Here is a 144,179-nt window from a genome sequence, read left to right as displayed (position 1 = left end):
AAATAGAACAAAAGAAGGCCCGAGGACCAGAGTGAGGACCTCAGGTAAAACAAACAACACTCCTGGCTGGCCCAATTTACATAGGACAGGCCCAGGGAGAGATAAACATATAAAAAGAGGAACCAAAGCTAGCTCTCTCTCTCCTGCGCGCTGGGGCGCTCTTCTCCTCGTGTCTTTAGATCAACGTGCCCTCACGTCTCAAAGATGGATTTTCCTGCTATCTTCTAAATAAAATAGAGCTGTAACACTGATTTGTCTAAGAGCTATAACATGGTCCATTCGAGACCTGAGAGCTATAACACGGTCTATCCAAGACCTGAGAGCTGTGACATGCCAAGGGGGCTTTAATGTCCATCAGTCCAAGTCTTTGTTGTGACGAGACAAAGAGCCGAGGAACATACACTCGCGTTACAGTTGGATGCACAGATAAGAACCACACAACATGTAAGGTCGACTGTAAAGTAATACTGGATTTCTCATCGTGCAAGAGGGTCTGCATTCGCAACCCCCATGTTGTTCCAAGTCAACTGTACAGAGGTCCTGGTCAACCTCAGGCTTCAGAAGGAGCTCCCTGGGATCCATCTTGCTTCCCAAAATACTCTTGGCCTTGCTGACATCAGGAGAACTTATATTTTGACTGAAACACACTGAAGCAGGTATGTTTAGCATCCACTTCTCTTAGGATCCCTCACTCAACCATGTCAAACTGCCAGCACATGCAGCTTGTTGTTTCAGAGCGTTCTCTGGTGTTAAGACCACTTTTTCTACCCATGTGGTAGCCTGGGAGTGCAGGGGAATTAAGAGCCCCAGGAACAAGCTCCAACAAGTCCCTTACCTTGGGGGGATGCCCCTGAGGCGTGGATTCTCTGCCACCCCACACGATGAAGCCCCAGTTGCCTCAACAGTAGCCACATTCCCACCCTGACTCACTCTCCATTCCCCTACTTGGGGTTCCTTCACCTCCAAATAAAGAAGGATACTCAAATCCTTAACTCAGCGTCTGCTTCTGGCTAAACCAACCACAAGTAGAAGTAAACCTCCTTCCACACTATCCCGTTCAGATTTTATTTGATCCAGAGTTAGCAAATCTGAGGCTTGAATGGATCCCCAGTGCTCTTGAGCATGCACACACATTCATATGTAGAAATGCCCAACTTCCCCCTGGATCAGTCCTCCCAAAGACATCCATGCACCTCAGCCACTTAGCTGGGCTCTACTGTCCTCCACGAATAGCCCAGAGATCAGTAAATTAAAGGAAACCAGAACAATGAGGGCATGGTGGTACTGGATCTCATTCATCTGTTTAACCCCACTCTCCAGCCATCATCATACGCAGTGCACAGAACTTGGAGAATGCTCATGAAATATCTGGTAATCAGAGAAGCCATTGGAAGTGGGCAGCCTCTGCTACACCACACCGCACCCCCAAACCCCACACTGTATCATCTCTCTGGGCACCAAGGATGCTTCCCCCACCCCTACTCTCTCCACACATAACTGTGCAGAAACTGCACTTGGTTTTTCCAAACTATTCTTCTGCATCTTCAAAAGCGTGTGCCAGGGACATGCTCTTGAAACAGCCGGCGTGTTCACAAGTACATTTCCATTTTAGCGAGCGCAGCTGTTGCTCCTGCTGGGGGCCTGCTGGTCTCGCCCTGCCACCTGCCCAGAGGGGAATTTTAATTCCCAGAGTGTCTCTCAATTCAGGGGTCCTCCCAAGAGCCTCCCTAACCATTGTCTTCTAGCTATTTCATGAGTACCTCAAGTGACAGGGAACTCACTACCGACAAGCTTTTGACCTGATAGGGCTACATGAAGTAGACTATCCTTTTGTTGGAAGAGTCTAATGGTTTTGAATAATAGACACTTACTATATATTTACTATATCAGGCACTACTAAAAGTGCTTTACTGGGACTTCCCTGATGGTCCAGTGTTAAGAATCCAGCTGCCAATGCAAGCAACACAGATTTGATCCCTGCTCCAGGAAGATCCCACATGCCACAAGTCAACCTAAGCCCATGCACCCTAGGGCCTGTGCTCCCTAACAAGAGAAGCCACCGAGATGAAGAGTAGCCCCCATTCACTGCACCTAGAGAAAGTCCATGCCCAGCAACAAAGACCCAGCACAGCCATAATGAATCTTTATATACAAGTGCTTTACCTGTGTGAACTCATTTAATCACCACAGCAACCCCATGAAATAGCTGCTATTGTTACCCTTCCCACTTCCCAGCACAGAGAAGTTAATAGCTTGCCCACAATCACAGAGCTAGCAGTTGGCAGAACAAGATTTCAGACCAAGGAAGTCTCACCATAGAGTCTTCCTGTACTGCCTTCTGTTCACTCAGGGAGAAATCTCCCACCATACAACTAAGCCTTTTTAGGGCCTTGTGATAAAAGACAAGGACCCTCCCCACTCCCTTTGCTAAAGTGCATAAGGATACAACACTTTACATATAATGTCAGCGAGTCAACCCACCCCAGCCCATGGCACTTGGGTTAAGAACCCACTGAATATTTTGCTTTTGCATCCATCTGAAAGTCATCCGAGGAGCTTTTCTATATCCAATGGGCCTCCTCATGTTTCTCCAGGCTAAATTTGCCCAGTTCCATATGAAAGAATCTTTAACCCCCACCCCTCGCCTCCCGGTAACCAAAGAAAGACTAATTTAAACAATAATGAGTGCTATTATGTACTTTGAAAACAAGGTACAATAAAGAAAGACTTGAAAATCATGTGCTTGAGGGTTGTACTTATTTGTTGCTGCTGACGTTAGGCCTGTGTTGGCAACACATAGAAAGGAGTGATGAAAGTGCCCACAAACTTACAACCTGACAATTCAACTCCCAGAACCTACTTCAAGACAATGCTTCATGTAGAAATAAAAGCCGTATGTAGTCAGTTCAGTCGCTCAGTCATGTCCGATTCTTTGCGACCCCATGGACTGCAGCACACCAGGCTTTCTTGTCCAGCACCAACTCCCAGAGACTACTCAAACTCATGTCCATTGAGTTGGTGATGCCATTCAACCATCTCATCTTCTGTTGTCCCCCTCTCCTCCTGCCTTCAATCTTTCCCAGCATCGGGGTCTTTTCAAATGAGTCAGTTCTTCACATCAGGTGGCCAAAGTATTGGAGTTCCAGCTTCAGCATCAATCCTTCCAATGAACACCCAGGACTGATTTCCTTTAAGATTGACTGGTTCTATCTCCTTGCTGTCCAAGGGACGCTCAAGAGTCTTCTCCAACACCACAGTTCAAAAGCATTAATTCTTTGGTGCTCAGCTTTCTTTATAGTCCAACTCTCACATTCATACATGACTACTGGAAAAACCATAGCTTTAACTAGACAGAGCTTTGTTGGCAAAGTAATGTCTCTGCTTTTCAATATGCTATCTAGGCTGGTCATAACTTTTCTTCCAAGGAGCAAGCGTCTTTTAATTTCATGACTGCAGTCACCATCTGCAGTGATTTTGGAGCCCCCCAAAATATAGCAAACTTATCTCTAAAAGCAAAAAGCGAAAAGAGGAAAAACTTAATGCCAAGTAAAACAATGCGATAATTATAAGTATAGTCATTACATAATGGAACATATCAAACAACGGAAAGCATTATAATAAAATGCAGAGAAAAAACATGCAACAGAGAAAGAATATTAGGATTATTGTTAATTATGGAGCGATAGGGCTGGAATGCCCAGGGATCTTTTAATCAGCTTTATAGTGTCTCACTTAAAAGGTGAGAGACCAAACAATGAGAATAAAATCAGCTCAAGCAGGGTGAGAAAGAGGCCATAAAGGGATCAGAGGAACACTTGGGGAAAAAAAAAAACTATAAATAATACTGTCCTTGAAATATGAGAAGATATGTACTATGGTCCAAATATTTGTATTTATGTCCTCTCTAAATTCGTATGTTGAAATCTTAACCTCCAAAAATGATAGTCTTGGGGACTGGGCCTTTGGAAGACGTTTATGAGAGTGGAAGCTTCATAACAAGATCAGTGCCTCTTCTACCATGTGAGGAGACAGCAGAAAGGTGCTGGTATGAACCAGGAAGAGGGCCATCACCAGAAGGCAAGCAGGCTGATCCTGGGCTTCCCAGCCTTCAGAAGTGTGGGCAGCAAATTTCTGTGTGCTATAAGCCATCCAGTCATTGGTTTTTTGTTAGAGCTGCCTGAACAGACTAAGACAATATACATCCATGAAACAAGGACAGAATGCTATCTTTAGGGAGGGAAAGGGATAATCAGAAAACAGAAAAGAACTCTTGGGAGTTAGAATTATAATAGCTAAAGCAAGAAATTCAACAGAAACTCTGGAAGATAAAATAGAACTACCCACTAAAGGGAATAGGATAGAAAATGGGAGAGAAAAGCTGATTAATCTGGAAGGCTCTGTATCTACCTAAGAGGAGTCCAGAAGGAGAGACAGTTTCCAGGACAGGGGGTTTAACTCGCCAAATCAAAGGCAAGGACTCTACCCACAGCTGGGCAGGGAGGGGAGGATCTGGCCCCTTTGAGTTCTTTAGCAAAAGCTCACTGCCTCCACCACAACCATATCCAGAAGTATGGTCTCCAAGAGAGAAAATAATAGGTGCTATTAGGAAGTGAGGTTTAGATAATGGATAGCCAAAAATTACAAACGTCACTACACAGCAACACACACTGACTCCCAGTAAGCAAACATTCTTCCCTAACTCCTGATAGAACACTTCAGAGTCCTAGCAGATGTGAGATCTTCCAGTCTAGACCTTTCGTGTATCACCACAGGAAGATTTCTTATGTGTGTCTTACTTAACAGTTGCTTCATGTAGGTTATCTCATTAGAGACTTACAACAAAGCAAAGAAAAGAAAAAATACTCTTAATATCCCTATTTTAGAAATGAGGAAAGAACTACCCAGAGAGGTTAAGAAGCAAGTTTATCCATCTAATAAGAAGCAAAGTCAGGATTCGGACCGAATTCTCCTGATCGTGGAGTTTATCCCCTTACCCATATGCCATAGTACTTGATAAGCTTCTCCTGAAAGCCTTCCCAGGGCTCCCAAAGAAGCAGATACCCTGCCTTACTCAAGACTCCAAAAAGAATGTAAGGTGGCTCATTAAATAGCCCAGAGCCTCAGCAGAGCCATGTACCAGGAGTATATATCTCAGCAAGCCCTTAGCATCCCTGGTCACCCACAGGAGTGCCATGAGCTTTTTCCAGACACTTTTTCTTCTAACTGACATATAACATTATGTCAGTTTCAGTTGTACAGCATAATGCTTCAATTGATATTGGTACACATTGAAAAATGATCACCATACAAAGTCTACTTACCTCCATCACCACACACACACATTTTCTTCTTGTGATGAGAAATGTTAAGATTTACTCTCTAAGCAACTTTCAATATGCAATACTAGTATTGCATAAAAATATGCAATACTAGTATTGCATAAAAATATGCAATACTAGTATTGCATAAAAATATGCAATACTATTGTTAACTATAGTCAGGAAACACTCTCCAGGATGTTTCACATACTAGGCTACAAAACAAGTCTCAGTAAATTTAACAAAATAGAAATCACATCAAGCATCTTTTACAAGCACAATGCTATGAGATTAGAAATCAGCTATAAGAAAAAAAACTGCACAAAACAAAACATAAACACATGGAAGCTAACCAGTATACTGCTAAACATTTGACAGGTTACTGAAGAAATCAAAAAAGAAATTAATAAATATCTGGGGACAAATGGAAATACCGCAATCCAAAACCTATGGAATATAGCAAGACAGTTCTAAGAAGGAAGCTTATAGCAAAACAAGCCTAGCTCACAAAGCAAGAAAAATCTCAAATGAACAATCTAACCTTACACCTCAAGGAACTAGAAAAAGAAGAACTAACAAAGCCCAAAGTTAGTAAAAGAAAATAAATCATAAAGATCAGAGCAGAAACAGATAAAACACATGAAACTAAGAGCAATCTTTAAAAGATTTAAAACAAAAAAAAGATAATTTAGCTAGACTCATCAAGGAAAAAAGAGAGCTCAAATCAATAACATCAGATAAAAAAAGAAGTTATAACAAATACCATAGACATATAGAGGACCATAAGAGATTACTATGAACAATTAATTACACACCAAGAAAATGGACAACTTAGAAGAAATTAATAAATGCCTAGAAATGTATAATGTTCTAAGACTGAACCAGGAAGAAATAGAAAACACAAATAAACAAATTATCAGTAATGAAACTGAATCTGTAAAAGAAAGAAAGAAAAAAAATTCCCAGCAAGCAAAAGTCCAGGATCAGATGGCTTCATAGGTGAATTCTACCAAACATTTAGAAAAGAGTCAACACCTATACTTCTCAAACTATTCCAAAAAATTACAGAGGAAGGAATGCTCCCCAAATTCATTCTACAAGGCCAGCATCACCCTGATACCAAAACTAAACAAATAATTCACAAATAAAGAAAATTACAGGACAACATCACTGAAAAACATAGATGCAAAAATCTTCAACAAAATACAACCATACATTAAAAGGATCAAACACCATGAACAACTGAGATTTATCCCAAGGATACAAGAATGGTTCTAAATCTATAAATCAATCCATGCAACATATCACATTAACAAATTGAAGAAAAAAATCATGTAATCATATAACAGATGCAAAAAAAAGATTTTGACAAGATTCAACATCCATTTATGATTAAAACTTTCAATGAAGTAGGTACAAAAAGAACATACCTTAACATAACAAAGGCCAAATATGATAAGCCCACAGCTAATGTCACACTCAACAGTGAAAATCTGAAAGTATTTCTTGTGAGATCAGGAACAGGACAAGAATGCCTAATCTCACCACTTTTATTCAGCATTCCAATACCATTCCTAGTATTCAAAGTGCTAACCATGGCAATCAAAGGCATCCAAGTTGGAAAGGAAGAAGTAAAACCATCACTGTTTACAGATGACATGATACTATACATAGAAAATGCTGAAAATATCAGCAAGAAACTGACCAATGAAGTCAGTAAGCTCACAGGATACAAAAGTAATATACAGAAATCTGTTTCATTTCTATACACTAACATCTAAGTATCAGAAAGAAGAACTGAGAAAACAATCCCATTTACAATTACATCAAAAAGAACGGGGACTTCCCTGGTGGTCCAATGGGTAAGAATCCACCTTGCAATGCATGGGACTTGGATTCTAGCCCTGCTTGGGGGACTAAGATCCCACGTGCCTTGGAGCAACTAAGTTTGTGCACCACAACTCCTGAGCCCTTGCACCGCAACTAAAGAGTCTGTGCTCTGTAACAAAAGATTCCATGTGACGCAACAGAGATCCCTCATGCCACAACTAAGACTTGAGGCAGTCAAATAGACGTTAAAACATAAATAATTCTAACTAAGGAGGTAAAAGACCTATACTCAGAAAAGTATAAGATATTGATAGAAGAAACTGAAGGCCGTACAAACTGATGGAAAGATACACCATGGTCATGGTTTGCAACAACTAATATTGTTAAAATGTGCATACTACTCAAGGCAATCTACAGATTCAGTACAATCCCTATCAAAATATCAATGGCATTTTTCATGAAACTAGAGCAAATTCTAAAATTTGTATGGAAACACAAAAGACCCCCCAGATAGCCAAAATAATCTTGAGAAAGAAGAACAGAGCTGAAGTCACCACTCAAGCTACACTACAAAGCTTCAGTCATCCAAAGAGTTGTTTAGTTGCTAAGTCGTGTCCGACTCTTGCAACCCCATGGACTGTAGCCTGACAGGCTCCTCTGTCCATCACATTTCCCAGGCAAAACTACTACAGTCGGTTGCCACTTCCTTCTCCGGGGGATCTTCTCGACCCAAGGATTAAAACCGTGTCTCCTGCATTTGCAGGATTCTTTACCACTGAGCCACCAGAGAAGACCAAAGTCATCCAAACAGTAAGTACTGGCGAAAAACATTATAGATCAATGAATCAACAGAATGTAGAGTCCAGATATGAGCCAAATTAATTGACAATAAAGGAGACAAGAACACAAAATGGGGAGGAGACAGCTCTTCAGTAAATGATGTTGGGAAAACTGGACAGCTACATGCAAAAGAATCACACTGGTCTACTCTCTCACACTATGCACAAAAATTAATTCAGAATGGGCTAAAGGACTTTAAAATAAGATGTGAAACAATAAAACTTCTAGAAGAAAATGTAGGCAATATATTTTGTGACAGCAGTCTTAGTAATACCTTTTTGGATGTCTCTCTTCAAGAAAGGGAAACAAAAACAAAAATAAGCAAATGATACTACATCAAACTAACAAACTTTTGCACAGAGAACCAAACTATTAACAAAATGAAAAAGCCACCTACTGAATGGGAGAAGAAATTTGCAAGTGATATATACAACAAAGGGTTAATATCCAGAATATAAAAAGCACTCATACAACTCAATACAAAAAATAAATCCAATTTAAAATATGGGCACACAATCTAAGTAGATGTTTCCCAAGACATATAGACGGCCAACAGGCACATGAAAAGATGCTCATCATCACTAATCGTCAGGGAAATGCAAATCAAAACCACAATGTGATATCATCTCACATTTGTCAAAATGGCTATTATTTAAAAAAGACAACAAATAACAAGTGTTGGCAAAAAAAAAGTGGAGAAAAAGGAACTTCATACACTGTTGGTGAAAAAGTAAATTGGTACAGCCACTACGGAAAACAGTATGGAGATTGCTCAAAAAGTTAAAAATAGGACTACCACAAGATCCAGCAATTCCACTCCTGGGGATTTATCCAAAGAAAGCAAAAACACTAATTAGAAAAAAATATATGCACCCATATGTTCCATGCAGCCTTATTTATAATAACCAAGTATGGGAGCAACCTAAGTGCCTACTGATAAGTGAATGAATAAAGAAGATGTGGTGTGTGTGTGTGTATATATATATATATATATATATATATATATATATAGGTATATTACTCAGACATTAAAAATTAAGTCTTGCCATTTGTGACAACATGGCTGGACCTAGAAGATATTATGCTAAGTGAAATAAGTCAGAGAAAGACAAATATTGTATGATTTCACTTATATATGCAATATATATATACTAAAAACAAATGTAACAAAACAGAAACAGGATCAAAGATACAGAGGCCACACAGGTGGTTGCTGGGGTGGAGGTGAGGGGGAGAAAAGAAATAGGTAAAGAAATGAACAGGAATGAACTTCTGGTTTCAGAGTGGATGCGACACAGGAATGAAATGTATAGTGTGGGTAATATAGTCAATAATTATGCAGTATCTTTGCATGATAACATAGAGTACTTAGACTTAAAGTGATCAGTTTGAAACATAGAGAAATATCAAACCACTATGTTGTGTAACCGGAACTAACATAGTATTGTAGGTCAATTATACTTCAGAGACACACACACAAATGAACTCATAGGAAAAAGAGATCAGATTTGTGGTTAGAGGTGGGATTGGGGAGGTGGAGAATGGAGGGGAGAGTTGGATGAAGGTGGTCAAAAGGTACGAACTTCCAGTTATAAAGTAAGTACTAGGGATAAAGTGTACTACATGATAAAATATAATTGACACTGCTGTATGTTACACAGGAGGGCTTCCAGGTGGCTCCCTGGTAAAGAATCTGCCTGCCAATGCAGGAGATGCAGGTTCAATCCCTGGGGCAGGAAGATCCCCTGGAGAGGGAAATGGCAACCCACTCCAGTATTCTTACCTGAAAAATCCTATGGACAGATCAGCCTGGTGGGCTGTAGCCCATGGGGTCACAAAATAGTCAAACACAACTTGGAGACTGAACAACAACATGTTACATAGGAAGGTTGTTAAGAGAATAAATCTTCAGTTGTCAATCACAAGAAAAAATTTTTTCTAGGTCTTTAATTCTGCATCTATATAAGATGATGGATATTTCACTAAACTTACCGTGGTAATTATTTCCTGACGTATGCAGGTCCAATCATGCTGTACCATTAAATTTATATAGTCTGTGTGTGTGCTAAGTCGCTTCAGTTGTGTCTGACTCTTTGTGACCCTATGCATTGTAGCCCATCACGCTCTTCTGTCCATGGAATTCTCCAGGCAAGAATACTGGAGTGGGTTGCCATGCCCTCCTCCAGGGGGTCTTCCCAACCCAGGGATTGAGCCCACGTCTCTTAAGTCTCCTGCATTGGCAGGCAGGTTCTTTACCGTTAGGACCTAGGAAGCCCAAACTTATATAGTGCTGTATGGCAATTATATCTCAATTAAACTAGAGGAAAAAAAGAAAACACTATAGTTACTGTGCTGTACTTACACCCCCATGACTTGTTTTTTAACTGGAAGTTGGCTCAGGGGTAGAGAATCCACCTGCCAGTGCAGGAGATGCAGGTTCAATCTGTGGGTTGGGAAGATGCATCGGAAAAGGAAATGGCAACCCATTGCAGTATTCTTGCTTGCAGAGCTGCCTGCCGGGTTTGCTCAGACAAGGGACCAGGAACACCTGCTGCTTCCCAGCTGAGAAGCCAGACAAGGCAGAAACTTGGGCAGTTTTGAGAATCCCCAGACAGCTGGCACTTCCTCCCAAGCAGCGACAAGGCCCCAGCGCCTCACCAGCATAAGCCCAGCCATTCAAAGAGCACACTGACCTTCTTGTCTGGGCCCCTGGAAGGTTCTGTGGGCACAGGCTGTGGGTGGGTTGCAGACCTGCCTCAGAGCGCCCGCCTCTTTCTGCCTCTCTCTTCCTGGCTCCTTTCCTTGAAAATGCTGCCCTGGACGAAGAAGCTCTCCCACTCAGGAAACATATATTCTTACTCCGTCAAACTCTTCAGGCCACAGGTGTGCAGGACACATACTTTTTTCCTATCACTGAATTTAATTTGTTTTCAACCCCATCCCACCAATGTGGCAGAAATGTAATCTTCACTTGGAATTTACCCACCTCTTGAACCTGGGATTTCGTCAAAGTTCCCCTAAGCTTTGAGGGACAGGGTCCTCAGCGAGTCTGGTTGCCTGTGTATGTGGACATGGCCACATGTTGTCACTTACTCTGTGCCCTGCTCAACTGCAGGCTCACCATCCAAACATTTCCTATTGCTGTTAGAACAAATTGCCACTAGCTTTGTGGCTTAAAACCATGCAAATATATTAACTCACGGTGTGAGTGGGTCAGAAGTCCAACAGGGGTTTCCTGGGCCTAAAATCAGGTGTCGGCCAAGCGACACTATTATCGGAGATCTTAGGGAAGAATTGTCTTCCAAACACATCAGGTTTTTGGCCCAACTCAGTCAAGGGACTGAGTTCCCCATTGCCTTGCTGGCAAGGTCTCTCCTTGCACCCAGGCTCTTTTGCACAAGCAAAGAGACAGCAAATCCTCCATCTCTGACTCGGCGTCTGCAGCTTCTCTCTTGACTCCATTGGGCCCACCTGGGTATTCCAGGCTGATGTCTCTAGGTCAGCTGGTTGGTTACCTTAATTCCACTGGCCGAGTCGCCTCCCCGCTGTATTAGATTGGTGCTTGGCTGACTACCCGGGGGACGGGAGAATGGCTCAGGACGGGGAAGGGAGCTCTGCAATCCCACCGACCACACAGACCCTGTGAAGGCACCGAGTGAGGGAGGCAGTGCAGCCCCCACTCGCCCACCGAGCCATCGCCCTCAGCCCACAGCCTCTGCAACACGGGCCCTCCTTTCAAGGTCGTGTTCCTCCAGAGGCTGAAGCTCCACTGCCAGCGTCACGGTCGTCTCAGGAAGGAACGTGCCTCGCGCCGAGCCACGCTGCGACGGGACACACTGAGGGCCGAGGCGGCACTTGTGCCTGAGCCACACCACACGGCTCGCTTCCTCTTTGGGGCCCCCAGGCCTCCTCCTAGTTCACAGGACGTCCCCTCCGTCGGAACCCCCACTTCTGTACTGTCACTGCTTTGCTTCTCCCTCCCTGCCCCCACCCCAGAGATATCTTTTCTCACACCCAGGTGAACCCTCTCACCAAACCCACCGGCTCCCAAATGCTTTGCCTGCATGCAGAGTCCTGTCCACTCAGGAGCGGCTTCAGGCTTTTAGAACCCGAGAGAGGCCTGCTTTCCTCTGTTACATGCCTCACCTGGGGCCCAGGGGCCGGAGGATGGCTGCTGGAAGTTCAAGTATGGGGGTGGGGGCGCCAGCATGCAGGGAAGGACGGAGACAGCGGTAGGGGGAAATACTTGAGTTAATATTTCAAATGTGTTTTCCTGCCGATCTCCTGACCTGGCCTATTCTTTAAAATGCCCTCGGCCCGTGGCGCCTCCCTGGAGCCCATCCTCAGTGACTAAGCCCAGCCAGCGTCTCCCCAGCCCCAGGCTGTGCCTTCACATGCGGGGCCAGGAGGGGCTGTGAGAGGCTTTGAGGCCTGCACCTCTGTGTGAGTTTCTCTGTTCACTCTTCAGAGCCTATTAATAATTCAGGGGTCCCTTCTCTACACTGCCTCTCCTTCCGTTCAGGTCAGTGTAACCACTTCCCACCCTGGATCCCCGGAACACTTTAGTCACCAGCCAGAGGGCCAGGCCTGGGTTAAGTCAAATCCAACTGGGATCCTCAGAGCAGACTCCCTCCACTGGGATCACAACTCTCAGCCCCTCCCTGCCTCCCAAACAGCTGCTCCTACCCACCTCCTTGCTCCTCTTGCTCTCTCGGGGCCCCTGAGTGTCTTCCTCCCAGGCTCCTGGCTCCTCAGATCACTCCAGTGCAATGCACAGCTGCGAGGGCTGCCCCTCAGGACAGAGCAGAAGTACTCCAGACTTTGAGGATGTCATTGTCAAAGTTCAAACGATATACACTCCGAGAAGGGCCTGCAGGGAGGTGGAGGGTGGCATGGATGCTGAAGGAGAGCTGGGTTTCTGGACAGTTTACGCTCTGGGACCTAGATGCGGCTTCCAGGAGGGGGCAGCAAAGGCTCAGGAACCCAACCAGGCCTCCCCTTTCCCCACCCCACTTCACACCCACAGAGGTCTCATCCAGAGCCCAGGGCTTCCTGGATGTTCTTTCAAGCTCACAGTGACACACTCCACTCCCAACAGGGCTTGTTCTCAGAATCAGACTGGAAGGGCAGAGAGACCAAGTCACAAGAACCCTCGGCCTGAATGGATGCAGTGCTGTGCCCAGGCCACTCAGAAGGACTGCACTTGTTCAGTCCCTCAGTGGTGTCCGACTCTTTGTGACCCCATGGACTGCAGCACGCCAGGCTTCCCTGTCCATCACCAACCCCCTGAGCTTGCTCAAACTCTTGTTCATTGAGTCGGTGATGCCATCCAACCATCTCATCCTCTGTCATCACCTTCTCCTCCTGCCTTCAATCTTTCCTAGCATCAAGATCTTTTCAAATGGGTCAGTTCTTTGCATCAGGTGGTTAAAGTATTGGAGCTTCAGCATCAGTCCTTCCAAAGAATATTCAGGACTGATTTCCTTTAGGATGGACTGGTTGGATCTCCTTGCACTCCAAGGGACTCAAGAGTCTTCTCCAGCACCACAGTTCAAAGGCATCAATTCTTCAGCGCTCAGCTTCCTTTATGGTCCAACTCTTACATCCATACATGACTACTGGAAAAACCATAGCTTTGACTAGGGGAACCTTTGTTGGCCAAGTAATGTCTCTGCTTTTTACTATGCTGTCTAGGTTGGTCATAGCTTTTTGTCCAAGGAGCAAGTGTCTTTTAATTTCATGGCTGCAGTCACCATCTGGAGTGATTTTTGGAGCCCAAGAAAGTAGTCTGTCACTGTTTCCATTGTTTCCCCATCTATTTGTCATGAAGTGATGGGACTGGATGCCATAGTCTTAGTTTTTCGAATGTTGAATTTTAAGCCAGCTTGTTCACTCTCCTCTTTCACTTTCATTGAGAGGCTCTTTAGTTCCTCTTCACTTTCTGCCATAAGAGTGGTGTCATCTGCATATCTGAGGTTATTGATATTTCTCCTGGCAATCTTGATTCAAGCTTGTGCTTCATCCATCTCAGTATTTCACATGACGTACTCTGCATATAAGTTAAATAAATGGTGACAATATACAGCCTTGACATACTCCTTTCTCAGTTTGGAACCAGTCTGTTGTTCCATGTCTGGTTCTCACTGTTGCTTCTTGACCTGCATACAGATTTCTCAGGAGGCAGGTACTGGTATTGTTGTATGTAGTCTGGTATTCCCATTTCCTGAAGAATTTTCCATAGTTTGTTGTGATCCATATAGTCAAAGGCTTTGGCATAGTCAATAAAGCAGAAGTAGATGTTTTTCTGGAACTCTCTTGCTTTTTCAATGATCCAATGGATGTTGGCAATTTGATTTCTGGTTCCTTTGCCTTTTCTAAAACCAGTTTGAACATCTGGAAATTCATGATTCATGTACTGCTGAAGCCTGGCTTGGAGATTTTTGAGCATTACTTTGCTAGTGTGTGAGATGAGTGCAATTGTGCGGTAGTTTGAGCGTTCTTTGGCATTGCCTTTCTTTGGGACTGGAATGAAAACTGACCTTTTCTAGTCCTGTGGCCACTGCTGAGTTTTCCAAATTTGCTGGCATCTTGAGTGCAGCACTTTAACAGCATCATCTTTTAGGATTTGAAATAGCTCAGTTGGAATTCCATCATTCACCATCATTAGGCTCAGCCTCTCAATCTAACCATGCCAGAAAGTCTGTGGCAGCAGTAAAGAGGGAGGAAGGTGCTTCAGATCAACATGGCTTTATTGGTGTTCTGGCCAGCACTGGGCAAGGGTCAGTGGAACTTTTTAAAGAAACATAATCTTGGTCTTTGCCCTCAGGAAGCTCAGGGCCATTGAAGAGATCCAAGACTGTCACATAATTCAGCAGGGCACCGTTGGCAGGGATGGAACAAGGCCTAGCACAAGTCAAGTCTGTATGGAAAGAGTGCTGAGCAAATAAGGAGAGAAGAGGTGGCAGGTAGGAGTTACCACAGATAGTAAATCAGTTTGCTAGGACCCCTGTAAGAAAGAACTGTCAACTGGCTGCTTACACAACAATCGATGTCTCCCAGTTCTGGGGAATCCATCTTGGAAATCAAGAATCCTTCTGAGTGCCAAGAGGGAAGGATCTGTTCCAGGCCTCTCTCCTCAGCCTACTGATGGCCAGCTTCCCTCTCTGCATACCTGTATCCAAATTTCCCCTTTTTATAAGGACACCAGTTATATTGGATTAGGGCCCACTCTTACAACTTCATTTTAACTTGATTACCTTTGTAAAGACTCTTTTCTCTAATAGGGTCACATTGTGATGTACTTGAGGTTAGGACTCCAATATGTCTTTAGGGGACAGAGTTCAACCTATAATAGGTGGCTTCAGACAGGACTTAAAAGACTTGGAACATGTGCCTGTCTGAAGATCAGGTCTCCCGGCACAGATGGGCATTTTGTGATTACTGAATAATGCCCCAGGAAACCACTTTCAGTATGTGGAACATCTTCAGGGCCAGAAGATAGCCTGTTGGGGGGGCTCTCTTTATGCACGTCCTGAGCATGGGGGCAACAGAATCCTGGCCACAGTCATGGGCACTGGCTGAAGCCCAGCCCTCAGATTTTCCCACCAAAATGGGAAATCTTCTGGGATCCACATGAGGACAGTAGTCGAGAGTGGTTTAGAGGGCAGAAAGCAGGCAGAGTAGGAGAAGGATGTGGGGGGGGGGGGGGGGCGGGGGTGGCGCAGAGTTGGGGAGAGAACTTTTCTCCCTGTATCCACCCCAACATACAACAAACACAGGAAATATCAGAAACCTTAGGCTGCCTACTTGGCTGGCCTATGGGGAGAATACAAGACAGGGTGGGAGAAGGAGGGCCATGGGGCCTGGGTCTTACATTCATGAAAGGGCTTTATTTTAGCCTTTTGATGTTATTTCCAAATGTTTGTTACAAGCTGACTTGTATTCTCCAAAAATTCTGAACCCCCAGGGCTTCAGGATATAACATATTTTGAAATAGGGTTTTTAAAGAAGTAAAGTTAAAATGAGGCACTAGGGTGGGCCCTAATCCAATCTGACGGGTGTCCTTGTAAGAAAAGAACAGCTGGGGACTTCCTTGGTGGTCCAGTGGCTAAGACTATGCAGTCTTAAGGCAGGGGGCCTGCATTCAAACCCTGGCCGGGGAACTAGATGCCGCATGCTGCAACCAAGAGTTCACATGCTGAACTAAAGATCCTGCACACCACAACCAAGATCAAAGATCCCTGTGCCGCAAGTAAGACCTGGTGTGTTCAAGTAAATAAATATTTTAACAAGAACAAGTGGACACAAACACAGAGAGGACCATGTGACAATAACACGGGGAGCAGATGGCCAGCTACAAACCGAACAGAGAGGCCTCAAAGAAGGCAGCCCTTTAGACAGCTTGATCCTAAACTTCCAGCCTCCAAACTGTGAGACAATTTCTGCTGTTCAAGCCACCAACTTTGTAGTACTTTGCTATGGCAGCCCTTGCAAACTAATACAGTGTTAAATCCATATTCACATTGTCTGTGTTTTTAAATATTAAGTTTTAAAATGTAAATACTTCTTAAAATACTATAGCATTTAAGCTTTTTTCCCCAGGACTTTTAATGTATTGGAAACTACCACCACCACCCCTCAAAAAAATGAAAGTGGCCAGGAGTCTGTAACTCTCAGCAGCCCCTGAGAGATTCTAGCAGCCCAACAGCCAGTGTCTGGAGATCTGGAAGGATGGTGTGTCTGGACACAGCCTTCCTATCTGGCCCAAGAGCCAGCTGGCCCCATTACACCAAGAGCTCTAGCTTTCTCAGTAGCTGGCAGCATCCCAGCTTGCCTCCTCCCCATCCCCCCAAAACCATCTGGAAAATGAAATAATGCCTCTGCTTCCTACCAGGCTCCAGAGACCCCGCAAGAGACAGGGAGAGATTATCCAGTAAGCCCCGCACATTCCTAGAGAAGGTTGCCCTGGAACGGGCTCTTGCCCAGCCTCCTTTGCCCTAAATCACAGAAGCAGACGCTTATCAGGGATCTCTCCAGCAGTCCGGGCCTGGCCTCCAAAGCTGCTTCTGCTTTCAGCCCACCTGATGGAAGGCGAGGCTTCCCGTGGGCTCCTCAGGACCCTCAGGACACCCTCTTCCTGCCCGGATCCCCTCCCCCTGCAGACCAGCTGAGGCTTACCCACCTGAGAGGTAACTGTGGCAGAGCTATGCAAAGGCAGCTGTGCTCTGCAGTCACCTGGGGATTTCTTAGAACGTGGAGTCTTGATTCAGCAAATCCGCCCAAGACCCCGAGCTCCTGCCTTTCCCCTTGGTCTTGCAGATGTCACTGGTCTGAGTGGAACAGCGCTAGACTACACAGCAGGAGGGAATCCTAGTCTCCAACACATTCTGTTGGAAGCCTGAACTTCCAATCTGGCAGCTTGATCCTTGTTAGGAGGGAAGCGTGATGCTCTCTGGCAGCCCTGAGGCAGGAGCAGACCCATCTGAGCTTCTGCCCAGCCATGTTTCCTTGCACTTCAAGGCGGGCACACAGCCCCCCAGTCAAGGCAGCGTTTAACCGGCTGGCAGTCCAGCACCAGCAATTCACCTTTAAGTTAGGATACCATCTAGGAATCTATAGGTGGGCACAGCTCAGTTTTGGGGTGTCGCTGAGATACAATGCAGCCCCTCTCCAGATGGGCTTCTCTGCATCGTCCCTCCCTCCACCGGGGGCTGGCCAGGCCCCAGGGTGGCTTCGTTCTGGGTAATTGCACTTTTCCTGGCAGGGCTTGCAGGCTTGTGAAATTCATCTCTTGCCAAAGGCAGATGATCAGCTGGCAACAGAGAGCATGGGCTGCAGCTAATCAGGTGCAATCATTTTTTTAATGACATCTGTCTCTCTCTAATTATCAAAATCATGCAACTTGCTTTAGAAAATCTAGAAAATGTTGAAAAACAGGAGGAATAATCCGGCAATTCCATAATTCAAAAACAATCCATTTTAACATTTTGAAAAATGTCCTTCAATTTTTTATGTGTTTAAGTGCCATCAATATAGAGTTACACATTAGGCTCCCAAATTCTTTGAAAGTATGATTCTTTTTTCAAAAGAGAATGTTTTATTATAGAAAAAGTATCCCAAATATTGGATTTCATAATACTGATAGGTGAACATGTGCAACTTTAAAAGTCAATACAAAGTAAAGATGTAAAACCTACATTTTGCCTTTAAGAAAAAATGTAACATTCTCCCACAGAGGTGATCCTATCCAGAGCAGGAAAGTGGCTCCATTTCCCATAAAGGCATCAGGTTTACTTTCTGAACTAAGATCATGGAATCTGGTCCCATCACTTCATGGCAAATAGATGGGGAAACAATGGAAAGAGTGACAGATTTTATTTGGGGGGGCTCCAAAATCACTGCAGATGGTGACTGCAGCCATGAAATAAAAAGATGCTTGCTCCTTGGAAGAAAAGCTATGACCAACCTAGACAGCATAGTAAAAAGCAGAGACATTACTTTGCCAACAAAGGTCTGTCTAATCAAAGCTGTGGTTTTTCCAGTAGTCATGTATGGATGTGAGAGTTGGACCATAAAGAAGCTGAGTGCTGAAGAACTGATGCTTTTGAACTGTGGTGTTGGAGAAGACTCTTGAAGAGTTCCTTGGACTGCAAGGAGATCCAACCAGTCCATCCTAAAGGAAGTCAGTCCTGAATATTCATTGGAAGAACTGATGCTGAAGCTGAAACTCCAATACTTTGGCCACCTGATGCGAAGAACTGACTCATTGGAAAAGACCCTGATGCTGGGAAAGATTGAAGGTGGGAGAAGGGGACGACAGAGGATGAAATGGTTAGAGGCATCACCGACTTGATGGACATGAGTTTGAGCAAGCTCCGGGGGTTGGTGTTGGACAGGGAAGCCTGGCGTGCTGCAGTCCATTAGGTTGCAAAGAGTTGCACATGACTGAGTGACTGAACTGATGTCCAATTTATCAATTTCAAAATGATGGCAACCCCGAGCATCTGGTTTGTGGAGCAGCGCCTGCTTTCTCCTACCCAGATGGGCTCCATGGCTTACTCCCCTTCTCCCCTACCCGCACCCATCCCCGCTGCCGTCCATGATCACACCCCAAGGCCAGCGAAGTGTTGTGGCCGAGGTTTCCACCAACCCGAAAGCAACAGCATGCCAACCATCCCCTCCAGCAGCTTACTCGTGGCCACTCATGACTCCTAGCAGCACTTCCTGGGCTCCACTTCCCTAACAGCTCCTGCGGAAGTACGGAGTACCCTGGGAAACCATCTCCCATGACCCAGGTCTCCCCACAGCAGAGCCGGAACACAGATGGGCTAGCTTCTTTTCCTAAAAGTCCTCTCTTCTATTCATGACCACAGTGTTGGAGTCCCCTGAGCACTCGGAGACTTCCCAGGCCCCAACTGGCATGATCACCTGTGACCTGGCTCAGCAAGCTGTGGGAAAGCAGCAGCCTGGTGGCCAGCCTGGCAAAACCAATTGCAGGCCCCATCCTGAGTGACTACCACCAGTGGCTAGGCTTCCTTCCAAGGTGCTAGGCTCATTGGAGCCCCCCTCCCCCACCACAAGACTAAGCAGGCTGCTGCCAACAGAAGCAGTTTGGTTTTTAATATCGAAACAGCTTCCCAGGTGACTCTAGTGCTGAAGAACCCGCTTGCTATTGCAGGAGACTTAAGAGACTCAGGTTCAATTCCTGGGTTGGGAAGATTCCCTGGAGAAGGGTGTGGCAACCCATCCAGTATTCTTGCCTGGTGAATCCCCATAAATAGAGGAGCTTGGCATGCTACAGGTCATGGGTTCACAAAGAGTTGACCACAACTGAGTCGACTAACACATCAAAACAGCAAAACACCAATAAGGAAGTTGAGAGAATTCCACTCTTTACTATCCTATCCAAGCCATATTGAAAGCCTTCCTCACACCCCATAACCCTGTGCCTTGTACCAAGTGGACAAGAAACTCCAAGCAGCCAGCAAAAAAAAAAAAAAAAAAGATGGCAAGAGGTGGCACTGAATAAATCACCAAGACTGATTTTTAACTTTCTATTGACTGTTACTTGATAAAGGCTTCCCATCCCACTTTGACAATTTAACATCTATGCTCTGTTTTTACTTAAAGAAGGACCCACTGGAACACTGTCCATCCTTCCTGGGCTTATTCCACAGTATTTTCATAGACATTTCATATCACTTTTCTTATTGCACTGTTCTCTTGCAATTTAGTTCAAAATAATATTGGCTATAGCATATCATGTAGTAAATCCAGCTACTTTCTGGCTTCCTCACTTTTATTTCTGTCATTCTTTTATTAACTTTTCTCCACTTTGGAGAAACCATTAAGTAATCTCACCAGAAAGTATGATTTTCAACAGCTGCACCATGGTTTCCCCAAACAGATGGAGCAAGTTGAAGGCAAACTCATTCTTTTCCATATTCCTAGAATTTGATAAACAGTAGGGGTGCAACAAAATTTTGTTGAATAAATGGAACTTTCCTGAGTTTATGTTTACTGCATAAAATTCTATATATTTTTGTTGTCTTACATTTACTTCTTTCAAGGTATCAGTATGCTTAAAGTTGGTAAATATAATTTCAATCGCACTTGAATCTCTCAAGACTAGGAAAGGGTATTACCAAAAAAAATATATAGAAGTCAAGTGCGCTTACCCTCTGCAAGTGGGGCCATCTAGAACTCGTCTATGGCTCTTTAACAAACCTTCTGTGGGGTTCCTACCTCTGCTGACAAATAGAGAAAATCCTATAAACAAAGGAAATCTTTTGATTGGGCTGCTTCACAGATTATTCACAAAGTTAATTCCACACTGGAAGGGATAGAAGATGTCAATTCCATACACGTGTAAAAGAAATCAACAGGCTGGCCTCATGGAACCCCATACGGCGGAAGGAGGCGGGGAGTGGGGGCAGAGAGAAAACCACACCTCTTGGCTGCAATAAAATGCAAAACCAGATGTCTTACCTTTAGCCCCTCAGCTTGGCACTCTGTCTTGTCTCTCCCCTACTTGGAGAAAAGCAAACTAGATCCAATCACCTTCTCAAATTCTAAAACCAGGCTTTCTGTCAGAGTCAGGGCCAAGGATTTTCCATTCTCTCTTGCACTGTGGATAGTTTACCTGGTTCTTAATCCATAACATTGACAGCTTCCAAAAAAGAAACAGAAATTAAAATCTAGCCTTGTGTCCTCTTTCTCTAGCTGAACAGAGACTGGGACAGGGTCAGTCAGTCCAGATCACTACCAGCCCAGAGGGAGCTTCAGTCCAGATTCCCCATTCTCTTCACCGGGATCTACACGCCACACCTCCACTCCCTGTGGGTGAGGCAGGGCCGAGAGGCAGTGCTCACCTGCTTTCTCTCACACAGTGTAGCAGCCTAATAACACAATGCAGAAACCGGTGACTTACCTCCGAGAGGATGTCACATGCTTCTCCAACGGCTGTGAGGCAGCCCGAGCTCAGCTGTCATCCTGTCCATTAACAAACGTCTGCGGAGTCACGCCTGCCGTGGCCTGGAGAGGCACGCCATACCCCAGAGGACTCAGGCTCACAGAGACCACGCTCAGTCCACCCTTCTGGCCCCGGCCTCCCCAAATGGTGGAGCCCTAATCACAATGACGAAGCATGTGTAAAAATTTACTGAAAGGGAAGACGGCGTAGAAAACTGCTTAAGCCAAGACTCAGGAGCAAGACAGACCTGAGTTCCTGCCTCCCACGGGCACTTATTCACTGTACAACCACAGGTGGGAAATTACCTTTCTGAGCCTCAGGGTTCTCATATGAAAAATAGGCTAATAGTAGTACTTACCTCCAGAGAAGGCAATGGCAGCCCACTCCAGTACTCTTGCCTGGAGAATCCCATGGATGGAGGAACCTGGTAGGCTACAGTCCATGGGTCACTAAGAGTCGGACACGACTGAGCGACTTCACTTTCACTTTTCACTTTCATGCATTGGAGAAGGAAATGGCAACCCACTCCAGTGTTCTTGCCTGGAGAATCCCAGGGACGGGGGAGCCTGGTGGGCTGCTGTCTATGGGGTCGCACAGAGTCGGATATGACTAAAGCGACTTAGCAGCAGCAGCAGCAGCAGCAGTACTTACCTCATAGAACCGACGGGAGTTTTATCGGAGGTGATGCAGTAAAAGCACTTAGTCTGGTGCCCAGCACATATTAAGCAGTCAACAGTAACAGAAATGATGAAGGTGATGATGATGGAAGCCTGATACAGGGAGAGGTGCTAGCAGATAATTACATAGGCCCAACTGATCCGCAATTTCAGTGATCTCTTGCTCTGATTTTCAAACATTTTTAGATCTCTCAGCACACAACATAATTCATCCTTGAATTATATGTTCCCTGAGGATTTTGATGAAATTAAATAGAGTGTATTAGTTTCCTGTGACCGCTGTTAAAAACAAAAGCCTGCCACAAACCAGTAGCTTAGAACACAGAAATTTATTTTCTTGCAGTTTTGGAGTACAGAAATCTGAAATCAAGGTGTTGTAGGGCCCTCCACACTCTAGGGGACAAAACATTCCTTACACCTTCCAGCTTCTGGTGACTATCAGCACTCCTTTGCTTGTAGCTGTATCACCGCTCCGATCTCTGCCTCGCTGTCACATCTCTTCTGTATCTGTTTCTCCTCTGTGTGTCCCTTATAAGGACACTTGTTACCCACCTGGATAGTCCAGGAGGATCTCTTCATCTCAAGACCTGCACCTTCGTTATTTCAGAGGTCACACTCACAGGTTCTGGGGGATTAGGGTATGGACATATTCCTTCAATCTACTGCTCAAAACTAAGAACATGAGCTTTAGAATCAAACTGACCTGGATTCAAATACCAGTTGAGTCATCTTAACTAATTTACTTAAATTTGAGCCTCGGTTTTTGCCAGTTTTGTGAGAAGTAAATAAGCTAATATGTAAACTCCTTCTGTAAACACTACTCCTCTCATTAGTGGTAGGTTTACCCTACTATTACGAGGCTGCAAGCTCCCAACAGCAGGCAGCATCTTGCTTTTCTTCCTTCTCAGGTCCTTCTAACACAAGCCTGCAAGTATTTCATCCTCAACGAAGACAGGGTGAGAAATCGGCTTAACAAGCTACGCAGGCAAGGACCACCACCAATGACATGAGATTTCACAGATGATAGGAAGTTGGGTTCAAGTTCTACGCATCTGAAGGAGGCTGTTAGAGGAGTCCAACAGTGACCCCAAGCTGAGCATTGCAGGGCTCAGATGGGTGGGCTTTGGGCAGAGAATAGAATAATAATTAGACAGGCATGCAATTGGCCTCACTCAGCCGTGTTGTTACCCTTTAAAAAAAATCCCTCCCAGTGACCTCATTCCTTGGAGTGGGGCAGGGAAAGATACTCTGGAGAAGCCTCAGAATTTCATAAACAGATCAGAACCCAAAATCCTAGCGAAGGGCCCTTTACCAGACCACAAGTGGGAATTCACCTCTTCATGTTCCCTATCCCAGAAGGGCGGGCTGCACTGGCATATTACAAACATTTCAACACATCTGAATAACCCAAGACGCTCACTTTAATGCAGATTTCTGCTTCCCCTCCCACTCCCAGACTGGCTGAATGAAACTTTAGTGGGTGGGATTAGAAACTAATGATTTCAAACAACCCACTTAGGTAACTCTGATTCACTTGGAGAAAAACAGCCATGATAATCAAATTATAATTCAACCAACCCTTCCCTAAACAAGAGCTTAATCTCCAAACACTCTATAGAAGAACTAATATGTCAAACTGGAAACAGAGTTTGGGAGTCAAAGAGGATATAGACCCTAGCTTAGGTCCTTCACATAACAGCTGTGGAACCGTGTGAAAATTCTATCTCTGGCTGTCAGTTTCCAGTTCTCTTGAGTAGACCAATATACCTCTCAGGGCTGTGGTGTTAATTAAATGAGAATTATGTAAGGTGCCAGCACACAGTAGGTTGAAGCAGAGACTACTACTATTCACCAATCCATTTCTTCTTCATGAATACACAGCTAGACTATATTTCCAAGCATCCTGACACTTTGGCACAGTCACGTAACTAGTTGACACCAAGGGAATGATTGTAAATAATGTGTGATTCCGCTAGACAAAGGCTTGAAGAGGAGATGCATGTCCTTCCTGTTCTTTCATCTTGCACCAATTGGATGCAGGCGATGGCCCTAGGAAAGTGGGGAGCTACAATACGGATGGAACCTGGGGGTCTCTGCATCACTGGGTAGAGGAAGGCCACCCACCAATCAGAATATCTGCCTTGGATTTTTTTTTTTTTTTTGCAAATGAGAATGAAGTCCCTATACCTTCAGGAATTTTTTTTTTAACAATGAATGTATAGATGGTCAGAAAAATGTTCATCTTTTTTCTCCGCCTTTACGTAATAATTACACATTACCTAGAACTGGTTCAAGAGTCTCTCTCTGCTCAGAATTTCTTTGTAATATAAAACATGTAGTAAGCAAATCTTAAGATGGCCTCTCTGAGAGTCCTGTCCTCTGGTTACTCATTCAATTAAACACTAATCTCCAGATTTCTGTGAAGGAATTCTTCAGATATAACTAAAGCTCCAAGTCAATTGGCCTTAACGTGAGGAGATTATCTGGGTGGACCGGATCCAGTCACGTGAGTCCTTTAAAGCTCAGAAGGGGGAGTCAGAGAGACTGGAGCATGAGAGGGCTCCATATGCTTTTGCTGCTCCGGAGATGGAGGGCCATTTGAGAAGGGACTGAGGGTGGCCCCTGGCTAGCAGCCAGGGAGGAAACCGGAACCTCAGACCTACAGCCGCAGAGAACTGACTTCTGCCAATAACTTGAAAGACTTTGGAAGCAGATTCGTCCCAGAGGTTGCAGAGACGAGCTCCAGCTAGCCAATGCTTACTTTCTGGCCCTGTGATACCCTGAGGAAAAAAACCTCACCAAGCCCACCCAGACTTCTGACCTCCAGAACTGTGAACAAATTCAATTGTGTTGCTTAAACCACTAAGTTTGTGATAATTCGTTACAGCTGCCACAGAAAACCAATATATTTTCTAAATCTGTTTCCTCACCTAGTTTTTTTTTGTTTTTTTAAAGAATTCTACGAGGAGGTGGTAGAAAGCAGGTTAGGTGATACCCAAGCATTCTTTTAGTGGAGACATCGTTCTGTGTCCCCACTGTATATGAGGGAGCCCTGTGGCACTTGGAATCTGAGGGGAACATGAACAGTCTGGGTGTTAGTTGCAGCTATGTGAGCAGACGCTCCACTTCCCATTTCACCAGCCCTCAAATCCAAGCCTTAGATGTGGCACTGCTGGCAAAGAAAACGAAGTTTGGCAAAGTGACTCCAAAGCCACTGTGCTGACTTGGACCTCCCAGCAGATTTCCAAGCCTGATGAACGTGGACGATCTGGCATTTCCCACTGTTCTCCAGGAAGGTGGCTTCTTCTGATCACATCTCCTGGAACCCCAGCCTGATGCATATACTTCTTTCTGTGTCTCTTATGCTAAAACGCCTTCCAAAAGCAGAACATGTTTCCACACACATTATGCCCTTGACCAAGATGAATTCAAGAAGTTTCTTTTACTATTTTTTTTTTAAAGTAAAGGAGGTAGATACATACAAGTATCATCATGAGATACTGAAATAAATGGACAATGGCCAGCTTATATATATGGAAATAGAATGCTGGGGGATTTCCTGGCAGTCCAGTTAGGACTTGGCACTCTCACTGTTGGGGTCCTGGATTCAATCCCTCCAGGATCAGGCAACTAAAATCCTACAGGCTGTGCTGTACAGTTTAAAAAAAAAAAAAAGAACCGACAACCAAAAACACACACAAGAACTCTGACCCACAACATGAAGCAACCAACCCAGGAATCCAAACAACAACCTTTGTAGTGATTGACTCAAAATGGCCAGAATTTGATTAATAACTGAGAGCTTCCATAATTTTTGCCCCCACTTCCAATTTAGGACTAAGTAGAGAAAGCTAAATCTCCACCCATACCAACCACAAGAGATGCCTGCATCTAGTTAGCCTGTTAGCCTGCAAACAAGTTTCTTCATGGCAGCGGCTTCCAATCAGAACATAACCTTCCACTATCAAGCTCTTCTACTCCTTTGCCTGCCTTTGCATCTGCCAAGCACCTGTGAGGGTGACTGATGCCCCTGCAAGATCTGGAGAGCTTTTGCTTGCTCTCCTGTAGCTCGTCTTCATTTCTGTACTTATTTTTCAAGCAGATTTAGGGCTCTAAGACATAAAGTGACATCCTGTTTTTAGTAATGTTAAGTTATCCACACCAATACCAATAATAAAAGAAAATTTTATTAGGCTACAGGAGTGTTTCATGGAAAACTCAGAGTCAAGTGAAGTTCTTAAGACCAGAGTGTGGAATAGTTACTAGAGCTCTCTCACGATCTTAACTCTTATCTCAGAGAGTTTTCTCTACCTTATCTTGCTCCCAACAGAAATCTCTGGGTTTCTGGTCCACAGGGCAGAAAACATGACCATGAACAGGGCCTATGTCAAATGGTGCTTGTCTAGACAAGGGGGAGTTATTTTCAGAGATAATTCCCCTTTCCCCTTCTTTTTTCTTCTCTTGATCTCTGTCTAGTCTCCAGGGGAAGGGACACAGGGTCTATCTTAGAATAATTCACCAACTAATTCACCAACTACTACAATTCTATATTCTAGGATAAAATAATTCATCCTAGAATAGTCCCCAACCCCGAACCCAGTTGGTGATGGCTGCGGGCAGCCTTGGTTATGACCAGAGCGACCAGGAGTCCATCCCTGTAACCCTATGAGGGGGAAGGAGGGCTGGGACAGTTTGCAAAGTAAATGGATGGAGGCAGACAACCTGATAGGGGTTCCTTCCATCCCCGATGGCACAGGGAGATGGTAGTTGTGTGGTGCTAGATTCTGTGCCTCCCAGTATCACTAACCAACATGGTCTAGTTACTGATTTTCCTTGGGAAGAGATCCATCCATCCATTTAACAAACAGCAATTGCACATCCTAGCATTGCAGCATTATCCTAGGTGCTAGGTATACTGTGGTGAAAAAACCCATCGTCTCTGCCCTCACGGAGAAGAGGATGCCACCACAAAACTGGAAAATTACAATACCGTGAAAAGTATTATGCGCCTTCTATAACCCAAATCTGAACAGGAGTGGGGCTGAGGGGGGAACTGTTTTAAGAAGTGTGTCCTGAAAGAACAGGTATCTGAAAGGAAGCTTGAAATTTAGGGAGGCTGGTAGAAATGAAGGACGGAGGAATGCTCCCGGCAGAATCAAATTCATGATCCAGGAGGGACATTTAGGGATACCAAAGGATTGAATAGTACTGCAAAGTTGACACGAGAAGTATTAGGGTGAGAGCACTGGGAGGTAGACGAGAGAGGGGCAGAGGCCAGGTCTCTGGGACTTGAGGGCCATAAATATATGATGAAGCCTAGGGCTCCTTACACAGGAGTGACCTAGATTACTAGATTTACATTCTTGAAAGGTCACCGACGCTAGTAAAGAATCGGGCATCTCTGAAAATTGAGAGAGCCAGTTGCGCAAGTTTGTTTTACTAATCTTGGGGTTCTAAGGTGAACTAAAAAGGCCTGGAGATAGAGAAGAGCAAATTGATTCAAGAGATGTTATCACATGGATCAAAAAAAGGCCATGCTGTGGGTTGAGTGGTGGGAGGAAGATATAGAGATGTAAAGTTATTACTTGAAAAAATGGAAGAAAGACCTAAAGAGATTGATTCTATCACCATTTATTGGTGGGATCACAGGCTGAATCATGAGCCTTCTTGCAAGCTTCATCTAAAGCTTGCTCAGTTCAGAGATTATATCTGAGCAAGGAGGAGCTTATGAGTCAGTCACCTATCAATGTGATCTTGCGAGCTTTCTTGTCTCCAAGAGACAAAAGAGAAGAGAAGAACATTTTAGGATTATCATTATGAAAATTCATTTAAATATACTGAATAACCAAAGTGGTGGGGTAGAGGGGAGAACTGAAAATCTGATTTTGTCTCAACCACCATGTAGAGTTGGGACAGAAACAACCAATTAGGCAGAAATCCAACTTGGATTACAAAAAGCTAGTTCATCAGTAAGACCAGCACTGACTGTAAAATCAGATGCAAAGGAGAGCCAATTAAGCACGAAAGTTTCACTGTGATAACATGCAATGAGATCCAAACTGTACTAAGTATTTTAAGTTTCCTGCCAAGGAGAAATATCATCTTCCCTGGTGGCAAAAGTCAGAATTCCATGACATCAGCCAGATAACCACAAAAGAATGTATCTTGTAACACTAAATGCCTCTAAGTCATCATGAGACTATGCTTTCCCCAGCCAACTAACCAACATTCATCATGTACTGAGGTATTTATTTAACAAACACATTCCATTTCATAACCACACTCTAAGCTGACAGGTTGGATAGAGAGATACCTAAAACACAAGCTATACAACTTATTTTTTCCTTCTATGTTGTGAGATATTAAAAGTTTTGGACATATCACCCCTCCTGTATTAAAAATAACAGATTAGTTATGTGGATAACTGCCTTTTTCGTTCAAATAAAATTTATAAATTTTAATCTGGTTATGAAATAAATTTTTGTCTTAAGTTTTTCTTTTTCTGTTTACATTTGAAAGTAATTTTTAATAAGAATTTCTAAATTGAAATTTTACTCTCAAAAGAAACATATATTCACTATAGAAGTTTTCAAAGGAGAAAATTAAAAATCACCCTAATTCCAATACCCAGAAACGATCGTTTCTGTAAGTTAAGACACATTGACCTCATGTATAACAAGGGGAAAAAGTACATTGTAAGAATTTTTAAAAATCTTATTCCCCATTATATTAGATTATATTATTGTTCAAAATATCAGCTTCCCCACTCTGGGGGAGGGTAACACTTGCCTGCCTTATTGCACCAGCCTTGACTATGTGATTTGAGACACCTCTCCGTGTGGGAAGATTATACTTCCCCCGTCTGTTGACCTCAAGAGTGGCCATAGGATGTGCTTTGATCAATACAGTGATAACAGATGTGATGTATACCACCTTGAGGAAGAAGCTCTGAGAGTCACTTTGTGATTCTGCCAGTGTTCTTTCTTGAAACCAATGTATATGAGAAGAAAAAAAAAAGTCTCCCTCCATTCTTCTAAGCTGAGACCTCTGTAATATAACACATTAACAAAAGAAAAATAGACACATTTATTAACATGCATACCTCACATATACATGAAAGATGCTCAGGGAAAACTGGCTCCCCAAAGTGGCTTACAATTCACGTACATACCATCTTAATAGGGAAAGGAGAAAGGGGACATAGGCATCTTAGGGAAGAGTAAATGATTTTTAAGAAAGATAAATAAACGGACCCTTAGAAGAACAGATGGGGGCTTATGTTGAAATCTGGGTGTGGGGGCAACTTCTAGTCTTTGATGACATTCCCCGGGGAAGGGATTGTCAACTACAAACCTGCCGGGGGCCTTTGCCATCTGCCTGTTTGGAGACTGAACCCTGTGCTGCTGCAGGTGCTGACCTTCAACACTCCCGGAGGGAGTTCAGGGTGAGGTGCTTTGTGCTGCAGGAAAACTGGTAGAAGAAGACTTTAGTTAGATATTTTCAGGAACTGATTTCAAGATCCCAAGCCTCAAATCCAAAAAAAGCACTAAATCCCTTCATAGTGACATCAGCTCCTTGTGACTAGCAGAAAATCTTCTGTAAGAGAAGTTCATGATTGTGTGAATTCCCCATTCACCAAAATCACATATATTGACCTTGAAAGTTTTTCACAGATAAGCTTCTTAACTATATAGGGGCTGGGCTTCCCTTGTGGCTCAGCTGGTAATGCGGGAGACCTGAGTTCAGTCCCTGCACTGGGAAGATCCCCTGGAGAACGGAAAGGCTACCCACTTCAGTATTCTGGCCTGGAGAATTCCATGGACTGTATAGTCCATGGGGTCGCAAAGAGTTTGGCACGACTGAGCAACTTTGACTTCACTTCTCTTGCCCCACTGCTTCTCTGGAGCAGTTTCTCAGAGCTATCTGAGGTATTGTTTCCTGGGCGGAAATCCTCATTTTGCCCCAAATAACACTTAACTCAAAACTCTCACATCGTGCATCTTTTTAGTCAACAGGGTCTATGACTATTGAGTCCCTTTTGGAGGATCTGTCTATAAGCAGGCCAGGGGCATTCAGAGAAAGCCTCTCCCTGCATTGCTCCTTACTTGCTATAGCTCAAAATAATCAATACATCCAAGTGGCATATTTTGGGATGGGATGTTTTGGTACCCTTTATTTTATACATCACGTATACATGGGAAATATACAGGAAAAATTAGTAACTCTCAAAAGTAGCTTTGAACTCAGATTTAAATACCATCTTTAGCTAAAGGCAAAGAAAAGGTATGGGGCAAGCCAAGGATGAAGAGGTGACTAGGAAAAGCATGGCAAATTAGAGAAAGGTTTATTATGCAGATTTAAGTCAATGTCTTCTCCATGGATAAGGGTCCAAAGTCATCTCCAGGGATTAATGCTTGTCCTTTCTGGTAGAGGGGGGAAGAGGGATGCTTTTCTAAATTTATGTTCTGCTTTCAGACAAATAGGGAAGGGCAAAGAACTTGTCTTATATATTCTCAATTGCCTTTTTCCAAAGTAGCATTTTTTGGAGTGGCGAATTCAGCCACCTTCATCAGCAACGTCCCAAATAGGGGCTGCTGTATCAGTCTGGCTCTCAGAATGAAGAGAACTTGGAGCAGAACTGCAGACAGCTGATAACTGAAATGCATTGTGAGTGAGAACTGAACTTTAGTCATTGTAAACACTGAGATTTTTAGGCTTGCTTGTTACCACAGCATATCTTAGCCTATACTGACTGACACACCCAAAGAATCTAAATTTTTATTATGTTTGAAGACAGCATTTATGTACTGAAATATTTCAACTTCCATTTTATATATTAAATTATATATATTATATATATTTTAAAATAATTTAAAACCTTTTAAACTCATATCATTTTATTTGAAGATTGATTAATAATTTTATGTTTGTTTTTGATTAACATCTCTTTGGCCTATCAATGTGATAAATACATTTGGTTTATAAATGTGAGAAATACTTTGGCTTAAAAAAGTGATAAATGCAATAAAACATTCATCATATTTTTTAAAAAAGTCTTAGAAATTTCAAAGTACAATTTAATTTTGATACATTTGATTTTCTCAAACCTTTCAAAAACCCAACAATGATGACTCACATTAGCATAGACAAAACTTTCTAAATAATTAAAACACAGGAAACCTAAAAAGTTTAACCTTATAAACTTAGTGATTTAAGCATTTAAACATTGACTTTAAACTTAATTACCTGTATCTTTTGAATTTTTATTAATATTATAATTCTAACTCGAGTCTTTTCACTCACTTTCTCCCTTTAAAAAGGCAGAAAAATATACATAAACATACAATAATGATTACAAGACTTATTTCTAGGTAATAGTTATTACTGGACATAATTTAGCTTGTCATCAGAGGGTCTTTAAAATTCTTCCTGTTTTCTGGCAATAACAAGATATTTCAGGCCTTTATGCTTCCTGTGCTGAAATATGCAATGTGCTTTTCTCTTCATGAGCCCTGAGCTCTTCCTTGGTCTTCTGCTTGGAGTATAAATAAGATAAATCTGCAAAGTAACCCCTGGAGTTCAGAAAAGAGCCAGAAATTCACAGCAACCTTTGGCCTGACATCCTTGGGATGCTGAACCAAAATCCCATGTGTTTAAGACACTGAAGTTCACTCTGTTATAACTCAGAGGCAATTTCTTACTGATATAATACCTATGCAAACACAGAAACCAGGAGGAAGTTCTGTGTATTAAAAGCAAAAACTGACCTAAAAGGGAAAACCTTGAGGGATGGAAAATGGTAAAGAAAAGGAGATGGGAAAGATGGGTGGGAAGAGGTAAGATTTGGCCACCTCTGTTAAAAAAAAAAATAACCGCAGGAAGGATTTTAAGAAAAGTTTGCCTTTCCCCCGCTAAATTTAAAATGAAAGTTAGAACAGTAATTTCCACAGGGTCATTATGAGAATTTTACAAAGCATACATCAAATGCTCAATGAACAATCGCTATCGTTGCTATTTCAAACAGAGGCTCCAGAATGGGATTCGAGTGGGGAACGTTAAGAATACCCTGAAAACCCGGAAGCCCATTCTCTCTGCCCCACCCCTTCCCTCTTTCATACCTGCCCCTCTGCACACCCATTTTAATCCCAGATCTTCACAAATTGGCTTTCTCTCCCTGTGTTTGTAATACCTAAACCAGACACTAACAACATCGTTTAAGCTTCCCAACTCCTCACTTCAAGTCCAAACTTCCAGAGAGGCTGATCACCCAGCTTAAATGAAAAGTCCAATCCTGAATCAACTAACTGTAGCTATGACAATTATATGGAAAGAAAATAGCTGCTCCTGCTACAACTATGTGAACAGTTCCCAAAATATGAAGGAAACGGAGGGTAGGGACGAAACAATAGGTGTACGCTTTGGGTGCATTTTCTCCAAGCATGCGAGCACTATGTGTGTGTTCTGACCAAGTCCATCTCCTTGACCAAACCAGGCTCCTCTGAGCTCTCTTCTTGACCAGACCTCAACCTTAGCCTTCCACATCCATTCTGTCCTTGCCAGGGCAGCACAACCTTGGCTTAGCAAGACTCCCCACCCTTGACATCTGAAGTTCTTCATTCCCCCCGTCTTTGGTGTAAAGTCCTTTCGTTACCCAGGAACTGGGTTTGCCTCTTGGTGGGTTTCACAGCCAAAAGATACAAGCCAAAGACTGAGAGAAGGAAGGATTTATTATCACTTGCAGCAAGTAAGGACACTGGGGATCTTTCCCAAAGCAGTGTCTCCCTGAACAAAAAAACTTGGTAAGTTTTAAGCTAAGGGGACATGTGTATTCATGAAGGGGTGTGAGCAGAGGAGAATATGGCATAGAATTGGGGCAACAATTGACAGAGTCCAGGCTGTAGTTGATAGGAGTCATGAGGATCAGAAAAAAATCATCATCATCCCTTGCGTGTATCTTGTTTTCAGTCATGTCCAACTCTTTGAGATCCCATGGACTGCAGCCCACAAGGCTCCTCTGTCCATGGACTTTTCCAGACAAAGAATATTGGAGTGGGTGGCCATTTCCTACTCCAGGGGATCTTCTCATCCCAGGGAGCAAACGTGCTTCTTCTGTGTCTCCTGCATTGGCAGGCAGATTCTTTACCACTGTGCCACCTGGGAAGCCCATCATCTCTTAGGTTCCAGTTAATCTGATGGTTGAGGACTCCTGTGGAGTTGAATTCTGCAAAACAACTCAAGAACGTGCTTTGGATTAATCTTGACTTTTGAAACAGAACTGGGAGTCTTTACAAATGACATGTTGTCTCTGAAGAAGTTAGGTTATCTCCTTGTCCTGGTAGTTACTAGTTCTTACCTTCTTTTGTTCCTTTAATATCATTAACTACTGAGACCTATCCCTCTGCAAGGGCAGGCACTGTGGCCAGGCTTAGATCACAAAATAGCTCAGGCCTAAAACGGCTTCTGTTACTAAAGTTATGCCTGGTTCTTTCTCTAGGGTCCCCTACCCTGTCTGCTTACACTTGGCCTGTCTACCTTGAGAAAGAATCTCTCTACCTGAGATCTCCTCTTGTAATTTTCCATCTACTGGATCCCCTCCCTCTGCTTTTCTTGTTGTTCAGTCACTCAGTCATGTCCAACTCTTTGAAACCCCATGGACTACAGCATGCCAGGCTTCCCTGTCCTTCACTGTCTCCTGGAGCTTGCTCAAACTCATGTCTAATGAGGTGGTGATATCATCCAACCACCTCATCCCTCTGCTTGTTGGCTATCAATCCCCACTTATCCTTGTATTGAGTTGATTTCTCCGCCCTCACTGTCCAAGTCCCCCCTCCTCCCCAACCCCTCCCGCACAGTGAACATGCTGAGTCCTAACCACTAGACCACCAGGAAATTCCTAAGTCTTACTGTTTTAACAAGTTCCAGAATTATTTTTTTTTAAAGATTTCATACATGCAGGATTTGGATCACACTGAACAATTTTTTTTTTCATTCAACAACACACTGAAAAACACTCAATGAAATATCTTTCCAACCACACTGTTTTATTAACTACTTATCATTTCTAAGATGCCACAAGTAAAAATGTAGCCTCAAGGTCAAGATAAAGCCTCTTATTAAGCTTTCAAAGATTTAAGGAAGTGCCAAATCTTCTGGCTAAACAGAAGATTTCTAAGACTCTTAAGTGTCTCCTAATCTCAGTTAGTTATATAAGACGGCTTCTGCCAAAATATAAGTATTGTCACACAGCATGCTCCCATGTAGGAGGCCCAGCTTTGATCCTTGGTCCAGCAACTAAGAGTTGCATGCCATGACTAAAGATTGTGAGCACCGCAGCAAAGACCCTTCACAGCAAAGTAAATTAAAAAAAAAATAAGAAGAAAGCAGGTTGTAGAGGCTTTCAGCAAGGAAAAAGGCAAAAAACTTGGGTTTTCCTGTTTGTATCTTCTAGAAGCAGAACAGACTCTATGAAACTTGAGATTGAATTAACATTTGAAGACATCTTTGGAAAATGGTACCTGGCAGACTTTATTTATAAATATATTCAACAGAAAGAAGAAGAAAAAAAAACATAGTTTTCATTTTTTAATTTTATTAAAGTACAGAGTTAACAAGTTTTGAGTTTTCCACCTAGGAAAAGACTGGTCAACTTCGGCTTCTTCATAGAAAAATTAGCGTTCAAAAAAACCCCAATTATAAATCCATAGGTGCCTTTGTGACTTAAAACAAAAAAAAAATAACTAGTTTTAAAAGTTACCAAAACTCAAACATATCTAAGACCATTATAAATTTCAAACAGTAGATTACCACACATACTACATTTTCAAATTCTAACAGCAAAACATAACCACATAATTTGGCTACATCTAATTATTTCAGACAAGTTTTTTTTAAAAAGTAACAAAGTTATGACTATAAAATTTCTGTAGTTTTTTTTCAAAGTAAAATAACCTTAAATCTTTAATAAAGGAAAACAAAACAATCCTTAAATTTCTTATAAATAGCTCTCAAGACATATATTACCCATCTGCTGCAAGCTTTCTTTACCTGAGAGAATTTCCCAGGATCCTTCACCACAAAGGATTACCTTAAAGAGTTCTTTCTAACATTTTACTCACATAAACATGGTTAACACCTACAGAAGTGGATGTGGACAAATGCATTCTTAATCCACCATTCCCCAAGTTAAGTTTTTGCTGAAAGGATTTTGCTTTTAAAAAAAGAACGCCTCTTTGGTAAAAGCCAAATACTTCATCCTCTCAAAATGAACACTTCTGTAAATGATTTACTGAGGAAGGGAAAAAAAAGAGAGAGAGAAATCTTTAGAATGGTTAGCATTAATTCCAAAGATCTGTATCCTGCTAAGCGAGTATATTAGAGAGCACATCTCTGCCTAAAATACAAAACTGGATTAAAATGTCTGAGGCTTTACAAATATATTAAGGACGGCAGGAAACACAGTTAAGAACGAAGTCAGAGGGATTTAGTCAATCAAGGAGAATACCCTACAGAGAACGGCATGAACCCAGGGGTATCGGCGCCATCCTCAATGAAGGAGAGCCCAGGGGGCTCTCTGGACATGTGGGATCCTGGCCCAAGATCACATCCTTCTTAGTTATACCTAAAACTGCCTTTCATTTTCAAGAAGGGTAGGACATGAATGTACACCAAAATGAGATGCTCTTTAGAAAGGCAATCAAAGGAGAAAAAGACCCAGGCAGCGTAAATGCATACAGGCTCTGGAATTCCCTTCTCAGGGTAACAGGAAGCACCAATGGTAGTAAACTTCTGGCCAAAATTATTATAAATAAGCAAATAATCTTAAAAAGGCAGAAGGAGACAATGTGGGGGAAATTAGCAGTACACAGAGGTCAACCACAGTGAAGGCATCTCTGAGCAACTGGAAATAAACAAAGGGGTATGGGAGCACCCTCGCTGGCCACCAGAATCCCAAAGCCCCCGGGACCCCCAACCTCCACTGGCCCACATGCACACAGCCCACCTACGCTACGAAGGAGCTCCAAGGACTTCTGGCAAACGATTCTTTCAAGCCATTTCCCAAGAAATTGTGAGGACAAAAACGAAACCAACTAACCAGCATTAAAAAAAAAAAAAAAAATCAACCCAGTAGGGACCAAGTAGGGTTTCTGAAAGCCTTTGGTGAGAAAGTCTCTGGTCTCCAGTCAGGAGACACATCTAGACATAAACAGCAACACTCCCAGAAGAATCCCTTCCTCTATTTATGTGTATTTACTCGTGAAAATGAGAAGTGAAAAAATTTCCACATCGGATGAACAGCACCGAGGAAGCTTACACATAGTTTTAAAAAATCTTCAGCTCTCATGGCTAAAGGAATCTGACCAGCAGCTTCTGAGAACGCACTTTTTAAATCATGTATAAAAAGTTGTAGGAAGCAAAGTCTATTATTTTGAAAAGATTATCAGTGAATTTATCAAATGAACATCACCCTTAACAGCAACTCAAAGCAATTGGCACTGTATTTCCAGTTTCTTAAAACATAATAGCACAAAAACGTAGACTCTTTAAACCCATGAATGTTGACTTATCACCTGAGTACTGTTTACTGCAATTAATAATCATTAAAGTCAACATCTTATTTATATACCCTTAGTCCTCAGAAAACGTCCACATCTCTCTTGATCATTTGGATAAAACTGCTTAAATGTTCAGTTGAGAATAAAAATCAGAATGACTGTAACTCTTCTTGTATCAGACCGACCTTCAGTAAGGAACATTATCAGGCACCAACCAAGTCTTAAGCAGCTGGAGAATGTGGGTTGGCTGCGGGGGAGAGGGGCTCAGGAAGGAAGCCTGGCCACTGGTGTTGTCCTTTCCTCTGTGTCTTCCTGAGCTAGTTTCTGCACGGGAAGGGCCAGCTCGAAAGTCAGAGTTGGATGCTAGACCCTAGCAGGAAGAAAACACAACAAAACCAGCTACCGACAGCACCCCAGCTCTTGACCTGCCTGTCCTTGTGATCTTTGTAAAGCCAGTCTCGCTTACCCAGAGCCTCTCCCTGCACCAGCCACTGCAGGGGCCCCTGCCAGGGTGCTGTGGCACAGGCCACCCACTGCCGCCACCTGTCTGACCACAGAACTCCCACCCCTACAGGCTTCCCTGTGGGCCACACACGGCAACCACTCATTCTGTGCCTACAGAAGATCTCTGGACCAAGTTTGAAGACTCCTGATCTGGGGGGGAAAAAAAAAAAACTTGATCGAGTGTACAAAACAAGGCTCTCTCACACACACAAGGAGTGCCTTTAACAAGTGAATCTCCAACACTATAACTAAGGCAAGTTTCTGGAGGAATGCATCCACTGTATGCCCCTTGCGTCCACCCAACTCCCTCATTTTCTTGAGAGGAGGGCAAAGGAGTGCGTGGAAATGAAGAGCGGGACTAATTTCCCAGGTCAGCATTTGGCACCCTGGAGCCCAGCTTATGGGGGACCCGACGTGCCGAGAGGATTCTTTCCATCCTGCATGAAATACTAAGAGGTGGGTCCCCGCTGTGTCTCCACTGGGGTCTCCGGTGGACATTCCACTGTGTAAACTCCTCCCTGGACGAGAGCATCAACACTGAAAATGGAGATCTTCTTACACAGCTGCCTAGAGTCAAATCTCTCTTAAGTGTCACCTTAGGAGTATGTACTTTGGAAGTTTCTGTGGCTTTTGCTCATGGCTTAATTAAATAACTCCCCATCCCACCCACCTTTTCTTCTAAGTATATCATCTGGTCACTTCTACAATTTGTATAATTGGAGGCCTTACCTGGTCAGCCCTGTTTGAGGTGCTGCCTCTGATTCTCACCTTAGCAAACCTACCCCTAAAATCATAAGGGACATTAATGGTGTGGTCACATTACAGATCTGGAAAACAAAAGCCCTTTTGCTTTTACAATTTCAAAGGCCTCGCGTGGAAGAGAAACTGGTTGACTTCAGTAATGGAAAGAGGGGTGCAGTAGGCTTCAGTCGAGAAGCAACTTCCCAATAAGGTCCAAAAGTATTATGACTATCAACCCACAAACAAGAACTATAGCAAAGACAACAACACGAACATTGTTCTATCATCACGTGAACACCACCACGAGTAAGGGTCAAATGGCTCCATCACCGCCTGATCTGAGTTACAAAGCAAGTCACTAAGGCAGTAACTCAGATCAGGCGGTGACAATCTCGGGGGGGGGAATCACATGGGTGGTGATGGCAAAGTGTGCTTTTTCACATTATAAGAAAGATGCTGAACCCAAAGGGATGAGGGCACCTCTGGGAAGGGCAAGGGCAGAGTGAAGCCTGTGATTCCCAGCATCACAACTTCAAAGGGAAACGTGTCGGGGGTGGGAGAAGATGGCACAGGGGTGGAATGAAAAGCAGATGCTTCCTCTTGGAGCCAATAAATACCAGGACGGTGAGCAGGAGCTCTGCAGGCTGAGGTGTGGAGCCTTCTGAGGGGTCTGCCTTCTACTGGGGGCAAAGGGCTCCAGATTTTGTCATGTCTATTTCAGGGATAGGTAATAGGCCACACAAAGTAAGCTTTTATCCCTGTGAAAAGATGTCATTCCCCAAACTCTGTCCTGGTAAAAACATGCAGAAGGAAAATACTAGCCTGACCACTATCCCAATATTTAGGGGTAAAACACGTACAAAATCTATAAACACTCAGCATCAACTTAGGTGAAATTTTCAATTCTTTAGGGGCAAATTGGTAGCTTCTTTTTGAACTTCAGAATTACAAAAAGTGAATCAAGTAATTTTTTTTCCCCCCTGAAGGTTTTTCAGACCCAGTGAAGCCAGCCAGGGGAATGCCAGCTTGTCACAAAGTACCAGTCACTGCTTGACTCCTGGGATATTTGTTCAAGGGCATCACTTTCTGCTGCAGAACCAAGGAGATTGCTCAGATCCTCACACGGAGTACTGCGGAGAGGGTCGACAGAGGGGGGCAATCAGTGTACCCAGGTACAGGAGAACACATATCCAGCAGGAAGCCATCTTGACCCAAAAGATGGACCAGCTCCCGCTGAAGAAGTTCTCGATGTTGGCACTTTCATAGCTGTAGAAACAAGAGACCCAGGTGTGGTCAGAGCAGGAAGAGAACAGGTGGTGGAAAGGTCTCTTCCCACCAAGTGTCTCTCCCTGCTTCCACCGCCATCCCACACCAGCCTTTCTTTTTTCCCTAGCAACTCAATTCAGATATTAATATAATGCACACCCACTTAAAGCACATGATTCTTATTATATTCATAGACTTGTGTAACCACCACCACAGTCAATTCTAGAACATTCTCATCACCCTAGAAAGAAACCCTGCACCCTTTAGCTGGCCTCCCATTTCCTCCTCCACTTGGCCCCTGGCATGACTTAACCACTTTCTGTCTGTATGGCTTTGCCAGTTCTGGACATGTCACCGGGCATGGAATCAAGTGGCCTCTTGTGACTGGCTTTTCTCAGCATATTTCTTTTGGGGTGTCTCCATGCTGTAGTATGTAACTTTATTCCTTTCTGTTGTGGAGGAATATTCCATTGTGTGGATATAGCACCTTTTGTTTATCCATTTGTCAGCTGATGGGCATTTGGTTGCTTCCACTTAGCTATTATGAACAATGCTGCCATGAACATTTGTGTATAAGCTTTCGCATGGATGTGTGTTTTTCTCCTCTTGAGTATATCATTAGGAGTACAGCTGCGGGATCATATAACAACTCTGTGTTCAACATTCTGAGGAACTATTTTCCAAAGTGCCTATACCATTTTTACCCACCAGGATCGAGAGAGGGCTCCAGTTTTAACACATCTTTGATACTGTTATTTTCTGCCTCCAACCTTTTTGAAGCTTCCCAAGCCAAAATGTTCCAGGAATTCCCTGGCACACTGCGAAGCACAAGAGGCTCCAATGCCCTCTTCTCCCTCAGGCTGCCTGGGAAGATCTCCTCAGGGAAGCCTTCCCCATCAGTCTGTTGGCAACCTCTGCCCCCAACATCCCCGGCCCCGCTCCTTGTTCTTCTTCCTCACTTTCCTCCCCAGTAGTCATCAGTGTCTGACATACTGTATTTGATGTGCACCACTATCCACCTCCCGCACTAGAATACAGGCCCTGCCACCCACAGCAGCGTGGCCCAGAGGAGCCACGCATGTCTGTTGCACAATGAGTCTAAATAAATTCTTCAGGCCAGAATACTGGAGTGGGTAAAGCCTTTCCCTTCTCCAGGGGAATCTTCCCAACCCAGGGATCAAACCCAGGTCTCCCACACTGCAGGCAGATTCTTTACCAGCTAAGCCACAAGGGAAGCCCAATAATACTGGAGTGGGTAGCCTATTTCTTCTCCAGTGGATCTTTCTAACCCAGGAATTGAACTGGGGCCTCCTGCATTGCAGGCAGATTCTTTACCAACTGAGCTATCAGGGAAGCCCAAATATCTATCCTAAGTTATTCTAATGTCTACCTTAGGTATATCCTAATGTACACTAAATTATGATCCAACAAAAACTCTGGATCAAAGAAAGATACAAAAGGAATCGAAAAGAACCTTCATGTAGTAACAGGGAAAGTCAGACTCATCATGTGAGTTAAAAAAACAAAAAAACAAACAAAAAAAAAACCCAACCCTCTAGGGAGAAAGTATGTGTAATCACACTTATGTTTAAAAAAATTATACAGGCTTATACATGCACAGAAAAGAAATGAAAGGAAATACATCATTTGATTAGCAGTGGTTATGGAGTTGGGGTGGAGGGCCTATGCTACTTTTCATACTTACATATTAGTGTTTTTTTTTGAGATGTTTCAAACTTTTGTAATGAAAGTGTTAAAAAAAAAAAAAAAGACAAAGTAGAAAAAAAGAGTATCATCTCTTTTCTAAAAGCCAGATGATTGCTTAAGAATTCTAAGTTCTTCTTCCGTTTCTGTTACTATGTTCTATAGACTGTCCATGTGCTATTAACCTCCTATTTCCTTAAGACTGCAGTAAGCATCACCAATTTCCAGGGTTAAAAGTATGTCAAAAGACTGTCAGGAACTTGGACTGTTTCTGGGAAGACGAGTGCAGCAGGTCTTGGAGAAGAGGTTAATTGACTTCAAGAGGTCTGATTTTCAGGCTGTCAAGAACAGGATGTTTTAAAAAATTAACTTCTAAAACATCTAAGACGAGGGGCCACTCACTTGAACCAGTTGGTGACGGTCATCATCACATAGAGGGAAGCCAAGAAGAACATGAAGTGGAAATAGGCATAGCTGTAGACAGTGCTTTTCTTCTCATCATAAATGACCCGTGGGCCCTCTTTCATATTCCGCTTCTCTTCAGCATCTGTGAACCACAAAGTGAGCACAAGCTCCATGAGGGAACACAAGGAAGCTTACCACTTTCGCAAAGCCAAACATGCTTATTTCCAGCCCAGAGGCTGTTGAGTAGGAAAGCTGTCAAACACCATTTGTACCCTCAGGCAAGCTCATCTATGCCATGAGCCCCAAGCTCCCACCTCACCCCTGAACCTTCTGTAATAGGATGAGTTACCTACTGGCACATTTAACAGAAGAGAGCTCTTAAACACAGAAAACTTATTATAAACTTGGAAGAAAGTGATAGCAGAGCAAGAGTTCTCAAGCCCCTGCTGCTGCTGCTAAGTCGCTTCAGTCGTGTCCGACTCTGTGCGACCCCAGAGACGACAGCCCACTAGGCTCCCCTGTCCCTGGGATTCTCCAGGCAAGAACACCGGAGTGGTTTGCCATTTCCTTCTCCAGCCCCTGGAATGTTCCAATTCAAGAAGAGGAAGCTGAATGAAAGAAATTTTCCAAATTTGCATTCCTTTAAAAAAAAAAATGTAACTTCTTGTTCCTCAAAAATGTACTGTGTAATTTAACTTATAAATATGAGCCAAAAATATCAACTTTTCCTCATCTGCCAGAATACCAACACAAATCCCAAAGACCCTTTGGGAAGAACGTGTAAAGTATATAAACAATAAACCAGCTCTGGAATAAAGGAATTCCTCTTCCCACTCAAGTTATTTGTGCCTAAATCCCAAAGGCCTACAGACGAGTGGTACAGGTCTGCAGGGCATCACGGAGGCCCAGACGGGATGTTGTCCACTTACCCTCTCCCCCAGAGCCGAAGCAAAAGCAACACCGGGCTACCTGTAAGGGCAAAACCAACCAAGTCAGGAGGCTTGCTTTCTGCTTTTCCATCTCCACATCGGTTAAGAACTAAAGGCCATCTACATGCCAAATTTTCCCCATCTACACCCCACTACACCCCAAATCCAGAACTGCACACTTCATCCCTTCGAAAGGTTCTACTAAAGTGTCTGCTCTTCCCTGATGGTCTGGGGGCTGGTGAGATGGGAAACACGAGGACATGGAGGTGAGCCACCCAGAGCCCCTTCCAGGGTGCCCCCTTAGTGCCTGCTCAGCCGCTGCGAGCCTCTGGCTGGCAGCTCCAGGTTCTGCCCTAGCTGGGAGTTGCCCCACCCTCAAGCAATCCCTTCCTGGGCAACCCACGCAGGATAAGAGCTCCTAGCAGGGGTGTAAAGGTACAGCCACAACCCCTGGGGGACAGCTTTGATGGGTCATATCTGCTCCGAGCACCCCTGGGATGAGCAGAGGCTCTGCCCAACCTGCAGTGCCCTTCAACCCCCCTTCCCTCCTCCGCATGTGTTGAAAAGTCAAAGTGTTAGTTGCTCAGTCATGTCTGACACCCATGGACTGTACCCGCCAGGCTCCTCTGTCCAGGGGATTCTCCAGGCAAAAATACTAGAGTGGGTTGCCATTCCCTTCTCCAGAGGATCTTCCTGACCCATGGATTGAACCCGGGTCTCCTGCATTGTAGGCAGATTCTTTACAGTCTTCCGAGCCACCAGGGGAAGCCTCCCTAATAAATATCCTGCAAGTCAGGCTCTGCCCTGGTGGCCACTTCTAGAAAACTCAGCCTGGAACATGAAGTGAATGAGATAAGGTCCCCTCCCTCTGGGAGGTCCCTCCTGGCACTCTGCTCTACTTGCTGCTCCACTCGATCTTTGGCGCCAGGGGCTGAGATCATTATCCTGCGTTTAGGTGAGGAAACCGGGGTCAGCCAGGTTGAAGACCTGGCCTTAAGTCACAAAACAAGCTTAGTGACAGAGCTGGGACAGGAACTTGGGTGGATGGGAACTCCCAGGTCTGTGCTTCACAAGGGCCAACAGGCAGCATGTGATATCTCGATGGTGGAGCTGACAGACTCAGAAAGGGAAAAACTAAGGGATCTGGAGCCAGCAGGCCCACCCACATTGCTACTAGAATCAGGCTCTGAACTGGCGGCCTAAGGGAAGCAGGGGAAACAGGGACGGCAATGCAGGGGGTGGCTCCTTCCAAACGACGTACCACGTTTCTGACCTACTCAAGACAACAAATTTAATTTTTTTTTTAAATATTGCGTTTATGAAAAATTACTACATTGATTCCAGAAAGACTCTGGTAAACAGAATAAGAAACACAACACATACCAGGACAGTCTAGGAAGTGCTGGGTCCTCAATGCCTCTTGGCTTGATAGTTTTATGATAAAGAACAGAGAGCTGGGGGCAAGGACGTGGGAATCCAAGCCTTTGCCCCATTTATACCCCTCAAAGCCAAGCTCTTTTTCCTTCTTGTGTCAAGGAAACTTGTCAATAGAGGGACTGATCTTGACAGAATCTTGGATCAAGGGATACAGTCTAAGATTCATTAATTCATTCAGGGGGCCCAAGACATGTTATGCCGGGGTCCCAGTTCTTTTGAAGCTAAAGTTACCACAAGCAATGACTGACTCTCTCTTTCAAAGGTCTATCCTGTGAAAAGTGATGCAAGGAGTTGGCGAACCAACTTCCATCCTGTGTGTGCTCCGGTTCAGAGGGGAACGCTGGGGCTCTTTCCTCGGAATGAGAAGAAAAACATTCTCTTAAATCTAATGCGGAGACTTGCTGTTCTTTGCACTTCACCTCTGTACACAATAGGGATATTGAAGCCAGAGCGGTCCAGCCTCAGCAGGGGTCACCCAGTCAGTGGTTGAGCATGACCGCCTGCCTTCTAGAGCCATTCTCTTCTGAAGAATAGGCAGCAACCCATTCAGACTCAGTACAGTTCGCTCCTTCTTCAAGTGACAGAAAGAGCTGGTGAATGCTGCTGGCAGGCTGACAGCCCTTCATAACGACCGGCTTCTCTCCAGGTCAGGCGGAGGCAGGCCCATCCCCAGGGCAAAGCGCTCGTGTCTGGACAGACCCCAGGGCTCTTCCTCCTCGCAGGGAAGGGCAGCCGGGGGTCGGACGCCAGGCAGGGTCGGCAGCAGAGCCGGCAGACAGCAGCCAGATCTTGGGCAACGGTGGTTGGGAACACAACACCGACTCGAGCAAGACTACATGGTCTGCATGCCGGCAAATCCCAAGTTTAAAGGGCTTCCTTTTTCTGTTTATCCCCCACCCTGCTGGAAAATGGAGATAAAAGCCTCCTTGGGTTTCTTTGAAGATGAAATCACAGATGCAGTGCTTGGAACACAGCAAGTCCTAGCCGTCCCTGGAAACGCCTCTTCTTTCCATTCTTGGAGTCAGGGCAGAGTCTCTTTCTGGCTGCTTCCATCTGATTAGACCTTTTGTGACCTCAGTGGATCTTCCACCAAAGGCCTCAGAAAAGGAGTTTTGCATCAGAAAGAAAAAGATATTCTACTGACCGACAGGCCTCTGTTCTCTGTTTGCTATTCTTCACCCCGTGAAATGCCCACCTGCTGGAGCTGCTGCAGGGAGTAAGCTCACGTACAGACAGTGCCCAGCAGCACGCAGACAGGGTGTCCCTCCCCTTCTCTTTCCGACAGCCGCCTTCTGACCTCACAGTCGTGCCATGTATGGAGAACACAGACAGGTACACACTAGGGGAAGGGACCGCAAGTTAAAACAACCCACATACATTCTGTTACGACAGAGGAAAAAAGCAGAGAGCAGGCTGACAAGCTACCCAGGCCTTTGGTGGGAGCGGGGTGGCCGGGTGCCACACCAGAGGCTGAATTTGTTGGAGAAAAATCCACAACTTTTATTTTAATCCTATAGTATATTGAGGACATTTCTTTTTCCGTACAGGAATCGTGTTCCTTCCTGAGTAAAAAAAATGGGATCATGGGATGCAGACCACTAAAGATGCAAGTAAAGACATAAAAAGCCTTCCTGGAAAATGGGTCTTCCAAGATAAAGCACAGCCAAGAAAAGGAAATGAACTTACTTCCAGCTCGGGAGCTGTGTACCGGCCCTGCAGAGCATCGGAACTTGATCTTGTCGTCGATGTCAAACTAACACAAAACAGAAAGGTCAGCTGGGTATATTAACATGTCACATAACACGTCGAAGGAGGGCAGAGCTGCCTGGCCAGGACTCCAAGGAGGCTCGCTCTAACCTACAGTTCTGCTTAAATAAAAGTTGTCTAATATCCCACTTTATTCCAAAACTGGCTGACCAACTCGACAGCTGGTATCTTCTTCCATGGATTGCATTAGACCATTTTATGCAAACAGAAGCTTGAAAAAAAAAAAGTTGTCTTTTGGTCCTCTTATATTGGTTTTCACTTTGGTTTTTTGCCTCTCCTCCTTCAAATGCCAACATACTTTTCATATTTCACTTTTATCTTTCCCCTCCTTTTGACTAGTCTCACTTAGAAGAGATCAAAGGCAATGAAAGAAGCCAGAAATGGTGATAAAACTCAAGGGCATGAAAAGCAAAGGTCGTCACAATTTTCTGTGATAATCAGCCTTGGACAGACAAGTTTTTCTATTTAGAAATTCAGTATACAGTAGCTATCAATGTCATTTAAAAAAATTCTTCCTGCCACTTTCCTCCTGCCTAGAGAAGTAAAATGTTGTAAAATCTGGCTTACAGAGGTACAAAAAGGCATTTACTTTTTCCTGGGGTGGGGATCATTTTAAGCACATTTCTATGTGTAAATATACAGTGTACATGAATAATCTATACAGATTCATTTAGCAAATGTTTACTGAAGGTGTGGCCTGTGTCAGGCCCTGTTCTTCGCACTGGGAACTCAGTGAGACATACAGCAATCCCTTTCCTCCTGCACTCCAGGGATAGGGGAGAGGGTGGGACGGTGGGAGCTGTTAGTGGAGAGGCAGGAATTTCAGACTCATTTCAACCAAATAAACCACAAAGGGAGCACTGTCTTCTGGACTCATTCTCATCCTCTTTCCCAAGGAGAGAAGAGATCAATGAGATGCAAATAAACAATAAAAGGCTTCCCTCATAAAAAGGTCCTCTGGGATCCAAGATCATTGTTTCTTTTGTCCAGTCAAGTCCAACAGCATCACTTTCAATTCTGCTTTGAACAGATGGATGTTAATGGAGGCCCACTCCACTACCACTTTCTGGCTTGAGCCTGGTCTGAGGAGTGACAGAAACAATTCCATGGCTGTGTGCCCAAGAAACATACACACCTGGCTCCTGCACTCAAGGTGCTATATTTTGCGCATATGAATTATGAGTTAATACGGTCTGTCGTTTCCATGGGGGGACATGTGACTTAACTTCAGGAAAAGATCAATATCTGGAATTTTCATCTGAAAGATGACGTTTATTCTTTAAAAGAGTATGACTTAATATTCCATTTCCTAACTTCTTGGGAATAAGATGGTTTCAGAAAAGCCAACTTTTGGTCCTGGCAACTCTGTCACTTCACTTTCATATCGGAGGATACTAAGAGCGGGAGCTCTTGTTCTTACTTCTAAAAATACCTATAATCAGTTCATCATATATATGGACTTCTATAAGTAAATGTAACTATAAGATCTTTATTCAGTCATAGCCTTTATCCACAAAACATTCTTCTTAGAATTACTGAGAAAATACTATTGTTTTTACAAACTCTTTAAAAGCCTGGGAAATTCTTACTGTCTGCACTCTGGCTATTACTAGAACCATCTGGTCTGCACAAGACAATTCCCGGATTATCCATAACCTCTTCCCTTCCAGGGCTCAGGCCTGAGTGACTTTAACCCTGTGCTTCCTGTGGGGGTGGGAGGGGCCTGACAGCATTTGGTTGGGGCAGAGCTGGACACAGCTGGACACAGAATGTCTAGTAACCTTATTTGATTATTATCCTGAGCCCTCACTCACTAAAAGCCAGTAGCATCTTTCCATTGCTGTGACAATGAAAAAAAATAAACCTCCCGCTCCCGCAAGCCCTCCCAACCTCTGTTGAGCTCTGAACCTCTTGCACACTGGAAGAAGGATTTGTAATGCAGATGCCCCTCCACATCTGTTTCAGCTGCTTTTGGAACTAGCCAAACTCCACCAGGTCACAGAAAATCTCCAGCCAACACGTCCAGACTTTCCTGCTGGAGACCACAGATTCTGCCCCTGACCAACTTACAGGGCCCTTGAGAGATCACGTGACTATTCTCAGCCTTGGTGTAAGCAAGTTCATCTACCTTCCCAGTGTAACACAGAGCTGGAGGCTCAGCTCCCAAGAGAAACCAGAGTTTGTAGGAAGAGGCCTTCAACACACCCCTGATGCAGAGACATAAAGATTTCTAGCTGGCAGGTTCCAGAGTAACAGGAGTCCCAAAAATATACCCCCCCCAATTCTTAAAAAAAAAAAAAAAAAAAAGCAGCAGGTCCAGCCCACACCAACAGTATAGGTAACCCTCCTTGATATGCCAACTTTTCTCAGTTTAAACTAGTCCCTCCAATGCCATCTTATTAATCTTTCAATTATTTCCAAATGGTCTGCCATATTGCTGTGAATGTCCCATTTGAACTAGCAAGTTGTTTGACCATTCGTAAAGATTCTTAGTTTTTCCAATTTTGTACTCAAATTCCTAGACAGCTGAAAAAGATACTTATTTTCTTTTCTCTTAAGTATAGCTAAAACTAAAATAGCCAGAAACATTTTATAGCACAAATACCTCTTAATAATTCAATTATGTAAGTTACCCAGCTGATGGGTCCACCTAAGTAAAACGACCTGACTCCAAGTCATCCCAGGGGAAAGAAAAATGACTACGAACATGTCTCTCCCAATACTTCAGCAAAGGAGGTGGAAGGAAACGTTTCCGTAACTGGGAGAGACATATAGGAGCAGGCTCCACATCTCAGTTTCCTTGTACGTTCATGGAGGGAACTGACTTTTGTGGGGTGGGGGGCAGGGCACAGCTTGTGGATTCTTAGTTCCCCAACAAGGAATCGAACCCAGACACTTGGCAGTGAAAGCACAGAGTCCTAACACTGGACCTCCAGGAACTTCCACTCCATGAGGGAACTGAACTTGATGGACTCCATAATCCTGTCTCATTGGACAGTTAGTGAATTTAAAGCCAACAGACTAATAATTGCAGCCAAAATCTAGAGTCCAAGGAGGGCCTTCAGGAATAGCTAGGGGAGGACAGGCAGGTGACAGCCTACGAGGGCACAGGGGCATAGCCATACAGAGAGAGCCACCAGGGAACTCCTGACGGGGCCCAGGCTGTGGCGTTTCTTTACAGCATAATGCCTGGGTACAGGGGCAGGGGTGGCCTCAGCTGGAAAGCCAGGGTATGGGTTTTGGCTGAACCCTACTTCCAAGCTAAGACAGCCAAGAGTAAAACCTCCTCAAAGTGAGTGCCACAGAAGCAGGACTTGGGGCAGAAAACCAAAAAGCAAAACTGGAGTTCATTATGAGAGCCTCCTAAAGAAGCATTAGAGAGAGAGAGAGTGTGTTTGTGTGTCTGTGGTTGGGGGTGGGGAGGGGATACTCCAGTTAGGAGAGAACACAGCACAGTGAGCCTCTAAGATCTTACCGAAGTCCCAAGCAGTCTTGGACTTCTGTTGAAATGGGCGATTTCAGACTTCTCTGGTCCGGGGTTAGGAATCTGCCTGCCAATGCAGGGGGCACAGATTCAATCCCTGGTTGGGGAAGATTCCACATGCATTGGGACAACTAAGCCTGTGAGCCACAACTTCCGAGGCTCTGTGCCACAGCTACTGAAGCCTGTGCACCTAGAGCCTGTGCTCTGCCACAGGAGAAGCCCCTGCAATGAGAAGTCCCAGCTCCACAACAAAGAGTGGCTCCTGCTCCCCACAACTAGAGAAAGCACTCTCATAGCAACAGGACCAAAAATAGATAAGAATAAAATTTTTTTAAAAAAGAAAGAAAATGGGTGAATTCTCTCTGCAATGCACACAACCAGCTAGTCTTCCTACAGATTCTATTGAGAAATCTAGACATTCTTGCAATCATCTTCAAATGACAGTTTTCGCCCAGGCAATGCAGCCTCCTTTTGTAACATCTTCCAACTTCTCAATCCTTTTTGAGTCTAGGAAGTCAAGATTTGAAACCTCCCAAATTGTACTACCTCCCACATTTCCCCTTTTCAAGGCCCTCCTAGGGCTAAACTCAAAGCCCCCTCGAACTCCAGGCTGCTTGCTATAAAGTTCTCAAAGCCCACTCCTTCTGGAGCTGCGGTGGGTAATTAGAGCAAACACCAGTCACCCAGGGCCCCCCTCGCTGTGCAGCACTGCGCTGAACCCCCAGGAATCAACTGCCATGACCAGGTGGTATGTTCACGCCGTGTGCTGCGTCAGCCCACAGGGCTGCCTGGTTACTCCCCAGCTCCACTTGGCCTGGCTGTTGTTTTCTGTCTCCTCATCCTTCGAGCACTATGGTTTTGCAGATTGATTACCAGCATTCAATAACGTGTGCTCTTGGTATTTAGACAGATTTTACATAGCTGTCAGCTTCAAAAGTTCTTTTGGGAATCCCAGACTAGACCTTGCCAACCTCTGCTAAGGTGCCGCTAAATTTCAAAAGCAACGTATACGGTGGAAATTACACACCACAAACCAAAACGACTGGTGGCAGTTCTATCACCATAGTAAATAGTATTTTTGCATCTTTTCCACTGATAGCAAATCTAAGTCCTATTTTATCTAAGGGAGCAAATATTTTTAATCATGTGGGATTAGGCATTCAGCAACTCACAAAAACATCTGATTTTAGTCTATCAAATATCTTTACAGCTTTTTTTTTCTGATAATACATACAAAAGAAGCAATAGCTCATGTTAAAAAAAACTTTTTTAAAAGAAAAAAAAATTATATACATAATACAAGCACATTACAATCTTGGTTTATCTCCTTCCAGGACTTTTTCTTCATCTGTAAATACAACTACATTTTATTCTAAAAGTGAAATATTCTACATTTATAGTTTAGTAACCTACTTTCTCCTTGCTGGACTCACCAATATTTTTTATATGCCAATACAGAAAAAAAGTGAGTGACAGATCATAAAATTAGCCATGCTGCTGACATTTCTCCCCCAAAGCCCAAAAATAATAGACTCAGGAAGGAAAAACTTAAGAAAGGAAGGACTGAGAATCAGGATTAAAATGTGGGTGCCTTACTGGTTTTCCTGAAAACATCTTTACAGCATTGATGTGGGCCCGAATCAGTGAACACGTATGGAATTGATAATAATGGAAGGCCAGAAAGTGTTGCCCATGGTTGCTTTTGCTGCAGCGTGGAGAGGCTGCCACTATGTCACAGACAGGCTGAGAGTCGACACTGCATGCCTTTGCAAGCTTGATGCATGACTGTGAACACACGCTCCATAAAACTCAGTTCTCCTGCCTATGTCTGTCGTCAAGGTCCATGGCTGTTGGTCCCTCTCTACAGCATGAAGGGGTGTTAGAAGCTGTGAGAGAAAATGCCAACATGTACAGAGAGACATTCTACTTATACAAGCTACCAAGGATGGTTCAGTTTTGGCCAAAGGATCACTACAACGTGCCTGTGACTGGTTGAAATTTTTAGACACTGAAATATACCGAAATGTAAAACACAGGAGTAAAACCTAAACACGAAAGGGTGACTGTCAAAGGGAAGCGTGATCAACAGTGAAACGTAAATGGAATAAGAAACTTATGATTCCTATCCTTTACTCTTCTCCCTCTGGTATTTTTTTATATAGATTTAAAAATAATAAACCCCAGCCCAAGCACCTAAAACACAGCCTGCTTATGTATCACACCTACTTTTGGAGAAATGACTTTGCTCCTTAAAAGCAATGTGAGTTTTAGCATAAAAGAAATGTTTCCTGTCTTTCCTGGACCAAGCACAAAATGTCTGTGTATGGAGTACTTTGTACTCTTTCCATCAACAAGAGAACAAACGTTTTTTTTCTGTTGGAGTAGAACGTTGCCAAAACATTCTGGCACATACTGTCTCTTCCTCATTTTGTGCTCCCTTACTCTCCAAAAGGGCTTTAGCAAGTAATACTCAACCATCTTTAAAGGATTGCAACATACCGTATATATTTATTTTATTTACCTCAAAGAAATACAAGTTATGTAAAATGAAGTCCAAACAGCTAGATTTCATGCTGTAAAACCACCTTCTTACTTCAGGCTTCATTTGCCCTCTTCCTCAGATGGCATTTGTTTGACCACCTCATACTGCTACAACTTATGTAAATTCTCCTCTTGTACTTAAAGTCTGCAAAGATGGCCTCAGGTAACTTCTAAAACTTACCATGAATACAAGATGCATACACACAAGATGGCAGTGCCCAGTCCAGCAACCAAGGTCTTGTCCCTGTATAGGTCCTGACCAAAGTTAGGCACACAGATGGTGACGTTCTTCCCGTGTTCATCTAGGACTTGTGAAGACAAGAAAAAAGGAATCATTGCCGTATTAGAAAAGCCCTCTGTAAGTCAGGGATGCATTCACTTTGGGAAAATCCATGCAGTATAGAACAGTGAACACTCAGCACTGCAAACGTTTCCTCTACCATCCAACTTAGATTAGATGGCTGCTCTCTAAAGCACCCTCTCCCACCTAGGCAGCCTCTCAGAATAAGACCCTTGGGTGTCAGCTTAGTGCTAAAGGGGTCTTCAGTACCAGGGATTTCTAAGAGTCATGTTCTTTTTCAGTACTATTGGAGCGATAGTAAAAAGTATTGGCTCATGGGTCTTCCCTCATGGCTCAGTGGTAAAGAATCTGCCTGCCAATGCAGGAGACACAGGTTCGATCCCTGGGTTGGGAAGATCCCCTGGAGAAGGAAAGGACAGCCCACTCCAGTATGCTTGCCTGGAGAATTCCATGGGCAGGGGAGCCTGGTGGGCTACAGTCCATGGGGTCACAGAAGAGTCAGATACAACTCAGGGACTAAATGATAACAATAAATTGGCCGACTGGGCAGCAGGTAGCATGCAGGTAACTGAGAGCATCCTCTATGTCGATCATCCTCGGAGAAGAACCAACAATCAAACAGGAACTCGCAGGAACTGCTGTCTGGCCAGCAGCCTCCACCCAGATAAGAAGTCATTCTATTGTCAGTAATAGGACCGTCATGACATCTTTTAGGCTGTAACCTGGGAAACTTCTCAAGTGGCTAGAGTCTAATAAAATTGTAGAGGCTAGATAACAAAGATTTCTATCATATTACCATCATTAGTTGTTTACTTTTTATCTAACAGAGTCTTCAGTTCTGAACACCCAAGCTGGCTCTATTTGCTCTGCCCCAAAATAAGGAACATAAATATAAAATAACAGGCTACAAACCATTCTACAAACATGCACATTCTATGGGCTTGAAGTTGCACTAAAATTATTACTTGTACTCCCACTTGAAACTGTAAACGTCAAATGTCACTGTGTGCTGTGGCTTCAGGAATCTTTTTCTTAGGCCACTGAAAATTTTCTTTACAAACCTGACCAAAATATGAACTTTGCTATTTAAGTACTACCACCCAAAATTAAAAATAAAAGGTTTTTTTTTTTTTCTGTATTTAAGTGATACCTGCCATTGAGAAGAAAAATGCTGTAACCAAAAAACCCCATTAAGTTAAAGCCAGAGATTAATATGTAAACAGTCAAAATACTCATAAAAGTTTTAAATAGACTAGATTTAAATAAACTTGAAGTCAAATTTATAGTTTTTTTCTAAAAAAATTATATCCAGGATAGACTATACTTAACAAAAGACCTACAATTATATTCACATTGTACTATAAATAGCTATAAAGGCAAGACCCATACATACTACACGTATATGCTAAAACTTTCAAAAACATCTTTGCATTTGCTTTCTAAATTTAAAAAAGGAAAACATCAATTTTCTACTCTAGAGAAAAGAGTATATGTATTTAACTTGATTTATATAAGATAAAATATACCCAAACATACACACATTTGTATATACTTATGTATATATGAATATACATGTATACATACATCTATATATCACAAACGTGAAAAAAATGATGAAATTTAAGGAGTTTGGAGATCAAAATAAGAAAATATGGCCCTTTACTGGGAAAGCTCAAGGGCTCGTACAGTAACAACCTATAATGGTCTTTTGATAGTTCTCAAATATCCGTTGCAACTTCTCTACAAAAATAATAGGTAACCTTTACAAAGTACCTCTGACACGCCAGAAACTGTACGTATACATATACACACATACTCAACTGAAGTCATAAAAACCACTCTGGAAAAGAAGAATCTTAATTATCTTCTTAAAATAATAATTAAAATTCTTATTTTAAAGGCGAGATGTCTAGGAAGAGAACAGTAAGTCACTTTATATAAGTTACTGAAGTGGCAGAACCACTCCCCCACACTCTTTCCACTCTTAGAGGCAAAGAAATGATCACTGAAAGTTAATTAACAGCCATCTAAAAACAACAGCAATAATAAGGAGAACAAAAAGAAATATCTTGAGTATTTCTGATGATTTCTTGATTATTTGATTATTTCTGAGTAGGAAAATGCAGATTAGGCTTACAAGCAAACTCATTAGCCCTCGTGAGTTCATGTCTTTCCTGCAGAGCAGGAAGCCTCAGGAGAAGGAAGGTCCAGGTTCATGTCCCATGCTGAGGACACTATTTAGTAAAGAAGTCTAGATCACCTCTCTAGTTTGATGCATTGCATCTCTGATACTTAAACGATAGTTCGAGGAGACACAGTCCTCACCCCACAAATGACACTATTCACCCTGCAAGCACAGCCTTCCTACAAGGCCAGCTTACCTACTTCTGCAGGTTTGCTGGACAGGGCTGAGAACGTGAGATACGTGACATAGCAGCTGATGAGACCCGACTGCAGTATCCCAGAGTGTGGCTGTCCTGGAGAACAACAAGGGACCATGTTACAAATCAATGGTGAGAAAGCATATGCACCGCCCCCCACCCCCAAAAAATGGTCTGCCCCAAATAATATCCCTCAAACCTAAAGCCCCACACATGAAGGTAAGAAGGGGTATGTAGCATATTTCTCATATAACACTAAAATCTTTGGGGGGAGGGAGTGACAAGCTGAACCTAAATGCCATTTCAGAGATGCCAAGTTCTGCCGAGTTCTCGCCCAACATCTTATTTTAATAATAACTACAGCTGTACTGAAACATACTGCCTGGTCTCCCTGAGGTTCATCACATTAGTTCTTAAATCACAAGGTCTCCAGAAAAAATTCACCACTGTTAATTTGTGAGATCACCTAGCTTAGTGGGGTGAATGATGGCTTTTATAGGAAGGACCTGGATTCCAGACTCACAAAGCCATCAGATACTCAGAATCCATGCCACTGGGGAAGAGTTCTCATCTGTGAATGGACAGAAAACCTTTGGGAATACCAGAATTGGTCCAAGCCAAAGAATGTGGCTATGGGGCTCAGCATTTATTGGGGAAAGGCCTTCTATGTTACAATATTTAAATTAAACGGTTCAGATGGCTAAGAGTAACCAAGATGCGATAAAAAGGACTCATCCTTTTTTTTGGTGAAATTTTCAACCATCCACAGACATAAAAAGATTTAGTTTTACCCAGTCTTCCCTCTGATTAAATTTATCTCCAGAACTTTACTTATCAAATTATAAGGACCAATAAAGGTAAAAAATAGGCCCTTTCCAGTGATGCTCTTTGACATGGGAATGAGACTCACCTTAACAATTAATGGCACTAAACCAAACTGTAACTATTTCAAAGGGTAGAATTTAACCCAAAGAATATTTTGATCTGAATACTAATAATGTTTTAGGAAATTCTTAATAGATAAAGGAACTGGGTGAATAATAATCTCAATTTCAATAATGAACTTCAGTCATTTCTTTCTTTTGGATTTGAAACAACCACGAGCAAGATCAGGCTCACAGGTTTCTGTTGGCTTTGCTGAGGAAGGACTTGGATCTGAGAAAGGCCAGCTCCTGGGGCCAGCGAATGACTGAGCCAGGATTGGATATCCTGTTTCCTGATTCTGGGACCACGCTGTCCTTGATTTGTGGTCCACAGAGGTCTTAAGTCAAAGATAAGCCCAAAACAGCTCCTTCGGGAGTCTTCTCATTCATTCAGATTTTACAAAGAGACCATAGGGAAGAGCTAAATATCCACTAAAGGCATTTTCCATTGAAATGCTCCTTGTAGTACATTATTTAACAATAGTAACATCTATCTTCTTATTTATTGACTTCATTATACTCAAATCTTTGACAAAGGCATGACTGACTATCACCTTCAGCCCAGTGCAGGGTAGGAAGAGGGCACTGGAATCCCACCTTTCCTATTGTTTACCCACCTGTGGTAAATAAAGAACTGACCATAATTTCCAAAATTATGGTCAAAGACATTTATAATATGAACAAGGAAGTACGGATCTCGTACTTACGATCTCGGACAGAGGGTGAGATGGATACCACTGACATAAGCAGACACAGGCCTCCATTTACTCCCAGGAGAATTTTATTTTCCATGCAGCCATCTTTCTGGGTATAAAACACGGCCATCCAAATCAAGCCTCCCGTAGTGATGGAGTATGCGATGAGGGTCACCAGGGACAGAGAGGCATACCACAGCTTGTTGGTAGCTGTGCCTGCAGTCCTGTTTCTCCAGAAGTAGAGGAGAGGAAGGGGTGGGGGGAAGACAGGTCAGTTGATTCTCCAACAATATCTACCACCCTTCAAGCATTATTAGCTAATGTTATCAGGTCCCAGACCATCGTAAGGAGTTATTCAGAAGACCTATCATTTTACCAGTTTTTGTGGATCACAACAAACTGTGGGAAATTCTTAAAGAGATGGGAATGCCAGATCACCTGACCTGCCTCCTGAGAAACCTGTATGCAGGTCAAGAAGCAACAGTCAGAACTGGACATGGAACAACAGACTGGTTCCAAACTGGGAAAGGAGTATGTCAAGGCTGTATATTGTCACCCTACTTATTTAACTTCTATGCAGGGCATATCATGTGAAATGCCAGGATGGATGAATCATAAGCTGGAATCAAGACTGTCAGGAGAACTATCAACAATCTCAAATAGGCAGATGATACCACTCTAATGGCAGAAAACATGGAACCAAAGAGACTCTTGATCAGAAGAGAGTGAAAAAGTTGGCTTGAAACTCAACATTCAAGAAACTAAGACCATGGTATCCTGTGCCATCACTTCACAGCAAATAGAAGGGGAAAAAGTGGAAGCAGAGAGAGATTTTATTTTCTTGGGCTCCAAAATCACTGTGGATGGTGACTGCAGCCATGAAATTAAAAAATGCTTGCTCCTTGGAAGGAAAGCTATGACAAACCTAGATAGCATATGCAAAAGCAGAGACATCTCTTTGCCAACAAAGGTCCATATAGTCAAAGCTATGGTTTTTCCAGTAGTCATGTATGGATGTAAGAGTTAGACCATAAAGAAGGTTGAGTGCTGAAGAATTGATGCTTTTGAATTATGGTGCTAGAAAAGACTCTTGAGAGTCCTTTGGACCACAAGGAAATCAAACCAGTGAATTCTGAAGGCAATCAACCCTGAACAGTCATTGGAAGGACCGAAGCTGAAGCTCCAACTCTTTGGCCATGTGATTTGAAGGGCCTACTCATTGGAAAAGACCGAGATGCTGAGAAAGACTGAGGGCAGGAGAAAGGGGCAGCAGAGGATGAGATGGTTAGAATTAACAGCTCAATGTACACGAATTTGAGCAAACTCCAGGAGATAGTGAAGGACAGAGGAGCCTAGGGTGCTGCAGTCTATGGGGTCACAAAGAGTCGGACACTACTTGGTCTATGAACAACAGCAAACAATCATTTTACCAACTAAAAACTAGAAGATACAGCTGAATATTCAAAAAATTCTTGGCTCAAGCTTAGAATTTTTTCTTAACGCTGAAAAACTTCAGTCTTTGACTCAAGTGTATTCAGTAACTAAAATGAATATCCACAGTCGTTAGCTTCCCCATTCTGGATGTCAACTACCCCAGGACAAGTTCTGGCAGTATTATAAAGTGGGCTCTGTGCTGGAGTTCTCTCTGAATTTTCCCAGAAACACAGAGCCCGCAGCCAGTCTCTTTCTCCAAGTGCTGCCAGCAGCTCCTGCTGATGCCCATCTTCCGTTCAGGGAGAGAGAAGTCATTGAACTCCACCCAGAGAAAGACTGGCTGACCTCATCTCTTTTGTCCTTGCACTGAAAAGAAGAGTCTATACCAGTACTGCTTCTCCCAAACAATGCCAGGTATGATTAAGGAAGAGTCTGACATTAAAAAAAAAGTGAAGGCAGGAATTCCCTGGTGGTCTAGTGGTTAGGTCTCAGCGCTCTCACGGCCAGGGGCCTAGGTTTGATTCCTGGTTGAGGAACTAAGATCCCACGTGCCTTGGACCACAGCCACCCCCTCTAAAAAAAAAAAAAAAAAAAAAGTGAAGAATAAAATCAGCCAGAAGAAGAGTAAAAATTTTAATGGAGTTTATAATAAAGACTCTAGAAGAGGAGACTAGTGTAAAGATTATATTATTTTATATAAACATTATTAAAGGGATGGGAGAAGTATGTGGTGGCTTAACAACCTATAGAGATTGTTCAGAACAAAGAAGAGTGCTTACTGATGCTAAAAGAAGAGGACAGAACTACAACAAGGGTTGGTCTGAATCATCTCATCTGCCTTAGGGGTCAACTGCCCTTTGTAACCACATCGCACAAAACTTTGAGAGCAGGCAACTTGGTTAACATCTTCAGAGTTGGAAAATGTTCAAGCAGCCCAGCTGAAACGTTTGAATGATGGAGAAGTTATTGCGGCCAGAAAGAAAACAAAGAGGAAAGGCCAAAATGATAATGACCATCATACTCCTGACACTGAGCCAGGCAGTCCGATGACTGTGGAGTTATTGTAATAGAGAAGGCACGCAAATCATATGAAGATGAAGCGAGACTTAGAGAAAGCAGAGAGTCAAATGCTACCTGTTGACAGGGAGACAAAATGGATTATGAAGAAAAAGGTGAACACTGCTGACCAGTGTGTAAGTGGGGGGTCCAGCTATGTCCTCACCAGTTTTTTGGGCTATTTTATTAGTGTAAGAAGGACTTTCTTAACAGTTGATTTTGCTTGGATTCCCAAGGTTAAATCTTCAACCCTAACCTCTCCCCTCTACTCCAGGCTCATATTATCCCTGTTAACGTCTCCACTTGGAGGTCTAACTGGCTTGTGGACCTTAGGAGGTCCAGGTTAACTTTCCAGTATTCAAACTTCCACCCCCAAACCTGCCCTCCTGTGGTCTTCCCAACCTCAGAATATGGCAATTCCACTAGGGCTGGGGGTAAAGAACTGTAGTTGCTGGACCACTGTCTTTCACTCCCTGCTCCTCCCCTCTCCCCAGCATCATGCCAACTCCAGCAGCAAACTCCCTCGGTTCCCACTTCAGACTCTGTCATCATCTGACTGCTGCTACCATCTAGCACCAAGCTACGGCATCCCTCCCCTGGATCACCTCCCACTAGTCTCCTTACTTACACCTATGACGTCCTCTCGTCTTTTCTTAACTTGAAATGTGCATTCGATTCTGTCCCTCTAGTGCCCTGGCATCTGCCATGATGGCCCCAGACACCTTTCATGATCTGGTCCAGGGCCATCTCTGATGAATGACTTTCCCTTGCTCCCTCCCCTCGCACCTCTGGGGTCCAGCCACAGTGGATGTCTCCTCGCTCCTTAGACAAGCCAGCACAGCCCTGCCTCAGGCTCTTCCCAACTTCCTTCGTCTCCCTCATACCTTATAATGAAACCCTTTCCCTGCCCTGCTTGCCCCAACTCTCACACCCACAGCACACTCTCCACCATTGAACCTATTACTTATTTGCTTGATTGGACTTATTAGCTACCCCCTCTCCTCTCCAGGAGAATATACACTCCACAGAGCAGGGCACTGTTGCATTCACTGCCTACTGCCAAATGCCTGGCAAGTAATAGGTGCTTAAAGAATGTCGGTGCAAGGACTGCCAACTGTCAGAGGACAACTTGATGCAGCAATGATGACAGAGTGGCCGCTACCTGTTGCTCCGGATTCTGCTGGTCCTCCTGAGACAACCTCTGTAGACACAGCAAATAATGCCATGACTATACTCTCGGTGCCTGGCACAGAGTTGGCACTCCAAAAATTTTGAATCAATGCTCAATGCGAGCACTTGGATGAAGATTAGAAAAGGACCAAGCAGCAGGATGAAGTGTATAGATACAGAGGCAAGCAGGTTATCAGGTTAGAAGAGGCAGCTGGGCTCAGGCTTGGGATGAGGGCCAGGGGAAAACAAAAGCCAACAACATGAATTTTTAAATCTAGAAAGCCTAGAAAATGGGTCTTCATTAGAAACACCTGACTATGCTGTCTATTTTTTGTGATTTCAGTCTTGATATAGAACTGACACTTCAAACCACAAAAAATTGACCTAGAAAGTGTTAAAAACAAGATGAAAGACTTAAAATGAAGTCACTAAGGCTAAGCCCCATGTTGCCAAACCAACGCAACAGAGTATCAGCTCTCCCAGAAACAGTCAATCAGAAATTAAACCAGTCAATCAGAAATCTCCTATTCAGCACTAATTAGATAGCCTAGTTAACTAGTTAGGTAGTCTGACTGGTAGGACCTGCCATCCCCTATAGGGAAGTTACCTCACAATAACTAAACTGCTTTTCTGCCTAATGTAACTTCCTTGTCTCTGCTCCCTTTTGCCTATAAAAGTCCTTTTATGTTGTACAGCTCCTGAGATCCTTTCTACTTGCTAGACTGGAGAGGGCTAAATTTGAATCAATTTTCACACAAACATTTTTAAATGCCCTAGCTTATCTTTTAACAAAAGAACAAAACACATCACTTCACAGATATAAAAACTGAGGTCAGAGTAGTCAAGTCATATGCCTTAAGATTCACAGATGGTAAAGAATACGCCTGCAATGCAGGAAACCTGGGTTTCCTGGAAAAGGGAATGGCAACCTACTCCAGTATTCTTGCCTGGAGAATCCCACGGACAGGGGAGTCTAGCGGGCTATAGTCCATGTGATCACAGTCAGACACGACTGAGCAACTGAACATGCACACACGCCTCGAGGAAAACAGCCAGATAGTCAGGGACATTAAAATCTGCTGCCTGGTGTCCAGGCCCATGGCCTTTCTCTCCTACTGCCTTTGAGATTATCTCTTTCTCAAGATCTTTACAAAAGGAGAAAAAAGAAAAGGGAAGAAAAACTTTGGTTGTTTCACCCATGAAGAGAGATACAAGTATTATATTTTCTAGACTAACCTTGAAAGCAAGAATCTCCATTAAAAAAAACCCTAAATTAAATGAACTTACATAAAAATAACAGTATTTGTACATTTCCTCAGTCAGTTCAGTTCAGTCGCTCAGTTGTGTCCAACTCTTCACGATCCCATGAATCGCAGCACGCCAGGCCTCCCTGTCCATCACCAACTCCCGGAGTTCACCCAGACTCACGTCCATTGAGTGGGTGATGCCATCCAGCCATCTCATCCTCTGTCGTCCCCTTCTCCTGCCCCCAATCCCTCCCAGCATCAGAGGCTTTTCCAATGAGTCAACTCTTCGCATGAGGTGGCCAAAGTACTGGAATTTCAGCTTTAGCATCAGTCCTTCCAAAGAAATCCCAGGGCTGATCTCCTTCAGAATGGACTGGTTGGATCTCCTTGCAGTCCAAGGGACTCTCAAGAGTCTTCTCCAACACCACAGTTCAAAAGCATCAGTTCTTCGGCGCTCAGCCTTCTTCACAGTCCAACTCTCACATCCATACATGACCACAGGAAAAACCCTAGCCTTGACTAGACAGACCTTCGTTGGCAAAGTAATGTCTCTGCTTTTCAATATGCTATCTAGGTTGGTCATAACTTTTTTTCCAAGGAGTAAGCATCTTTTAATTTCATGGCCGCAGTCACCATCTGCAGTGATTTTGGAGCCCAAAAAAACAAAGTCTGACACTGTTTCCACTGTTTCCCCATCTATTTCCCATGAAGTGATGGGACCAGATGCCATGATCTTCGTTTTCTGAATGTTGAGCTTTAAGGCAACTTTTTCACTCTCCACTTTCACTTTCATCAAGAGGCTTTTGAGTTCCTCTTCACTTTCTGCCATGAGGGTGGTGTCATCTGCATGTCTGAGGTTCTTGATATTTCTCCCGGCAATTTTGATTCCAGCTTGTGTTCATTTCCTAGCTTAATCTTAATTTTAGGCAGATCAAGAAACCACGAGTATGTGGACAAAAGGGATTTTGTTGGGATACTGGCCCCACAGCCAGTACAACAGCAACATCAATTGTTGCAAAGCTCTTAAGCCATTCCTATTAGGTGGCTTCTGCAAAGTTTTTAAAGTGATCAAACTCTTCCAAAATGCCTATTAAAACTTGGCATCGATACTCAGTCCTAGAAAATGGCTTCAGAATCAATCAAAACATTAAAAGTCAGAACAAAGCAGCACAAGCCTTCTCGAGAGAACATACTATTTAATGGGCAAATCAGGCCCTCAGAATCAAAGATATTAATATTTTACTACAAGTTCCTAACTTGAAATTTGTGAAAATCTTTAAAAAAAATTGGGGGTGACATATTATATTTTGTCTAATAAAAAAATTCAGAGTGAAAGTACATTAAGAATCAATGGAAAGTGTGATATTTAATTAAAATGCATTTCTAACTTACTGGGCACATTTCTTCTGTACAACTGAGAAAACAGGGTCACATAAAACTATAGTCACCCATTAGACTTATCTTTAGGAAAACTTTGCAGCCTCAAAACAAGATCTAGTAGAAACCCCAAACATACTAGGTTTTCGGGATGACTTAAAATGTAGGACAGCATGCAATAATAAACTTATATTTTGGACTTTCCTGGTGGTACAGTGGATAAGAATCTGCCAATGCAGGGGACACAGGTTTAATCCCTGGTCTGGGAAGATTCCACATGCCGCAGAACAACTAAAGCCCGTGCATCACACTACTGAGCCTGTGCTCCCTAGAGCCTGTGCTCCACAACAAGAGAAGCCCGGGCACCACAGTGAAGAGTAGCCCCTGCTCACCGCAACTAGAGAAGAGCCTGAGCAGCAGTGAAGACCCAGCACAACCCAAAACAAATACACTTTAAAAAAAAAATTCATATATGAGCACAATTCAGACCTAGAAATCTGCATTTTCATAGTGATTAAGAATTGAAAAATACCAAAATACGACTGTAGTGCTACTTGGAAGATGATTTGATGTGCTTTAAACATTTTTAACGTTGGCATTTGGGTGCATACTCTTGTATTTACCAAATAATAGAATGACTAGGAGTATCTTTTCATTCATGCATCTCTTGATTTGATCTTTAAAAAACAAAACAAAATCCAAACAAAACAACAACTACCCAGCTGCAGAATATAATCAGAATGAAAAGTGTTTTGAGAGAATGTGGACAGTATATCTTATGTTATCCAAAATTAAAAAAAATAAATTCACATTCACATAGAACTTTCAGATTTCCCCTACCCCAAAACAGTATAAAATAACATGATGCCTACAAAATCTACAAAATAACAAGAGCCTTACTAGACACAGCAGGCAGTTATTTTCACTCATGTTTTATAAAGTCAGACAGAGCAGTTAAGTCAGACAGAGCTTTGCCCAGAGTAACAAAGTCACCTTGGCCTTAGCATTGAAGAAGCCGGACCCTTGTCCAGTCATTTCCTCAATGTAGCTCAGCAAGAAATAAGATGAGCCACGAATAGTCTGGCACTTGCCACACATCTTGGGGAGTGAATCCTATTTTTAAGGCACTTAGAGTCTATATTTTTAAAAGTCAGGATGGCTTTCTAAGTGAGCACAACAAAAGTTCCTAACGAAGGGGCCCTTCTTCTCTTAGGCAGTTGAGAAGCAACAAAATTATTTTTAAAGAGGAAAGAACTAGTCCATCGAAGTCTTTGCTGAAAGTGAACTTTCAGCTCCAAACTACATTTTTCTTTTTAATCTGCCAAGGATGGGGGCCTAAGATAAAGCTCGCTCAACATTTTTAGCCACTGACACAGCACAGAGCTGGGCTGCGAGGCTTTAGCAGGGGGGTTGCCCGTGGCTAAGTCTCAGAGTCCAAATGAGAGGGTGTAGGGAAAAAGGGAGAAAAAAGTAAAAAGTACTGACGCGGGAAAAAGAAAGGTAGGAATGAGAGAAAATCAGCGTGAGACAGGATTAAAGGAAGAGGTTCAAAGAGCAGAGGGAAGGGAGAGAACCAGCAAAGACCAGTTTTGGTGTAAGCAGGCTGCTAACCCCTGGCAATACGACTCAGGGTAGGGCCTCTGTCGACACTGGGCACTTTGTCTGAGCCAGAGAGTGAGTTCACGTGGAAGCTTTCCACAAAGGCACATACCAGTTCTTGTTCCATTTATGCGCAAACTCCACAAGCAAGAGGAGCTGGATGACTATGAAGAGGAAGCCTCCGACGGCTCCCACATAGCGCCAGGCTGCAAAAGAAGACCGTTTGAAAGGAGATGAGGTGACGGTCCCAAGCGTCTAACTCAAAAGAGTAATGACTATGGTTAATTCTTACCTCAGGCTCCCTGTACTGCTAACACATTGAATTCCCATACAACTGTACAAGGTGGCTACTACTAATATACCCGCTTTACAGATGAGAAAAACAGAGTCTACATAAGCTGACCGGGTCCTGCAGCCAGTAAAGTGCTGGGATGTGAGCACTGGCAGTCTGGCACCACAGCATCCAAGCTTCACCTCCATGCTATAAATCAATCCCAGATACCCTAACAGATGTAGTTAATTCATAAAAGCAGCAACAACCCCCCATTTAAAGTAAAATCACCCATTGCCAGAAAAACCCAAGATTTGAATTTTACTGGGGAGAGACCCATCAAGGTTCAATGAAGAAATGAGGTTCAAACTGAAGTTCTACTTCCGGCTCAGCCACAAAGCAGCTCAAACCTTGGATGAGCACCTCATATCTCTGGGTTATCTATAAAACAACTGAGCTGAGCTAGTGGACTAACTGCCAGGTCCCAACCATTCTAAGTATATTATTCTAATATATACAAGGACCTCTGTGGGGACTAGAAAACTAGTTACAGGCATTTTAGGTAAAAAGACAACTTGGATACAACTTCCTTAAGGAATGCATAAAAGCAGTGTGACCCTAAGAAATTCACTGGACCTGGCATGTGGCTCTTTGAGGATCTATCCTCATTCACAGTGTGAATACTTTCACTATCTTAATTGGGAAAGTGAATCCGTTGGGTTTGAACAGTGCTTTGAACCTCTGAAACACAGGCTTTATTTTTCCCCTCCCTAGCTCAAATAAAGAAGGGCCTCTTGTTTCACTTACGATTGAATGCATCATAATAAATATTACTGGTAGATTCCATCGATAAGGATAGTCAATTGAATTGAATATAATTGATTGAATAGAGTTAAATGTTACACAGTTTCACACCAGTCAGGTTTAGATATAGCCTAGAGGACCCCACTATCTTAGACACAGCTACATCTTAGACACAGCCTTTCTTAGCCCACTATTGCTGCAGCAGATTTAAAGCTGCTAAGAAGCCCTGGGTTTATGTGCAGGGCAGAAAGAACAAGGTCTCCCTGGTCACGCTGCTGACATGCTAAACTAGTTTCCAAACAAGTTTTCCAAGTGCCTCATTTTCTCTTCAGGTCAATAACCTTTAACTTCATTTCTTCAGCCAGCAGAGTAACTAGAGGTTCTATCACCCATCCGGGGAGGTGAGGGTGGGGTGGGGGGTGTTGAGGGGGAGACAAGAACTAGAGAGGGTGAATGAAGTGTGGGCTGGTGAGGCAGGTTTTTTTTTTTAAGCTACAAGAATATTAGTAACCTAAAATATCAAAGGTACCCTGGACTATGCTTTGGAACAATTTTACAAAGTGGGTAAAAACACAACAAATAGATACCCCCAACCCTCCCTTCGTACCATTCAGAAAGGTCTCCTGATCTGGAATGAAGAAGGCTCCTGAGCACATGGCCCCCAACAGCAGAAGTTTAAAGAACCAAAAGCTGGAGGAGAAAAAAAAAAAAACAGAGGAAATGTATTCAAATGATATTCAAGGAAGGACAAAAGACCTCTTAGAAGTTAAGTGCGTCAATCCGTGATTCTGTTCACTTCAAATGGAGGGGAAGAAATTAAGTGACTGGGGACTGCCTCCTCCCGTAATTAGACAGACTCAGTGTTTGGCCTCTGATTGTGCCAAACCATTTTGTTGCAGGGGGGAAATGACCTGGGGGAAGGTCTTGGTACAAGAAATAAACTCTTATCTCCACTGCATTTCTCACTATGGCATCAGGTGTTACAAACAGGAATTCAGTTCTTAGTCCACTGTGCGGTGAAAAGTGTAATTTCCACCTTCTCTAAAATCACTGTCAACAATTTCAACTAGAGGAAAGCAGTCAGAGGGTGTGACGAGTAGAAGACGCCCTGGAATGCTGCTCTGAGTTCAAGGAAAGGAGAGACGATCCCCACGAAGACTCACCCATTGTGAATGTAGGCTCTACAGCTTTTACTGTTGTTGATATTCAAGGTCAGGAGGCAGAAGATGAAGAAGAAACAGGCCATTCCAAAACAGACTCTGTATACTGCAGAATACCCCACCAGCTTCTCACAGGTGTCGCCAGCTTTAATGCCTTTACAAATATCTTCAAAATAAGGGATCTGAAGAAAAAGAGAGACAGTCTTTGTTAAAACTACGTAAGGAAGAGTTGGTGTGGTTCTTTCAGCCTGCAAGTCAAAATCCAATGTGAAATACACCATGTACCAAGAGAAATTAAGACTGAGAAGAAAGTCTCTCTTCCAAAGACCTTTTCCTTAATTTCCTCTGAATCCTTTTTAGAGATATAGCGCTCATAACGTACCAGGCACCCTTCACTTACCCCTAATGAATTCTGAAATCCAGCATCAGAATTTTTAAAAATTATGCTTATAATACATGGGTATTTTTTCTTAAAATGTATAAATATAGAGATTAAGTGCCCATATGCCTTTATTTATGTAGGATAAGCTCCTAACCTAGAAATGAAATCAATGGGTCAGGTAGTAGCTACATTTGAAAGTTTCAAGCAATAAAGTCAAATCATTGTTTCAAAGGCTGCGTTTATATCCCACCAGCAATATTTGAGACTGCTCACATTCCCAGCCTTAGCACCACATTTAAGGGTTAAAAACCACGATCTTGTTTCAGTGTCCATAGTCCTCATTACTAGCAAGGTTCAAATCTTTTTTTTAATTTAATATATTGTTCTGTGAATTGGTGGTTAATAGGATTTTCACTTGATCCACTGGAGTTCTTTATTTACGGATCTTAATCTGATAAATGTCAACAATGGTTTATTCCAGTATAATTAGAAGGTTTTAATATAAAACCCACTTACATTATCAGAATAATTAAAAATTTACATTATGAGAACAAGCAGCACATTTCTACTAATGTCAGAAAATAAAGATTTACTGTTAAAAAAAAAAAAGAGAGAGAAATCTGCTTCTTACCAACATCAAAGCTGAACACTCTTTAGAACAGAAAATAAGTTGAAAAATCACATTATAGCCTTTACCCACAAAACAAAAACTAAAACCAGGGGGAGAAAGGACAAAACACTAAAGGTAAAGCTGAAGCATGATAATTTCATTTCTTCTACAGAAAAGATCCTAAAGAAACAGTAACAATGAGGTTGTTAAAATTTCCATCTGAGACCTAAGATTCCCACAAGTCACCTGGCACAGCCAAAAAATAAAAATTAAAAAAGTTTTAAAATAAAAGATTTCCATAAACAGAAGGAAGACTAAATGTAGTTGAAGTTCATCTTCCTCCCTGAGGATTCTCTCCCTCAGAAAAGATTTGCAATCATTACTATACCTGGATCTCAAATATGATTTTTTTTTTTTTAAATGAGTGTCTTGGGCAAAAATGCAATGCTACTGAGATCCCATTATAATAGTTCCACTTTCATGCATAGCTATAAAAGATTTCATAAAGAAATACCAAACATTTTGTGGTCAGCAAGTTCCTGCAACTCCAATTTTTTTAGATCACAGCAAGATGTAAATCCACAAAGAGAGACATTACTATTATTTTTTGACCAAGCCAGGTAAAACACAGATTGTGTAGTTAAATTTAAATGTTGTATAAATAACAACTAATTTTTAATATAACAATATTTTGGGATACACTTAGACTAAATATTGCATGGGGGCATACTTATACTAAAAAAGTATTCCTTGCCAAGAGATAAAGCTCAAAAGAAGGCATGATCTTGGTGGGAAGGGCTGGGTATATGCCACGCCAAGAAGACTGGCTCCCACACTGTAAGGAAGGGGAAACAGCTATTTAAGCTGGAATGCCTTTGGCTGCAAAGTGAAGAACATGTGAGAAAAGGGACAAGTTTGAGGCAGGAGGATTAGAAGGCCACTGAATTAGCAGTCCGGAAAACAGTTGAAGAAAGTAAACTAGTAGCAGAAAAAATACAAAGTCTATGGGTAGAAGTCATAGTTGGCAGGACTGAAGGATAGGGAGAGGGTTCTCTTCTGCCTTTTTAAGTATTTAGGGTGGAGGGGGAGTAGGGTTAAAGGGAAAAAGGAAAGTGAAGTTGCTCAGTCATGTCCAACTCTTTGCCACACCATGGACTGCAGCCTCCCAGGCTCCTCCGTCCATAGGATTTTCCAGGCAAGAGTACTGGAGTGGGTAGCCTATCCCTTCTCCAGGGGATCTTCCTGACTCAGGGATTGAACCCGGGTCTCTCGCATTCCAGGCAGACGCTTTACCCTCTAAGCCACCAGGGAAGCCCTAGGAACTAAAAAGAGCTCTGGGAGTTTGTTTTTAACATATAGGGTTGGAAGCACCCTGGAGCATTCCATTGAGAAGGTGAGTCTGGAAACTGCTTGAAAACAGTGATTAAGATACAGGATGCGCCCCCACCAGGTCATGAGAGAAATTAGCAAGGGCTTTCTGAAGGAGTCTGAATTTTCAGCTGTTTCACAATGAGTGAGCAAATTCACACGGTTAAAATCTTCATCTACTGAAGTCATGGGGGACCCCCTACAAGTGAATGTTTCAGAGCCTGCAGCAGGAAACAAAAGCTGCACCCTATGAGTGGTACTGGTAATACAGAGGTTCAGCTCAGTTCAGTCACTCAGTCGTGTCCAACTCCTTGTGAACCCATGAACCGCAGCATGCCAGGCCTCCCTGTCCATCAAGTGGGCCTTAGGAAGCATCAAAACGAACAAAGCTAGTGGAGGTGATGGAATTCCAGTTGAGCTATTTCAAATCCTGAAAGATGACTGCACTCAATATGCCAGCAAATTTGGAAAATTCAGCAGTGGCCACAGGACTGGAAAAGGTCAGTTTTCATTCCAATCCCAAAGAAAGGCAATGCCAAAGAATGCTCAAACTACCACACAATTGCACTCATCTCACATGCACCCCACTCCAGCACTCTTGCCTGGAAAATCCCATGGATGGAGGAGCCTGGTGGGCTGCAGTCCATGGGATCTCAAAGAGTCGGATACAACTGAGCGACTTCACTTTCACTTTTCACTTTCATGCATTGGAGAAGGAAATGGCAACCCACTCCAGTGTTCTTGCCTGGAGAATCCCAGGGACGGGGGAGCCTGGTGGGCTGCCGTCTATGGGGTCACACAGAGTCGGACACGACTGAAGTGACTTAGCAGCAGCAGCAGCACATGCTAGTAAAGTTATAAGGAGGTAATGTTGCTTTAAATCTGTAAAAGGAGGCACCATGCCTCCACCTTATTTGTTTTATTCATATGGGATTTACTGCTCTGTAATATTCATTCAACTCTTCCCCTACCTTCTCTGTTCCCCCTATCAGCAAAGCTAATCCCTTTTGCACAGCGCCCCCACACTCTTGCCATAACACATGCATGTCAGTTCAGTTAAGTCGCTCAGTCGTGTCCGACTCTTTGCGACCCAATGAAATGCAGCACGCCAGGCCTCCCTGTCCATCACCAACTCCCGGAGTTTACCCAAACTCATGTACATTGAGTCGGTGATGCCATCCAACCATCTCATCCTCTGTTGTCCCCTTCTCCTCCTGCCCTCAATCTTTCCCAGCAATAGGGTCTTTTCAAATGAGTCAGCTCTTCGCATCAGGTGGCCAAATTATTGGAGTTTCAGCTTCAACAACAGTCCTTCCAATGAATATCCAGGGCTGATCTCCCTTAGGATGGACTGGTTGGATCTCCTTGAAGTCCAAGGAACTCTCAAGAGTCTTCTCCAACACCACAGTTTAAAAGCATCAATTCTTTGGCACTCAGCTTTCTTTATAGTCCAACTCTCACATCCATACATGACTACTGGAAAAACCACAGCCTTGACTAGACGGACCTTTGTTGACAAAGTAATGTCTTTGCTTTTTAATATGCTGTCTAGGCTGGTCATAACTTTCCTTCCAAGGAATATACGTCTTTTAATTTCATGGCTGCAGTCACCATCTGCAGTGATTTTGGAGTCAGCATCCCTTTAATCTACCCAGTCCATCTTTCCCAGTCAGATTCTTCTCCACCTCCCTACCCACACCCAATTCTCTGTTCTCCTCAGATCAGTTCAAGAAGAATGCTCCTGCCAGCAGGCATGAGCACCCACCCTGTCATAACCCACAAACTCCCCTCCCCCAGACCCTTACTTACTGCCAGGGGCCCTTAGGCTCATCAAAGGGTGAGTATGTGGCGCTGCATATCTCATCCACAATAAAAGTAGGCAAACAACCCCCTACTCTAAATACTAAGACCTGCCTTATGCTCTGTGGGTGACTCAAGACGTCTAGCTTTCAGCATGTGGTGAATATTTTTGGGTAAAGAACCTCCGAGTAGAACAAGCTGGCAGAATTTAGCAACGGGAATTTGCTCTGATTAAATATTTGCTGTTCCGAGCTCCATCCCAGTTTTAGAAAAAGAAAACATACATCACACACAGATTCCACACTGTGGGCTGGAGGGGACGGGCCTGCTAAGGATGTTGCCTCTTATGTCTGGCTCTGGGCATCCAGGGACACTGCATCTGTGTTGGTTCTGTACAGGCCCGAGGACAAGGAGTTTCCTCCCAACCACTGAGCAACCAAACTCGAAGTCACAAAGTATCAGTGAGAATAAAGAGCTCATGTGGACTGCCAACCCTAACTCCACTAATACTTGGGAAAATTACACACCCTAGCTGAGCCTCAGTTTCCCTATCTGTACAATGAAATAATACTGCCTTCCACCTCATGAAGCTGCTCTGAGAATTAAATCAGTGAATCCTTGTAAAAAGGGCTCATCACAGTTCTTGATCCATAGTAGCCATTAAGCAAATGTACTTAATTCTAAAGTTATTATTTAGAAAAAAAAAAAAAAGCCTTTTGGGGGAGGGAGTCAGGCACATTACACGAACCCCCGATTGGCTGATGCATTCTGATTTAAACAAGAGGGGAAATGAACATCTTAGAACTCAGTAGACATTCTATTCACTTTACCAAAGGATTCATATTGAAAGATACAGTTGAACTTCTGTATAACTGCCAGTTCTGCATCTATGGATTTAACTAACCACAAAAAGAAATTAAAAAAAAAATTTAAATTTCAAATTTAAATTTGAAAGTTTCAAAAAACAAAACTTGAATTTGCCATGTACCTTGAACTATTTACATAGTATTAGATATTTTAAGTAATCTAGCAATGATTTAAAGTCTATAAGAGGATGTGCGTAAGTTATATGCAAGTCCATTTTATATAAGGGACTTAAGCATCAGTGGATTTTGATATCCAAGAGGGTCCTGGAACCAACCCCCAAAGGATACCAAGGAACAATTGTACTGGCAACTGTCAATAAGGTGAACCTTTCCCTGGCACATCTATATAGGCATACCTCAGGGATACTGTGGGTTCGGTTCCAGATCAATGCAATAAAGCAAATGGCAGAGTAAAGCAAGCCACATGACTTTTTTGGTTTTCCAGGGCACATAAAAGTTAAGTTTACACTATACTGCCATCTATTAAGTGTGCAATAGCATTATGTGTTGTTTTTTTTTAAAAAGCGTTGCTTAAAAATTTAATAATATAAGATTTAAAAATATTTTATTGCTAAAGAACATCAATCATCTAAACCTTTGGTGAGCCATGGCAGTAACATCAAAGATCACTGAACATGTAACAACAGGAATGAAAAAGTTTGAAATATCGCGAGAATTACCCAAGTGTGACACAGAATGAGCAAATGCTGTTCGGAAAACGGCACACTGATTCACATGCTCGAGGCAGGGTTTCCCACAAACCTTCAGTTTGTAAGTAAAGCACAACAAAGCAAGGTATGCCTGTATAAGAACTGAGTTCTAAAACCAATACTCACTACCTGTCTTTCAGAAACCTAGTCACCACTCAAAAGAAAATATACCTGAACTTCCAAATCAGGGAAGACATTTCAAAACATCAACACAAGTATTAAGCCTAGAGATGTTAACTAGAAAATCCCCATGGCTTTTCTTTTGAGGGGAGATGCTGGCTATGCCCTTAAAACAATTTCAATCTCAGGCAAATAAATGTGAAGAAATAATGGCAGGGTTAGAAAGGCCTACAGGTCTAGTTGGCCAGGGGCCCACATGATACAAACTTAGAAATAAAGAATAGAATTTGAGAGTGGTTCTTACAGAAATGAAGAGGAAATGGAGCATCATGTCCCCATAACATTATTTTAGAGAGATGAGTAAACGGCACATTAGCAAAGCTGATGAGTCTTACCTTCCATTATATCAAATTTTTAGGACATTGAATGAAACCAAGCTGCAAAGAAAGCTTTGGGAGAGCTGAGCAGGAGTGATATCACAAAACCTAGGAAAACTAGATCTACAGGCTCTGTTTAGTATCTTACTTGAAATAAACTTCAGAACCAAGACTCTCTCCTCTTTCTGACATTCCAATTATTTGTAAACTTTTTAAGACAGTTTAGTTTTCTCCGTGGAAAAATTCCAGTGTCCATGACAGTGGACCCACCCATGTCTGTTACCCACCCATGGACAGGAGCTGCAAAACGGGGAAGGCTAAAATCAGCTTCCATCCTCCCCTTGACGGCTTCTAGTAATCAAGGGTCATTTCTCTGTAAATTATTACCTTTGAGGCCCTTTCGGGATTGTGGGGGCTATTTTTAAAAACAGTAACCACCAGGGACTTCCCTGGTGGTCCAGTGGTTAAGACTCTGCACTTCTAAGGTAGGAGGCGCAGGTTCCATCCCTGGTCAGGGAACCAAAATCATCGCACATGCAATGCAGTGCGGCCAAACAAATCTTTTGTTCAGATTTCTCAATATTTTTAAGAGAAAAGTTTACAATGTGTCATTATTAAAAGTCATATGTGGGTGCTCAATTGCTCAGTCCTGTCTGACTCTTTGTACCTTCATGGACTGTAGCCCACCAGGCTCCTCTGCCCATGGATTTCCCAGGCAAGAATACCAGAGTGTGTTGCTATTTCCTACTCCAGGGGATCTTCTTGACCCAGGGATCAAACCTGTGTCTCTTGCATCTCTTGCATTGGCAGGCAGATTGTCTACCACTGAGCCACCTGGGAAGCCCATTAAAAGTTATACGGGGAACTAAAACTCCAGTACTTTGGCCACCTCATGTGAAGAGTTGACTCATTGGAAAAGACCCTGATGCTGGAAGGGATTGAGGGCAGAAGAGGGGACAACAGAGGATGAGATGGCTGGATGGCATCACCAACTTGATGGACATGAGTTTGAGTGAAGATGATGATGGACAGGGAGGCCTGGCGTGCTGCGATTCATGGGATCGCAAAGAGTCTGACATGACTGAGCGACTGAACTGAACTGAACTGAAAATTCCACTGAACCTGGTTTTATTTGACCCAGTCACCTCTGCAGTCAGGAACTTAATGTCCCCAATAGTAACTCCCCAGAATCTCAGAAGCATGCAAGACAGAGACAATGCTCGAGTTCACAGCTCCCCCTCCACCATGAGCCTTTCAGGATCAAACCTCCACAAATATGATTAGATAGTTAGAAAACAACTCCAATCACAAACTTTAAATAATAAGCTTTCAGTTGAAACAAGACAGCTTGCAGAGAACTAACTAATGATGACGACATGAGGGGCTCTTCCTCAGAAGGGAAACAGGGAGCAGCTACCATCAATCTGCTCAGGGAATTAGGATTTATGAAGGCAGAATGTACAAAGAACCACTCCACTTGCTAACCTTGAAGGAGGGATAAGAGTTAATCCCAGCCAAAACTCATATAAAGCTTCAATGAGGCAACAGCAGTGGGCCTTGGGGCCATGGAATAGATAGGTCCTATGTGCTGACTGGCGCGGCCTATGAGGGAAGGCAGAGGGACCAAGGACCAAGATTCCCCATTTCTAGTTTGGCGGCGGGTTGGATGGTGGGCCAGCAGTGGATAGGAAGCACAGGAGAGGGGCAGTTTCAGGGTGCAGTGGCAGTAATTCACTTAAGTACAGGCTGCCACAATCAAGGGGAAATGTGGGCAGATGGCGAGAGAGCAAGAATAGAGAAAAGGACTGGTAGGGACCAGAAGAGATGGCAAAGGAGGCACTCAATGGAAAAAATAAATTTACCAGGAAAGGAACCCAGGTGGAGGAGTGGGAGGTGAAGGAGACAGAGCTGGGAACAGCCCAGAGAGCTGAGGAATGCAAACATTCAGGGACTGGGAAGAAGGGGGAAAAAAAACAAGAAAGAAACTGAAAAGATACAGAGCCAGAGAGAAGCGGAGCCAGCTCTCAGGAAGCAGAGTGTGTCAAATACCACCAGTTGATGAGACGCCAGAAGTAACATTGGATTTGAGAACAAAGAGTCATTTGGGACAGTAATCAGAATATTCTCCAGAGCAGATACTGAAGGCTGAGGAGAGGAGATAGTCCAGGGGGCTGGATACTGGGCAGGAAGTGACCCCAACAGGCCTTTCACCCCTGCTTTCAAGAAATCTAACTGCAAACCTTAAAAGTGCATCATTCTAAAATATATTTATTTACCATTATACAAGCAATCTGGAGAAGAGAATGCCAACCCACTCCAGTATTCCTGCTGGGAGAATCCCCTCGACAGAGGAGCTTGGCTGGTTATAGTCTACGGGGTCGCAAAGAGTCAGATACGACTGAGCAAGTGAGTATACATACAAGCAACACATGTTTACATTCTTGTTGCCAAAGAAAATGTAAATTACAACAGATACAGGTAACTGAATCCCCCCTAACCATCATGACTCCAACCCTAACCTGACTGCTTCCAGAGGGAACCCCTGTCTCACTTCCTTGTCAGCCCTTTGCTCTGTTACTCCCCACTCATTATGTCCCACAGATTGTTGCATGTTCAACACATAAATCTATTTGCAACCTTTTAAACTGCTATATAAAGAAAGCTGAGCGCCCAAAGAATTGATGCTTTTGAACTGTGGTGTTGGAGAAGACTCTTGAGAGTCCCTTGGACTGCAAGGAGATCCAACCAGTCCATCCTAAAGATCAGTCCTGGGTGTTCACTGGAAGGACTGATGTTGAAGCTGAAACTCCAATACTTTGGCCACCTGATGCAAAGAGCTGACTCATTTGAAAAGACCCTGATGCTGGGAAAGATTGAGGGCAGGAGGAGAAGGGGATGACAGAGGATGAGATGGTTGGATGGCATCACTGACTCAATAGACATGGGTTTGGGTGGACTCCGGGAGTTGGTGACGGACAGGGAGGCTGGCATGCTGTGGTTCATGGGGTCACAAAGAGTTGGACACGACTGAACTGACTGAAACTACTATACAGAAGTCCACAGCCCAGACCCATCGTAATTTAGTCTCTGTGACCCCAGTGGCAGATGTTCACATTGTTTCTGAGTTTTCACCCTTAGGAACAAGGTATAATCGATAGTGCCTGTATTGTGGGTATCGCATCTGTCTCTCTCTGCACATGCAGAGGCATTAAGGAGGACTGACATCCAGAAGATGAATGCTGGATCATGAAGGTGGTTAAATTTTAATAGACACTGACAAACTCTTCCCAGGGAGGGTTGAAAACTCTAGGGTAATGGGTAACAGGGAGAGCAGACAAGATGAACAGAGGAGCCAATGGAGCCCCGCACCCCATCTCGGAGCTAGGAAAGTCTCTGCTGCTCCCACAGGGCCAGCTTCTCAGTAAGCACTGCCCCCCAAAATCAAGGGGAAAAGGGTGGACCAGGGCCTTGAGTCCAGAAAACAAATCCATACCTAAGCCCAGAGATAAGACTGCAGATGTGGAGGCCTGGACTTTGTTTTAGATGGAAGACACAGTTACTGACCCACACTCTCTCTCACAGGATGCAGGGTCTGATAGAGGAGTCTGTGGCCCCTGAGGAGCAAGGCCCACTGACAGTTCTCTCTTGAACACTCAGATGCTGGGGTTTCTTTGAAAAGGACCAAGTGTCTAAACAGGCAGGGCTTTCTACTCAGACCACTTATCAGTGGGAAGATGTGCTTATGGCCAAAGTGAGCAGCACCGAATACAGCTAACTTCCCATTGAATGTGTGAACAGGAAGATCGTGGTGATCTGAATATGCAAATCCAACCACACTCACGGCTGTTTTCTGTAAATAGCCACTGAACCTCCAATGAAATGTGAGTTTACAGGTGTATTCTTCATCCCACACTATATGTTATACAAATATACCTAGATATCACAGCACAGGGCTTGGTCATTCCCTGACTCATTCATATCTACTATGTACAGGTACGCTTCTAGGTTATGGAGATTCAAGCAGCAAATAAAACAGATTAAAAATCCAAGCTAGGGCTTCCCTGGTGGTCTAGGCGTTAAGAATTCGCCCGCCAGTGCAGGGTACACAGGTTTGGTCCGGGAGTATCCCACATGCCACCGAGCAACATGCGCCACGACTACTGGGCCAGGACTCTCGAGTCCACGCTCCGCAAGAAAAGCCACTGCAATCGGAAGCCCGCGCACTGGAACCAGAGAGTAGCCCTTGCTCTCCGCAGCTGGAGAAAGCCCTGGCACAGCAACGAAGACCCAGCACAGCCAAAAATAAATAAATGAAAAAAGAAATATTAAAAAACAGAAAAATCCAAGCTAACAAGGAGCTAACTTTCTAGAGAAATGCTAGCTACATGAGCTCTACTTTACGGGTATTTCAGGCATTTTCATGGTTTAATTTTGACTATCCACATTAGTTAGTCCATCCTAAAGGAAATCGACCCTGAATATTCATTGGAAGGACTGAGGCTGGAGCTGAAGCTCCAATCCTTTGGCCATCTGATGTGAAGAGCCTACTCATTGGAAAAGACTCTGATGTTGGGGACAACTGGAGGCAGGAGGAGAAGGGGGCGACAGAGGATGAGATGCTTGGATGGTATCCCCGACTCGATGGACATGGGTTCGAGCAAACTCTGGGAGATAGTGAAGAACAGGGAAGCCTGGAGTGCTGCAGTTCATGCGGTCACAAAGAATTAGGCACGACTTAGCAACTGAACAATGACAATCCATGATTTGCCTTAGGTAGGACACAGAAACCTAATGTTCTCCAAAAGATGGAATTCTACTATGAAATGAAATATTTCCCGCTCTACACTCAAGTCTCTTTCAAATGCAAATATCTGAGCCTGAAACAAAGCCAGCTATTTGGAAGCCATCAGCTACTTCCTCCCCGTTAGAGCTGAGGAGCTGGTGGAATGTGAGAGGTGGCCTCATCGGACACCCCTTACAGTAAACGGGAATTAGGAAGTGAACAATAAAGAAAGCAGGACTGGCCCCAGATAGTTAGAGACATACGAAAGAAATGATTTCAGCAAATCCGGAGACTTGCATTTTCCCATACGTAAAAGATGGCTGAATCTCTTCATGTGGCAGATTTGGCTTTTCTTAAGTGTGTGCTTGCTCCGTTCCTTCAGTCCTCTTTGCGACTGAAGAGTTCTCTTCAGTCCTTTACCATGGACTAGCCCCCAGGCTCCTCTGTCCATGGGATTCTCCAGGCAAGAATACTGGAGTGGGTTGTCATTTCCTTCTCCAGGGGATCTTCCTGACCCAGGAATTGAACCCCCATCTCCTGAATCTCTGTATTGGAGGTGGATTATTTACCCACTGAGCCACCTAAAAGTGTGAAAGTCGTTCAGTTGTGTCTGACTCTTTGTGACTCCAGGGACTATACAGTCCATGGAATTCTCCAGGCCAGAATACTGGAGTGGGTAGTTTCCCTTCTCCAGGGGATCTTCCCAACTCAGGGATTGAACCCAGGTCTCCTGCATTGCAGGTGGATTCTTTACCAACTGAGCCACAGAGTAATCTTTCAATATTCAGATTACCTGCCTCCTTGCTGCAAACTTGTACACAACCTGGCTCCTTCCCTGCCTCCTCAGAGTCAGCTCTCTCAGGATTGCCTGAGATGCTGTCTCCCGGGCTCGAGTCCTAACATTTACACTGAATAAAACCTAACACTCAAAGGTTGCACATGTTTTTCCAGTCAACACTACCAAACGTACACCCTCCAGATTCTGAGAGCCCCTGGTCACTTGTTCCCCCAATTCTAGGGCTAAGACCCCAGCCACACACACAGTTCGGTTTCTGGCCCAGCTTCCTTCTCATTTTACACTGGACCAGGAATTGGGGGCCCCCATTGGAGAAGGAAATGGCAACCCACTCCAGTGTTCTTGCCTGGAGAATCCCAGGGATCGGGGAGCCTGGTGGGCTGCCGTCTATGGGGTCGCACAGAGTTGGACACGACTGAAGCGACTTAGCAGCAGCATCAGGAGAAGAACTGGGGTACCCACATACTCATTTTATCCATCCCTACTTCTTCCCAAATCACCAAAATGCTTGGTTTGGCTACATAGAAAAAGGGCTGATTATTATTTTTTTTTAACCTGTAAATGATTTACCATGTATCTCAAAAGGCCAGGATGAATAAATCCATCACGAGTGAAAACATTATGCTGTTCAATGTGTCTCACTAAATTTATTGCTGTGTTGTTCTTGCCTAGTCAACCCAGAACATGGCTCATACAGCCTGGTATCGGCAACTTAATCAGGAGCTCCAGGACCCTCAGCACAAAGTTTAGCCCATTCAAGTTTCCCCTTTAGGGAAAGGGGAGAACAACTGCGTAGGACACAAACAGGGCCACTGAGGTCAACCATGGGCCAGCACAGCAAAGGAAAGCCTGTGGGTCAGAACCAGCCAGCTCCTGTTTATGTAAATAAAGTTTTATTGGAACACAGCCATGCTCATTTGTTGGTATTTTGTTTTGGCTGCAGAGTTGAGTAGTTGTTAAGGACCACAGGGCCTTCATAGCTGAAATGTTTACTAGCTGGCTCTTTACAGGAAAGGTTTGCCCAGCCCAGGACCAGGAAGTAGAACCGAGGAGCTGTGTTAACTGCTGAAGTGTAAATTAGCATCTCAAAGGCAAATGACAACTGGTGAGGACTTACTCTACAGATCAACAGTCAAAGGAACAGCAGACAGGCAATCGGTCGTGATCAATTGCCTTCCGTCCTCCCCTGAGTGTCCTGCCTTCTCCAGAGCACGCCCTGCTGACCCCCAAATGGAACTTGGTGCTTTAAGTGAATTAAATTGTTCATCTGCCATATGTTATTTTCAGGGCTACAGCTTAAGGGTTTAATTTGTCTGTCTACAAAAAAAAAAAAAAAAAAAAAAAAAGCTTTGTGGAAGGGGTGGTGGAGGACACGTCTTTGAGTTCAGAGCTTTTTTTCTGTGGGTCAGAAGCCCACATAGTAGGAAAAAAAAAAAAAAAAAACCCTCACATCTGTTTTACAAACACGACTTGTGGAACCAAAAATAAAACCCACACTGATGAAAGCCGGCGTGTTGCAAGATATAATTTTAGACTTAATTTTAAGACTGTAGAAACAGCCTCACTAAAATTTAAAAACCACAACCTCGCCTCCCCCTGCTCTCCACCCTCCCCTCAAATACCCAACCCCTCTTTGTGATCAAGCTCAACCCTGCTTTAGAGGGCAAAGCACTCTAAGCCCTTTTACAAACCTCCCACCTCACCTAGACTTCCAGTTCCCCCACATAAGGATAGGGAGAAAGCATTCCTGAGTTCTGATGTGACCCCAGAGGTCAACAGAAGGGAGCGCTAAGCTGACACCACCATCTCCAATAATTACTAATGGAATTCAGATATTTTTAACTTGCAAACACAACCACGCGCACATGTGGCCTGATGCTGGGGCGCCTTCCTCACACACAGAAAGTACATAAGGAGGCCCCGTTCTCATGCCCGCATCCCATGTACCTGGCACAGTGCTTGGCCCTCACACGGGCAGGAAAGAAGGGAGGGCGGGAGGGAGGGAGGAAGGAATCAGTTACGTGACTTAAAAGATTTTTTTTAAAAACAAGAACTCAGATTACAGTTTAACCAAGTAACACGATCAGTCTTTTAAATTGTTATCAAGACTCAACTATTCACAATATTTACGTTTGCTGCTCGCCGCAATCTGAGGCTACTGTTTTATGTTGTGCCATTTGTCTGTGCTTCTGGCCCTGTCACAACAGAGCTGTTTCCAGCCATAAGACCGTGTCTGTCCCATTTATCTGTAGAGAGTGTCAAGGCCTCTGCAGATTGTTGCTTAACAGACGATTTTGATGATGACAGAAAAAAAGGGTTAGGAAAACTTCAGTTCTCACATCTCATCGCCCCTCGCCCACAGTAAGATGCATCCTGAAACGGAGATCCTACTAACATCCGATGCTCCCCAAAAGCTTCTGGATAATGGATCCTCCAGACAAAGGACAATAGGTATTGTTTCTTGTTTTCTGGCTCCTGGGGAGCTCATTATTACTGGACAAGGGTCAAACCTCTTTGTCTTTGGTTCAGACTCAAAAAGGCTCTCAGCAGGGTTTCACATTAGTTCAGATCACACTGCCTGCAGAACCAGCCTGCTTCCCACCATCATTTCCCCACATTCACTGAGTACTGAAGGCTGGGGCCTGAGCCATGAAAGATGTGGGGGGGGGCCACAGGAATGGTCTTCTTTGGGTGGTGTTATGTCTGGATGCAAGGTGGACCTAAGATAAAACTGTTTGGAAACACGTGTCCCCAGAGTCACCCAACTGAGAGTGGAGGGGACCCAGAAGATTTAAGAGATGGAATCTCACTGCCAGCACACCCCTGGCTAACTCTAATCAGGCCACAGTGAGAAATCCCCCTCTGTATTCTACAGAGAACTTGAAGTTCAATGGCCCAGACCAACCTTAAACCTCAGAAATACGCTGGCTGATCCGCTGGACACATATAAGGAACAACAGCAGTACAATGAACTCAGCAGCTGTTCAGAAGGAGGACTTTCGGAAAGCATTCTATCTCAGCTGAATTCAAAAAATAAAAAAACTCCAGAATCAGATAACTGGGTCAGCCTTTTTTTTTGGAGGGGTGGGCCGGGGAGTACTAAGTCAACACTTGTTCTAACACAAAACAGAAACTACCAGCTGAGACCATAGAGTTCTGCTCCCTATAACTTGAATACGCTACAGCAACACCTGTTGCAAGGTCTCAGTAACAAGGTTCTGTTAACATTCAACCAGTAAAGACCAAAATCAAAGCGAGAGCCAGACTTCCCAGCCTGAGCATGAATACCTGTCATGCTGTGCTGTGACAAATTACACGGTGTTTGTGACCAGAGCACAGTATTTTTCACTGCTGCTGTTTCCTTTGAAAAGATGGTCACACCAAACACAACTTGAAGGCGGGTTCTATTTCACATGCGAAGCCGCCGCATAAGCAAATAGCACATTTGCGGTCGCCCCTATTTTCTACTTCAAACTAATTGTCGTCCCTGGAGCCCAGCTGCTGGCTCTCACGAGGGAAGGAGGCTGGTGGGGAAGGCGAGCTAAGGAAGCTGCTGAGGCCCATGTTTTCCAGAGGAAATGCTTCTCCCTCGCCATAAGTCCAGAAGAAAGGTCAGGAATCATGAGGAAGGGTGTTTGCTAAGGCTTCTCCCGCTGCTTCTGTGAACGTCTCAGCAACAACCAGACCCGGCTGAACAGGCCAGCGAGGCACCCCGGCGGGGGTCCAGAGGTCCCGGGTCCTCGTCCAGCGCTACGTGGTGTCACGCCTTGGACAAGCCACCTCACTGCCCTGGGCCACCCCTCTCATCTCTCAAAAGAGGAGACTGGTTAGGATTATAATGGAAGATTCTGCCACTGTGAAACCATGTTTTACTCAAATTATACTGTCAAAAGAGGGCAATATTTTCTCTGTGTAACATGTAACACCACATAGTAAATGCTGTCTCTTCACTGGGGAGAAGACATAAATAGAAGCTGCACCCTTTTTTTTTCTCCATCAAAGCCTCTTGATGAAAGTGAAAGTGGAGACTGAAAAAGTTGGCTTAAAGCTCAACATTCAGAAAACGAAGATCATGGCATCTGGTCCCATCACTTCAGGGCAAATAGATGGGGAAACAGTGGAAACAGTGTCAGACTTTATCTTTTTGGGCTCCAAAATCACTGCAGATGGTGACTGCAGCCATGAAATTAAAAGACGCTTACTCCTTGGAAGGAAAGTTTTGACCAACCTAGATGGCATATTCAAAAGCAGGGACATTACTTTGCCAACAAAGGTCCGTCTAGTCACGGCTATGGTTTTTCCAGTGGTCATGTATGGATGTGAGAGTTGGACTATAAAGAAAGCTGGGTGTCGAAGAATTGATGCTTTTGAACTGTGGTGTTGGAGAAGACTCTTGAGAGTCCCTTGGACTGCAAGGAGATCCAACCAGTCCATTCTGAAGGAGATCAGCCCTGGGATTTCTTTGGAAGGAATGATGCTAAAGCTGAAACTCCAGTACTTTGGCCACCTCATGCAAAGAGTTGACTCATTGGAAAAGACTCTGATGCTGGGAGGGATTGGGGGCAGGAGGAGAAGGGGTCGACAGAGGATGAGATGGCTGGATGGCATCACTGACTCGATGGACGTGAGTCTCAGTGAACTCCGGGAGTTGGTGATGGACAGGGAGGCCTGGCGTGCTGTGATTCATGGGGTCGCAAAGAGTCAGACACGACTGAGCAACTGAACTGAACTGATTATCTTTTTAACTAGGTTCTTTAACTAGTAATTTTGCTTCATGTTTTTTTTTTTTTTTTTAATCCCCTATGACTAGCAAGGGACCAGGAACAGGAGGGCTTTCCCCAAAACAATACTATCCCTAATGCTTTTATATTCCTAATAATGCAGGTTAAACATAAAAAGTAGAACAGCTCATTACTGAATTTCAGCATCTCTAACATAGTGGATCAAAGCTCTGTCAACTCTAGGAACCACCAAAGCTGGCTAAACGTCACTGAACTGACCACAGGTATACTCAGGAGAGCATTCTGAAATCTAAGTTTTTCTCTGAGGCAAGTAGCTTCTGTGTTCCTCTACAGCCTGTGGGGACTCCAGAATTTGAAAATGGAGTACCATCTGGAAGAAATACAAGTTCCAACAACATCTTCAGGTCGCCCATGGGGATAGTTATCTAGAGAACGAAGTCTGAGGGAAGTGAACTTGCGAAGCCAGGGACAGGAGGGCAATCCAAGTCTAAATAAGAGAACTGGAATGTGACATCAGGAAGCCTGGGGGGGCTGAAGCAGGACTGCCTGACAGCAGACTGGAAACCCAACACTTTATGACCTTTGTGGGGAAGTGTGTGGTCAGCATTGGACCTGGAAAAAGTGGGGAGGATGATCTATCAGGATCCTGGGCCTGTCCTGAGAAAAGCGTGCCTCAACCAGCAGACCAGTCAGGATGTGAATAACCAAAGCCAGAAATGAAAGCGCCGCCTTAGGGAAAGGATCACGCCAGGACGTGACCTCTTCACTGCCCGGGGTGAGGCTGGGGGGTGGGGGGAATCTCCAGATACGGATGTGGCTTGGAACAAGCTTGGCTATAAATAGTACTTCTTTATTTCATTTTCATCCATCTACTTCCCAATAATCTTATGCTAATACAGCTAATATACATGAATTTCCCATTAACACATCCTCTTCTCCTTCTAATGAACAGTGAAAATGACTGGGAAATACAGGCCAAAGATAATTTATATATCACCTATAGGGGATGTGTTGAGAGAGACTGGATTTTCTGAATAAATAGAGAAAAATCCTTTAAGCCCATCCTGTTATCTCCATTCCAAGGGCCTAAATCCATAGCTGGCAGCCTCAACAATCCATCCCTGTTCCCCTTCCCTAGCAAATTTACACTGCATAATAACTGTAGAAATCGTGATTAGAACATATACTTAAAACTCGTTTAAGGTCGGGGACGTGATGACTGTAACCGGGGAGTGTAACTGAAAAGGGGGCCAGATTCAGATCCCATCAGTGTCCCACTTCCACCCCACACTGGTCCTGAGATTGAGCAGTCCACTGAGTCCACTGGACCAAAGTGATGAGGACGATTTCTAAATGGCTCCTTGGATAAAATCGCCAGGTTCCAGCAAGCCAAGAGCAGACCAGCCACGGCAGGAAGGGGCTTCTTGGGTCCAGCCTGGGCCTGTGCACACAGATCCGCACAGACCACTGAGCACATTCGGCAACCTCTCTCCTCGCCAGGCTGGGCAACGAGCCTGGGGTCCATTCTGATACATACAAGCCTTTTCACAAACTCGTAAACTCAGAGCTTAAGCTGTTTCAGGAGATGCACATCCAAATGCCTTTCTTGGGAACAAGAAGTAAGGATAGAGGTAAGCGTCCAGCGACAGGGCCTGCAGTGAGCTGGCACGCGTGGGCCTCTAAAGGCAGCCAACTGCACATTACAAAGGAAATCTGCGGGGCAAACAAGAAGGGCTTGTAAACCAATGAACAATTCCTGGGCTAGGAGGTTTTCGGGGGCACCTGAAATCTCTGGGTGTGGCCCTGGCTAATGGGTGGGCTGGGGCTGGCTTTTCTCAAGTCCAGGGAAAGAATGAAATTCGGAAGCTGCTTTTAAGACACTGAGAAACTGCAGTCTGAGGCAGCCCCTCACCTCTGGGCTCTCATCCAGCCTTCCTTTTCTGCCTAGGTTATCATCCTGTGCTGAAAAGAACCAAAATGCTCTTTTCATCCAATCATAGGAAGGATGCGATTTCACATTCCTACTCAGAGGAAAAGGACCTAAACTCACCAGCAGAAAGTCATGTATATAAAGCAAAACATGTCTCCAAAAGAGATCAAGTAAGACTATAAAATGTTAACACTTTTTACAACAAAGGAAGGGACCAAGAAAACCACTGCTTTCAAAACCAAAGATCATAGTAGCTTCTCCTCTCAATACCAGGAATGATTCTTCAAATTTTAAATTTCAAGCAAACCCACACACACTACAACAACACAAACACCAGTCTTCCACAATATGGAAGATGTGTTTTGGTTCTGAAAAAAAAGTAAGACACAAAGATTCAGCCATCTCAGGCACCACCTACCACCCCATCAATGAGTCAGCCTGGGGACCAAGGGAACACGGGTTGGAGGAGACGGATCTGAGACACTTCAGTGCAGGGGCCTGCAGGCTCTTCCCGCCTGGACCTGGCACACAGCTCACAGGGAGGCAGCCCCAAGGGCCATATATGCCCTGTCCTCCCTTTTCCGGCACTGGCTTAGTCTTCAGAGCTCCTACCCCACCGGAAACAAGAACAGCCTTCCTTCGCACAGCTTCCCAGGATGCGCAAACCTCAGAGTCAGCATCCCTCCACACAGAAGCTGCATCTTGATTCGGTGGTGCCGGGCAGAAGGCTTACATCTCTCACCCATTTTGTAGTTGTTCTCCTACGTTCTAAAGTGGATCTTTAATCCCCGCAGGCATCAAGTATCTCAAGACTATTTCTGAGTGAATTACACAGCTACTGACAACGATGACTTGCAATAAAACGGATGGTACGTTTTGAGATGGGAAAAATGCTCACAGGAGAAGACAGAAATCCCAGGTCACCCAGCACGGCGGAATCAGAGTGCTCATGAGAAAGAGGAGGTTCCTGACGGGGAGAAGGGAGGACATGCGCTCATCTTCTCCTGGGAGAACACCAAGATCGCAACTCGCTGCTGAACAACCATTGACAGGAGAATGTGACAACCCACCAAAAAGATACCCCATGACCAGGGACAAAGGAGAAGCCCCAAAAAGACAGGAGGAGGGGCACAATCACGTCTAAAATCAAACTTCCAGAGACTCTAGGAGGGCACACACCAAACCTCTTGCACACCAGGACCCAGGGAAAGGAGCAGTGACCCCACAAGAGACTGACCCAGACCTGCCAGGGTCTGAGGGCCTTCTGCGGAGGCTCGGGTCAGCAGCGGCCTGCCGCAGACCCGGGGCACGAGCAGCAGCGGTCCTGGGAGGCGCGGCACATGGCATTCGTCCTCGTGGAGGAGGTTGCCATTAGCCCCACCCAAGAGCCCTTTGGTGGGTCCTCCACAAACTGGAGAACAATTATATCTGAGAAGTTCTTGCACTGTTGCAGAAGCTCTAGACCCCACAACAGACTTCCCAACCTGCGGATCCAGCAAAGGGCCTGAGAACCCCCCAGGGAATCTGACTTTGAGGGTCAGCAGGATTCGATTACAAAACTTCCACAGGTCTGCAGAAACAGTGAGAAGAGGAAGGACGAGGTCTGGCCCAGCAGCTCTTGGCAGCTCCCTCTTGCTCGGACTTCAACACCCGCCATGCTCTGCAGCCAAGGCGAAAACTGAAAATAACGGAAAAGGCGCTGCCCGGTGCCCTTCACCCTCACACCAGAGGCCTGCGAGGCTCTGGACAGAGCCCTGGCCATTGCACACGAAGGCAGGGCTGCTGGGTGGGAGGCAATTACACACTCCCATCCGGACTGGGGAAAGGATACGTGCTTTCCCCTCTTTCTCTCACATCCTCCGACATCTCCACAGGCCAGCTAAGAGAGAGCAAGGACAGTGGCAAAGCCCAGTGTGTGTCCCCACAAGGGGACCTTTCAGCGCCTGCCCTCAAGCAAGGCCTGAGGATGAAGTCAGCCTCTATTCCATTGGCCAAGAAACAAACTGACTTTGTGACCAGCTAGCCGGCCAACCCTGTGAGGCTTCAGAGATGGAAAAAGGTTGGTTTCACCCACGGGAGCCTCATTCCCTATGCAGAAAGCCCAGCCAAACCATTTTCAAATAAGTACATTCAGGGAACAAGCACAGAAACATTTATAAGAGCCTCTGTGAGGAGTCAGGGTTGCCCCTTCCCTCCTCCCCTGCCTTCCTCCGCCCTCTGCTCTGCACACTGCACACACACCACTGCTGCCCCCGCTTCCCTAAGTAGCCCAGCCTGTTTCTATGGCAACAGCCTCCTACTCAAGAATCTATAATGGCTTCCCATTTGCCATGAGACCATAGCCAAATGCCTCACCTTAGCCCTGAAATTCCTGCAAGTCACTTTACCTGCCCATGTCTCCTCCCTGTCCTTCTACACATATCTCGTCCTTGTTCTTCCCACAGAGCCTAGTCACTAAGAACTCAGTCAGCCTAGGTTCAAATCCCAGCTCCACCACTTGGAGATGGAGACCTTGGGCAAGGTACGTAAGTGACTCCGAGCCTCCGTTTCTTCATCTGTAAAGCAGGGAGAGTGCCAGGACCTATTGCTCAGGTTGAGTACAGTAGTGATGAACTGAAATGATTCAGGTAAAATGCTTAAAATAAAACCTGGCACATGGTATCATGCAACAGATATTAGCAACTGAAACACTCATCACACGAGTCACGGCTTTCATGAAGCCTCCCTAGCAACATCGGTCAGCACCTTCTGTTTCTCACCCCCATTTTTTTTTTTTCTTAAAAAAAAAAAAACAAAAAAAAAAACCCCAAATCTTCTGTTTTTTAAATGTTCTGCAAACAGCCAGAAGCCATAAATACTGGCTGGAGTTGTTGAGGACTGTTCCATGAGGTAGGTTACTTGGATGGCAATCAAATGTTATAAATTACTACTATTAAACTCACATCCTAAAATATGTCCCTTTGTTCCCAAATTAGCTTTACCTCCAGTAACATTTCTGATGGGTTTCTCTCTAAAGAGATTGTGTTTCTGAGATCCAAAGCCTAATCTACAGAGACTGAAAGTTTCTTAAGCATCCCACGGACACACTGGCAGTTTCTCCCAGAGTAACATGCGGGGTCCCTAAGCCCAATGCTTGTTCAGGTAAAAAGAGAACATTAAGTTACCTGGAAAGCTAAAGTAATCAAAGTAAGAGTTACATCTACTCTTTCAAATATTCCTCCTCTCAAACTCCTTGTCACAAACATTCAAGATTAAACCATGGTAAGAGGAAGAGACGAGTGGCAAACGTACCTGAGATATAGCAGGGCCTGGTGCAGTCAAACAAAGCAGCCTTGGCCCTTGGTCTCACCTGAGATATAGCAGGACCTGGTGCAGTCAAACAAAGCAGCCTTGGCCCTTGGTCTCACCTGAGATATAGCAGGACCTGGTGCAGTCAAACAAAGCAGCCTTGGCCCTTGGTCTCACCTGAGATATAGCAGGGCCTGGTGCAGTCAAACAAGGCAGCCTTGGCCCTTGGTCTCCCTGCCACCAAACTTCACAGCACTTCAGGCATCCTCTCATATGGCACAATTTCTACCTGGTTTTAAGCCTCAGGAGACTTTATACCAGTCTTCTGAGTTATAAGCTCCTTTTCTCTCAAGTTTGAAGGCCCCATAGCTCCCAATGCAGGGCTTTACTGAGCAGAGATCCATGTTTAAAGCAATCAGAGGAGAATCTAAATTTCACAAATTTTGACATTAGTTCCAATATATTCCAGACCATACAACCAGTAATAAGAGCCTTACCCTACAGAAAACTTCCAAGGGCCTACCTTAACTAACGGGTAAGACTGTAACAACTACGTCTAAGAAAATGGTTTTTCTGAGGCCCTTGAGTACATTTAAAATAGTCTGCATGTGCAGCCTAAGGTTAGGGGAACAAACACTTCCTTGGGAGTTGCTCCTGGTGGTGCCATCTCCATGGTCCCAGCAGGGCACTGTCTGACCTTGCCCCTTTGGGCAAGGGAAGATGGGTCTGGGCCCCTGGAAGATGCGGTGCTAAGCGCTAAGTCTGTGGGGCAAATGGGGTCTGGCTGGTCAGCCTTTCTTCTTCTCCCCCGTTCCCTCCAAGGAGAGAACACGCCTACAGCAAACGTGCCCCTGCAGAGGAAGTGTTCCCTGGCTCAGGTGGGGTCCCCAGGTGAGTTAAGTCTGACTCGTTTTGGGGTTCAGTAGTGGGAAGCCCACTTCCTTGCAAATATGAGTCATGCTGTCTTATACCAGCTTTTGGGGGATAAAAGTGATGTTTGTATCTACCTGCTGACATTGTAGTATTTTTTGTCAGTTTATTCAGAACCTGAGAAGGGAAGGATGGCGTTATTTATTGGGCTCCCTCAGAATCCCCAACTCAACCCCCCACCATCAGGCCCATTATGAGGAAATTCCAGAAAAAGGTCCTATTATGTGTCTCTCTCAGAATCACATACCAGGGATACCTTCCAGATACTGCCCAGGCAATGACTGGAAGAAAATCCATCCTTCAACCCTGGAAACATCCACCCTACAAGTGACATGTCCAGAAAAGTAAAACCCGCCCTTTAGCCCACTCCTCATTATGTGTGGGATGGTCTAGGCTTTACCACACTGGCCACGTTAAGTGTTTATATAATAGCTGTGACTGGAGACACTGGCAGTCATCCTTAGGACAAGGGAAAAGTACAGAAGTCTACAAGGAAAGACTACACATCTCATCAGGAACAGCCACCAACAAAGCTAAGACAACACACACCATCTTCTCCACCAAAAGCATCAGAAGGCATCTGACCTACCACTAAAGATCAAGATGGGGAAGGGTTTGCCTGCTTAGAGAGAAAATATTGAAGAGGCTTCAGCAAGGCTCAGGGAGAGCAGGTATAACCCCAAACCACCCCAGGTGGCTGGGCCCCATGCTCTACACTGAATGCTTCCCACACCCCCTCATTAACCATCACCGGTGATGGGCAGAGTGGAAGGGGCTGACTCACGTGCTCCCTCATCTCGTTGGCCACGGTGTCGGACATCATGATGCAGCAGATGATGACGACCAGGATGAAGTAGAGCGCATACATGAAGCGGGTACTCCGGGACTGACGGACCTTGGGGCCGCAGCAGTAGGAGCAGCCAGCGTTCCCGCAGCAGCAGGCCAACTAGGAAAGGAACACAGAGCGTCTTCTCAGAGCCTCTCCTTTATAGACCTACTGAGCCCAGGCCTCTGCAGGTGAGCTACCATCCTTCCGAAGCGTCCCACCCATAGGATGTGTGTGAACAAAGCTGTCGCCAGGATTGGTCTAACATTGTCTTTAATAAACATGGTAGGCTTGGGAGATGTCCAGTAGCTAAACAGAAAAGGCACCCTTCCCCCGAAGCACTGTGATCACTCAGACAAAAACAATCAGGGAAGAGCATAAGAAGCCAAAAACTAGAAAAAGAACTAAGTGAAGTGGGAAGGATGGGAAAACCAAGAAGCTGAGCCCAAGAAAGAGACCTGTCAAAGTCCATAGCCAAAGAACGAACTGCGTGGCATGGTGGGGGTTGGGGCGGGGGCTGGAGCAGGGTGTGGATTACCACAAACAGGAAGCACAAAAAACACAGGCACCTTTCAGAGATTCACACAGGAAGGGTGGGCTTGAGGCTAATGAGTCTATTCCCACACATGTATAGTCTCTCCCACTAGCAATATCATTGACCAGAATGGTACATTTTAAAAAAATTTTACCAAGGATGAACTTGCACTGGCATCTCAAAATCACACCAAGTCCCTGGTTTACATAAGGGTCCATTCTCGGTGTCCTGTATGTAACGGGTTTAGATATGTCCAATGATATCGATCCATCATTATAGTATTAGAGTATTTTCACTGCCCTAAAAGGAAACTATTTTTTAGTAAGCACCAGGCAAGAGAACACAGTGTTGTTAAAAGCTCAAAGTATTCAGCCAGCCTGGTTTTGGGATCTGGCTCTGTAACCTATTAGCAATGAGCCCCAAGCAAGTTTCCTTACTTTTTAAGACTCAGACTCCTCATATATTAGAGTAAAGGGTGTTAACAGTACTTAATGTACTGCTGGTCTCTTGGATAACCTAATCAGACATACCTAGTTTTAGGGAGGAATTGCTCTTTAGTAAATAGAGAAGAATACAAAAGAGATTACCATAAACTACAAATAACCACCAAACCTAGGTGTTTTAACACTATATATAAAAACCTAACAATGCAATCTTTTAATCATGATTTAGCAGGAAGTTCAGAGTTTTGCACGGCTTCAAAACAAGCATCAATTAGAAGGCTACACTAGAAACACACTTACAGCAAGAAGAGATCACGGGAGTAAGATGACAACAGGCTGTAATCATCAGGACAGATCTTGGAAACATACACATTTCCCAAATTATTTAATCTACTTAATGACATCACTGTTGTTTAAGCCCTTTGTCATTCTGCACTATTTCATGACTTGAAATTTCCTAATGCACTCTTTGCATCTCACATGCAGTTTTCTAAGTCATTTTCCTCAAGACTCTTCTTGCCTCATAAGGCTGGGCCACTGCTTTGCAAGATCAGCTACTCTACTGGGCTGAGCTAACAGATCACACAGCGGAACCTGAACCCTGCTGCATTTATGGTGTTCTTACAGGCCACCTTCCTTCACAGTTCACTCATCCACAGTCTCTGTCTTTGATTTACTGATCCCTTTCCACTCATATGCCCCAATTTTTCTTTTCTCTCCCTCGCAGCTCCCTGTTTTCTCCTCCCACTGGCCTAGCTGGCTCCTCTCCCAGCCCTGCCTCCCTCCTCTGCCTCTGAAATTCCTTCCCAACTGCCTCATTCACTGGTTGCTAACTCTTTAAGCTCCATGGTCTTAGATAACCAGTTTTACTGTATTTCAAATTCAAATGTGATCAAATATTTATCCTACATGGAAAAAGAAATATTTAGAAGCAGTTGATACATACCATGACAGAACTTACCCACAGCAGAATCAACCTTTACACTTACTATCTCCACAGAGGGAAAAATGAACAGATGCAGATATAATGTGAGCCTAATCGATCATTTAAAGACAAATAGTTACAGAGGAATATGATTATGGAAAATGAAGAGAAAATCATATTGGTTTAATCCTATCATTTTAAAGTCATGTATCATTGTATAGAGCTAATTTTTTAGTTGGAAAATGGAACTATTTCCTGCCATATCAGTAAACCAGTATGTGACAGTCATCAGCAATTACAGTCTCCATGTGAGCCAGGAGCTCTGAGGAAACTCAGGATGTGAAAACACAAGATACTTGCCCCAAATAGCTGAGATCTATATCAAAGGAATAATTTCAATGAGACCCAACTCTTGCATCTCCCCATACATAGCAAAGTGCCAAACTTCTGGGGATAGTAATCTTCTGATATTCAGACTGCCTGCCCTTTGTTGCAAAGTTCCTATATATCCTAGCTTCCCCTCACTTCCTCAGAGCAGGTTCTCAGAACTATCTAAAATGCTGTCTCCCAGGCTACAGTCCTTATTTTGCCCCCAAAGAAAACTTAAATTGCAACTCTCATTTTGTGCATTTTTTTAAAAAAATCAACAAAATTCTCCTTATTTTTCGCTTTCACTCTATATATGGTATTTATGTGTATATACATATGAGTTTCCCTGGTGGCTCAGTGATAAAGAATCCACCTGCAATGCAGGAGATGCGAGTTTGATCCCTGGGTCCCCTAGAGGAGGAAATGGCAATCCACTCCAGTATTCTTGCCTGGGAAATCCTATGGACAGAGCAGCCAGCGGGCTATAGTCCTTTGGGTCACAAAAGAGTCAGATATGACTTAGCAACTAAACCACCACCACATACACACACACATACAGACAGATAGATATAGATGTGTGCACATATATACACACACACCTAATATTAGAATCAAATAGCAGAGCTCTACTAGCCTACAAGTTATTTATCAAAGAAAACTAGGCCAATCACAAACAGTAAAAGTGTACCACGTGCATGCTAAGTCACTTCAGTCACGTCCGACTCTTTGCAACCCCATGGACTGTAGCCTGCCGGGCTCCTCTGTCCGTGAGATTCTCCAGGCAAGAACACTGGAGTTGGTTGCCATGCCCTCCTCCAGGAGATCTTCTCAACCCAGAGAACAAACCCCCATCTCTTATGTCTCATTTTCTTAAGCTATCATTGACATGGAAGTGGAAATTCAAAACAGCATCCATAAAAGTAATGTTATGTTAGCATTAGGGAAAATCTCGCAACCCTGCTGACTTACCCCTTCCTTCTGGAAGAGTATAATTTATAAAATGGGTTTATCTTTTATTCCCTGACATTTACAGCTTTATTACTCTGGGGATTTGTTGTTCAATTGCTCAGTCATGTCTGACTCTTTGTGACCCCATGGACTGCAGCATGCCAGGCTTCCTTGTCTTTCACCTTCTCCCAGAGCTTGCTCAAACTCATGTCCATTGAGTCCGTGATGCTGTCCAACCATCTTGTCCTCTGTTGTCCCCTTCTCCTCCTGCCTTCAATCTTTCCCAGCATCTGGGTCTTTTCAAATGAGTCCATTCTTCGCATCGGGTGGCCAAAGTATTGGAGCTTCAGCATCAGTCCTTCCAATGAATATTCAGAACTGATTTCCTTTAGGATTGCCTGGTTAGATCTCCTTGCAGTCCAAGGGATTCTCAAGAGTCTTCTCCAGCACCATAGTTCAAAAGCATCAATTCTTCGGTGCTCAGCTTTCTTTATAGTCTAACTCTCACACCCATACATGGGTATTGGAAAAACCATAACTTTGACTAGATGGACCTTTGTTGGCAAAGTAATGTCTCTGCTTTTTAATATGCTGTCTAGGTTTGTCATAGCTTTTCTTTCAAAGAGCAAGCGTCTTTTAATTTCATGGCTGCAGTCACCATCTGCAGTGATTTTGAAGCCCAAGAAAATAAAGTTTGTCACTGTTTCCATTGTTTCCCCATCATATTGCCATGAAGTGATGGGACCAGATGCTATGAGCTTCATTTTTTGAATGTTGAATTTTAAGCCAGCTTTTTCACGCTCCTCTTTCACCTTCAAGAGGCTCTTTAGTTCCTCTTCACTTTTTGCCTAAGGGTGGTATCATCTGCATACCTGTGGTTATTGATATTTCTCCCAGCATTCTTGATTCCAGCTTGTGCTTCATCCAGCCTGGCATTTCACATGATGTACTCTGCATATAAGTTAAATAAGCAGGGTGATAATGTACACCCTTGGCGTACTCCTTTCCCAATTGGAACCAGTCTATTGTTCCATGTCCAGTTCTGTTGTTTCTTGACCTGCATACATGGCACTCCCCAAACCTACAACTTCAAAACTGGAGAAATCAATTCCTAGCCAGTCTAACTTCTGGGGCTGTCACCAGCTTGGAGATGAATGTCTGTGTCTTGTTACTCCTGATTCCAAAGGACTTAAACTTTCTACTGAAAAGGTAGAAAAAACAAAGGCAGAATGTGCAACACCCAGAGTGAAACCTAATGTTTGGTGGACTTTAGATGATAATGAAGTGTCCACGTAGATCACTGGTTGTACCGAACGTACCACTATGGCAGGGGGTTTGAATAGTGGGAGAGCTGCGTAATGAATGTACCACTCTGGTGGGGGTGTGATAGTGGGAGAGCTGTGTAAAGAATGTAGCACTCTGGCAGGGGGGCGGGGGGGGCAGGGGTGAATAATGGGAGAGCTGTGTGTGTAATGAAGGTACCACTCTAGCGGGGGGTGTGCATAGTGGGAGAGCTGTGTAATGAATGTACCACTCTGGCAGGGGGAGGGTGAATAATGGGAGAGCTGTGGTGGGGTGAATGTACCACTGTAGTGAGGGGTGTGAACAATGGGAGAGCTATGGTGGGGTGAGGAAGCACGGATTATGTTTGAAGTCTCTGTCTCTTCCTCTCCATTTTGCTGGAACCCTGAACATCTTAAAAATAAAATCTATCAAAAAACAAACAACATATGAACAAAACAGTGCCAATCAATGGCTCGATAAACGGATGCTAAATGAATAACATATGATAAATTCCTAACAGCAACACTCCTCAGAGGAAAGGGCTCACGACCCCGCTGCACAAGGCCAAGGGCACATGGCACATGCTGTGCTCTGCCTCTCTCACGCCCACACTGTATTGCAGAGGGCTCATTACAAAGGCCTTGAATTTGTAGATACTGCACACAATCTTTCCCCACAAGAAATCAGTATACATTCAAGAGGGACCCAAGACAATCCTTTGGGAGGACCCTGTTTACAATTCTTCTAGAAGTTCGTCCTGCAGGTATGATTACACAAGGACACAGACATTTAAGTAGAAGGTTGCTCATTAAAAGCATAAAAACAGTCTTATTCTCCAGCTGCACAGGGACTGAACAAATTAATTATGGACTCTCCACACAGCAGGACATAGTTTGAAAGAAGAAGGCAGCGCTGTGGGCAGAATTGTGTCCTTACACTCATCCCTCCTGTCATATGCTGAAGTCCTAATTCCCTGTATCTCTGCACGTGACTATTTGGACAGAGGGCCCTGAAAGAGGTAGTTAAGATTAAACAAGGTCATCGGGTGGGCCCTAATCCAGTATGACTGGGGTCCTTATAAGAAGAAGAGATCAGGACACGGACACACTCAGAAGGAAGACCATGTGAAGCCACAGGAGGTAGTCAGCCACCTATGAGTCAAGGAGAGAAGCCTCTCGTGATCCTGGACTTCTAGCCCCCAGATCTGTGAACAATTAAATGTCGGTTGTTTATTTATACCACCCGGTCTGTGGTACCTGGTTATGACAGTAAACTAACACAGTCGGTAGAGCCGGATACTTTATAGTTATGCATATCTAAAAGTGGGGTGTGTGGATACAAAGACCACTAACATCAATCAGCTGGAGGGTGGGCCTAGGAGGCTGGGCCTCCATGTAGGGAGGGAAATAAGACAGCTATGCCTCACAGTTCTGCTCTCCTGTTTGGGTTTTTAACCATGTGTGTGCATCACCCTTGTGATTAAGAAAAAAGAAAATAGACTATTTAAGAAAAGTAACTGTTTTGAGATATTGATACAGAAGTATTTGCAATGTGGCATTGACTTGTGTGATTTCTTTCTTTCTGAAGAACTCCCCCTCCTTCAAATACACTGAAAAAGGAAAAATTTCAAAGAGCTGTTCACATCGTATATCTAACTTTCTTCGAAATAACCACAGCATGAAGAGTAAAGGCTTTTCTAAGTAGAAGGTGCTATTTTCAAAGAGGATGGTGGGCAGAGTCCACAAGAAAGGATCAGCCAGCCTCTTGCTGCTGCCTGGAGCTGGGCCTTCCCTTTAGTGTGAGTTTTCCTCTCTTATCTAAGGAGAATACACACACACACACACACACACACACTCCCCACAATAATAAATACCAGTCTCTCTTTCTGTCCTCCCCACTGGCCTTGGGCTTGTCAACCACAAATTGCCACTTGTCCTGGGTGCTTGCTTGCCATCCACCTCTGCAAGGATTAAGTCATGTGCTGCTGTAGCGGCTGACCTCAACACCCACTGAAGGAGTTCAGGGTGGAGAGCAGAAGTGCGGCATCTTTGAGCCAGGAAAACTGGCAGGACAGGTCTTCAGATAGTTACATATTCTCAGGAGCTGATTTTATGAGCCCAATTCTTATATGTCCTCATGTCTACAGAAGCACTAAAATCCTTCATGGTGATGACTCTTTCTTGTGACTAACAGAAGCTCCCCAAGACTAGTAGAAACCTCCTAAAAATAAACGTGCTTGATTGGACGTACTCCCCCTTTACCAAAATCACATACATCCTGTCCTTCTCCCCTACCTCTTTCGCACAGTTTCTCAGAGCTATCTGAGGTGCTCTCTCCCGGGCTGCAGTCCTCATTTTGCCCCAACTAGTACTTGACTCACAACTCTCACGTTGCGCAATTTTTTTTTTTTTTTTTAAGTCAACAGGTTGAGAGTTCTTCTAAGGACTGATGCCAGGCACATGAGGAAATGATCACAGAAGTGAAACATGAGTTAGGACTGGTAGTAACTTCCAGGCTCTTCTTTTGTTAAATTAAAAAGCACAATTTCTATATTATCTAGAATTCCCTGCTGACACCACCACCAGTTGGAAATAGCAAGAAATCAGGAAGAAAGCCAAAGAGATGTCAGAGAATCATAAAATCCATGTAAATAAATACACATGTATTTTGTAAGAGTTCCCCTCTCCCTCCCTCAGGTCTGGTCTTCACAATTCCAACAGGCTTGCGTAAGCCCACTGGTGGAAGAGTACAGGTCTGAGAACCAGAAGGCCTGGACTCTAACTCTGTACAGCTCTGGGACTTGGTTTTCCTCATCTGCACACTGAAAGAGCCTAGCAGAGGATAGGTAAAGAGGTTTCATCTCGTGCTCAACTCATTGGCAATGGCAGTCCTGAGGTGGGTTCTAAGGCTGAATGTCTCACTCCACAGGGGACATGCAAGCACCAATGAGCGCCAGGTGACAGAGGCACGGAAGCATCCCTGCTAGAGTCTGGTCATCCCTGCAAGAGGTGACCTGACCTCTCCCATCCATAAACTCTCAGATGTTGAAAATGACCTGCAAGAGGCAAGCACACTGGGTTAATAAGCCCAAAGCACGAAGGCAGAAAGATCAATCAGAAAGAGAAGAATTGAAAAGTGGAGCAGTCAAAGGCTCCTCGCGTAGCCGTGGGTTCTATGAGCATCCCTGCAGCACTGCTTTCCAAACTACGTCTGCAACGTTCAGCTCCCGAGGCAGTGCCAAAACATGCTCATCATCATGGCTCAGGCATCCCATTACCTCGGGTTCCCTTCCTTCCACTTAGGAAGGCAAACAAGTTGAGGAGGACACTTTTGTTACAAGAATCACTCCAAACTCAGGACACATTTTTAGTTCCAGTGCTTTAGTTTGGGGAAAACATCTCTTTTGGCATACCTCACAGCTTGCCAGATATCTTAGTTCTCCAATCAGGGATCGAACCCATGCCCCCCTGCAGTGGAAGCCCAGGGATTCCCAGCATTTATTCAGACTTATTCCACAAGAGCTCTGGACAGCCTGGTTGGCTTTAATGCGCCTAAACTGAGTTCAAACTTCAAAAGGAAAGAATGCTTCAAATCTGACATGGACCTTCATTCCATCCTTTTCCTGACTTGGAAATGCAGGAGCCCAGCAGAACTGAGGAAAAGACTTCACAGAGATTTTTGTTAACTACAATAATTATAATATTGTCCCTTAATAAATAGTGAGGGGATAGAGCAGCAGCAGCAAGTTCCTAAAAAACTGAAGATGTTGAAGCTGTTGGAAGCAGAACCCAGGTGTTCCTGTGCAAGCCGGGGGCATGTAACACCAAGAAAATAGAAGAAAAATACTCAAGACGTAAAAGTAGGCTCAGAATATTTTATAAAGGTAAATTGTGCTCTCTTTTAATTTGATCTCCACATCTTTTGGCAACACACAATATCCTACTCATGCCCTGTCACAGCCCGCTTGCCTTCCTCCTCCTTTGAGGTTTCAGGACTTTCTGTGAATCACCAGCAGTCAGCATTGGTAAGGAAGAACTGATTCTACTTTGACAGCAGTATTTATTTAAATCTGAGTCTCCACAACCAGCCGTCTGCAGCTCATTCTCCACACTCTATGCTCAGAAACATCTTCCCATTGAGCTCACACAGACCTTTTCCTTCACTACAACCAGGGGGCAGAGGGAGTGGTAAACGGCAACTCTTGCCAACACGGTGCTACGTGCTGCCTGTTCCCGGTAGCTTTGCATGGGAATGATGTGCCTTGAAAGCTAGAGTAAGAACACTCAACTACTCTGCTCAATAAGGAAGTATCTTACTGCATAAGAAATACAGGTGGCAAGTAGTTGCTAATTCACACAATGATCATGTTTTAGAAAACGCAACATATACTATGTATATGTTAATAAGTTGGTTTGCTTAGGGCTTATTGGATTTCTCCCATTCAAAAGAATATAGGGCAGGACCTGCCTGGTGGTACAGTGATGAAGAATCGACCTGTCAATGCAGGGGATACAGGTTCAACCCCTGGTCTGGGAAGTTCCCACACGCCTCTGGGAAACTAAGCCCATGCACCACAACGACTGAGCCCTTGTGCTGTAACTACCGAAGCCTGTGTGCCCAGAGCCAGGAGAAGCCACCACAGTGAGAAGCTTGCGCACCCCCACTAGAAAGCGGCCACCACTCACTGCAACTCAAGACAGTTGCAGCACAGTAATGAAAAAGAATCAGTGCAGCCACAGATACATACATAAATAGGAACAGAATGTAGGGCAACCTAGTAAAGCTTATTTAATCCATAATAATATTAGCTAACCAGAGCTAACACTGTGCCCTTTGTAAGGTACAACAGCTTTTATCACTAGCTGTTATAGCGCCCCCACTTACGGAACTGGCAAGTGGCAGAGTCAGGATTTGAATCTGTAGGCTCTTTGCAAACCTGCTCCCCTCATGGCTGGTATACAAAGAGGATGCACCACAGACCACACGGGCCTGAAACCTTGGTTTCCTACAGAAGGGAAACTGGCTGTGTGGGGAGGAAGTGGAAAGTCAGGAAGCTGTTCCACTCTCCTGTCCTCGGGGGTACAGAAAGCAAATTCAACAAATTCATTCAACAAATATCTGAAGAAGCCGTCTCCCTTTGCGTGCCCCTCCTCTCTCCAGATAACCTCTGGCTTCAGTGGACCTGGAGGACCTCTGTTAGAGACCTGCCCAAGCAGCTCAGCCCCTCCCATCACCAAGCTCCCCACCTCACCACCAAGTCCAATCCCATTTTTAAAGCCCTACCCTTAATCCCGTGGAAATAACCAAGTGATTCATTCACTCAACTAATGGTTACTATATCAATACTACATACCTCCTGTGCAATGTTAATTCCTGGAAATGCAGCAACAGGCCCCATGGAACCATCCTCTAAACCCTCTGCTTTAGCTCCTCTCTGAAGTACCTAGATAACACCATCTAATGGACATTCCTGAGTTGTCTTACAGATGTGAAAACCCCCACCAAGTGGAAGACACTAACTACTGGATGACCATGAGCACCTAGCCCCTAGACCTACTACTGCCTAAAGCTTGATAATGTTAACCCCTACGACATCACCCTGTCACCTCACCATCAGCCATTCAGAGAACTGTGCACAAGCTGAGTACCTTAAAAACGCTTTGCTGGAACTCTTCAGGGAGTTTGGGCACAAACCACCCGCCTCCTTGAATGGCCCTGCAATGAACCTTTCTCTGCTCCAAACTCTGATGTTTTGGTTTGTCTGGCTTCACTATGCGCTGGGCACATGAACTTACACTAACATAACATTTTGTTTAAAAGTAAAGAAACCTGGATGTTCCTTTCTGTACTGGAAGGAGTATTGATCACTGAAATTATGGTACATTCATCTTATTGAATCCAAAGCACCCACTGATTATACAGAAAAAATTGCCATCATGGAAAGGGGTGTGTGTGTGTGTGTGTGTGTGCTCGCGCGCGTGTACATGGTTGCTTAGTCATGTCCAACTCTTTGTGACCCTGTGGACTGCAGCCCGCCAAGCTCTTTTCATCCCAGGCAAGAATACTGGAGTTGGTTGACATTTCCTACACCAGGGGATCTTCCCAACCCAGGGATCGAACCCATGTTTCTTGCATCTTCTGCACTGGCAGGCGGATTCTTTGCCACTGAGCCACCTGGGAACCCATGGAAAGATATCCACACTGCATTAACTGAAAATAGTTAATAACACAAAAACACAGAGTATGATAGCATTTGGAGTAAAATTATAACAAGACATAGATCCGCCATAACAACAAAAAACAATTTAGAAGGATACATCAGTGCATCAACAGTAGTTAACAGAGTTGCAGGATGATGAGTGACTATGCTTTTCCGTATTTTCTGAACTTTTTGCAAGAAGCACATATCTTTTTCTTTTTTTAAATACATTTTAAAGGCACATATCTTATAATTAGAAAAACACTTCAAGTTTCTATTTTGGAAGAAAACAAAATGACATTGCTGTTCTACCTTATGGGTGGTAAACACTCAAATATTTGCTAAATGAATCAGCCAGCGAATAAATGAGATCTACTTCAGCTATGTAATTGCTAGAAAACAGATAGAGTTAACTATTACTGTAACTGAGTCATAAAAGTAGAAAATTCCTACTGTGCTGTATCTTTAAATATGATTAAGATGGTAAATTTTTTTACCTCAACTTAAAACTTCTTTAACCCTTGTAACATTTTTTAGTTCAATTGCTATAAATAAACCTCTACTTGGTAGACTATGAAGCAAATAAAAATGAAATGGGAAAAATTAATGGCTACTAAGGATTCAAGGAGTTGAATTAGAAACTGTGTATTTGCCTGAACCTGAAATTGGCTCTTGTGCTTCCCTTCATTTCAGATTCTTAAGTTTTTCTCTTTTGAGCTCAGAGAATTCCTTAAACCTCCAAGGGTTTCACAGTCTCTTCCATAACTGTAGGGACAGGACTCTGTAGGCGCATCAGAAAGGAATTTGGGACAGGGCTTTCTGACACAGGTTTCAACATTCTAGAATGTGCTGGTTTCAACAGCATCCCATGAAAACTGTCAAGGGTCAGCGTCCTTCCTTCAAGAGCACTGAGCACCCACAGCCACTAGGACCCAAACTGAATCAGCCAAAGACAGGCCATCAGCCATCACCTGCCAAGCGAGCACTGGCTTTCAGGTTACAATGAATCTGGACAAAACCGTCCCCGTTGCTGGGAGTCTCTTTCTCACAAGGTTAATGTTACTTTCAGCACCAAAGGAATGCCGATCAAGTTCTCTGCTCTCAGACAGCAGTCGGATTCTTTGAGTCATTCCCTGACACCACTCTCTGCTTATGTATCTTCTAAAAAAACACCACACTTGATATATTTTAGTAGGTTGGTGGAGAGAATCTATAAAGTTTAAGTTAAAAGGTAAACTCTGCTTCTTTCTGGCAGTTCAATAGAAAACAAACTCTCCTGGGAGACAGATCATCTAGAGAAGAGTTTGTCAAACTCAGCACCATTGTGGGCCACATAATTCTTCGTGGGGGTGGGGAGGGGCGTCCTGTGAGCTATGGGATGTTTAGCAGCAGCATCCTTGGCCTTTATGTACTACGTGCCAGGAGCAACCACCCCACCCCCTAACACACACAAGTGGAGATAATCAGAAATGCCTCAGACAACTGCCCTTCCCCTTCCCAATGGGGCCAGGCTGTCTGGGTTCACACACAATCTCCATTGCAGCCTGGTTATGGGCTCTTGGGCCAATTCTTTACCTCTCCACGTTTCAATTACCTCATTGTTCAATGGGTATAAAAGTACCTCCTTCACAGGGTTATTTTGAGGATTAAATGAATCAGTTCAAGGGAAAGTTCTTAGCACAGAGCCTGGCACAGGGTAACACCCTCTTCCCAAGAAAGCCACCTGTACTTATCACCTACATCACTATAGTCACGTCCTTCCTCCTCAGAGACACCCCTTCTCCTCAGTCCATCAGGGAGACGTGGAAAAAGGTACACATGGGAGGGGGATGCGAGCAAATCATGACACCTCATTCATAATAATATTTTCATTTTCTGCTCTAGTGTGGATGGTAACTCCACCTGTTGAAGGAAAATATTTTATAAATAAAAACTCCTGAGATCTGAGCCCAGGAAAGCATCCCACCAACTTGGGAAAAAGTGGTCTCCTGTGCATGGAGGCACTTCCCCCAAGCCCTCTTCATTGCCATTAAGGAACAAAGGAGGCGATCAGAACATTCGTTTTCACCCACTGAAGCCACAAATACCTGCAGCAGAACAGGACTGAGAAAGACAAGTTAAACAAGTTCTAGGGGAAAAATGGTATAAGAAAACAAAACCTTGAAATTCAAAATGGAAATGTGTAGGCTGATGGGAAGGAAAGTGCTGATTAGGTTTAAACCATTTTTAAAAGTCAGTTTTAAGTCTTCTCATCAAAAGGAGAGGTGGGGGGGGGGAATCCTGCTTGTTCTACTTCATAACAGCTTATCAACAAGCAGTTAATGAACCACAAAACCCAAAATTTCCCTGATTGATTGTGTCATGGAGATTATGCTGCAGTGAAGAATCTGCCAAGTCCTTTCTAAGAAGTACTTTTCTCCAGCCCAACCCCAGACCCTGCCAAGTGCAATGATGGAGGCCACAGAGCCAAATATGCTCTGGGAAGGAGAACAGAAATGACCTCGTTTCAACAATTCCAGTGGCCATGACCTCAGAGCTGAAGTGGGCCAGCAGTTTCAAGGCGTTAGCCATGCACTCCTTTCTCACCAAATGAAATCACATGTGCAACTCCAATGCACAAAACATATGAATGCACAACACTACAAATGTTCTTACATATTGATACAACACATATTTACCAAGTGCTTCTTAGTGACCAGACTGCGACGGCGCAGGAACAGTGGAGAGGAGCTACCCCGTGTCGGAGGTCAGGGGCAGCGGCCGGGAGGAGCTACCCCATGCCCCCAAGCCTGAGGCCAGGGGCGGCGGCCAAGAGGAGCAACCCACGCCGGAGGCCAGGGCCGGTGGCCAGGAGGACCAACCCCACGTCCAAGGAGCCATGGCTGCGCGGGCGCAGCAGGGCCTAGAGGAGCTATCCCACGTTGAAGGTCAGGAAGGGTGGTGTTGAGGACATACCCCTCGTCCAAGGTAAGGAGCAATGGCTGCACTTTGCTGGAGCAGCCGTGAAGAGATACCCCACGCCCAAGGTAAGAGAAACCCAAGTAAGACGGTAGGTGTTGCAAGAGTGCGGCATCAGAGGGCAGACACACTGAAACCATACTTGCAGAAAACTAGTCAATCTAATCACACTAGGACCACAGCCTTGTCTAACTCAATGAAACTAATCCATGCCCCTGGGGCAACCCAAGATGGGCGGGTCATGGTGGAGAGATCTGACAGAATGTGGTCCACTGGAGAAGGGAATGGCATACCACTTCAGTATTCTTGCCTTGAGAACCCCATGAACAGTATGAAAAGGCAAAATGATAGGATACGGAAAGAGAAACTCCCCAGGTCAGTAGGTGCCCAATATGCTACTGGAGATCAGTGGAGAAATAACTCCAGAAAGAATGAAGGGATGGAGCCAAAGCAAAAAGAATACCCAGCTGTGGATGTGACTGGTGATAGAAGCAAGGTCTGATGCTATAAAGAGCAATACTGCATAGGAACCTGGAATGTCAGGTCCATGAATCAAGGCAAATTGGAAGAGGTCAACCAAGAGATGGCAAGAGTGAATGTCGACATTCTAGGAATCAGCGAACTGAAATGGACTGGAATGGGTGAATTTAACTCAGATGACCATTATATCTACTACTGCGGGCAGGAATCCCTCAGAAGAAATGGAGTAGCCATCATGGTCAACAAAAGAGTCCGAAATGCAGTACTTGGATGCAATCTCAAAAACGACAGAATGATCTCTGTTCGTTTCCAAGGCAAACCATTCAATATCACAGTAATCCAAGTCTATGCCCCAACCAGTAACGCTGAAGAAGCTGAAGTTGAACGGTTCTATGAAGACCTACAAGACCTTTTAGAACTAACACCCAAAAAAGATGTCCTTTTCATTATAGGGGACTGGAATGCAAAAGTAGGAAGTCAAGAAACACCTGGAGTAACAGGCAAATTTGGCCTTGGAATACGGAATTAAGCAGGGCAAAGACTAATAGAGTTTTGCCAAGAAAATGCACTGGTCATAACAAACACCCTCTTCCAACAACACAAGAGAAGACTCTATACATGGACATCACCAGATGGTCAACACCGAAATCAGATTGATTATATTCTTTGCAGCCAAAGATGGAGAAGCTCTATACAGTCAGCAAAAACAAGACCAGGAGCTGACTGTGGCTCAGACCGTGAACTCCTTATTGCCAAATTCAGACTGAAATTGAAGAAAGTAGGGAAAACCACTAGACCATTCAGGTATGACCTAAATCAAATCCCTTATGATTATACAGTGGAAGTGAGAAATAGATTTAAGGGCCTAGATCTGATAGATAGAGTGCCTGATGAACTATGGAATGAGGTTTGTGACATTGTACAGGAGACAGGGATCAAGACCATCCCCATGGAAAAGAAATGCAAAAAAGCAAAATGGCTGTCTGGGGAGGCCTTACAAATAGCTGTGAAGAGAAGAGAAGCGAAAAGCAAAGGAGAAAAGGAAAGATATAAACATCTGAATGCAGATTCCAAAGAATAGCAAGAAGAGATAAGAAAGCCTTCATCAGCAATCAATGCAAAGAAATAGAGGAAAACAACAGAATGGGAAAGACTAGAGATCTCTTCAAGAAAATCAGAGATACCAAAGGAATATTTCATGCAAAGATGGGCTCGATAAAGGACAGAAATGGTATGGACCTAAAAGAAGCAGAAGATATTAAGAAGAGATGGCAAGAATACACAGAAGAACTGAACAAAAAAAACATCTTCAGGACCCAGATAATCACCATGGTGTGATCACTGACCTAGAGCCAGACATCCTGGAATGTGAAGTCAAGTGGGCCTTAGGAAGCATCACTACGAACAAAGCTAGTGGAGGTGATGGAATTCCAGTGGAGCTATTCTAAATCCTGAAAGATGATGCTGTGAAAGTGCTGCACTCAATATGCCAGCAAATTTGGAAAACTCAGCAGTGACCACAGGACTGGAAAAGGTCAGTTTTCATTCCAATCCCAAAGAAAGACAATGCCAAAGAATGCTCAAACTACCGCACAATTGCACTCATCTCACACGCTAGTAAAGTACTGCTCAAAATTCTCCAAGCCAGGCTTCAGAAATATGTGAACCGTGAACTTTCTGATGTTCAAGCTGGTTTTAGAAAAGGCAGAGAAACCAGAGATCAAATTGCCAACATCCGCTGGATCATGGAAAAAGCAAGAGAGTTCCAGAAAAGCATCTATTTCTGCTTTATTGACTATACCAAAGCCTTTGACTGTGTGGATCACAATAAACTGTGGAAAATTCTGAAAGAGATGGGAATACCAGACCACCTGATCTGCCTCTTGAGAAATTTGTATGCAGGTCAGGAAGCAACAGTTAAAACTGGACATGGAAAAACAGACTGGTTCCAAATAGGAAAAGGAGTATGTCAAGGCTGTATATTGTCACCCTGTTTATTTAACTTCTATGCAGAGTACATCATGAGAAACGCTGGGCTGGAAGAAACACAAGCTGGAATCAAGATTGCCGGGAGAAATATCAATAACCTCAGATATGCAGATGACACCACCCTTATGGCTGAGAGTGAAGAGGAACTCAAAAGCCTCTTGATGAAAGTGAAAGTGGAGACTGAAAAAGTTGGCTTAAAGCTCAACATTCAGAAAACGAAGATCATGGCATCCGGTCCCATCACTTCATGGGAAATAGATGGGGAAACAGTGGAAACAGCGTCAGACTTTATTTTTCTGGGCTCCAAAATCACTGCACATGGTGACTGCAGCCATGAAATTAAAAGACGCTTACTCTTTGGAAGGAAAGTATGACCAACCTAGATAGCACATTGAAAAGCAGAGACATTGTCTAGTCAAGGCTATGGTTTTTCCTGTGGTCATGTATGGATGTGAGAGTTGGACTGTGAAGAAAGCTGAGCACCGAAGAATTGATGCTCTTGAACTGTGGTGTTGGAGAAGACTCTTGAGAGTCCCTTGGACTGCAAGGAGATCCAACCAGTCCATTCTGAAGGAGATCAGCCCTGGGATTTCTTTGGAAGGAATGATGCTAAAGCTGAAACTCCAGTACTTTGGCCACCTCATGCGAAGAGTTGACTCATTGGAAAAGACTCTGATGCTGGGAGGGACTGGGGGCAGGAGGAGAAGGGGACGACAGAGGGTGAGATGGCTGGATGGCATCACTGACTCGATGGATGTGAGTCTGGGTGAACTCCGGGAGTTGGTGATGGACAGGGAGGCCTGGCGTGCTGCGATTCATGGGGTCGCAAAGAGTCGGACACGACTGAGCGACTGATCTGATCTGATCTTAGTGACCAGGCACCATTCTAGGAGCTAGTAATACAGTCCCTGCCCTCGTGAAGCTCTAGGGGATGTATATCAAACTTAGCAACCCCAAAATTCTACTCAAACTGGGACATGTCACAGCACCTGGGTTGAAAGCCTCTGATCCAGTCCAGTCCCCTTATTTTCCTGATAGGAAATCTAAGGACAAATCTAATGAAGGGCATCAGTGGACCAGCAAAAAACACATCGGTTGCGACAACTCAGCAGTCTGGAAGCAGGATGAGCTAATAACTCAGGCGTGGGTCCCACAATTCTGAATCCATAGTGCAAACAATTTGTAGACATGCAAACCTACTAAAACATGGCACCTTGAGTAAACGACGGTCTGTCGACTCTTAACAGGAAGGCAGTAAGTGTCTAACACAATGTGAAAGGTTTCCATCACAGCATAGTTAAAGTGATGGCATTTTATGGCTTGCTGTTGCTAAGTCACGTCAGTTGTGTCCGACTCTGTGTGACCGCATAGACGGCAGCCCACAAGGCTCCCCTGTCCCTGGGATTCTCCAGGCAAGAACACTGGAGTGGGTATTTTATGGCTTATGATGAGTCAACCCCGGGGTGGCCACAAAGCTGAAGCTCTTGAAGCCGCAGGCTATGGCTGCCAAGCGCCCAGGCCCCCTGATGTGCCCACTTCTCACTTCTGAAAAGCAAGCAAGTCCCTCCCCGCATCCCCCACACAACCCACATGCCTAGCCAACTGCTGGCCACTGTCCCTCCCCAAAACTCCTCCACCCGTGGCCGTGACGAGCTGGCTGTCTCTGAAGATGAGACTAGCTGCAGTCACTCTACGCAGGAACAAATGTGCACGTGCCTCCCGTCCTAGATTTTCCAGCAGGCAGGATTTCACATCATTCTGTTCTTCAGGAGTCCCAAAGGCCTGAGAAAAGGTGACATTTCAAACCTGTTTTCACCATAACTGAATAAAAAATTTGAAAACAGAAATGTCAGAAAATGGCCTCTGGTTTGGAAAACCCAGAGCTGCAAGCAGATGGCCCTCAGAGGCAGGGAGGGAAGAGACAGAGGCCCAGGGGAGCTGCTGGTTCTCACAGGGACCCTCCTACAGGGCCGGCCTCAGTCGTCTCTCTGTGGGAGCCCTGGAGGCCACATGAAAGGGCCTGGGGCACAGCCTTTCCTCAGAGCTGAAGTAACAGCTGCACTGTTTTCCTACAGCTGAGAAAACACTTTCTCACACTTAATTTCTCCATTCCTCAGTCCCTCAAAGCTTCAGAAAGCCTTCTTTTCAGCTCTCCTCTCCTTGAAGTTTCTCTCTCCCTCCCATTCTAGCTTGAAGGGGAAGGAACGCATATGCGTGTGCCCGCCCCCCAGGCACATGTCCACAGTTAACCGTCTGCTTCATCTGAAGAGCTGCCCAGACACCCAGTGCGTTTTATTAGCAGCCCCCCTACCCTCTCTGAACCAGAGCCTCAGGAGAAGGTGACAGGGTTTGTCAGGATGCTTTTGTTCAGGGACAGGAGGTCTCGATGGCATCGGATAGCACAGAACTCTCCGACACGTGCAACTCCCCCCCCACTGTCCCCAACGGGGACGAAACTTCCTGTTACTGTTCTTAAAATACATCTGCAAAAGGAACCAAGGCCACACATAAGGGAGCTCATGAATCATGTTCTTCTATCAAAATATCACAGAAATGAAAATATTCTCATACAGGCCCTCCTCCCCAACCCCAACCTTCAACCTTCATGTTTTTCACCCATCAGAGCACTGACTGCCAGCAAGGAAGACAGAGGGGAATCTAAGGGAGGTTCTCCCGGGGGCATTTTTTAATAAAAGAAGTCACTCGTGTTGGGGGTGGTGTTCCCTCTGCTGCTTAAAACCACAAAGATAGAGCCCCTCTATCAGGCCTAGACTGTGAAGAACAGTACCTCAGCATCAAAATCAAACACAGAGACCACAGAGCTAGGCAGACGCACACACTCAATGAACTACTATCGGGCTGCAAAGTAAACAGGCCCAAGGGGTGGGCAGTTCAGGAAATAGGCCTTAATTACTGTTATTTGTTCAGTCAAACCTAGCATTTCTCAAGCCAACTGGGTGGAGTGGATGGAGGGTGGATGGAATAGAGGGCCCCAGGGAAGAGTCTGGATCTGTCTGGCCCCTCCTTCCTTCCCCCAGGAAAATCCAAGGCCTGGTTCAAAGGGCCCAAGTTTGGGAGTTGGCAGGCTGGGGCCATGGTAGGTCTGAGGGATGGAGTCTCTGAAGCGGGGAGCCCCCACCCTCTATGGAAAGAGAGGAATCAGCCAGCACGAGGCCTGAGCAGGAAGCTGGGAGGATGGGGGCGGCAATGAAGTCAAAGCCCTTAGCTTACCTCCTTGGACCTTGACTTGGTGGTGGAGGCGGGAGGGGGAGGACTAGGACGCTAAAAGCTGCTGGAGTGAGGAGAAAAGCAGGTCTGGTGGGGATGTGGTGTGAGAAGAGGACCACGGACAAGAGCCTGGACCAGGGGATAGTCAAAGGAAGTGCAGGAAGGCCCCGAGCAGAACATGACTGGCAAATTCGTAAGTACCTGAGCTCCGTGGTGCCTCGTGCGGGGCAGCAGCGTGGGGATCACTGGAAGAATGTCAGTTCTCAGAATTAGAACCTGCATTTAATAAGCTCCCCAGGTGACCTGTGGCTCCTTCAAAGTTGTGCCCAAGTTCAGGGAATTTAGGGGGGGGCTTCTCTTTTGCAGCAGCAGAGCCTCCTGTTCCGTGGATATGGAACAAGTCAAAGGCAGGCGCAGCTGTGTGTTTAAGGAAGACATTCCACTCCCCTCACAGCAAGTTCCTCCGTCTCCACTCAGGACTCTTCGGGAATGGCAGATGGGGAACACACATCTCCAGGGGGATCAAGCACTGTTTCAGTATGACAAGGGGATTGTGACAGACAAGTATATAGTCCCTGAAAAAGATGCCATTAAATAATTAATACAAGAAAATGCTCATGGACACATCTCTGGGAAAAGACAGAGAAAACAGACTAAAATATTAACCAGAGCTGTGTTTGTCTTCTTTACCTTGTCCCTGTTTTTCCAGATTTTCAACATTAGGATGGATTTAAAAAAGAAAAGTATGCAAAATCTTAATAGGTGAAGAATAAAAGAGTAGAAATCTTCCGACCCAGAAAAAAAAGTACAAAGCCCACTTAATTCGCTACCTTCCACATATTCTATGCCTTGCTATTTTATTTATAAAAATTCATTCTCTTGGGGTAGGTTATAGAACAAGACAACCTCGGCAAAATCAAAAATATCAGAAGGGAAGAAATACCATAAAATGAGTTTCAAGGATCACTTTATTTACAACAGCCCCAACCTCACTCTCTGGAGTAAGCCCCCCAAAGATGCTGCTTTGACGTGGGGAGCATCCTACTGTACCATCCTCCCTGCAGAAGAGTCACCCCATCACGCAACCAGGGAGGGACCACTGTTCTGAGGTCGTTTCTCAGTGGCATGGCTGGCCCATTGTCTCCAGCCATTATTTCTCATCATCACAGGCAAGTTCAGTGTCTACAACTTGAGAACTGGTGATACGGTGGTCCTTGAACACACATTTACTCTTTAAGAACAAACCTGGGCCATATGGAACTGGACCTTAAACTGTGGCCTCATCTACTCCAACCCCAGAGTCTTACACTCTGTTCCTTTTCCCACTCCTGTGTCACATGCTGGGCCAAAGGGTCTGTTACTGAAATTAAATCACTGTAGTTTTTTCCCTAACTTGCAGGAACAAAATATAATATAGTTGTTTTTTTTGTTTTTGTTTTTTTTTTTTTAATTTTCGATATTCTTGCTGCTCTAGTCTCTGGGGCCTAACTGACCCAAAAGGGACTGCTCCTTTCAGGGCTAGCTAATTCCTGAAAGAAACTGAAAGTTTCTCAGTCGTGTCCACCTCTTTGGGACTCCATGTCCCAAAGGACTTTCCCTCCTCCAGGGGATCTTCCCAACCCAGGGATCAAACCCAGGTCTCCTGCAATGCAGGTGGATTCTTTACCAACTGACCTATCAGGGAAGCCCCCCTAGCTAATTCCTAGATGTAGCAAATAAATCCTCTATAAGTAAACCTCTCACATGTAAACTAGTTAACTCAGGGTCATATTCTGAATCACCCCTACTATCTGGCTCGGCTCCAGGAAGTAATATCTCTCTGCCCTGACCGTCCCAGCGTCACATACCAGACATAGACACCACCTGCTCTATGCCCCAGAGCCCACTGACATTACCCAAACCAGCCAACCCTAAACACGCTCACCCTGCCCTGCCTTCCCAAGGAAGCCACAATCAAGACTCCTGCCCATGCCGTTCCCTCACCCCTCCTGCCTCCTGACCCTGCTGCTTCCCCGTGTGGCCTGGTGTGGCATGCGGACCCCTATAACAAACTACCTTTGCAATGCCAGTCATCTCTTGATCTGTTGGCTTCACCACACTCAAACGATAATTAAACCTACAGTTTAAAACATACCGCCAAAATGGCCTCATTTTCTCAATTTTCATTTCTTAATTCCATGTGTTTTTCCTTAAGCCTTCACTACACGCTCTCAATTATGTATGGACAGATGGCAAACAGAAAGAACACATCATAAATATTAATAAAAAGCTAGGCATTAGAAGATGACATTTAGCTTGCTTTTTCATGAATAAATGCTTGGGATTTTATAGGACATATATATAATAATCACATTCTGCTACATAATCATATCTAGTGCATATCACCAACTTTCTCATAGTGCTCAGTAAGGAACTCCATGCTTTACAGAGAGTATCTCACCCCAAGGACAAGTTTGAGATTCAGTGTTCTAATCAAATTAAAACTCATCTCACATAGTAAATTCCTGGTACCCTTTGGTTTCCAGAATAACTTGAAGCATTTCAAAGCAGGAAAAAAAAAAAAAAAAAAAGAAGGAGCTACCAGGAACAAACAGAAATCCATTTAACCTTCGATGATAAAATGTGTCTCACTCACCAATTAGACAGCAAAAAGGGCTTGACTGCCAGGCTTTTAAGCCAATGTCCAGTTTTCCCAAAGAAGGCAAGGGAGAAACTGGGGAAAACTAGAAAAAATAGGGTAAGATAAGCAGCAAAAATAAAATGAACATAAGCAACAGCTACTGACAAGTGTGTACAAAAACAATTCATTGAGCACCTATTAAGTAAAACATATACCTAAGCCCGGCGTGCTGCAGTCCATGGGGTCGCAGAGTTGGATACGACTCAACGACTAACAACAATACCTCACTAGGGTCTTCATATACACTACAGAATTTAATGTTCATCATAACCCTGTTATCATCAACCGCTACTAGAGATGGAAAAGTTGATCAAAGAACAAAGGTATACCTAGTATGTGGACGAACTGGGATTTCTGCCTCAGTTGGGTGTCACCCATCTCCATCTCTATTTAATGTACCAAGGTTTAATTATCAGTGTAACATTTTAATCACACCTTCAGAAACTTCCTCCCATTCTATCTGATAACCATCCTGTGCGACAAACATGGAGTGTAACTTTATTCCCACTACAGAGATGAACATAAAGCCTTGAACTCATTCTTGTTCTTTCTAACACAGCACTCCATAAGGATGAGAGCAGTGAGCAGCAAAACCCTGAAGGTACAAGGACCGGAGGCTTGTAACATGGGAAAGATAAAGACAGCAGCTTTGCCACCTCAACAGAGCCTTGGAAGCACAGGGTGGGTTTGTGTGCATGTGTGACAAGCACCTACACATACACGTGTGTGTCTGCACATATGCAGGTGTGCCTAAGAAGAGCAAATAAAACTTGAGGGACAGAACAAAGCCCCAGCCCTACTTCAAAGCGTCAAACTTTGCAGCAAGCTCCACAAGAATGCAAAGAATTATATGCTATTCTGCCATTAAAACACTGGAAATTAAAGCTAGGAGTGTCTTTAAAAAAAAGAAAGAAATAAATCTGGGAGTGTCTTAAGCAACCAGGGAGATCGTTCTACCCAGTTCAGTTCAGTCACTCATTCGTGTCCAACTCTGCGACCCCATGGACTGCAGCACGCCAGGCTTCCCTGTCTATCACCAACTCCCAGAGCTTGCTCAAACTCATATCCATTGTGTTGGTGATGCCATCCAACCATCTCATCCTCTGTCATCCCCTTATCCTTCTGCCTTCAACCTTTCTCAGCATCAGGGTCTTTTCTAAGGAGTCAGTTCTTCACATCAGATACTCATTATAAAATAATAGCTACAAACAATTTCTTAAACATTTCGTCTGTATCGAGGCACTATATTAAGCTGTTTTCAAGACATGTTTTGATTTAACCTTTTGAGGGGAGGGGGTACCAAGGCATGTGGGATCTTAGTTCCCCAACCAGGAATTGAACCCGTGCTCCCTGCAGTGGCAGGGCGGAGTCCTAACTCCAGGAATCACCAGGGAACCACCAGGAATCCCGATTCAATATGATGTATCACGATCCCCATTTTATAGATGAGGAAACCTCAGCCTCCGACTGCAAAGCCCATCAGAATTCCAAAAACTGTTTTCACATCACCTCATGCCCAGAAGACTTGGAGTACACTATTTTGAAGCCTCTTCCACCTGCCTCCATACAGAGACATAAAATCAAGAGAGCCTCTAAAGCATCTTCATGCACACAAGATCTGAGGCCCATCAGATCTGCATCTTCCTCACTCTGCACCATACCAGAGGCTTGTTACATGAAAGTACAGCCACGGTCTCCAGCATCCAAGTATCATTCTGTGGCAGAGGGCACATCACCCCCACCATGAGTGACTTCTTTCATTAAAAAGAATGCCCCCCGGGAGAACCTCCCTTAGCTTCTCCTCTGTCTTCCTTGCTGGTACAGTCAGTGCTCTGATGGATGAAAAATATGAAGGTGAAGATTGGGGTGGGGGAGGAGGGCCTTGTGTGAGAATATTTTCATTTCTGTGTTATTTTGATAGAAAAACATGATTTATGAGCTCCCTCATGTGTGGCCTTGGTTCCTTGTGCAGATGTATTTTAAGAACAGTAACAGGAAGTTTCGTCCCCGTTGGGGACGGTGGGGGGGGAGTTGCACGTGTTGGAGAGTTCTGTGCTATCCGAGGCCATTGAGACCTCCTGTCCCTGAACAAAAGCATCCTGACAAACCCTGTCACCTTGTCCTGAGGCCCTGGTTCAGAGAGGGTAGGGGGGCTGCTGATAAAACGCACTGGGTGTCTGGGCAGCTCTTAAATGAAGCAGACAGTTAACTGTGGACATTTGCCTGGGGGGGCGGGCACACACCTCTTCATTCTGAAAAGCATTTGGCATTGTTTACTTTTCTTGTAAGTTGTGGCAGCGGTAGTAATAATTTTTTTTATATAGTAGAAAATTGTATTGTGCATTTTCTAGGTGCCAGGTGAGGTCCTAAATTCCTAACATAGAGTCATTTCATCCTCAAATCCTAGTGCTGATACGATTTACCTGTTTTCAATGGTATTTTTGCCATCTTTTCACAAATGAGAAAATACTACCGAACTTTTTGGCATGAAAATGTACTACATTAAGAATCAGAAAAAAAATTTAGAAGCTATCCTGACTTTGAATGAGTGACAGAAAGAGAAAAAGTTAAAAAGAATGTTGATTCCAGTTTTTTTTTTTTTTTTCCCCACAAATGAAAAAACTGAGGTCAGCAGAAGTGAGGCAACTTTCCTAAGGTCCTGAGAAGTGAACTCAACCAGCCAGGTCCTAACAGTGAAACCCAAACCTTTATGGTACCATCTGTAAGACAGAAGAGGTCCTGTGATGTGAACTCAACCAGCCAGGTCTTAACACTCAAACTCAAACCTTTATGGTACCATCTGTAAGAAGGAGTGGGCATCAGGAGGTCCTGACATGTGAACTCAACCAGCCAGGTCCTAACACTCAAAGCCAAATGGTTATGGCACCATCAGTAAGATGGAGCATGCATCAGGAGGTGCTGAGTTAGTTACTTAGTTCAATCGCTCAGTCATGTCTGACTCTTTGCGACCCCATGGACTACAGCAAGCCAGGCCTCTCTGTTCATCACCAACTCCCAGAGTCCACTCCAACCCATGTCCATTGAGTTGGTGATGTCATCCAACCATCTCATCCTCTGTGATCCCCTTCTCCCACCTTCAATCTTTACCAGCATCAGGGTCTTCTGCAATGAGTCAGTTCTTTGCATCAGGTGGCCAAAGTATTAGAGTTTCAGCTTTAGCATCAATCCTTCCAATGAATATTCCAGACTGATTTCCTTTAGGATGGACTGGTTGGGTCTCCTTGCATTCCACGGGACTCTCAAGAGTCTCCTCCAACACCACAAGTCAAAAGCATCAATTCTTCGGCGCTCAGCTTTCTTTACAGTCCAACTCTCACATCCATACATGACTACTGGAAAAACCATAGCCTTGACTAGACAGACCTTTGTTGGCAAAGTAATGTCTCTGCTTTTAATATGCAGTCTAGGTTGGTCATAACTTTTCTTCCAAGGAGCAAGCATCTTTTAATTCCATGGCTGTAGTCACCATCTGCAGTGATTTTGGAGACCCCCAAAATAAAGTCTGTCACTGTTTCCATTGTTTCTCCATCTATTTGCCATGAAGTGATGAGAGCAGATGCCATGATCTTAGTTTTTTGAACGTTGAGTTTTAAGCCAACTTTTTCACTCTCTTCTTTCACTTTCATCAAGAAGCTCTTTAATTCTTCTTCACTTTCTGCCATAAGGGTGGTGACATCTGCATATCTGAGGTTATTGATATTTCTCCCGGCAATCTTGATTCCAGCTTGTGCTTCTTCCAGCCCAGCATTTCTCATGATGTACTCTGCATAGAAGTTAAAAAAGCAGGGTGACAATATACAGCCTTGACATACTCCTTTTCCTATTTGGAACCAGTTTGTTCCATGTCCAGTTCTAACTGTTGCTTCCTGACTTGCATACAGATTTCTCAGGAGGCAGGTCAGGTGGTCTGGTATTCCCATCTCTTGAAGAATTTTCTACAGTTTCTTGTGATCCACACAGACAAAGGCTTTGGCATAGTCAATAAAGCAGAAGTAGATGTTTTTCTGGAACTCTCTTGCTTTTCTGATGATCCAATGGATGTTGGCAATTTGATCTCTGGTTTCTCTGCCTTTTCTAAAACCAGCTTGAACATCTGGAAGTTCACAGTTCACGTACTGTTGAAACCTGGTTTGGAGAATTTTAAGCATTATTTCCTAGCGTGTGAGATGAGTGCAATTTGTGTGGTAGTTTGAGCATTCTTTGGCATTGCCTTTCTTTAGGATTGGAATGAAACCTTTTTTGTGTGTGTGGTGTTATTTGTTTATTTTTTATTTTTTTATTTATTTTTATTTTTTAACTTTACAATATTGTATTGTTTTGCCATATATCAACATGAATCTGCCACAGGTATACACGTGTTCCCCTTCCTGAACCCTCCTCCCTCCCCCCTCCCTGTACCATCCCTCTGGGTTGTCCCAGTACACCAGCCCCAAGCATCCAGTATCCAGTCCTGTGGCCACTGCTGTTTTCCAAATTTGCAGGCATCTTGAGCGCAGCACTTTCACAGCATCATCTTTCAGGATTTGAAATAGCTCAACTGCAATTCTAACACCTCCACTAGCTTTGTTCATAGTGATGCTTTCTAAGGCCCACTTGACTTCACATTCCAGGATGTCTGGCTCTAGGTGAGTGATCACACCATGGTGATTATCTGGGTCATGAAGATCTTTTTTGTATAGTTCTGTGTATTCTTGCCACTGCTTCTTAGTATCTTCTGCTTCTGTTAGGTCCATACCATTTCTGTCCTTTATCGAGCACATCTTTGCATGAAATGTTCCCTTGATATCTCTGATTTTCTTGAAGAGGTCTTTAGTCTTTCCCATTCTATTGTTTTCCTCTTATTTCTTTGCACTGATCACTGAGGAAGGCTTTCTTTTCTCCCCTAGGTATTCTTTGGAACTCTGCATTCAAATGGGTATATCTTTCATTTTCTCCTTTGCCTTTAGCTTTGCTTCTTTTCTCAGCTATTTGTAAGGTCTCCTCAGACAACCACTTTGTCTTTTTGCACTTCGTTTTCTTGGGGATGGTCCTGATCTCTGCCTCCTGTACAATGTCACAAACCTCCATCCATAGTTCTTCAGGTACTCTATCAGATCTAATTCCTTGTCACTTCCACTGTATAATCATAAGGGAAAACTAGTGGTTTTCCCTACTTTCTTCAATTTAAGTCTGAATTTGGCAATAAGTTCATGATCCGAGCCACAGTCAGCTCCCAGTCTTGTTTTTGCTGACTGATTAGAGCTTCTCCATCTTTGGCTGCAAAGAATATAGTCAATCTGATTTTGGTGTTGACCATCTGGTGGTGTTCACGTGTAGAGTCTTCTCTTGTGTTGTTGGAAGAGGGTGTTTGCTATGACCAGTGTGTTCTTTTGGCAAAACTCTATTAGCCTTTGCCCTGCTTCATTCTGTACTCCAAGGCCAAATTTGCCTGTTACTCCATGTATTTCTTGACTTCCTATTTTTGCATTCCAGTACCCTATAATGAAAAGGACATCTTTTTTGGGTGTTAGTTCTAGAAGGTCTTGTAGGTCTTCATAGAACCATTCAACTTCAGCTTCTTCAGCATTACTGTCTGGGGCATAGACTTGGATTACTGTGATACTGAATGGTTTGCCTTTGAAATGAATAGAGATCATTCTGTCGTTTTTGAGATTGCATCCAAGTACCACATTTCGGACTCTCTTCTTGACTATGATGGCTATTCCATTTCTTCTAAGGGATTCTTGCCCACAGTAGGAGATATAAAGGTCATTTGAATTAAATTCAACCATTCCAGTCCATTTTAATTCGCTGATTCCTAAAATGTTGATGTTCACTCTTGCCGTCTCCTGTTTGACCACTTCCAATTTGCCTTGATGCATGGAGCTAACATTCCAGGTATCTATGCAATATTGCTCTTTACAGCATCAGACTTTACTTCCATCACCATTCACATCCACAACCAGGTGTTGTTTTTCCTTTGGCTCCATCCCTTCATTCTTTCTGGAGTTAGTTCTCCACTGATCTCCAGTATCATATTGGGCACCTACCGACCTGGGGAGTTCATCTTTCAGTGTCCTATCTTTCTGCCTTTTCATACTGTTCATGGGGTTCTCAAGGCAAGAATACTGAAGTGGTTTGCCATTCCCTTCTCCAGTGGACCACGTTTTGTCATATCTCTCCACCATGACCTGCCCGTCTTGGGTGGTCCTACATGGCATGGCTCATAGTTTCACTGAGTTAGACAAGGCTGTGGTCCATGTCCTCCAACTCTAACCATCCTTTATCAGTAATCTTTGCTTCTCTCTCCTCATATCTTTCTAATTCTTCCTCAGTATATTGTGGTTTTTCCTGTTTCATAAGACCTGTCCAGATCAAAGGCATCTGTAGTGAAGGGGTTTCATAAAGCGCCACCTTTCTGGTTGACAGTCAGCCAGCTGATTACCCTTGGCTACTTTACTCCAGTCCCTGCTGTGCCCTTTGCAAGGCATAACGGCTACTTCTTTAGGACAACATATAGCAGTTAAAAGACTTTCAATCTCTATGAAATGCTTAATAGATTCTCCCGTTGCCATTGTAAACTGTCGTGGCCATGCAGTATCACAAGGAAGATCAGGGGTGTCTTCTTTAAGCTCTGGGGATCAAATCTATCCCAGTTTTTCAGGATACAGTTCAAAGGAGTGAGGCTAGAATTGTTAGCTCCCATCTTGTCTGCTTTAAATCCACCAAGGCTGTCCAAATGACTGAAAATCTCAGTAACACTCCAAACAAAAACCAGATCAAGGTCAAGGGAAGTTGTGATGCTCACTGTCCTTGATAGGAGTCCACGTGGCATGAAGCAGCACTGTGGGAAGAGTCCATTAGTAGCCACCATATCCTGAGTCCACTGGATGGCTTCCTGGCTGCAACTAGAGGTGCTGAGATGTGAACTCAACCAGCCAGGTCCTAACACTCAAACCCAAACCTTTATGGTACCATCTGTAAGATGGAGCGGGCATCAAGAGGTGCTGAGATGCACTCACAACACAATGATATTCTACAGAGAGGGATGATGTTTAGAAGTTTCTAGCAATTATTTTGGACTCTAGTTTTAAAAACAGACACTAAGCATAAAATAGAATGAAACTGAATTTGGCACTTGCAGCAAGCCTAAAATCTGAACAAAAATCCAAACCTTTTATCATTAGCCTTCTTCTTTCAACAATTACATTAAGTAAAAAAAAATTGTCTGCATTCTCAATCAATGATTCTGCACAAAATGCCCATTTCTAAACTGTTCCATGATTCACATTTTTCCTGCTGTTGACATTAGAATACCTCCCACTCTTTCTAAAAAAAAAAAACCAAAACTCTTCCAAATGAATCACACAACAACAAGATACAAAAGCAAAAGATAGAAAACAAAAATTATATTCAGATTTAAAGCAAATTTCTTAAGTTCAGAAAACCCTCTTTCCCTCAAAGTATCACCTCAATACTTCACACACATAGGAAAAAAAAAATTGTTTCTAATTTAATTACTAGGGGTCATCTCTTCAGAGACTGCATAAAACAAAATGGTTTTCTGACTAACCCTTGCAGTTATCAAATAACTGAAAAGTGATCAATATAAACAAACAAGAATTTGAACTCACCACATTAAACATTCATAGTTTAAGTCAACACTAGGCGAGGGCAAAAGTAAACAAAGTCCAGAAACTTGCTCCCTAATACAGGTGGGAATCTCTTGGCTGGTGGTGGCGACTTATTACTCCAACAGATCAGTTCAGTTCAGTTGCTCAGTTGTGTCCGACTCTTTGCGACCCCATGAATCACAGCACGCCAGGCCTCCCTGTCCATCACCAACTCCCGGAGTTCACCCAGACTCATGTCCATCGAGTCAGTGATGCCATCCAGCCACCTCATCCTCTGTCGGCCCCTTCTCCTCTTGCCCCCAATCCCTCCCAGCATCAGAGTCTTTTCCAATGAGTCAACTCTTCGCATGAGGTGGCCAAAGTACTGGAGTTTCAGCTTCAGCATCATTCCTTCCAAAGAAATCCCAGGGCTGATCTCCTTCAGAATGGACTGGTTGGATCTCCTTGCAGTCCAAGGGACTCCACACCACTCCATATCAAAGCGATAATGATGATATCTATAAGAACATGAGACCCAGGTCCTTAGCCCACATTCCTGGCACATAAAAGTATTCAACATTAGCTTGTACTAAATGCTCGTTCCATCCAATACAAGGTCACTTAACATCTCTGCACCTCCATCACTTCATCTACAAAAGAGAGATAATAGTAGTTCCAACACCATAGGACAGAAAACGTAGTAAGACACTTGGAACAATGGTAGGTACCAACAGTATTCTTCTCGCCCTCAGAAAGAAAGCTCAGAGGCTTAAAGGGCTGGGATCTGAACCTAGTTGTTGCAAAGTAGCTGGCACCTCATTTCCTCCAACTCAGACCTGGAGCTGATGCTTAGGGAGATTTGCCTGGCTGCCAGCTCTCTTCCCTCTGCACAAGGGACAAGGAACATAAGGCTTCTCTTCTTCTTGGCAACTCAACCTGTTCCAGGAACTTGTAGCATCAGCATCCTCAGTCCCATCACCCAAACCTCACATCCGACCAAAAAAGTATTCCCCCTTGCATTTCAGTTTCCCTCAAGGGGTTTGGTGAGGGGTGGGAGGGCATGTTTCATAACTACCTAATGACAAACAACAACAAAGGCAACTGCTCCCACTTCTGCAGCATTCACTTCCCAGGGCTCGGACGGACTCTGTCACATGCGGACAACTTCTCCCAACCTGTGAGACGCTTTTGTTACTATCCCCACCATAGCAATGAGAAGCTTAGCTCAAGGAAATGAGCTGCTGATGTTCATAGCTTATTAAGGGTGAGGACAGGCCCTAAAAGCAGGTGTGATTTAAAGTCAGCGCTCTCAACTGCCTCACCAAACTAAACGTGGAAAGAAAAAAAGAGGAACTGGCACTTTTAAAAACAATACTTGTTTTGGAACATCCAATCATAATTTATTTTCCAATTAAGCTATTGCTTAATAAATGACAATATTACATGAAGAACTGGCTAGTGCTTCATACAGCAAGGAAGTGTACTTCAGTCAGTCCAGACAACTTCATGACTCAGGAGCACAGTTTAACTGTGATATAGGGATGACTCCAGTTTCTACTGCCACAGTATTTATACTTTGTGATTTGTACAAATAAAACCATCTCTCATGCCTCCAACAACATCTACTACAACCCTGTGTAACTTACAATTAGACTTCTGTAAATACTTAATCTCATGATCACAAAGAAATGAGTCAACTCTCTAAGAATGACTGGTCATCAGTCCCCAAACTGCAACCTCCAGCCCACTGATCAACAGTCCCACTGTGTCCAAACCCCAGATGAGTAATTCCTCCAACATAGGGTCAATTTTGATAACTTAACAGAATTGAGAGCCTAAAAACAAACCCTAACATTTCTGGTTAATTAATTTCTGCCAAGTGGGCTGAGTTAATTCACTGAAGGAAAAAGATATTTTCTTTTTTTCAGCTTTATTGTGATAAAACTGACAAAACTGTAAAGATACTTGAAGTGCACATTATGATATACATTGAAAGGATTCCACCCATCTAGTTAATTACCACATCCATCACCTCACATATTTATATTTTTGTGTGTGAGAACATTTCAGTTCTCCTCTCTTAGCAAATTTCAATTATATATAGTGTTATATGAGTGTTACCAACTACAGTCACCATGTTATATATTAATATTAGATCCTCAGTTCTTATGCATCTTATAGCTGAAAGTTTATACCCTTTAACCAACCTTTGCTTTCTCCCCCACCCCACTAGCAACTACTTTTCTATTGTTTTTGTGAGTATGACATTTTATTACATTCCAAGTATAAGTGATACCATGCAATATTTGCCTTTCTGCTTCGGACTTACTTAACATAATGCCTGAAGGTCTATCTGTGTTGTTGTATATCTTATTTTCTCTTCATCTGTTGATGGACACTTAGGTTGGAAAAAAACAATATTTTCAATAATTGGTGCTAGAACTGGATATCCAAATGCAAAAGAATAAAGTTGGACCTCTTCGTTATACCATACACAAAAAAATGAACTCGAAAAATGGACCAAAGGCTATGAGCTAAAACTATGAGACTCTTAGAAGAAAACACAGGACTAAATCTTCATAACCTTGGGTTGGGCACAGCTTTTCTAGAGGAAAGACAAGAGCATAAGTAAGAAAAGAAAAAAAGATACATTAGAGTACATCAAAATCAAAAACTTTTAAGCTGCAAGTGGTACCATTGAGAAACTGAAAAGACAACTCACAGAATGAGAGGGAACACATGCAAATCACATGTCTCATCCAGCTGGTATCTAGAATATAAAAAGAACTCTTAAAATTAAATAAAAAAAAAAAACAATTTAGAAATGAGCAAAGAACCCAGTCTGATCACTGGGTTGGGAAGATCCCCTGGCAAAGTGAATGGCATCCCATTGCACTATTCCTGTCTGGAAAATTCCATGGACAGAGGAGCCTGGCGGGCTATAGTCCATGGGGCTGCAAAGAATCGGACATGACTGAGCAACTGAGCACCATAAAGGATCTGAATTGACATTTCTCCAAATAATATGAATGGACAATAAGCACCTGAAAAGATGCTCAACATCATCAGTTATTAGGGAAATCAAAACCGAATAAGCTATCACTTCACACACTAGAATGGATATAATCCAAATTTTTTTTTAAAAAGAGGAAAAACTGTTGGTGAGGATATGGATAAATTAGAACCCACATACATTGCTGGTGGGAATACCTCTTTGGAAAACTATTTATTTGAAACAGCCATAAAGTGGAAACAACCTAAACAGCTATCAGCTGAAAAGATGGGTGAGTAAAATGTGGTATGCTGCACAAAAGGAATGAAGTATTGACACATGCTACTACTCAAATGAATCTTGAAAACAAGTGAAAGAAACCCATCATAAAAGTCACGTAAAAGTGTACAGTTCCATTCACATACAATATCCAGGATAGGCAAATCGATCAAATCAGCGAGTGAATTAGTGGTTGTCGGGGCTCTGAAGACGTCTGAGCAGAAACTGGGAACAACTGCTAATGATCACAGAGGTGATAAAAATGTCCTAATATTAGACTCTAGTGATGGTTGTAAAACTCTGAATATACTAAAAAACACTGAATTTTTAACATTTTAAATGGATGAGCTATATATATGGTATGTGAACTACATCTCAAAACTATTTTAATTTTTATAAGGAATTTCTTTAAATGAAAAATAATATCTAAGATATTATTATAATAAAATCTAAGATAGTCATTTTCAGACAAATAAGAAAGCAGGTGAGCTTCCCTGGTGGCTCAGTGGTAAAGAATCCGCCTGCCAATGCAGGAGATGTGGGTTCAGTCGCTGAGTTGGGGAGATCTCCTGGAGGAGGAAATGGCAACCCACTCCAGTATTCTTGCCTGAGAAATCCCATGAACAGAAGAGCTCTGGCAGGCTATAGTCCATGGGGTCACAAAGATTCGGACACGACTGAGAGACTGAAAAACAACAATAAAGGAAGTATCCCCCCAAAAACTGAAAAAAGGGAAATCTCAAATAATTTTAAAAGGTTGGATATTTCTGCTCAACAGAAGTAAGTGCTTGGGCACTGCTCCAACTCCACTTTAAGAATAAAAATAAAACTATGAGGTTTTTTGAACACCTGTTAATTTAAACAGGAATAAAGCGTCCCCAAGGGCAAATTCCCAGCACTTGTGGAGCTGAAATTGTTCCCTGTGATTCTTAAATTATCGGTCAGCTGTCAAATGCTTTGTAAAGTTTACATTAAGTGTTTCATGGATCTTTCAACACTGAGTTTTCTTGAGACTGCACAATTTGGAAACGGCTGATTCTTAGTACTGGAGCTCCCATTCCTCTAACAATTTTCTTGTACCCAAAACAACCCTTTCAATACTTCCTAGTAACCCACAGCCTTCTGCAGCACTCTGACAAAGACTGATTTGACAGCTTAACTATAATCTTGGCACCCACTTTTATGAGTGGCACCCTTTTTTTTCCCTAGTTCTATTCACCTCAGTACATTTTAGTCAAGAAAAGCCTCATTTACATATGCAAACTGTGGGTGGGGGCAGATAAAAATAAATTACATCCTTTACCAACTGTTGTGGAACCAAACTGATAATCTCAGTTTCCTGTCTCCTTGGACTCAGGCTGCCAATCACCAGAATTGGCTCTTAACTACTCAACTGTACTGCCTCTGGACTATCCAAAAAAGCAACTAAATGCACGCTGGGAAAATGTCTAAATGAACCCTCTCACCATAAAGCATGCTTTTCCTTCTGCTATCAAATACACTTTATCTAACTAGCTTAAACACTCAACCTTAATATGATACTTCTGAGCAATATTCAAAGTAAACTATGCCCAAAATACAACCTGCCATCTGCATGTCAAGTTTTGAACACATATTATGGGAGTCAAGGTGGTGCGATGGTCGAATTATCTACGTTGCTGTGCCCTTTTTCATCTCTGTATTCACTAGGAAGTAGGATCCAGTCCATGTTGCAGTTTTAAACTATATGAAAAAATGACCAAGGCCAAAGCACTGAGTGGTTCTTATCTGGGCAGCACCATCCCTGTCTTCTGTGGCCTGGTGGGTTGTTGTTAATAAAGGTGGCGGCAGTGTTTTTATAAAGACTGTTGAGTGCTACTGACATCTGACTGGCTTAGCGTAGACACTACATGTTACCAAGCATACTATTAATAAATACCAGCTCAGGACTCCCTCAAGAGAAAGAACTGCTTCACCCAAAGTACAAACAGCACTGCCCCAGGGACCCACTAGTTAAGATCATTCCTCCCAAATGCCACAGCTCAATTAGTTACAGCTTTTTCTTCAACCCTTCCAATAATAGCCTTATAGAATCGAGAACTGTTTTTGATGAGGAGCTCCCTATTTTGCTTATAGTAACTCAAGCATTTATATTACTCGTAGTCTTAGAAAGATTGGGAAGGGGGAATGGCAGGACAGTGCTGGGAGGAGGAGAAGCGGGGCATCTGAAATCTGGGAATATGGCTGGTCTCACAATGAAGGGCAGATGGGAGAAACGACAGCCCCTTCCAGCGCTCTGCAGCCTGCTTCCTTTCTGCCACGCCACAGCAGGAAAGTGAAGTCAGAGCCTTTGCTCTGCCGGACCTCTGGCTTCCAAGAAAATACAATCCCATGACAACCCACATCCCTCTCCTCCCTGCTCACTCCCCCTCAATCCCATCATAAGGAAATAATTTACTGCTTCACGCTTTTCAAAGCCTGCAGCCAGAAGCCACTGCTGGGTATAACAATTTGCATAGAGAGCCTTGTTGGTTAACCAGCTCAGTCTAAATAGCCTAATACCCCTTACTCAGCAACCTGCAACTTCAACAAACTATATGGTTTAGTAAGAAGTAAGAAGATACTTCTTAAAACTGCTTTCTGTTAAAGCACATGATCCACAGAGCAGAACTTCATGGAAAAAAAAAAATTCAAACGACTGCTTGGGAGTTTAAGAGAAGAGAGGGGACAAAAGTTTTAAACTGATTTTACTGCAGCAAAATACAGAGGGTGGGGGGGGGGGTGAAATTTCAGCTATAAGATTATATTTAAAATCTGTATCCATGGGCTTCCCTGGTAGCTCAGTGGTAAAGAATTCACCTGTCAATGCAGAGGTCATGGGTTCAATCCCTGGTCCAGGGAGATCCCACACGCCACAGAGCAACTAAGCCTTTGTGCCACAACTACCGAGCCACCTGCTGCAACTACCGTGGTCCGTGCACCCTAGAGCCTGTGCTCCACAACAGAGAAGCCACCGCAACGAGAAGTCTGGTGCACCACAGCTAGAGAGTAGCCCCCGCTTGCCACAACTAGAGAAAAGCCCATGCAGCAACAAAGACCTAGCACACCAAAAATAAATAATAAAATAAATAAACAAAGTTTAAAAAAATCTATATCCATGAACTCTTCATTGAAAAGTGAAAGTCGCTCAGTCGTGTTCGACTCTTTGTGACCCCATGGACCATACAGTCGATGGAATTCCCAGGTCAGAATACTGGAGTGGGTAGCCTTTCCCTTCTCCAGAGGATCTTCCCAACCAAGGGATCAAACCCAGGTCTCCCGCGTTGCAGATGGATTCTTTACCAGTTGAGCCACAAGGGAAGCATTCTTCATTGAACTGCTCTGCAAAGACAGCAGAAAAAGCCCAATACCCACCAATCCTCTCTCTCATCAGTTACCAAATGTCCACTGTATACAAGGCACTGGGGCTGAGCAAAGGCCACGGCGGCAGGCGCTGCTGCACGCTGGAGAGCTGTGTGCGGCTGGAAGAGGATCTGAGCTTTGGGGCCTGTCTCTCCTTTGATCCCTTAAGGATTTATCTAGCTCCAGAAGGTGACTGTATAACTGACCAGATCCTCAGAGTTCGAAAGGTGTCTGAGAATGGTAACCCCCCCAAAGAAGGGATGGGCATCACTCCAATCAGAATCTCACCGTCAGCAGTGAGACTTTCTCTGGCTTGCTGCCAACCAAAAACTCCCCAAGATGGTTCTAATCTCAAATTGCCTGCCTTAAAAATGATTTGGGTATGCCAGAAGTTCCAATAATTTGGCTTCTGACTGAAACTTCTCATACCCAGAGGTACAATTCCCCTTTGTCAGCATGTCGCAATTTTCAGTTTAACGTTTGGGTGGACAGTAAGGATTTTCATAACCAGGAGCAGCTGCATATACCCAACTGTGGTCCTCCACACCCTAGGAGCCAGAGCCCATCACCACCTTCAATGCTGCCTCTTCTCTTCTGCAAAACTACTGCAACTCTCTCCATGATCTGGGCCAGCAGGTCATTTCAGCCTGGGGAGGCTGGCAGAAAGAGGAATTCAACCAGAGCTCCCTAAAATGAAGCAGAGCCGTTTCCAAAGAGAGGAAGTTCCTGTCTCTAGAGTTGTCCGCTTACGATAGCACAAGAAATCTGAGCACAATTGGGTAGGAGGAGCAGCAGACGCTTCCAGCCACTTCCAGCACCAGTTTTCTGGGAGTTGGTCCAAAGAGAGACAGGGGGCCCAGCTCCTCCCTCAGGCTGCTAACAGGCATGTGAATTGGTCGGCCTTCCTGAAGGACGTCTGCCACGTCCAGGGCTTCTGAGCTATGCATTTTATACTTGGTTCTGCTATACTTGCCCTGAAAATATAGATTTGTTCCACCAGGATTAATATGGAAGGAGTTCAGAGCATCTCCCCCCAGAAAGTAGTTTGGCATACTGATCATTCTGAGCTAAGATTCACGAGAAACAGCAGGTGCAAGGAGGGCACTCTGACCTTTGTATTTCTTCCTGAAAGAAGGAGATGTACTTCCTACATGAGAAACACCCTCCCTGCACCAGGAGGAAGACATTCTGATCAAGGACAAGAAGTTGAGATGGAGAGAATTCTCTACAAAGAGACCTTGTTAAAATAATTTTTATCTTCCTTTTACCTCCCCACACAGTTGAGTCATTTTTCCACAACTGCCTCTCCTGGTTCCATCTAATATAAAAGTAGGTCTCACTATTTCTGAGATCTTCATTTCCTTATGAAGGCTCCCAAGTGAAAGTCGCTCAGTCATGGCCCACTCTTTGTGACCCCATGGACTATACAGTCCATGGAATTCTCCAGGCCAGAATACTGGAGTGGGTAGCCTTTCCCTTCTCCAGGGGATCTTCCCAACCCAGGGATCAAACCCAGGTCTCTCACATTGCAGGCTGATTCTTTACCAGCTGAACTGCAAGAGAAGCCCAAGAATACCAGAGTGGGTAGCCTAATCCCTCCTCTATCAGATCTTCCCGACCCAGGAATTGAACGGGGGTTTCCGGCATTGCAGGCAGATTCTTTACCAACTGAGCTGTCAGGGAAGCCCTATGAGGGCTCCTAAGTCACATAAAATTTGTATATAAAATAAATGTGTACGCCTTTCACCTAATAATCTGTCATTGTTAATTTAATTTTCAGATCCAGCCAAGAGACTGGATCTGGGTCAAGGAAAACTTTTTCTTTTTCTTTTCCTGCCATGTTAAGGAACAACGTGAGCATAACAGGATGTGCATTTTGTTGTGAGCAACATACAAAGGCAGAACTCTGTGTCCAGCTGAACTGAGCTGCACAGAAACCATAGCTGCACACTCCTCCGCTCCACGTGTGTGATGAGTCACTCCAGAGCACAGCTGGTGTTACAACTTCCGATCCAACTTCAGATAACCCTCCGTCCACCACTTCACAACAACTCACAAGCTGCGACTTTTCCAACACCTGCTTCCACAAGCAACTTTCAGGTCGTTTCCAAGATCAAGTGCCAAATTTTCATAGTATTTATATATCTCTTAAACAGTTAACATTTGTAAAACTGTAATATCATTTTTACTAGGTTCCTTTAATTCTTAATGTGTCACTGACAAAACATTCGCTGCTGTGCTCCAACCCATCTTCCCCACAAGACCTGTGGTTTTTATTGTTCCGTTTTGCAGAGTGTGATTTTTAGGAATGCATATTCATGTTGTATTATGGAAGGACTATTTCCACGGCTCTAACCTAAAGTAAGAGGTATGGGGCTAAAATGAAAAAGATTTTTTTTTAATATACTAAACATTTACTAAAGGATAATTAGTGAAATAAATGTCAACATGATCAATTAAATGTGATGTAAAATTTTCTATTACCATATGTGGAAATGTCCATAATGTTTGAAAACAGGATATAAAACAGTACACAAAGCATAGTCTAATTTATTTTGTCTATTTTATTTATTTAGTTAGCTTTTAGCCATGCAGCTTGTGGTATCTTTTTAGTTCCCCAACCAGGGGTGGAACCCAGACCCTCAACAGTGAGAGTGCAGAGCCCTAACCACTGGACAGTCAGGGAACTCCCAGTCTCATTTACTTTTTTTTTTTTTAATACTAGAATGAAATAAAACAAAAAACTATCAGGGTTTGTTCTCTGTGGGATTATAAATGATACTCATTTTCTTCTTTGTACTTTTCCGTATTTCCCAAATTTTCTATGATAACTATATATTATTTTTATAAAGCAGAAAATACTGCTAATTCATCATTTGCTAAAAAAAATTGAATTAGTGGCTAGCAAATTGACCCACTCTTATCCTTTAAAATATTACATATTATAATCTTTGCAAAATATTAAGGAAAAGGCAATAAAGGGGTCCAGTGGTTAGGACCCCACACTTTCACCATAGTGGGGCACAGGTTTGATCTCATGGCTAGGGATCTCACATGCCTGTAAGGTACAGCCTAAAAAACTTTAAAAAATAATAAAATAACATAAGGCTATAAAGAAAATAGAATACTGAAAAAAATTTAATGTCCACCCTACCTCCCCCTAAAAAGGTAACGAAGAACAAAGAAGCAGAAATGGAAATGACCACCAATATATAGCCTGAAGTTCAAGCATGAATAATTACATAAATGTAAATGATCTAAACACCCAATTAAAAGGTAGAGATGGTCAGAATGGATCAAAAAACAAGTCCCAACTACATTTATTTATAAGAGACAGATTTTAAAATATAGAACACAAATGAGTTAAAAGGGTAGCTTGGGGCTTCCCTAGAGGCTCAGTGCTAAAGAATCTACCTGCAAGTGCAGGAGACACGGGTTCCATCCCTGGTTTGGGATGATCCCACATGCAGCGGAAGCAACTAAGCCCAGGAGCCACAGCTACTGAGCCTGTGCTCTAGAGCCCAGGAGCTGCAGCTACCGAGGTCCGCGTGCCTAGAGCCCACGCTCCACAATGAGAGAAGCCACTGCAGAGAAAAGCCTGCAACTAGAGAGAAGCCCCTGCTCGGCACAACTACAGAAAAGCCCACGCAGCAGCAAAGATCCAGCACGACCAAAAAAAATTAAAAAAAAAAAACAATGTGATACAAAAAGGGAGCGGGGGTAGTATAGTCAAAGACTTGAAGATAAAGAGCATTACCAGAGATACAAAGAATCATTTTACAAAAGGATCAATTCATTAAGGAGACATATCAATCCCAAATGTGTATATATACCTAAAAGAGTTTCAAAATATATTAAACAAAACCTGATATAACTAATGGGAGAAAGAGACAAAAATACAATCATATTTGAAAAACGTAACATCCTTCTCCCAGTAACTGACAGAATTAGACCCCTCTATCAGTAAGATAAAGATGATGAGCACAACACTAGCAACCAACCTGAACACTATATCCAATAACTGTAGAAAATAAGTTCTTTTCAAAAGCACATAGAACATTCACCAAGATGTATCACACTGTGGGAAATTAAAAAGAAAAATATATCCAGAGTATGTTCACTGATCACAAGAGTAAGAAAGTGAAAGTCGCTCGTGTCCGACTCTTTGCAACCCCATGGACTATACAGTCCATGGAATTCTCCAGGTCAGAATACTGGAGTGGATAGCCTTTCCCTTCTCCAGGGGATCTTCCCAACCCAGGGATCGAACTCAGGTCTCCCGCATTGCAGGTGGATTCTTTACCAACTGAGCTATCAGGGAAGCCCTCTACAGGAGTCAACTAGAAATCAATAGCAAAAATACTTCTGGAAAATTCTCAAATATTTGTAAAATAACAACACACTTCCAAATAACTCACAGATCAAAGTAGAAATCACAGGGGAAATTAGAAAATATTTTGAATTGAATGATATCAAAATGTGTGGGACATAAAATGACTTTAAATACTCATTTTAGAGGGAAAAAAGACTTAAAATAAGGATCTAAGTATCTTAAAACAGTCAATAAAATAACCTAAAATAAATAATAAAGGATTAAGCTCAAAGTAAGTAGAAAGAGGGAAATAAAGAGCAGAAATCAACGAAACAGAAAACAAACAACAATTTTAAAAGTTTCTTTTACAACATTGATCAAATTGATAAACTCTTGGAGTCATTAAAAAGAAAAAAGAACACAAATCACTAATATCAGGAATGTTATTTGGAATATGTTACCTTGATACAAACCACTAACAGAGTCCTACCAAAGACTTGCATTTAGAAAATCCATTACATTAACCTCAATGGGGTTGAAAAATCAGCAAGGGATGGCAGGATTGGGACTACACTTTGGTAGGAAGATTAACAAGCTGACTATATGGGAAAATTAGCAGGCAACAGACTAGGGGAGGAAAACCAGTTTACATGACACACGTTTCATCTTCCTGCCTCTAAATGAACCCCCTTAACACTCTAGCGGCTGTCATTTGGTCAAGCCATGAGGCAATTAGTGCAGTGCACACGAGGATAGAGTTATTACACCAGCTCTTCCTAGCTTACGCTCCACGTGGTTAGTGATCTCCTTCAGTCTCCATTCCCTCCTTCTCCTATGGGTCTTCCAGTATTGAAGAATCTGGAATATGAAACATTTCTCAGACTCCTTTGTTGCTTGGGACCTGACAATTGGCAACACTCACAATATTTGGAAGATGAAAACATGGCAGGGGCCACCCCCTGCTGCAAGGCCTGCCGCCAGGCAAGATTCAGGACACACACATGTGTCCTGCAATGGACAGACACGGGACTCTGCCGTGAAGCCACCATCTGTGTGGGTGTCGAGAGGCAGTCGTGGTGATGGCAGCAGCCTGGGCTTCCAGGCTTCTGGATTACTGCTGCAGCTGTGTGCTCTTAAAGCCCAGAGTTCAAAGGGTGGCCCCCTGACTCTTGTTCCTCTAGTTCTTTTATTTCTTAAGCGGCTAATTACCTACATTAAATCCTCTTCTGCTTAAATTACTCAGAGGGGTCTCAGTTTTCGGCACTGAACCCTGCCACACCTGCATCCCCAGTTTACACATGACAGAGTTTAACACTGACTTGTTTTCATCCCTTTCTACACTCATAGAAGGGATGCAAAACACACAAATCTCCCCCATTTGATGAACAAAGAAACCAAGGCTCAAAAAACTTAAAAACTGGCAACAGTAGTGAGCCCCCAACACTGGAGAGGTTCAAACACACCAGATATAACTTGGCAGAGGCATTTTTAAAAGATCTCTAAGCTTCAGATCGGGAATTAAAAGGGATGCCTTTCAAAGTCTCCTAAAAATTTCCAATTTCTCAGTCTACCCCATCAATCGCCATACAAACAGCCTAACCTGGATCTCTCCAGAACTAGACATGCCTCCCTAGAATTTTCCAAAGAAGAATAAAATCCCTGTAGATTAGATTCAACACACAAACAAGAAAAAAAAAAAAAAAAGAAGGGCAAGGGAAAAAGAGTAGAGGGAGAAGGAATAAGAGAAAAATCAAAGGGATGGGAGTCCCCTCTACATTAAATTTTGGAAGGTTACTGGAAAACTTACAGTAAATAAGCTTCAGCATCCTGCAATTTGGAAAGAGGAAGTACCCAAGCCTCTTCAGGGCTGGTCTTTCCAATCTCAGGCTATACTGGGGTTTTCCCAGGTCAGAAGATGATTTTGAGAAGCTGAGAAATGCTAATGATCCTCTTCTAGGAAAAGTCTTTAGAATACACACAGACATATGTGTGTGACCATAGGGCTATATGGAACCCCCAGAGCCCATTCTCAGGGGCCCAGCTCTCCACATGCTCCCCTGGGTAGGTTCATCTCCCTCAACGGACCCCCTGCTTGCTGCCTTTCCTTTCCCAAGCATAAAAGAAAAAAGGTGAGGTATGCAAACCTCTATCAGGTATGCAGAAGGAATCTTATACTCAAGTTCATCCAGCATCAATACACCAGTTGCTCCTAAGCATGAATGGCAGTCTGCTGATTTACATTATGCTAGGTACACAATGAACATTTATCAATTGACATAGAGCTTTAGGGGTATGCGGTCGCACAGAGTCAGACACAACTGGCGCGACTTAGCAGCAGCAGCAGCAGCCTTTATTTAACTTATATGCAGAGAACATCATGAGAAACGCTGGGCTGGAAGAAGCACAAGCTGGAATCAAGATTGCCAGGAGAAATATCAATAACCTCAGATATGCAGATGACACCACCCTTATGGCAGCAAGTGAAGAGGAACTAAAAAGCCTCTTGATGAGAGTGAAAGAGGAGAGTGAAAAAGTTGGCTTAAAGCTCAACATTCAGAAAACTAAGATCAAGGCATCTGGTCCCATCACTTCATGGGAAATAGATGGGGAAACAGTGGAAATAGTGTCAGACTTTATTTTTGGGGGCTCCAAAATCACTGCAGATGGTGACTGCAGCCATGACATTAAAAGATGCTTACTCCTTGGAAGAAAGATTACCAACATAGATAGCATATTGAAAAGCAGAGACATTACTTTGCCAACAAAGGTCCGTCTAGTCAAGGCTATGGTTTTTCCAGTGGTCATGTATGGATGTGAGAGTTGGACTGTGAAGAAAGCTGAGCACCGAAGAATTGATGCTTTTGAACTGTGGTGTTGGAAAAGACTCTTGAGAGTCCCTTGGACTGCAAGGAGATCCAACCAGTCCATTCTGAAGGAGATCAGCCCTGGGTGTTCTTTGGAGGGAATGATGCTAAAGCTGAAACTCCAGTCCTTTGGCCACCTCATGCAAAGAGTTGACTTATTGGAAAAGACTCTGATGCTGGGAGGGATTAGGGGCAGGAGGAGAAGGGGACGACAGAGGATGAGATGGCTGGATGGCATCACTGACTCGATGGATGTGAGTCTGGGTGAATTCCGGGAGTTGGTGATGGACAGGGAGGCCTGGCGTGCTGCGATTCATGGGGTCGCAAACAGTCGGACACGACTGAGCGACTGAACTGAACTGAACTGACTGAACCTTTATTTAAAAGAAAAAACAGCAAACGAAATAAGTCAACAATGTCCTAGGATTCTGAGGAATAATGCTATGAAAGCTGAAGAAAATTCATAACAACAGAGTATCTTATTATAGAGAACAGTTTCATTACTATGGTTACAAAATACTGCCATTATTTCTGAGAATGCCACTGGAGGAGTTCAATGAGAAGGGAGACAGGAACAAAAGAATGAACTCTTCCCCAGTTTTGGTAAGCCACACACACTAAGGATCAGAACATTAGGCGACTCAGCCCTCGGTTAAATTACTGAGATACAAAGCACTGGAAAATAAATCTCATAAAGACCTCATGGGCTTTGTTTCAAAGAGCAGTTGGCCAGTTTATAAAAAATGATACTTCAACAAACATTAGCCTGATTTTCCATCTTTCCTAGTTATCTTTGCATAACTAAGATTTAAGGGGTTGTGTATATGCATTTTTTCTACTTTTGTTTTGACTAGACAGTTTTCACGAGGGGGAAAATGCTGTCTAATCACTATACACTGTAACCTTACTTCAAACCCACAAATTGTTTCAAAGTTTATTCTGTGATAAAAACCTACCCTAAGTTTTTCCATAACAGCTGCTTTCCTTAAACATCAGCTCAACTTTAATTTCACAAGGCAAACTACACAAGAAAAGCCAAAAGTAAAGTCTTGTTTCCTTCAAAATTCAAACAGATGTTTTGTGTAATCAAAACAATCCACTATTTGAAACTCCTGAACACACACTGTACTGACTTCCAGGTTCTGTGCTAAAATCTTTAAAACACTAACTAGAAAATAAGAGGATGTCCCCACTGGAAATGTTTTAACATTCATTTTAATGAGGGTTGCAAAGGTTCACTTTGGACTACCTGAAAAACCTGATCATTAAGGACAATCAAGGTGTTTTAGATGAGTACTTGATTCACATTGCTCTCAGCGCCCAATCTCAGCCATAAATCCAACTAACAGCAGCAATATGCAATGAAAATTCACTTACAATGCTGCTTGACTTAGGACAAGGAAAGAACACAAGATCTTTATCTATAATTACCATTATAATTAAAGACACAGAAAGCAGCTTAGTCAAAGGATAAAATGAAATTGTGTCCAATGGCTAGCTCTGCTGACGTACCACATTGTACAAGGACTTCTTTTTTAATGTCAAATTATCATAGATGAACAGGCCACATATCACTTGTCCTGCTCTCAAATACAAGTAGACGATACCTTCCTTATTGCTCTGTCCTTTCTAAGGTTTCTATGTTGATTTACATGAAAACACCTGGGAAACTGAAACGCTTCTGAGTCTCACATTTAACACACTTGCAGATACTAAATATCTTTGGGAAATCTACAGGTGATATCGACAGAGAAAACAGAGGTGGGAAGCAAGCACTGGGCAAGATGTTTTTCCCGTTTACCTCATTACCAGAGAGATGATTTGGAGGTTGCCTTCTACTCCCAACAGATTGGCCCAATCCCAGCAAAGTAAGCCCACTCAGACTTGCCTCAGCCCTAAGCCATTTGTCAGCTCGCCAGGTCAGCTCTAAAGCTGCCCAAGAAAACAAATCTGAATGAGCAACTTTCATGTTGACTTTCCACCTACAACGGTGATCTTCACTCTCTTTACTGTTTAAGGTCAGTGACAGACTTCTTTCCAACAACCTGAACTTGGCCAACTACACAGAGACATCTCCAAACCACTCTTTCTGTATTAGTAACAGTTTCAGTTCAGTTCAGTTGCTCAGTCGTGTCCAACTCTTTGCGACCCCATGAATCGCAGCATGCCAGAACTCCCTGTCCATCACCAACTCCCGGAGTTCACTCAAACTCACGTCCATCGAATCGGTGATGCCATCCAGCCATCTCACCCTCTGTTGTCCCCTTCTCCTCCTGCCCCCAATCCCTCCCAGCATCAGAGTCTTTTCCAATGAGTCAACTCTTCGCATGAGGTGGCCAAAGGACTGGAGCTTCAGCTTTAGCATCATTCCCTCCAAAGAACAACCAGGACTGATCTCCTTCCAGTCCAAGGGACTCTCAAGAGTCTTCTCCAACACCACAGTTCAAGAGCATCAATTCTTCAGTGCTCAGCTTTCTTTACAGTCCATCTCTCACATCCATACATGACCACTGGAAAAACCATAGCCTTGACTAGACAGACCTTTGTTGGCAAAGTAATGTCTCTGCTTTTCAATATGCTATCTAGGTTGGTCATAACCTTTCTTCCAAGGAGTAAGCATCTTTTAATTTCATGGCTGCAGTCACCATCTGCAGTGATTTTGGAGCCCCCAAAATAAAGTCTGACACTATTTCCACTGTTTCCCCATCTATTTGCCATGAAGTGATGGGACCAGATGCCATGATCTTAGTTTTCTGAATGTTGAGCGTTAAGCCAACTTTTTCTCTCTCCACTTTCACTTTCATCAAGAGGCTTTTTAGTTCCTCTTCTAACTTCAGTCAACTCACCACCTTTGTCAGTAAGGCAGAGCAACAATATAGCCATTTTACTGCATCTGGACTGCATTTTATAAAATGAATAGAAAAAACTGCCAACACTAGTGATAAGCACAGGATTCAAACTTAATGCAGCTAAAACAGAGTCCTTCAAGCAGCAAGAAAACGGATCCAAACACCATCTAGACAGATGGTATCTGCATAAGTAGCTGTAAAGAAAAAGACCAAAGTTAAAGATGATATTAAAAATGGCTGAACCAGGGGGCTATCCTGGCGGTCCCGTGGTTAAGACTTCACCTTCCAATGCAGGAAGGTGCAACAGACGGTTCGAAGGGTGCAGGTTTGATCACTAATCAGGGAGCTAACATCCCACATGCCTTGCTGTGGCCAAAAAAACCAAAACATACACAACAGAAGCAATATGACAACAAATTCAACGAAGACTATTTAAAAAAAAAGAGGAAGAAAATAGTTGCACCATGTTGTCAATGGTATCTAAAAAGGGTGAAATTGGGATTTTCTTCATTATTTTTAGTCCTTTGGGAATTGAAACAGCCATCCATGCACACTCCTATTAAGCCTATTAGCTGACTTTCACACATTTACATTTACTTAATACCTCTGGAAAAATTCCCATAGTTGAAGGGAGAGGACTACTACACTATTTCCTGGGTATAAGCATAAAAAGCGTGGCTGCAAATGAGTGGCTGGTGCGTTTAAAAAACTGCCTTGGTCACCCTGTAATTCAGCAAAGAGTTGAATCAAACATAGTACCTACAACATAATCCCAACTCTACAAAGTAAAATTATATGTTAAATCTGAGTCAAAATATCAAATACAGTTCTCTCTGGGTGAGGATATGTATTTCATAAATACCCCCTCACTGTTCAAAAGAGTATCAGTCGTGAAAAGCATGAACTTTTGCACTTGGATCCCTTCCAAGTGTGGAAGCAACACGTGATATAATGTGGACCTAACATTTCCAATCACTATAAACAAAGAGCTGTAGAGAAAAAGAGTTGTGTAACCAAAAACACACAACAGGGGGTTCAGCTGGTCTACAGTACGTGCTCTGTCTAGGAGGAAAGAGGAAATGTACCCACAGTAACCAGGGAACAACTCCAGTGTGTCAGACGACCATGTTCTAGGTGGTATAGACAGGTTTTGGGTGCAAGTTCTGAGGGAACTCGAAAAGTAAGGGAAAGGTCGTTTCAGAGGAAAAGGCTTCTTGAGCTTGGCCTTCAATGCAGAGATTTGGGTTTTACAGAGAAAAAGGAGAGACACCTCAGGGAAATCAGTACCTTTATCTGGTACCTAATTTACTCTTCAAAGAAGTCTTCATGGATTGATTGTGTGTGTGTGTGCTTATCTGTTTTAAGCTACAATCTAGAAGTGAAAAGATGCCCTGATAAGGAGGATCGACCAGTTCCAGTTAACACTTAACAGAGGCCATCCTCTAAGAACCTCCTGTGGGGACTTCAGTTATCTCTAACTCCCATGACCCCAGGTTTTGTTAACCAGTGGAATGATGAGAATTGGTGAAAACTGCAAGAACTCTCGATACACAGCTGCTACTGCTGCTAAGTCACTTCAGTCGTGTCCGACTCTGTGTGACCCCATAGATGGTAGCCCACCAGGCTCCCCTGTCCCTGGGATTCTCCAGGCAAGAAAACTGGAGTGGATTACCATTTCCTTCTCCAATGCCTGAAAGTGAAAAGTGAAAGTGAAGTCACTCAGTCATGTCTGACTCTTCGTGACCCCATGGACTGCAGCCTACCAGGCTCCTCCATCCATGGGATTTTGCAGGCAAGAGTACTGGAGTGGGGTGCACAGCAACTCTGCCCAAATTCCTGCATGAAGAACTTGAGCAAACTTTAACAGGGCTTCTAGCAGCCCAAGGCTGCATTGCCTGGGATGACCCAGCTGCCTTCTGAGTCCTTGTGCAGAAAGGTTCAGGGCTGGGAAAAGATATTCATACAGTTAAGATAAGCCCTGACCTCCTTTTCTTAAGAGCATTATACAATCAAGAGTCCTTCCTCTGCTCCTGTGGACAGCAATGGGCAGACACATCTCCTAACAAGTGTGGAATGTCTTTCTCAAGGACTTAAACGCCTTTCCTTTAAAATGAAGTCCTCTGGAAAGATAGGGTCTATCTCCCAGTCTCGGTGGAAGAACAGAATCTAACTTGCTAGCTAGGAGACCCTGCTGGCCTCATCCCCCAACCCATACGAACAAACACGTCTCACTTCCCTAACTCTGCTTGGGCCCCCACTCGCTCCTCCCTTTAAAACTCCCAGGCACCTGTAAATCAGAACGCAGCTCAGCTCTTTCCGTCAATGAGTGATTACCGAATAAAATCTGTTTTCATTGCTTTAACTAACGTCCAGCTTTATTTATCTTTGACAACGGGGAGTCTCTGGGTGACTTTTGACAATTAACATAACAGACATTAGAAATAGACTTTTGTTGGGGAAAATCTCAGGAATCAAGTAATATGATCTGGTTGGAAATACCTTGGCATTCCTGCCCTTATATGAAGTGGTTATAAGGACAAAGTGAGTCTTCTGCCTGAGAAGGGCACTGTGGGTTTGATCTGTCCAAGAGGTCCCATGCTTCTGCAGTCCTGGGCCAAAAGGTTATCTGCCCCAGGTGAACATGCAAGCTGCATGTTGGTTCACCAAAAAGGATGAAGAGCTGCAACTTCGAGAAGCCACAGGTCAGGCTGTGTACCTGTTCTGTGCCTGCCTGCGGATAACTATCTGCACCAGTGGCAGAATGTGGTCTGAGACTCACTGTCTATAACCTGAACGGCTGTGAGGAAGAAGCTGAACCTCGCCAGACTCCTGACAACTGCCAATAACTACCAAGACGGCCGCATAACGATGTATTTAACAAGGCCTTAGGGTCACTATGAAAGTGAAAGTCACTCAGTCGTGTCCGACTCTTTGAGACCCCATGGACTCTTTGAGTCCATGGAATCCTCCAGGCCAGAATGCTGGAATGGGTAGCCTTTCCCTTCTCCAAGGGATCTTCCCAACCCAGGGATTGAACCCAGGTGTCCCACACTGCAGACAGATTAAAGAAACCAGCTGAACCACACGGAAGCCTAAGAATACTGGAGCGGGTAGCCTATCCTTTCTGCAGCAGATCTTCCCAACCCAGGAATTGAACTGGGGTCTCCCACATTGCAAGTGGATTCTTTATCAACTGAGCTATCAGGGAAGCATTATAGCTCTTTACCAATTGAGCTATTAGGGCCATTATGAGCAACAACAATCAGCAGCAGTTCCTGATTTATTCATATTGTATTTAGAATAATAAGGAATAGCAGTCTCCCAGTTAAAAGATCCGACTCAAGTCAGGTGGAGCAGTGTTGAAGGCCTGGCTCCACCACCATGTAAACATCAGTCAAGCTAATTTATCTCTTGCACTTCAGTGGCCTCACCTGCAAAAGGAAGCCAAAATGAACGTTCCTCGACTGCAGAGAGTTCCTGTGAAGTGTGAGTGATACAATGTAGGTAAAAACAGCACACTTGTGGACATGAAATAAGCTTCAGCTATTGTTAGTATTATCATTAATGCTTATACCTGCCTGGATCCAGTAAAACCTGCCCAGCCTTACTCTCAAATTGCCTTAATAGCGATAGATTTTCCAATTACATATTTCACCTCTGAAAGGGCGTCCTGTCATTTTTCAGTAGTGAGCCCACCTCACACTTCCAGCCCCAACTAGCCCTTAAGTTCCAGGAGAGCAAGGATGCACTTTGTTCACTGCCCAGAGGCCTTAGCACAGTGCTGGGTACCCAGAGGCCTTAGCATAGTGCTGGGTACCCAGAAGGTATAGAGTGACCATCCTCCTGTGATTTCTGCTTCCATTAGCATCCACCAGGGTTTCCCTGGTGGCTCAGATGGTAAAGAATCTGCCTACAATGCAGGAGACATGGGTTTGATCCCTGGGTCAAGAAAGTCCCCTGGAAAAGAGAATGGCTACCCACTCCAGTATTCTTGCCTAGAGAATTCCATGGAAGAGGAGCCTGGCAGGCTACCGTCCATGGAGTCACAGAGTCAGACACGACTGAGCAACTAACACACTAGAAGCCAATAGCCCAAGCAAAATCTAAGTGTATCAGAGTCAAAGCAAAAATAAAATGACCTGGAGACTGTCCAGGTACAACTGGGTAACGGCCACCAAGATGTGGGAGGTCCCTTACTCTGTACCAAATCCTGTACTAGAGACATTATTGCATGTAATCCTCCCAATAACCCTGGGAGATATTATCATATCCATTCAACAGCTGAGGAAAACTGAGGGTAAATAATATGCACAGTCACACCAGCCCTCAGTGTCCAAATTTCCCAATTCAAACCCAGACCTGAGTCCAAAGCCCAGCCTATTTTCTGGGTTACACATTGTTTCAGTTAAGGTCCCCTGAATTTCTATCTCCAACCTTAAACTTCTCCCAACTTAAAAATCTAACTGATAACTGGCCATCTCTATTTAACTTCTAATAGGCATTTCAAATGTAGCAAAGCCAGAAGAAAACAATGAGTTTTTCTTGCCAAAGATCCTTCTTCCTCACCTCAGCGAGGCACTATCATCTATTCAGTTGCCCGGGTCACAAACAGAATCTCTTATTTCCACATTCCACTTCTAACCCATGCAAAAGTCCAGCTCTACCTCTAAAATATGTCCAGAAGCCAACACCATCCCACCGTCAGCACTGCTACGCCCTAAATTAAGGTAGTACACTCTCTTCTTGGCCTACAGCAACAGCAGATTGCCAGGATTCAAGCTCTACCAGGAAGGATTCTGGTTCACTGCTGAAGCCTAGAACACTGCTCACACCCAGGAGGAGGCGGTTTAAAAGCATTCACTGGATGAACGGTTTTGACTGCTCTCACCTCCACACTAGTCCCTGACACACTCAGATCTTCATGGCGCCCAAAATTATCTGCTAAGTGTAAATCAAGTCACAGTTCTCACCTGCTCAAAATCCCCGAACAACGTTTCCCTGTAAGAGAAATAAAACCCAAATCCATCGGTGACTGACCCCACCTGGCCCTACCTGCCTCTTTACCTCATCTATGACACTCCAGCCTCCTGGACTCTTCCAACACCTCACTGTTCCTCAAACACCCTGGAAGGCTCACTACCCAGACCCTCACATGGGTGCCTCTCCATCAGTCTCAATTCCAAGGGCATCTTCTCACAGACTTCCCCAACAACCCTACAGAGGCTGCTTTGCCCACCAGGACCTGTTACAGTATCAGTATTGTTTACTGATTACAGTATATTATTGTTTCATTGCTCCAACGTTTATATAACGCCACCCCATCCCTGCCCCAGCGGGACCAACCACTGAGGGCAGAGATGATGTCTGTCTGGCTCACTGCCCTATCTCACAGCTCAGCACGTGGTAGGTGCTGTGATATTGTGATATAATCAGGAATATTTGTTTGGTCTTCTACTTGGGTATGGGAGGCCCAGAAGACTTAATGCTGACAGCTGAAATGTGTGGGATGCCAGACAGGGAGGAGTGTGGTGTTGTGGGATTAGGCCCCTAGCCTGGGGGATATCTGACATCCAGGTAATGTCAGAATTAAACTGTATTGTTGAACATCCAGTTAATATCCGGGGAGTTGGGGAACTGATTGGTGTGGAGTGGGGGGTGTGGGGTCCATAAACTGATGTCAGAAGTGATGTAAGTAAAAACAATGCACATGTGCTCAAAAAAGTTTTAAGGATTTCTAGACTTAGATACTTTCTGACGATGCTGTGTGTGTGTTTTTTTAATGTAAACTTAACAGTTTCATTCATATGAAATCATAGCGTCATCACCCACCTCCCAGCGTTGAGACCCACCACAGTGAAGCCTCAAGCAGTCCCAAGAAAGCAGAAGTTAACTTCCCTGTGATGAACAGCCAGTATTTGGTTCTTTCCAAAGTCCTGAGAGGGGGATTTTAGAAACAAGTCATAAAACCCTGCCAAAATATCGACCATACCAATAATTCTTTTACAAGACCCACTTGAGTACTGGCAATAATTTTCTGAGCTCTAAATTACCCACTGGGAGCCACAGAAAGCCTCAAGGGGCTTTCAAGTGACTGGGAACGGGTGCCTCGAAATATTGTAACCTAATTACTATATAATGAGGGGTCACCTCAAAATGGAACTCCCTCAAAATAACCACAATGAACGATTTGCAAAGCCTTCTTGAGATCTGGAATATCTGAAAGCCGCCTTCTGAGGTCCACTTTGGTCTCCAGTGCCCTCTCTTGTCACTTTGCCTGACTGAGGGCAAGTCATTCCACCTCAAGTTAAAAACCTCAATTTCCTCATCTCTGAAAAGACCAGCTTGAATGCATGCCAAGGACAGTATTAGACCTCAAAAACCCAAGCGATAACTTCACAGGGCCACTGGAAAGAGGTCGGATTATCTACCAGTCTAATCGGTGGCTATACAGAAACCCACAGCTTAACCCCTGCATCCCTTACGGGCTGGCCTGATTATCGCAAGGCTGAATGTACCAGCAAGCAGCGACAGCCGGGCTAGACTCACTGGGAAAAACGAACCATTAAAACTCTGTAAAGAAATGCTGATAATCAACATGTCTGAGAAGGTGGGAGCGCAAGGTCTGGCAGACTTTACCTACTTCTTCCTTTCTAACTCTGCAAGAAGGAATGAAAGCAGCGTTAAAGGTTAACACCTACTACCAACTCTGCCCTGACGCACTGCCAACCGGTAGAAGACGCCGATCCCAAGTGGGTACAGGCGTTTTAAGATCTCGGGAGTTTAATAGGCGAGAGTTACAAACAGGCTCGGTCAAGTTCACAGCTGAAAGGGGAATGAGAAGGCTCGAGGTTCCTAGCCAGGCGGCGCGTTCGTGTCCAGCCAGGGTTGGGTCGGGAAATTCAACAAGCAGGACTGACTCTTCCCTGCGCCCAGACCTGAGCCCTGCGGTGTGGAAAGCAGGCTTCTCTGTTCTCAAATGAACAGAGCCAGAGCTCTGGAGTCCTGGGAGATTGTCAAGCGCAATCCGCCTGAGCCAAACGAGCCGAGTTTCGTTCAGGGCATGGTAGAGGAGTGGTTGCCCAAACCCATGTCTTCTCCTGGATTCACGGAGCTGGCAGAGCCCGGTGGCCTACGGAGCTCGGCTCCACACACTCGTGCCCTGGAGAGTAGGCGACACGCTCCAGAAACAGTCGGCACCTTCCGTCCGAACCCTGCCTGCCCCGCCCTAAGCCAAGTTCCTACCTAACGCCCAACGAGAAGACCTCGGGGTCACCTCTCGGGCTGTCCCCCGTGTGCCTCTGGTCCGCCCGCCGAAGCAAAGGGTTTCCCCGACGGCTGAACGCCGCGCTCCGGCCCGGGGCACTCACCCAGGCGGCGCGGGGTCACCCGCCCCACTTTCGGCAGCGGAAGCGGGGCGCACACCCAGGGAAGCCCGCGGTGCCTCGGGCTCCTGGCCAGGTCTCCACCGATCCGTCTCCCTCTTCTCACCTGGCCCGCACAGCACCGCGCTGACATAGCGGCGGCCGACCACCACCACCCGCGCGCTCGCCCGCTTGCAGCTTCGCTCCGGCGCTCCTGGCTAGCTCCGGCCTCAAGCGTCCGTCTGCAGACCGCTCACACCTCCAAGCCGCGCAGCCCCAGCTGAGCTTGGGGGACCTAGGCCCGGGTGAAAACAACCTCCGCCAAACTCCGCCCCTCCGCCGCAGGCCCCGCCCCGCAGCCCCAGGCCCCGCCCCGTCAGGCCGCCACCGCCCTCAGTCCCTCCCTGTTCCCGCCCCTTCCCAGGGCACCGCCTCCGAAGCCAGGCTTCCCCGCTCGCACTTCCGCTGGCGTCAAGCAGCAGGCAGTGGTCATCACTTCCCGGTGCTGCGTCGGACTGCGAAGTCCGACCGCCGACAGGCTGGCCTGGCACTCTCGGTCCCCGGCCCTGAAGGGAGCAGCGCCCCCAATCCGCGGCTCCGGTGGAAGAGCTGGTTGCTGACCCCAATAAAGCTAGGAGCCTTTTGTGAGCGATTCCGAGTGCCCTGCACTGAACCGGCGCGATAGGGATGGCCGGGTGCTCGTCTGTGCTCGGCCTCGCGCGGAACTGGTGTATACAGGGGATCCCTGTTTCAGAAGTCCCTTTATCTTCTTCATCTGCCAATAAAATTTCTCAAACTTTGGTAAGATCCCCTCTGCCCAAGCTACGAATCCCTGGTAACTTAGCTGTCTTGGCACGTTACCATGGCACCTTAAGGGATCCAGGGAGAACCCTTTCTGTGCTTCCCTGTTTTCCAGTCTCTCCTCCACCACCCATAGGAGAGCGCATCCTCGCCCAGGGACTTAGTTTGCATCCCTCCTTCCTCTCTGGCTTCCCAGGTGGTTCAGAGGTAATGATTCACCTGCCAATGTAGGAGACACAGGGGGCGCCAGTTCAGTTCCTGGGTGGAGGAAGACCCC

General features: G+C 44.1%; 1 protein-coding gene across 5 annotated transcripts; it reads right to left on the bottom strand.

Moving 5' to 3' along the window:
• Positions 1 to 24,277: 24,277 nt before the first annotated feature.
• On the bottom strand, positions 24,278 to 143,435 carry SERINC5 (serine incorporator 5). 5 transcript variants are annotated; one of them, XM_044925439.2, is made up of 12 exons: positions 143,229 to 143,434; positions 89,371 to 89,532; positions 65,888 to 66,066; positions 65,332 to 65,414; positions 63,762 to 63,855; positions 55,779 to 55,990; positions 54,149 to 54,244; positions 51,648 to 51,774; positions 45,361 to 45,427; positions 42,238 to 42,277; positions 41,306 to 41,450; positions 24,278 to 29,606 (listed from the first exon to the last, which is right to left on the bottom strand). In XM_044925439.2, exons 1-12 carry the CDS (start codon positions 143,253 to 143,255, stop codon positions 29,576 to 29,578), a joined length of 1,263 nt encoding a protein of 420 aa, XP_044781374.1. In that variant the 5' UTR covers positions 143,256 to 143,434; the 3' UTR covers positions 24,278 to 29,575. The 5 variants fall into 5 exon arrangements, with proteins under 5 accessions (XP_044781374.1, XP_006054046.3, XP_044781373.1 ...); XM_006053984.4 differs by lacking the exon at positions 24,278 to 29,606 and adding an exon at positions 34,706 to 39,199 and having other exon boundaries at positions 143,229 to 143,430; XM_044925438.2 differs by lacking the exon at positions 24,278 to 29,606 and adding an exon at positions 34,706 to 39,199 and having other exon boundaries at positions 143,108 to 143,232.
• Positions 143,436 to 144,179: the final 744 nt, after the last annotated feature.

This window comes from Bubalus bubalis, chromosome 11 (genome assembly GCF_019923935.1).
Source record: "Bubalus bubalis isolate 160015118507 breed Murrah chromosome 11, NDDB_SH_1, whole genome shotgun sequence".
NCBI lineage: Eukaryota > Metazoa > Chordata > Mammalia > Artiodactyla > Bovidae > Bubalus > Bubalus bubalis.
The sequence above is the reverse complement of the archived record's forward strand: the minus strand, read 5'-3'. Positions and strand labels throughout refer to the sequence as shown.

Excerpts from the sequence above, each read along its gene's own strand:
- SERINC5 (XM_006053984.4), bottom strand. The coding sequence starts at position 143,255 with ATGTCAGCGCGGTGCTGTGCGGGCCAG. Across the intron at positions 89,533-143,228 it reads CGCGGTGCTGTGCGGGCCAG|TTGGCCTGCTGCTGCGGGAA; the intron begins GTGAGAAGAGGG and ends TTCCTTTCCTAG. Across the intron at positions 65,415-65,887 it reads AGAGCCTACATTCACAATGG|CTTTTGGTTCTTTAAACTTC; the intron begins GTGAGTCTTCGT and ends TTTCTCCTCCAG.